This window comes from Procambarus clarkii, chromosome 80, assembly GCF_040958095.1.
Source record: "Procambarus clarkii isolate CNS0578487 chromosome 80, FALCON_Pclarkii_2.0, whole genome shotgun sequence".
Lineage (NCBI taxonomy): Eukaryota > Metazoa > Arthropoda > Malacostraca > Decapoda > Cambaridae > Procambarus > Procambarus clarkii.
In genome coordinates, this window is record NC_091229.1 from 21,394,826 (window position 1) to 21,524,632 (window position 129,807).

General features: G+C 43.7%; 4 protein-coding genes across 6 annotated transcripts; 3 read left to right on the forward strand and 1 right to left on the reverse strand.

Annotated features, from left to right (window-relative positions):
* Nucleotides 1–2,683: 2,683 nt before the first annotated feature.
* On the forward strand, nucleotides 2,684–16,719 carry CCDC53 (Coiled-coil domain containing 53). Its single transcript, XM_045727619.2, has 4 exons — nucleotides 2,684–2,817; nucleotides 6,153–6,317; nucleotides 10,669–11,015; nucleotides 14,892–16,719. The coding sequence occupies exons 1-4, from the start codon at nucleotides 2,773–2,775 to the stop codon at nucleotides 14,986–14,988; spliced, it is 654 nt and encodes a 217-aa protein (XP_045583575.2). The 5' UTR covers nucleotides 2,684–2,772; the 3' UTR covers nucleotides 14,989–16,719.
* An 880-nt stretch (nucleotides 16,720–17,599) lies between these two features.
* Nucleotides 17,600–24,915, reverse strand: RpL36A (ribosomal protein L36A). The gene is made up of 4 exons (XM_045727620.2): nucleotides 24,763–24,915; nucleotides 21,129–21,215; nucleotides 19,178–19,264; nucleotides 17,600–17,772 (listed from the first exon to the last, which is right to left on the reverse strand). Exons 1-4 carry the CDS (start codon nucleotides 24,898–24,900, stop codon nucleotides 17,635–17,637), a joined length of 450 nt encoding a protein of 149 aa, XP_045583576.1. The 5' UTR covers nucleotides 24,901–24,915; the 3' UTR covers nucleotides 17,600–17,634.
* Nucleotides 24,916–25,322: 407 nt separating this feature from the next.
* LOC123746274 (chromo domain-containing protein cec-1) lies at nucleotides 25,323–29,005 on the forward strand. Of its 2 annotated transcripts, none has more exons than XM_045727623.2 (3): nucleotides 25,323–25,513; nucleotides 27,962–28,100; nucleotides 28,236–29,005. In XM_045727623.2, exons 1-3 carry the CDS (start codon nucleotides 25,442–25,444, stop codon nucleotides 28,304–28,306), a joined length of 282 nt encoding a protein of 93 aa, XP_045583579.1. In that variant the 5' UTR covers nucleotides 25,323–25,441; the 3' UTR covers nucleotides 28,307–29,005. The 2 variants fall into 2 exon arrangements, with proteins under 2 accessions (XP_045583579.1, XP_045583578.1); XM_045727622.2 differs by having other exon boundaries at nucleotides 25,327–25,513; nucleotides 28,233–29,005.
* A 4,887-nt stretch (nucleotides 29,006–33,892) lies between these two features.
* On the forward strand, nucleotides 33,893–115,482 carry LOC123746275 (uncharacterized). 2 transcript variants are annotated; one of them, XM_069315034.1, is made up of 2 exons: nucleotides 33,893–34,013; nucleotides 114,797–115,482. In XM_069315034.1, the coding sequence occupies exons 1-2, from the start codon at nucleotides 34,002–34,004 to the stop codon at nucleotides 115,160–115,162; spliced, it is 378 nt and encodes a 125-aa protein (XP_069171135.1). In that variant the 5' UTR covers nucleotides 33,893–34,001; the 3' UTR covers nucleotides 115,163–115,482. The 2 variants fall into 2 exon arrangements, with proteins under 2 accessions (XP_069171135.1, XP_045583580.2); XM_045727624.2 differs by lacking the exon at nucleotides 33,893–34,013 and adding an exon at nucleotides 104,659–105,233.
* Nucleotides 115,483–129,807: the final 14,325 nt, after the last annotated feature.

Consider the following 129,807-nt stretch of genomic DNA (forward strand, 5'->3'; position numbering starts at 1 on the left):
GGTCTGAGGGATCTAAACAAGCTCCCACAGTGGTCTGGGGGACCTAAACAAGCTCCCACAGTGGTCTGAGGACCTAAACGAGCCACCACAGTGGTCTAGGAGACCTAAACAAGCCACTACAGTGGTCTGAGGGGACCTAAACAAGCTCCCACAGTGGTCTGAGGACCTAAACGAGCCACCACAGTGGTCTGAGGGGACCTAAACAAGCCACCACAGTGGTCTGAGGGGACCTAAACAAGCCACCACGATGCTCAGATGGGCCTAGACAACCATTCACGATTCTCAGATCGTAGTCTGAGTTGTCCAGCTATCTGGTGCTAGTTTACTGCTAGGTGAACAGGTGCATGAGGTGCTATTGACTCCCTTGACCAACGGAATAGCCACCTTCGTCTTGCCTGCACTTGCTATGGCATAGTGAGCTTGGGTCAAGCGTGGAGAAACTGCAGATTAAAGCTTAAGCATTATGAGCTATTTGTTTAGGTCGTGTCTACTCCGTGACAGCTTTGTGTACTGCGGTGTTCATATCCCTCGTAGCCAAGGCGATAGATATATATCTATTGAAGTCTATCGTAGTTGCAAAGTAGATATATAACATGCGGGTGATATAGTAGTGTTGGGTGTGTTAGTGTTGTTAGTGTGTATATGGATCATAAGCTTCTTCAGTGGTAGTTGGTGGTAGGGATTGTTGTTAGTGCATGTGGTGGTAGTTGGTAGTTGTTTCAGTAGCTGTGGTGGTAGTTAGAGTAGTGGTGGTTGTTGTTGTTGTGGTTGATGGCTTGTGCTATGGTTGCCAACTTCATGCACGTGTTCCTAATGGGAGCGAACGTGTGTATCAAAAAAGGTTTTGCATCCACTGCTGACGAGACGGTATGAGAGGCGCCGTGAGTGCTGCAACGGCTGCCTTGCTTGTTCAAGGTTTCTTCGTGGTTACTGAAGAGTCATAACTTCATTCCCAAGATGTCAGCCTGATCACTGAAGACTATAAGATTATGCCAATCTTTCCTATACTTGTCTCAGTTGTTTATATATAAGTTTGCCTGTCTGACAGAGACAGTCTTGTTTTCTCTCTCTCTCTCTCTCTCTCTCTCTCTCTCTCTCTCTCTCTCTCTCTCTCTCTCTCTCTCTCTCTCTCTCTCTCTCTCTCTCTCTCTCTCTGTCTCTCTCTCCGTCACTGCTGGAAGACGGCTAGACAGGTTAGGTCAGAGGGTGACGCCACAAGCCTGGGCCGCTCCTGCACCTGTCTGTCACAGGGTGTCTCTCACCCTGTCTTGTCACCATGTTCACTTAGGCGTGTGTGGTGGGGGGTGTAGGTGGTAGACTCGGCGGTGCTCGGGTCTCTGTCTCACGTTCTCTCCCACTCTTTATCTCTCCCTCTCATTCTCTCTCCGTCCTGTTCTCTTTGTCTCTCCCCATCCCATTTTCTATGTCCGTATTCCTCCTTGCCATTCTGTTTCCCTTCTTCCCTTCCTCCCGTTCTCTCTCTCCATCACATTTTCTCTATCTTTATTCCTCCCTCCTGTTCTCTCTACTTCCCTCCCTCCCGTTCTCTCTCCCTACCTCCTCATTCTGTTTCCCAGTGGACAAAACATGCTCAAGTAACACTGAATCAACGTTATTGCTAATGGTTCAACGACTATCAAAGCTGAAAAACCTGTTTTAAACACTCCACGGACAATTAAACCCACACTTCTGACTTCACAGGAGTTTGGGTTGTCTCAAGAGGAGACAATCCTACTTAAGGAGGGGCATGGGATCCCACCAGACCACCTATGACACTCTCGGTACAATTATAATTTACCACGGCGAGTTTCGTGAGGCTAGCGGCGACCGTCTGGTCTTCAACCTGGGACAAACAGGCTGATATTCTCATTTATAGATGTATATAGATGGCTCAATGCTCACACAGATGTAGTAATATTAGTAGTGTTCTCTGCCTTTGTTCGCAAACGTTATACTTCGTGGGTCCTGGGTTCGATTCCCCGTAGGATAGAAATGAAAGGGCACATTTCCCTGCACCTAATGGCTTTGTTCACCTTAGAGTGAATAGGTATATCAGGGAATTAGGCAGCTGTTGTGGGGGTTGCATACTGAAGAATGCATGATTCTACGTTCTTGAAAATTATTTAAGAATTCACGTCTAATTACACTTTTATGAATGATATTTACTTGCTCAAGATTATAATTCATAATTCACTGTGTCGGGGGGACAGGAAGCCAGAGTGTATTCATACACGTTAGGCTTTTATCGAGGTCGATAAATCCTTGGTGGATAAATAGACACAATTCTTGGTTGCGAGTCAATGACTTAGCCCACTGCGCCACAGGACTCTGTATTGAAAAGCCTGCAGACTATGTTCAGGACAAAGGTATGTTTGTTGATTGGTCCAGGAAGCTATTGTGGTGTGCTTAATAACAGATGTAAATCAGGTAAAACCCTAGTACGGTTAATAGACCTTAATCCCAACACCAAAACTGCTTCATGATGGTTATTTTAACTTAGTTAACTAAATTAACTAATTTAGTTAACTAAATTAGTTAACTAAATACTCCTTTCGTCATGCCCCTTATATAAAAAATAGAGAAGTATATCCAATCTTATACCAATTTATATATGTTTTTTTGTATAGATCTCCAATCTTCCAAATGCTTTTATTTTTATATAATGAAGGGTACAAGAGTATGAGTGCTCATTTGAACCCGAGGTGAGAGGTGTAAACAAACACAGGGGCGGAGGAAGACGCCCTCCAGAGTCCTCGTCTTGAGTCCCACGTCATGGAGAGAGCGTCTGTGGTCGCTCCCAATGTGGACTTAACTAAGGTTTGTGAGGGCCTCTGGCACTGCTGTGAGGGTCTGGCACTGCTATGAGGGTCTCTGGTACTGCTGTGAGGGTCTGGCACTGCTATGAGGGTCTCTAGCACTGCTGTGAGGGTCTGGTACTGCTATGAGGGTCTCTGGCACTGCTGTGAGGGTCTGGTACTGCTATGAGGGTCTCTGGCACTGCTGTGAGAGTCTGGCACTGCTATGAGGGTCTCTGGCACTGCTGTGAGGGTCTCTGGCACTGCTGTGAGGGCCTCTGGCACTGCTGTGAGGGTCTGGCACTGCTGTGAGGGTCTCTGGCACTGCTGTGAGGGTCTCTGGCACTGCTGTGAGGGGCCTCTGGCACTGCTGTGAGGGGCCTCTGGCACTGCTGTAAGGGGCCTCTGGCACTGCTATGAGGGTCTCTGGCACTGCTGTGAGGGTCTCTGGCACTGCTGTGAGGGTCTCTGGCACTGCTGTGAGGGTCTCTGGCACTGCTGCGAGGGTCTTTGGCACTGCTATGAGGGTCTCTGGCACTGCTGTGAGGCACTCACTGCAGTTGCTTACTTGTCAAAAATAATCCTATATGTAATGTATATGTACTGCCCGAAATGCTATGTGTGTTAGTGGCTTTGCAAGAATGTAAGAACACCAATGTTATGTGGTCTCACAAACCTACTGTACCTTCTTGTATATAAATAAATACGTGTAGTGTGTTTGAGCCTGATAAAAAGTCGCTTCGTACCCAAGACTTCGCTAATGGATATTTAAACCTGCTTAACCCAAGCCTAACTAAACCCAAGGCTAGCAATGTACAGTATTTTTGCAAGTAGAAAACAAGCTTTGTCAAAATCCTGCATATGATTTGACTGTAACTGAAATATGGGTATTATCAAATCATACTTGGGTGTCTTGACGAATGTTTTTATTATCTTTAAAGCCATATATGTATATGTGTATATATATATAATATATATATATATATATATATATATATATATATGATATATATATATATATATATATATATATATATATATAATATATATATATTATATATAATATATATTATATATATTATATAGATATTATATATATATATATTATATAGATATTATATATATATATATATATATTATATAGATATATATATATATATATATATTATATAGATATTATATATATATATATATATTATATAGATATTAAATATATATATATTTAATAATTATCAGTCTTCCTTCTGCTTGGTCTTGAAGGAAGTCAGCCTCGGGTGAAAGGGGGCTGTGACAGTCTCTGTCTGGAACCCGTAGGTGCGGGACTGGGATGTCCACCTCCTGGAGCTCGTGCGGCCCAGGCTCTGCTTTAGGAGACTGGGGTCAGTTCTTGCCCTTGTTGGGGTGGTTCTTCTCCGGCCCTGACGACGGCGGTCTCCGGGTTTGGAGGTCCCTGTGCCCTTTTTCACCAACTTCGGGGTCAACCTCGGAACTCACAGTTCCTGCGACGGCGCTGGAACCACTCGTGTTGGCGTTTGCTCTTTCTATTGGGGACTTTCGGCACCGTGGAGAGGGGAGACCTGCTGCCTGGGTAACAGCTTCTCCTCCATATCAACCTACCCTGGCTGTGCGCCCTAGTGAGGCCACTCCTGACCGCAACACCACACACTCCTGTGACTGAAGAATGCCTACTAATATATATATATATATATATATATATATATATATATATATATATATATATATATATATATATATATATATATATATATATATATATATATATATATATATATATATATATATAAAATAATGTTTGGCAGTGCTAGGTTATATAGGGTAAAGTTGGGTAGGTTTTAAAATCTGTTGGTGAATAGTCTTGTAATTACGTAAGTGTGGTTTCAGGATGAGAGCTGCACTCGTGGTGTCCCATCTTCCGAGTACTCTTTGTTATTTAATACTCTGAAACTATTAATGGTTTTGTCAATCACCTCACTTGTTCCAAACCTCTAACACTGTTTGCAAAAGAGAACTTTCTATTTTTTGGCACCTTTTGTTTCCTTAACTTGAATCTATGACTTGTTCTTGAGGCTGCTGGTTTCAAGAATTCCTCTGTCAATTTCATCAATTCCTGTTACTATTTTGTATGTAGTGATCATATCAGCTTTTTTTTCCTCTTCTAGTTTTGACATTTAATGCCGCTAGCCTCTCCTCATAGCTCTTGTTTTTCAGTTCCGGAAGCCATTTTGTAGAATTTCTTTGCACCTTTTCCAGTTATTGATGTGTTTCTCGAGATATGGGCACCATGCAACTGCTGCATATTCTAATTTTGGTTTCATTAAGGTTGTAAACAGGATCTTTAACACTTTCATGCTTTGGGCGAGCGAGCACCAGACCACCCCAATATGGGACCGGGCATTCCACTTGAGCGCGAGGTAATACTGAAAAGTGTGTACTCTTTTTCAATTTTGTCACCTCAATTCTCGTCCTAGGTCTTTCATTTTGGTATCAATGTTGTTGTAATACAATTCCCTACAGGAGTATATGCATATAAAGTCCAAAAGCCCGGCATACCACCCACACCAAACCGAGAAATTGGCCGTTTGTTATCACCCGTGAGCGTACAAGAGCAATAAAATGTGTATACTCTTTTTTACTTTGATCACCAATTCTCGTCCTAGGTCTTTCATTTTGGCATCAATGTGTTTGCAATAAAATTCCCTGCAAGAGTATATACATATAATGTCCAAAACCGCGGCGCACCCCACCTACAGCCAAGTCGAAAGCAGGTCAAATGAACTTAAAAAATTTGTATTAAATATTACAGTAGTGAAGTACTTTGAAATAGCATTTTTTTTGTACTAGTATTTTGATATAGGGCTGAAGAATACTAAAAACTTTCAAAATATACTAAATACTGTATTGATAGTCTAGGGGGCCCAAGTCATGCCAATCTACCAAAACAGCGTGGAGCAGTAGACGTCATATTCTGGTTCGTCAGGAGTGGCTGTTGGCCAATTTTTTTAGCCCACCATTGGTTGTGGTTCGTTGTGGTCTGTTTGAACAAGGTGCTACTGTACTTCTATGTTTATTAGTACAGTACAGTAATTTTTATATTATTTGTTCTGTATAATTCTGTACATTTTTGTCTTGTGATTAAAACTACCAAGAATAAATTATAAACCAAATTTTATAGGTAAAAATAGTATTCAAGATTTTTTAATTCCTTCTTGCCCTAAATTTTATCTGCCTAAACCTTCCTTAGAATTACAAAAGAAAGCATCAAGTGCAAAATATATATAAAATCTATGTTGTACAATCATTTGTAATTTAGTTGTGATCATATTTTATCTTTCTCAGGTGGAGGCAGTCAATCAGAAAAGAACTCTGGCCTTCATTAACCATTGGGCGCTCCATACAGTGGCTTTTCTTAACCAGTTTTCAGCAGTCTGTGAGGAACGACTTGTAAACCTCGATACTAAACTTCGCCGAGCTGATCACACACTAGCTATTCTTGAAGCCAAGGTAAAATTTTGTTTTACATATCTTCTTGTATTTCTCTGTATGGAATTGTATGCTGGCTATCTGCATCCAGCATACTATGCAAGTTGTATATATACGTATATACAACTTAACATGAATGGCAGGTTCGTGTTCCCCACCATTTGTTCCCATTCAGTGGTCTACTGCTCACAACCCAGGGATCTGGGTTCAACCCCCGGGCAGAATTAAAGTAGTACATCCTCGATTCGACTAACTATATGGGACAAACCCTAATTCATTGCAGTGAGGGATACGTTGCAACCAGAGACCAGAGATGCCTGCAAGATGAATTTCCCATGCCCTATGGGCTGATTTCACTTGGCAAAATTTTAATTTCAACCTATTATATAATAGACAACTCCTAAATGGACATATCTGCAGAAATATTTAACTACATCTAGCTTATTTCTCACATCCCCAGCCTCAAAACTCATTTTCAAAAAGTAGCAAGGCCATATATGTATTAACGAAAACCTTGCCAACTCGGAATAAAAACAAACCATAGAATTTGGTTTTAAATATTTTCAATATCTTTCCCAAGGCTCCAACTGTTTCATGTAATGTTGAATCCATCTACAAAAAAACATCAAACTGTGATTGGAGCCATATTAAGAGTGTTTACTATTCATTCCCTAATATTTCTGATGCTCAAAGGGTTGATTTCACTGAGTGAAACTTTAATTTAAACCAGTCATATGAAGGTTAACTCCCCAATGAACCTATCTTTAAAGTGATTTAACTATGTCTAGCATTTTTATATGCCCTAGTCTTGAAATCTCATTTTCAAAGAAAAAAGGACCCCATATTAGTGAAAGAGAACCAGAGAATCTCAAAATTAATATGAACCATATAATTTTGTTTTAAATGTGCTAAATGGTTTTCATAAGGTCCCTTACAATTGTTTGTAATGTTGCACCTATCTACGAAAATCATTAAAAACGTGGAACCACATTAACCCCTGGAAGGCACTGCTATTAATATAAAATCAAGAATGACGTTCCACCGTCAAATTAGATTTCACATCATTCCAATGAAAAAGTCTGGCATTAAAATCACCCACAAGCATAAATGGCTATGGGAGCTCTAAAATTAGATCATTTAATTTATCAACATGTATTGATGCACTAGGATTTAAATAAAGCATACTGTTATAAATTCATCAAGGTGAATTATACCTGCTGCAGCAGTCAGTTCTGGTTGAAGATTACAGACTGTAAAAGGAATGTCATGGCTAACAAGAATTAAATTCCCCTGTTGCTTTACACATTTTGGTAACAGAGCTGTAGTTTTTATGACTAAATTAGATGTCAATTCTTAAAAAGTTTAATTAAACCATAACACACATGGTTATTTTGAGGTTATCTTGAGATGATTTCGGGGCATTAGTGTCCCCGCAGTCCAGTCCTCGACCAGGCCTCCACCCCCAGGAAGCAGCCCGTAGCAGCTGTCTAAACTCCCAGGTACCTATTTACTGCTAGGTAACATGAGCATCAGGGTGAAAGAAACATTTTGCCCATTTGTCTCCACCTCCACCGGGGATCGAACCCGGAACCTCAGGATTACGAATCTGAAGCGCTGTCCACCCACCTGTCAGGCGCCCCTCTTGGGGCGTATAGTACATGCCACATTTTACCTGTTTGCCAGTACATTTTCATCGCTGGCAACTTAATAATGCCCATTAACATTGTCAGTCCCAAATATCTGGCAAGCTCTTTTACACTCAATTCATCCCACTTATTGCTTGGGGTGCTAGAAGCATTGCAGTTGCTTTGTGATGCATACAAGTTTGTTTCATATACAAAATATGGCAACAAATCTCGTGTAATAAATGACTGTAAAAATCCAAGAGGAGTGAATAGTAATGGTACAGTCAAGCCTGGTGTTGCAGTAAAACTTTCTACAAATGGTGGAGTGTTGTCTGACCAGGCTTGACCAAACGTTGCCATTTCCTTGATGCGGTACGGCCACGTGAGCCTGTGGCGGTACGAGCATCAAAATCATCACTCCCCTCACTTTCAATCTCATCCTTACCTGCTGCTTCAGTTTAAAAAAACTCACTGCCACATGGCCCTTAACAGATAATGGGAAGGCATTGGCACAAAATTTAAAACGTGTCCAGAAATGATTGGATAAAAAATGTAATTTTAACAAATTTATTAAATTTGGGAGTCGGCTACGTCCCTCCCGAACATCCGCAGAGTTAATTTCGGACATCACATTGGTCCCTCCCGAACAAAAGTGTTAAGGGAACCAAGGCTTTGGCATTCTGTATGAAACAAAAATAAAATTTCATCCATGATGATATTGACCACAATAAGAGGACAAGGAATCCCTGAATATAGGGCTATCCAAGGGGTGCATCCTGGATATACACCCTACACTCATTACCTGAAGAACTGTCAAGCCATCGAGATCGAGTTCAGCAATGAATACAGAGTTTGACATAAATGTTTCCCCTTGCTCGAACATGTCTCGTACTCCAGCTCTACGGACAAGAGTGCCATCTCTACTCATCCTTCATCATAACACAAGAAGTCTATTTAAAAAAATATTCATGATCGGAACAGAGTCGTCAGGAAATCTCGTCTATAAATCAGCGGTGGATGAGGAAAACAAGAAACAAAACGAAGAGAAAAAATTCTCCAGCCAGATTCGTGAAGAAGGCTGAAGGAGCACAAGACTCAAGAAGAACGATGTGACGATCTTTGTCTGGAACCCGTAGGTGCGGGACCGGGACATCCACCTCCTGGGGCTCGTGCGGTCCAGGCTCTTGCTTCAGGAGGCTGGAGTCGTTCTTGCCCTTGATGGGACGGTTTTTCTCCGGCCCCAACAACGGCGGTCTCTGGGTCCGAGTCCCTGTGCCCTTTTTCACCAACTTCGAGGTCATCCCCGGAACTCACAGTTCCTGCGACAGTGCTGGAACCAATCGTATTGGCGTATGCCTTTCCATTGGAGACTTTCAGCACCGTGGAGAGGGGGGACCTGCTGCCTGGGTAACAGCTTCTTCCCCGAATCAACCTACCCTGGTTTTGTGCCCTGGTGAGGCCACTCCAGACCAGGCTGACACCGGAGCGCAACTCCATAGTCTCCTGACACTGATGGATGCCTACTAATACTACTATTGCACTTGAAAGATGGAATATGAGAACAGGGTGAAGAAACAGTACCCAACCACTTCACCCATTGAGAATCAAACACCAGCCCAGTATGTACCAAGGCTGTCGCTCTACCGACCAGTTCAAATGCTGAATTAGTGTAATTTGAAGATACTGTACAGATTAGTCTGCTAATTGCAATGAAATTACAACTGATGGCACTACATATATGACTGGAAAAAAATGGCATTGTGAAATAAACCTTAGATGTGGCAAGTAATACAATTACTGTACTTTATAGTGTTTATAATGACTTTTATTGACCATGTGGCTTTGGCTGTTGGGGGGCATATTCTTAAGTTTGTCTGGTTCTGAATAGTGTGTTTAAAATAGTACAGTAGTATTACAGCAAGCTTGCTGAACACTCGGCTGTGCTTAGAAACGAGGGAGGGTAGATCATTTCCACTTTCTGTATAACACCATAGTTTTGTGGCTTCCACAAGGCAGAGTCATAACAAGAGTTTGAGCTAAGGATGGAGATTAATTTAAAAAAAAAAAGGTGAATGGAATGAAATGGCTTTGGTGCTTGCTTTCTGATAAGCTCCACTCAATTCAAGGAGAAAGGCCTCCGAGATCACAGTAACGAAGAAAAGGCCTCCAGAAAGGTTGGCGAACCAAAATATACAAACAGCAAGGTAAACAAAGCAAAGAAAATAAGTGAAACCCTGAAATGAACAAATCACTCTGGTTATGACTCCCCCCAACAATGTAAACAAGCAGTCAAATCTCTCAAAACATCAGTGGCTTCGTCCAAGCTGTATGCATCCGTGTTTCGGAAGGCAGTGGCTGCATTCTACTCTGCCAGTCTCTCATGTCAGCAGGCTGTGATAATCCAGTCATTAGATTCTGCTTGTCCTTTGCCTTCTTGTCCTCCCTGTTTCACCTCTCCTCTTTCTGGAGATGGTCACTCAAATTTTATCTTGTGCGGCTGGTTCTTACCGGCTTATTTCTGACTTGTGTGTTTCCATGGTTCTTGTTCTCGCTCTCAGAGACAGTCTGAATGGGCCAGGCTTAACCTGCTGCTAGATGAGGTAAGCATATAATAGAGGAGTAAAACAACATCTTGTTTGATCCCCCTTTTTTAGTAAAAAAAATTCAAATGACATTACTCTATTTTTAGTAACTATCATTTTGGTCAATCTAGTACCACATATTCTATTTAACTTTATATTTTTCAGTTAAATTCAGTACCTGGGCTGGAAAGTGTGGTTGCCCCAGCTCCTGATAGCACCCCTACAGCTGCAACCTCAGACAGTGCTGTAACTGCCAATACTGATGCCACTTCAAGCCAGAGTGCAGCTGAACCAGGTGTACCACCATCTATTGAAACCCCTGCAGCCATCAGTGCTGCAGCAGACGTGAAGGACAAAGATGAGGGGGATGAAATAATTCCAGCATCTACTGCCACACCTGTCAGCCAAGACCCTCGATACGTACAATATTTCAGAATGCTAAGGATGGGAGTGCCTGAACCAGCTATTCGAATGAAGATGTCAAGTGAAGGTGTTGATCCCTCTTTACTTGAGTGAGTAAAATATTCTCATTTGGCTTTTTATTATTAGTTGACTGAACTTTGTTTACACCATCGGTAAAGTCTCGTAGTATTTTTAAATCTTTTAGTTTCGCATTTTCTGTGTTTGGGGTTATCGTGAAAAGGATAACTAAGATCGCTCACTTATTTTTATTTACCTTGGGAATGATCCTCCAGCAGCAGCAATATGGTGTGGCCAGTATTGTAACACTGCTATTTTGGTACTGGCACGAGTAATCCTTCATTCTTTTTCTAACATTTTGTACAGTACATTTTAATTACAAGTCAACTGTCATGCCATCCTTTCTAGATGTATGAAATATTTTATACCATTTCTCTTTACCCATACCCTTCGTACTGCTCTATATGCTGTACGACATGCCTCGGGAACTCCTTGCGTGTCATAATGGTTTTTAATGTATTAGTTGTTTATAATCAGCTGGGAATTAGTAATTCAGATGCTCAGAAGATGGCTATGACCTGCTATCTTTGGTAAAAATATCCTAGGTTCCTGTATAAATTCAAATTTTTATTCAGATAAGAGTACATGTACACACATAGATGATGAGTTACAAACATAATGTTGGATTTATAGATAGAGCTAGTACATTCAATACCTAAAGCCACTAATACGCAAAGCGTTTCGGGTAAATCCTCCAATCATTGCCACCACATCTACTACTGGCCAGCCTCTTCACTGAACAAAGGAAATACTTATTAGTGTTCAAATAGTAGTAGGCATCCTTCAGTCTCGGGAGACTATGGAATTGCGCCCTGGTTGTCAATCCTGGTGCAGCGTCTGGTGTTCAAATAGTCTAGTGTCTAGTCTAGCGTCTAGTGTTCAAGTAGTGATTTTATATATACTGTAACAGATTAAGAAATAAGCAAAGCTCTAAGTGCTTATGGTATTTTTGTGTTAACAGTACCTCCCATCGCAAATTTCCTTGCCCCTTATATAAACAAATAGAATACTGTACATTTGGTAATTTTGTTGAGACTTTTGCATTTAAAATGTATAAATTGTAAGTTTTTTTTGTCACATGGGGCAACATTTCATGCAGTTTGAGGGCAGGTCCCTCAGGTGTACTTGGTAGGAAATTCCCATTCTGCTTCTCGCGATTTCGGGTGATCTCGGTTGAGGCCAGTTGTTTTCGGTACTGCAACCAGCTGACCGAATGGTTTCATCTGTTCTAATTCTCTACTAGAGCAAATTAAAGTTTCATTGGTACGGGTGTACCTGTATAACTACCATAAATAACATAAACTATTTTTTTTTAAATATTTAAGCATTTATTTTTCTTTAGAATATTAATAACGAATTCTAGTGATTCTAAAATTAGCAAAATATTGTATGTTAATTTATAATATACAGTATATAGAGTACTGTTAATCTAATAATAATCATCCTAGCACCACCGCACTTATAATTTTCTATGATGCTCCTTTCTTTGTCGAAAATCCATTCCACATTGACATTCTTTTTCTTTTTTTTTCTGTCAAGCATCCATTTCACTGCCACTCATATGCTGTACTCATGAATAAATGGTATAGTTTGTTCCCTTTATCTTGTTTTCCAATCTCTCGTTGATTTTAAGCTTCTTTCAGCATCTTTAACTGTGCTACTTGTAAGGTTTTTAGAATAATCATTACCCCTTTCCCCTCTCAATTTGGCTTTCATAAATGATGCAGCACGATTGACATCCTGGTAGATTTAGAAGTTTACAGTCCTAATGCTTTTTCTGTAGGTAATTTAGTTACGACCATCCCATTTTAACCTGGAGAGAATGTAGAAATATATGTAACAGAATTGCATTACACACAGAAATCACAATAGCGTGATGCATCAAATGAACAAATCTACAAGGGCCGTGATGAGGGTTCGAACCTATGTCCGAGATGATCCTAGACGCAATTTAATCGACTGAGCCACAACACAGTAAAAGAATTGCAACCAGGAGTTCATTTGCCCTCACACAGATCCTGCAATCTCTCAAAGGCACAAACCAGGGATTTATACAATTTCCCCGTGCACCCGAGCTGTCAGTAAGCTGTTCTACCTCTTTGCCCTTCATTACACATAGAAATCACAATAGCATGATGCATCAAATGAACAAATTTGAATTGTGTAAAACACACAGAAATCACAATAGCGTGATGCATTAAATGAATGCATCAACTCTTTTTACCATGTCGTAGCTCAGTCGATTAAGGCAGCGTTTGGAATGATATCAGACGTAGGTTCGAATCCTCGTCACGGCCCTTGTGAATTTGTTCAATTGTGTAAAACCCTGGTTTGTCTCAGAGAGACTGCAGGATCCGTGTGAGTGCAGATGAACTCCCGGTTGCAATTCTTTTACCGTGTCGTGGCTCAGTTGATTAAGGCGCATCTGGGATCCTCTCGGACTTGGGTTCGAACCCTCATCACGGCCCTAGTGGATTTGTTCAGAACTCTGAACCGATTTGCTGTTTTTCTTTCGAAGCCTAAGTTCCCTACATTTCTACGAAACCTTGTGCCATGACTTTTACTGGGAAGCATATTATCCATTGTTCCCCTTGACCATCAATGGAAGTTAACCATTATATTAGGATTGTACAAAACTAAAGGGTTGATCTTTGATGCTTACCTGTCTTGGTCATTCATTGTCCATCACTTATGACCAAAATGATCTGAGGCCCTTTCCTTACCAAGTCTTGTCGTATGGTATAGATATACGATACCCATTATCTTGGGAATGGATAGATGAATGGCCGCATTCCTCTCTAGTAGTCTAAACAGGACTGTGGATGCCATGTATGTTTGTTTCCTTTGTCCCCTCATAAGGTCTTGCACTTCAACTTTTGTTCATTCCTAAATAGAGTTTATAACTTACATGCAGAGGCCAGTGTGCCATTGTTACAAGACCATGGCAATTGTCATTGCCTTTGATACTTTGCAAGGGCCCTACAAATCCCCAATCACACTTGTCCACTGCCTATATTGAAAGCTCTGCTCACTCTCCAGTGTAATCAACTGTAAGGATACGCAGTTTTCTACCCTCGTAGAGAATCTCATTCTTAAATTTTGTAAAGCACTTACCTGTATGGTGAGGGCCAACCTATATGGTTTTGAAATGTTTTTTTCCTTAAAAACATATATCACCATTCATGTGCTATGTTAATCAATGGGTTAGCTTTTACATTATTTTTTCCAGATCAAACCTTTATACATTGCATTCCCCACTAACAAGTATTTTTTACTGCAGGGCTTTATGCCATGTCTTAAGTCTTACTTTAATGATTCAATGTTTGTTCTTATAGTTGACTAGTCTTTTTTTTTTTAACCCTTGTGACATATTGTGGAGATCGAAATACAACTTGGGCTGTTTCTCAGCTTTAGAAGATATGCTAATTTTGTCTAGTTTGCAGCCATATTGGTGTCGACTCCAGTTATCTTGCTGGTGCTAAAGATGCTGCTAGTTCATGCCTGTCCCATCTCCCAGAAATGAGTTCCCGTTCAGATTTGTACCATTATTCATAATGCAATCTGCAACCATTGAATAGATAGATGATTTGCTGTTGTGAATAAATTACATAGTACTATGTGTGTAATAAGCCTGTAATATTTTTCCTGTCACTGTAACAGTGGGGAAACTTCTGTTATGTATTGGCAAGTTGATGTAACAGAAACCTTCACCTTACTTGTGTCATATCTGTTAATCCAAATTGGTTAACACCGCTCTCAGGAAAATTATAGCTCAGCATTGCTTTATTGAACTAGATATTGCTAGGATCAGGATGTTTTTTGTTCTTATGCCCCCTTCTTCGTGACATGATTTACCACTTCTAACTCAAGTACGGCTGCTGTTTATTTCATTTGATTTTTGTTTACAGTGATCCAAATGCACCAGCTCCCCCCATGGATGCCAGTGAAGTTGCTGGATCTGATAACGACTCTGACTCCGGCTCGGCCTCATCTTGGAGTGAATAATTTTGCTCTAGAATATTGGTAATGGAATTCAACACATTATTAGTTAATTGATCTACATAGTTAAAAGGTTGCAGTGAAGTATACTGTACTTCTAGAGAAGTATGCCTCAAATTTAGATCTAATCTAAAGAATTAGTCCCACTAATATAACTGAAGACAGCAATAGAATAAACACTAGCAGCCTTAGGAGCTGGAACAGCAGTGTGAATCAAATTAATAGTGTCTATTGGTTTGCCGAAGGGAGAGTTTGATATCAAGAGGACAGGCATTGGCGAGATTGTTTTAGTTTAGATATGAAGGGAAGACACATCAGTGTTTATAGTATTGGAAGAAGACGAGTAAGTTCTATTAGCTTGAGAAAGGGGACAGATGAAATTTCAAGGGATAACCATGGTGAGAGAGAGATTTGTAAAGAAGAGAAATTTCAGAATTGAGAAACTGAGGGGTCAGAGGAATGTACATACCACTGCACAGAAGTATGTACATCTACCTCTGGGTAGATTTATCGGTCACCCTCAGTTTCTTGACTAAAATTTCTAGCTACAGTATTTGAAAGGCAATTTGCAGGGATTAATCTTTCACATTTTCTAACCTTGAAATCCCTGCAAGATAAATACCAGTTTTATGCTGATACTCGGTACTGCAGCAAGATTTCCAAGTGTAGCTACATGAAAGATTTACCGACATCCATGTTTCAGAATCTATACTATATCAGCGGTAATAAAGTACTAGAATTTCTTCAGCTAGAAATCAAATTTGATTTTGTTTTGATGTTGGCACATTTGAATAAGATCTGGGACCAAATCGTTTGCCTCTTTAGTTTTGCCTACTGGAGGTGCATGGCCGAACAGCGTTCTGTAATGTCTGCATGTCTGAACACCAATGCATGGCAGAATACGTAGCATCAGCACCACCTTCAGCCCCCTCATCATCCTGAGCATCCATTCCCTCTCTATAAACCTTTCATATGCAAGTGTGTTGTAGTGTCCATTTAATGAATGACTATCTGGTAAATACAATATGTATGTTGAGACTTAAATGCTATTATAAAATGTAGTTCACAAAGAAATCACATTACCATAACAGATCAATGAGAAAGTCAGGAGAGCCTTGAGGAAGTCTCACATACACCCCCCCCCCCTCCTCCTTAGAACACAGCATGGTCATGCAGGAATTTATTTAGGAATTTAACCAAATCTTCTAGGGGTAGAGACTTCCACCGAATTCAGAGCAGAGCATCACATGTTGCTTCATGCACCCTGACTGGGCTTCAGTAGTAGCCTTAGGATCTCTTAAAAGATCCACTTGAATCCCAGGATGCATTGCTTTTATCACGTCGCCGTATCAGGCATGTGCTCGAGAGTACCCAGTGTGCCGGTTTGAATCCTCCTGGCGTCTGATTTTCTCAATGGTCTTAAAAGAAAATGCCCAGCAATATTCAATGGCGTACTGTAATTTTGTTATAATTGTACAAAGGTGATTTGTAATAAACAAAAATCGTGCATTATGAAACACGAAAGTGTTAATGGAGGTTTTAGTAAGTAATTGTTATATATATATTTAGGTAATATATATATTGTTCCCAAGTTCATGAGCATTCTACTGCTGGCAAGGTATTTTATTTTTCTTGGTTTGACTTTTTGCATTACAGTAGTTCTGTACTGAACTCCAAAGTGAGATGATCTGTGATATATGATGTATAGTCTGTTTTAATAAACAATTTAGCCAATAACCTTTTCATTACTCTAATAGATTTCCTATCAAAAAATGAGGCAAGTAATTACCAAAAGAAGGTTCCAAGAGTAGGAACTATCGCACTATTATTGTTACAGGATATTCTAAAGGTGCATAAATTTCGCTTAGGATGACGAGAACAAGAGCACAAAAGGTGAATAAAATCAAAGGTACTGGATTCACTAAGGATTTAGTGAATCCATTACCACCTGGTTGATCAAACTTCCTACAGGAACAGTTATAAATTGGTTTTTGAATACTAATGCTTTTGTTCCAGCATTATTTCTAACATTTGTTTTGAGGGTATTCCAGAGCTGTAGACCTCTTCATAAACTATGGTTAGTTGAGAGGGTGAGCGCCTTCCAGGGCAAGAGGCGATAGCTTCCAGTCAACTAAATCAAAACACTACGGGGGGTGGGAAAAATATGAAAAAGAAAGTTGATTTGGGCTAGAATCAAAGATCTCACTATTTGTCCTATTCAATGATGTCTACAAGAAAGAATGCTACCAAAATACTCTCGTACTCAAAATATAAGTATATTTAATCTAAATTTTTGCATGCAGCCGAGACAAAAAAAAAGAATATATACAAAGCTGGCAAAATTAGGACAAAAGATAATTCATCAACCTATGAACACAAACATATCATGCAGGTATATGCAGGTAATACTTTGTAGTTTTAATAGCCAATAGTAGCACACATCAAATCTAAAGTAATTTGGGAAGACAACGGCATTTTGACATTTGACGACATCTACATTTTGTCCGCAACAAGAAAATGTTGTAATTAAATAAGCTAGTTTGCATAAATTAGAAAGCTTGTAATATAAAAAAAAAAATGTATTTTAGTACAGACGGATAAATGAAACTAAAAGAGCTGGAGGTTTTTTTTTTTTTACTCTTTAGTGACAGCTTAGAACTGGATCATCATTCCCTTGCGCTTCTTGTCACCACCCAGTTCAAAGTGCTTGCATCTCTTGAGAGGAAGCTGGGTCTTGATTCTGCACTTGTTGCACTCCATCTTCAGTACAATCTTCTTTGTGGTTTTAGCCTAAAAATAAAAATATAACTATCAGATCCACTTTCCGCTAAATAATACAAGGGTGTTTAAAAACTAATACATACCACTGATGTTAATCTACTCTGCTTACCGTTGTTTATTAGATAATTATTCTAGGCGAGATTAGCTGCCCCTTGCTCAGGAATCTTATCAAATCCGTTGCCAAGATTCTTCCACAAATTCCGTCAAACTAAATTCATTGCACCATCTTCGCTTTTACCCATACACATGTAGCTTATTTCATCATGATTTGTAGCAACGTCTCATGTAGCCGGGTAAAGCTACATTTTTAGTTATATAGACTCATTTGTAGGTAAAAGTTCTACTTAAAAGAATACAGTCTAAAATATCTGTTTATGACAGAGTTTATTCTCAGTATGATGGGAGAGGACTTTGCCCTGACTTTTTATAAAATTTTCTTAACAAACTTCTATGATCTCTAAAATTATTTTAATCATAAGAATTCTTTAATACAAAATAGGAAATTTATCAGGGTACAAGACACCGTATTAACAACTGGGAAATTTATCTGGAAACCCGACAGTCAAGTGATACGGTATTTATTAGATACGGTATTTGCAAGAATTCCAGCTTGTCTCAAAAGCACAAAAAAAATCAACTAGTAAAATTTAATTTCCACAAATTACTCCAAACAAAATTCATTGCACCATCTTCCAAGTAAAAGATGGCATTCCTGCAATAAAGTCTGATTAAATTACCAATTAAAAAAGTACTTAAAACCTCAAAATACTGTAATCGTGTTTGAAATGTCCCACCCTGTTGGTGCCTTGGTTTTATGTTTTAGAGAAAACCAAAGATCGAAAGGGGCGGTAATTTCTCTACCTGCACGAGTTTCCCTGTAAAACACACAGTTAGACAGGAGCAAAGTGCAGGAATACAACCTAAAATTATACCCCACGAGGCAACTTAAATCCAGTGTATAAATCCAACAAATTGGATTCAGATTTACTCTTCATTAGTAGCATCGGTTCAAATGCTACTTTACAAGTACCCTAGCAAGATAATGAATACTTTTAAATATATTTTTAAGTCTTAGCATAAAGAAAGCTTATTCAATTGATATGCAATGAAGTCTTTCATCCCGTCAAATCATTTGACTGGCACTCTTAACCCTGGATAGCTCCCAACCACCACTAGTATTAGCACTCGTGTTTAACAAAAATGCTAATAATGCTTTTCTGACCGTTTTATTGTCTTGAATCTAAAAAATTGCTCTATTTTATGGGATAAAGAAAACATTGCATAATATATGATTTTGTGTATCGTTTCAAATTGGATGCCACACAATGTGCAATTAGAAAGTATCAACACTGATATGCAAGGAAATTTGATATTGCATTATACAAAACAATATTTTTTAAATGGTCAAATGTACCTTCTTCCTGAAGATAGGCTTCGACTGGCCACCATACCCTGACTGCTTCCTGTCATAACGGCGACGACCTTGGGCAAAGGTGCGTTCCTGCAATGAAGTCAATGATTAAATTACCAATGAAAAAAACTATGAAACACTTCAAAATACTGTAATCCTATTTGAAATGTCCCACCTTGTTGGTGCCTTGGTTTTATGTTTAGAGAAAACCAAAGATCGAAAGGGGTGGTATTTCTCTACCTGCACGAGTTTCCCTGTAAAACACATAGTTAGACAGGAGCAAAGTGCAGGAATACAACTTTAATTTATACCCCCACAAGGCAAATTAATTACCATGCAAATAATTAATGATGTGAAATATCAAATACACATTTCCTTTTCTAAATTCACAGGATTCAAGTAATCAACCCAAAGAAAATATTAAAATCATCACTAGTCTATAATATATAGCATCTTAAATAAAAGCGCCCTCACTCTAGCCGCGTGGTGTAGAGTGGATTCACAAGAATTATACACAACATGCAGTGTATAGTTCTTCTGAATTATATCTATACAAACACATTATATTCCCTTCTTGAAAACAACACCTGCAGTTTTAATCCATATCATATGCAGTGCATTGTACACATTCTCGTCTGGCTTCTTCTCACTCCCCCCACATTCACCTGTCTTGAACAAATCCACAAGGGCCGTGATGAGGGTTCGAACTTATGCCCGGAATGATCACAAATGCAACGTTTGTGATCATCCCGGGCATGAGTTTGAACCCTCGTCACGGCCCTTGTGGTTTTGTTCATTTGATGCATCACGCTATTGTGATTTCTGCGTGTATTCACCAGGCTTCTTCCTGGCCTATCTTTCATGATTCACTATAATACTTTCTTCATTAGGGAATCACTATCCATTCATACAACATTTTCAAATCTATTTTATCTTAATATGGTGTCCTCAATTTATTGACTTCACACTCCACATGTCATTTTAGATACAAAATTCAAACAATCACTAACACTCCCCCCCATTTAATACACAGATTTTCCACCTTGCTCCACAGCATTTTCCTTCAGTCACTTATTGTCTTCACAAAAATGCCCCAATGCAACTTTCACCTAATTTATGCAACCCTCACTCCCTGCTAAAGGAAAACTTTACCTCCATCATATTTCACAGTGCATTTTCTCTACACGATATCTCACGACTGAAACAATACTGTATACCATGTACACAATTTGGCTGCCACGGATCTAACTAATTTGCCAGCTATTAATTTCTTGGGAATTTCCTGTTTTCCGTGGTACAAAGTTCATTCTCCTAAATCCTCCAGCACAGCACAAATATGACATGCCATCTTTCAAGAGTAAGGGATGCATAATAAATTAACTAATCTAATCTAACATCTACACAACCTAGTATTTCTTTATCTGGAGCAACAAAGCATTCCTGCATGTACCTCATAAGCATTCCTACATGTCAACTTTGCTGATGTACTGGCCTCTGCAACAAATAAATCAACTAGCAAACAACCTTAAAATTATTCTCACACAATTCAATCCAATAATGTTCATACTAGCCCGTCTCTCATTGCTTCACCGTCCTAGGAAGACGGGACACCACAAGTGTAGCTCTCGTCTCGTAACTATACTTCGGTAATCCATTCACCTGGACTATGAGACTATCCGCGGACCCCACGTGTGTGAGGCCAAAGCTTTATTTTGCACTTGAGCAATTTCAATTTTTAAAACATGATTTATCTACTACAATATATTTAAGCCATGTAGTACAATACACAATTTAGCTAACATAGCATTACATATCAAAATACAAGTTTCTACTGTACTATGGTAGTTCCTCAAACTTGTACACTGCTGCAGTCACACAAAACTAAGTACACAAGACTGCATGAGGTCAAATGAGCAAGCAAGACTCAACACCTTCCTTATTACCCAGGCCTTACCTTAGACTTCTTATACTGAGAAACTTTGTGTGCCTGGTGCTTCTTGCACTTCCAGCAGAACGTGTTCCGGGTTTTGGGAATGTTCACCTGAGGAAACAAAGAGGGTATTTATAATATACAAACACCATACACGACAAACACAACATCCATAACTTCTGTAGCAAATAAAATTGGGCTTGAAATATGAATAATGCTTACAGCCAAGATGTTTGAGATGTGCAATAATGTGGACCTATTAAATAATAGGGTGAAAAGTTCTATAATGGACCACAAGGCCTGCAATAGTGCTCTTTTAATTCATATGTTCTCTCTAAAACATAACAGGAATAACAGACTAAGCATTCAAGAGAACTTTGTAATTGCAACCAAAAGTCTGATCAACGCAGCCGTGACTCTTACGTCAGTGTGCACTGGTGTCCTACAGCTTGGTCAGACCTGGCCTTGGGGACAAGTCCTAGGAACCACCTCAAAGGCAGGCAAAGTATTGTATTTGCTAGTGAATAAGACACGTTTTTTTTTTTTAACACTTTGGCACGGGCACGACGCAGTATTGTGTCAAAAATTTATCAGACAAATGTGCAGGAATGACGCATTAGTGCATCAAAAATGAAAAAAGTTCCGCCTGCTTTCGGCTTGGTTGCGGGTGGGGCGCGCTGCAGTTTTGGACATTATATGCATATATTCATGTAGGGAATTTTATTGCGAACACATTCATACCAAAATGGAAAACCTAGGATGAGAATTGACATGACAAAATTTAAAACCGCGCTCTCCCGTGGAATGCCCAGCACACCTTGGGGTGGTCTGATGCTCGCTCGCCCAAAGCACTAAGTGTTAAAACAATATGCGTAGTGCGCGACATGACTTGACGCCACCAACAATTCAATTTTTTTAAAAATTCCATTTATTGTCTGATTATTATGGGACTTTTTAAAATGCGCGCCAATGTCTTTATTCTCTGTATACCCCCCCTTCCCCATGTGGCATCACGACACTGCTGCATGTGTAGTCACCCAAGCGGGAGGCTCGTGGTTTCTGTGATCACGCTCTTCACTGCCCCGACCTACCCTCGAGTCAAAATGTGTACCTGTTCTGGTTATTTTACCTTGATATTTTTTTGTTACCACCTTTATAAACCTGAAGCAACATAAAAACCAATAATGCAGTATAGTGTAACAAATAATATCAGGAATAAATAGCAACTGTAAACTATGACGAAAATCTTAATTTTTTTTCACGTCACTACTTTTTCTTATGGTACTGGTAATGCTGTTCTTCTATTTGACCTTATATGTATATATCCCTTTAGAGCAGTCTATTGCGAACCATTTCAAAATGAACGACGTAGCACAAAAATTTAGGTACGTGCGTTGCAGGTGGGCCACGCAAAGTTAAAATATCTTTCAACAAATGTATAATGAATCATAGTAAGTTTTTTCCCACAAAATATCCTTGTAAAATTGAGGTTCATCCTATGCGAGGGTGGGTTTTTTATGCTGGCAAATATGGTCTAAGAGAAGCACAGCCTGTATCAGGTCAAATTTCCCGAGAGCCTATAAAATGCACTCTAGCAGATAGGCCTATAATATGTAGGCAACATTATAATTTCCTACTCTATGGCTTACCAGCAGTTTTAGACAGCCTTTATACCTATTACAGAAACAAAGCTAATTAGACAAATTTTCATTATTTTTTCCAAGCTAAGTAGATTTTAATGCATTTTAGTTGGCCTTCCACTTTCAACTTGTACTGAATTTTACCGGCATTCAATATACAAAAGTAACTAAAATGCCTAACTGGTGATCCTAACTCATCGTACATTTACTTCAATGACCTCAATAGAAGACAGGAAATCGAGAAGACAGGAAATCGAGAAGACAAGTTTCTACACTATTCCTACATTATTCCAATGTTTTGATTCACCAACATTCTTTCTACTCTCATTAAAAGAAAACAGCAATTGCCGAAATATTGCCAGTTTAAATAAGGCTCGCCTCGGGCAACCTTGACTTAAAATGGGGAAGAAGCCCCACAAGCAGCAGAACAACTTATTCCTCCATGCTAAGGGTATTACAGCATTTTGTTGCTACAAAAAAAACTGTTGCACTACGGACTACTGCAACATGAAGTAGAAAGTATTATTAATCACATACTACTTTACATTGCTAATGATGTCCAGATGAAGGTGGCCTTTTCTGGAATACTGATAATACTGAATCAAATTATCAGGACATGGAAGCAAATATGCAGGTGTAAGGCAGGGCAATATAATTGCTATTTTTTTTAATGTCTGCCTAAACCTTTTCCCCAGCCACTATGAGAATGCAGGTATTGATATAATATTCGTATTGTCAAAACACCGTCTACATAAATGCAAAATATTGTTACAGAACTTAGAATTATGAAAGTGGTGAAAAACATTTGAAAATAATGTCTAGAAATTAACAGCTACAAACTAAATATATAAGAACTTGTAATACAGATAAAACTGGAAAAATTTGAATTGTGAAAAACACAGGAATGACGTAACAAGAGGGAGCACAACAACGTCGATTTGTGGTGCTGAAGAGCTGTCACATTGGACTGTGATGTGTTCTTCTACAGGTGTAGAAGCGTCTTCTACAGGATGAAAAAACGATTCTTCGCGGCAGGGGATCGTATTCCAGGGACCATAGGATTAAGGACTTGCCCGAAACGCTACGCGTACTAGTGGCTGTACAAGAATGTAACAACTCTTGTGTGTTTTATCGGAGTGATACCCAATAACACCTGACGATCCACAACTTTTAGTAAAGCGAGTAATTGTGTTCAACTTCCCTGATTTAACTAGGACAGTTGGCAATGAATCCTGTGCATCATTAGTACAAAGTACAACCCAGAGTTTTTTCAAGGATATAAAGACAGAAAATGCTGGCTTAGGTAAATGCAATAGATTCTGATAATGCTTATAATCCACATTAAGTACTGCAATTTTTAGAAGGCTATTGTACACACCAATTCGTATGTAGTTATAAACGTACCCAATGATATAATAAGCATTCACAATGGATATGAAAGTTAAATACTTAGTTACATTATATTTAATACGACCATAATTTTGGTAATCATGTTCGAAATGACCACACGTTTCCTATACAATCCACTTTGCAAAACTTTAAAGCGATCCCTAATACAAGCCATCAATGTACATCGAGAGCATTGGCCTTGGTAAGTGTACAAGAATGATTTTATCAAACAAAAGCATTAAATGTAGCTCGTTTTTCCAAATCTCAAAATGTACAAAAGTTAATTACAGGTTAAAACAGGTAGTTTATAAAATAATGGTGAACCATATTGTACCAAAAGTGACCTAGATTGTAGAGTAATATTGAAGATAACAGAGTAATGCACCAAATAATGCAGTAATATTATCCGATGAGTTCAAATTACTAAAAGAATGATGAAATATGGGTCTCAATTAAAATGGAGGCATGATAGCTGGGTCCACGAGACGGCCCCACCGCCACATGGAGTCAGCTGATCTGGTCCCACATGTCCCATTTCACCCATTTAACCCCCATTACACAAACAATAACCCATCAACGCCACCGACTGGTCACAGCCACCACCGTGCCACAGTGCTAGCCACCATTACCATCGTGAAGGAGCGCCCACAGCCGGGAATATCACCAATATTAACAGAGCTTCCTCCTCCAGCACCCACGTTGTCACACCGTAAACAAACCCACACACACGCCACTCTCGACCTTATGGCCGTCGCACACCGCCTCATATTTCACGTCCACTACCGCCACGTTATACCCACCCACGGGGCCCAATGAGGGCTAGAAAACTAGCTTGAGGTCACCGCCATGCCCCGCTAACCACCGGGGCCACGTACCATCGTTCCGAAGGAGGATTTCGGGTATAGATGAGTGAGAAGCCGCCGCTAGGAGAGGCGAGGGTGGCGGCCGCCGAGATAGAGGCCGCCGGAAACCCGTTCATCTCGCTACCAAAACGCCGCAGCGCCCGCCTCCACCTCCTTGTAAAATAATCTAAAACGCACCAAATATTAAACCCAAATGCATCATTTCCTACATTAAAATAATTTTTTAATCTACATGAGAGTCGAAAATGGTTTCAAATAATCGTCGGGGATGAGATAGAGGTGTAAGGTAGAGGTCGGTGACGTCACGGGGGCAGGCGGGCCGGCAGCCAATCAGCGGGGAGGTGGCGGGGAGAAGCGCCGCCATCAGTCGGTTTGAAATCGGTCTGGTGTGTGTAGCTCCTGACGCCATACTTGGCCCCTCACACCCCTCGCCACGCCGCCAGCCATGTCCACCACGGAGAAGTCTGTCGCTAACGCCGACGAGCAGGTCACGAAGGGCACCAAGAGGGCCGCCGAGGTACGTGGCCGACCGGAGACATAAGGGCCGACCCCCCCTTTTTTAAGTCGCTTTTAGGCTTGTTGGGGCTTTTTTAAGGGTTTATTTTAATGGGTTTTTGATACGTGTTTTGGTGGTTTAAGGTTTGTTGGGGTGAGAAGGTTACTAAGGGGTGTTATGGGGTGCGGTGGGGCGGCTATAGGAGGTTTTAAGTCATGAAGGAAGTGTAGTGAATAAATAGTGTAAAATAGTATGTGTAGCTGAGGGTAAGAGAGCCAGGTGCCCACTCAATCTCCCTTCACCCTATCCCCCATTTCACCCTCTTCCCTGGCCTCTCACTCCCCCTATTAACCCCCCTATGCCTATTTACTAGCCCCAAACGTGAATTAAGTTAGAATAAATGTTTGAAGTTAGGCCAGGGGGGGGGGGAAGGGATAGGAGGGCGGTGCGAGGCTAGAAATTCAAAGTTGGCGGGATGGTGTTGGGGGACCCGGCGCGAGGCTAGCCCGCGCTCCTCCACCCCTCCTTTTTGGCGGGCACACTCCCGCGCTCTCTTATTTCTCATTTATATAACTCTAAACTAACCTCCTGGATCTTACTAGAGCCTTGTACCCACCTACAGTCTTATAGGTTAATTACTTTATAATTACTTAAACTTTTTCTCAAAACTTCAGGGACTTTGATTTTTTTTGTAGTTTAAATTTTGACAGATCATTATTTTGTTAATTATCTCATTTCATTTTGACTAATCTTACTTTAGTCTGTCAATATCTTGAATCTAATGTCAAGTATATAATAGACTTTTATTCATAATTTGTGGTGTTTTTAAAGTATATATTTGTATTCCAGCGTGTTTAAGTTTTGACAGATACATTAGTTTAGTGCTTACGTGTGGTGGGGGGATGTAAGTGTATTTTTGTATTTATTGCATAAACATTATTATTGTATTTATTGCATAAGTGTGGTGTTAGAGCTGTAAAAACGCGCTTCTTGTATTTACAGCATTTGGTCTCTTTTAAATCTGTTTAATAGTTAGCATTGCTTTAATAATGTGTTAAGAGGCTGGCAGCACCATATACCGGCATGATGAGGTAATTATATTTGCAGTAGGCAGAGTTAACTTTTTATTTTTTACTTGTCGCTGTTGCATATAGAATGTTTTGAGTGATTAAGCTTTTACGAGGAAGTCGAGGCGTGCCTTAGTGTTGACACACGCCTAGAGGAGTTGTGCCCACCCACACGGCCTCCCGCTGTGGATAACTCCCTTGTGATGGCTAATTAAATCAGCTGTTACTTTCTCCCATGTGTTATAGGCGTGAAAAGTAGTAGTAATGTACATATAGTAAATTTGGCACATTGTTCGTTTGCCTAAACTGTGTTTAGTGTTTTTTCGTGGACGTTCACATTTTAAAATGATTAACGAAAATAATAATTTAATTAGGTGTCATGGCTTTGAATGAACTTTGAAGTTCATTCAAAGATCTCCCTTCTCGATTGTAGTAGCAAAAGGCCTCATCAGTCAGTTTTTTATATATAAACTGAAGACTGCAAATAAACCTAGTCGAATGCACAACAAAGGTTTGAGATTATTATGAACTGTTTTCCATAAACAACCGTTAAAAGTAATGCCTGGAAACTTTTAAGATTCCCAAAACATGTTTGTTGCTAAAGATTTTAGATACGGGATTGTTTAAAGTGTGGATTGATCCGCTTCTAGCTAGACTCCGGTGGCGCTTGCCGGAACTTATCAGTCAACGAGTTGGTTGTAATTTTATAACAATGTCACTGTTAAAATAAGTTCTTCCAACCTAAGGGTAGTAACTTTATCTGCAGTTGCACATAACTAATTTGATTCAGCCGGTTCCTATCTACCATATACAGTACAATAATATTGATTTTTTTAAGATGTCCGGTAGGACTTTCTGGCTACCAAATAGTCCTTATAGCGACTTCCTAGGATTGCCCGAGTACTATTACCCTTACAGCAGACGCCTTAGGGACGATCTTTCACCCCCGCCAAGGCCTTGGAAGCGAGGGGGGAGATTTTCGCTCTTACGCCGTCCCGTGGCGTGTCATGGGATTCTCGCTCTTGTGGCGCCTGTGTCGGGGCGAGGGATTTTCGTACTTATGCAGGGGACGCGGCGTGGGTAACGCCGCCGCCACCGCTCCCCGAGACGAAAATACTTCGCGGGCGGCTGACGGCGGCGGGTAAGGTGCTTGTACAGCAGGAACACTGGGGAAGGGGGGTGCATACGCCGCTTGAGGGGGCTGTAGGGGGGGGGGCAAGTATGGTACTTCTCTGCATTGAAGTAGTTTATTTATTATACATTTACTTTTCATATCTTCCCGTTGTATGGGGACGTTTCGCGTATGTAATTTTTAGTTCAATCATTTCATTTTTTCCCCATTTTGTCAATGTGAAAGTTTTCTTCCATTGTCTTTTGTTTAAACTTTGACTTTTTTTTGCAGGAGGAGACAGAGGATCCGAAGAAGCTGAAGGGGGAGGAAAATGGCGAGGAAGAGCTAGAAGAGGAGGAGGACGATTTAGAGGGAGAGGAGGAGGAGGACCTTGGTGATGCTGAGGAGGAGCTTGATGAAGAAGCAGAAGGTGAGGCGCTTGAAGAGTTGCTATAAGTTGACTAATATGCTCACTTTTATTTAGCGGACATTTATATATAGCCGTTTGATTGCATCATGATGCTATGTCGACATGTGTTTTCAATTATATTTTCTTTGGCAGAAGAGGAGGAAGGAGAAGGGGAAGAAGGTGAAGGCGAGGAAGATGAAGAGGACGAAGACGCAGAAGATGCGTAAGACGACAGCTGCTGAAGAACACCGGCGATGCATCCCTAAGCCGGGGACCACCTGAGGATGCCAGGCCGGGGGGTTGTGGGCGATGGACTGCTCCAGTTTTTATTATTGTATTGTATTATATTTCACGTACCTGTACAGTCAGTGTGAGAGTAGAGCGTGTGTGTGAATGATAGAAGCGTCCCTCGCCTCGCCCCCCCCGGCTCTACGGAGCTCAAGCGTCCTCATCTTAGCCACGGCGACGCCCGCGCCCGCCTGCCGCCCACAGGACCTCCGCCCGTGCGGGTGGTGGGGTCGTGGGACCCCGGCGCGACCAGGCAGCAGAGAAGCAGGAGGTAACCAGGGCGCGGTACGCCATCACAAAGTCGCCAATACACCTCGTGTAGTGTCTATTTTCCATTGATACCAAAAGCAAGCAGGGCTCCCTATTTTATTTTTCTACAATGCATCTCTTCTAAACTGATGTGTTTTTTGGGCAGTACAAGATAATTTCATTCTTTAATTTCATAGGAGTGACAAGTGTCTACATTTTGTGTGAAAGTTAATAAAGCTTAAGTTGTCTGTATATGTGCTGTCTCATTTTTGTGTTCTCATCCGCAAGGTGCGTGCGACTGGCTATGGCTGTCGTGCTCACCAACCAGACGAGACCCACCCTCGTATCTGTCACCACGTTTATAATAAAACTGAAAATAGTTTTATGAACTTGAGTTTCTTTACCAACCAAATGGGTGGAAAGCAGTACCTGGCATTATTACTATGGTATTTTTATTTAAATATAATAAAAAGACAAAATACTACCTTCATTATATTATTGTCCTGTCTGCAAACTAGGTTCTGTTCCAAGCTGGTAGGTTCTGGATGCTATCATGTGAGTTCAAGGCTTGCATGGTTTTAGTAATTTTGGACTTTAATTATTTTTTGTCAATGCTCTGTTTTCATAATAAGTATCTGCAATTTTAGCATACGTGTGTTAGGGGATATTCATTGCTTAATTTCACAACTAGTATATTTAAAAACTAATTGCGTGTCATTCTCTGGCTAACACAGCATGCAGGGGAGAATAGGATGTTTGGTGACTCAGAGAAAACGGGCTTTCTTGAACCAAGCTTAGACTTTGCTATCATATTTTACATCACATTTGCCACATTTCCACCGATTTGCACTATATTAACTTAAATTTATCCAGCGGGGGGAAACTTCTCTAGCGAGGTTACACGATTTAACTGGAACTAAAGATCCGCCCTGCTCATTGTCAAGACTATTGTACCCCCTTACGGTCGTGCATATTCCTGTTGAATGTCCTGTCTTCCAGGACGCGCGCCTTGTTTCCCAACTGTTCCTCGATAGAATTCTTGGTAAACCAAGATACCTTTTGATATTTGCTTTATGCGCTTTTGTTCTTGTATTTACATCCTTAGTGATATGCGCATTTTGAATATCCCGCACATTTGATGGTGCTACATAGCTTTCTCGGCTTGATTCTAGTTTACGGATTAACCTGCAAATGCCTTAACGTTAGAACTGTTGCGGAATTACCTGAAATTAAGGTATTTTAGTAGAACTGAGCATACAGAAACGTGTAGTACATTCCTTTGTTAAAACAAAGAAGGGTCACGCAGTCTGGTCTGCCATCCCCAGAGCAGCAAAGGCCGGGCGGCCGGCTAGGAGAGGACACCCATGTTTGATCTAATTCAATGTTCAGCTATTAACTGAATATATAATTCAGAGCTCGATAGCAAATTATGAGAATTTCGCTAATGACTTTACAAATTATTCACGGAAAAAAATAAGTTCTGTTTTCTTAATAATGGTATTTTCCTGCTTCTATGGAGGTATCTTTTAATTCTAAATACTCTGCAATAAATTTGCCCTCCGATGCAAAAACTGAAATCCCGTTAAAATACACTCCTAGTCAGATGTATTGATAGTATTGCATCGTTGCTTATTTAAAGGAGAACCGATGCATTCGAAAACAGCGCTTTTTGATACAATTTCAAGGGGTAACTGTAGTATATTTAGTCACGTTAAAGACGTGGTTAAGAAAATATATTTATATTCGATATTAAATTTATAATTGGTGACATTTAAGTGAAGTAAATTGATTCAACTTTGTCGTACGCATTATAGTTCAAATTACGAATTACAAAATACAAATTTTTATTCAGGTAAAGTACATACATACAAGGTAAGATACAAAAGTTGATGGATTTATAGATAGAGCTAGTACATACAATGCCTAAAGCCACTATTACGCAAAGCGTTTCGGGCAAATTATTTTAATTACAGAATATGACGAGACACAGGCAGTTTTCTCTTCATGGTAAAGGCTTGTTCACTGAAGAAAAAATACTAGGATGCTTAATTAATTATTTAAAACGGAATTGCCTGGTGCCAGGACTAGTCTATTTAACTGGTATAGACACTAGCATTATAAGGACTTCTAAGATGTGTGAATAGCCACAATCAACAAGCTACTAGTGCTGTCGGTATACATATAGTTGAAATATAAGACTAGCAGAGGTCCCCCATAGAATGTCCAGTCGTACAGACGAGACTTTGTCAACGGATTTCAAACCTAATAAATCCTAACCTAACAATATGTAGACTTAACAAACAAAATACCGAATTAGTATATAGATACACCCCATATGGGTGTATGGGGGATTAATAATAATTTAAACTAACATTACCGGAGTAAACAAATTAGGAACAAGTTTAAGCATCGTACCATATCAAGTTGAAAATAGTATTTAATATTTAACCTTAGTCATATAAATGAATATATAGACCATATGGCGATGTGACTAGTAAATACGACAGTTTTCAAAGCATGTAACTTACAAAAATATTAAAAACTTTATATATATAAAACAAAATTATATCCGTAGTGCTTGCTCGAGTAACGCCATATTTGAGGCAAATCTCGCGACTGTGTTTATTTACGAGTGCATAAATTAAAATGGACCCCCTCATCGTATATAGCCAGAGCCACTAAGCCTCGTACTGGGCCTCGACGAGGACTGGAAGCCAGCGGCTTGTCGAAGGTATATAGTGCTGATATAATGTTTACCTGCATGATATTTGGACCAATATATGAGGCGGACGCTCCCAGCCACAAGACGGTATGTGCTTTCAAAACCAGTTTCAGTTTCTTTTTATGAATATCCGCCAATTATGTATATGTATATGGTATATACACCTGTATATGTATGCAGTAATACTCGCATACATACAGAGATGATGCAGGTACAGTCAGTGAAACAAGGAATACAGTTATGTGTTGTTTTTTGGATAATACAGTATATTAATACACGAAACTACTTAAATTTCTAGTTTCCCTTTTTCATTGTGGTTACAATATACACTTACGGGTGCTTTTTGACTACTAGTCCATGGTAAACATAGCGAAAATACTTGAATATGACGAAAACTACGATAATTAATGCCTTCTTACACCGCTAACCATGTTCTATTTTCAACTCTATTTACCTCCAGAAAAGAATGCATTTCGTCCTCAATACGGAACGCAAAGGAACAACCCAATCACAGGAGAACAGTTGTTTTGACAGCCAATGAAAGGTAGACCTCTTGGTTTATCCTAGGTTAGGCTAGGATAGAACAGTTTACCGTCAGATATCAGCTTGTCCGAACAAATATGTTAAGGGCAAGTTAGGCTGAAAGATAATCAGTTTTATCTCTAGTTGCAAACAGATGTCGTGTGACAGGGCTGCACTAAATATAATAGGACTCTGTATTCTATTTTGTAACCAATTAGCTTACCGGTGTGTGTCCAGATAATGTTTTCCATTCATCAATCGTTCCTTGTACCATTAACACTGTCATATGCCCCCTTGAAAAGTGACTATGCCAAGCCTTATGCCCTAAAAATAATCTTACAGCAAGAGTAAACTATCACTTAGGAAGTTTGAAAATATAAATACGTCATTAATATATTTTAAACAATGATGTCAATATATTCCCGCATCAACAATACACGCCAAGCTTCACAATATATTTACCACGGTTTCATCAGCTGGCGAAATATAATTCCTAATAATTCATTGTGTCGGGGGGACAGGAAGCCAGAATGTATGCATACACATTTAGCTTTTATCGAGGTCCCCCCCCTCCTCCCCCTCTCCAACACCGAATTACTGACCCCGCCCAGAATGCAACCCCCACAACAAGCTGACTAACTCCCATTAGTACCTACTCACTGCTAGGTGAACAGAGGCATTAGGTGAAAAGAAATGTGTGCCCAACCATTTCTGTCCGCATCGCAATTCATGCGTTCACTTTTATTTCTGTCATGATGAGAAGTTGAGCGAGACTAGGCGTCTCTAACCTTGAAGGGTGGATGGTTAGGAGCGACTAGGGACCCCACCCAGAGAATAGATGGATGGAGCGGATGAACCCGTTAGGACCGAAGGACCTATCCTAAGAGTTCAGCAGACCAAGTACGGGAAGGTCATTAAGCCATCAAAGAAAACCAAACTAGGCGACCTGATGTACCACTGCTCCATACCTCCTCCTCCTCCCTACCAAGACGGCCCAATTTCCCTTGCCCCGTATGTAGCTTAGCCTAGCATTTTAAAAGCACTACAATCACCTTCTGTGGTTGATTGTTCAATAAATCCGTGAACTGTACGTTTGACAAATCTCTCACCCTGTCCATGGAGGACAGAAGAAAATGTATATATGGTGGTTAGCATTGTAAATATGTGGCCACGTCTGCGGTAGAAAAATAATAATAATAAAAAAAAAAACTTTATCCGAGTACCGTGTTAGTATGCTACGGTACCATGAATGGTACCTCTGTTAAGTTACGCTGACTTGTTCAATTGTGCAATACATCAATAATATAACTTCAAGTTATCTAGAACAGTTATATATATATATATATATATATATATATATATATATATATATATATATATATATATATATATATATATATAAATGTATAACCACAATGGGAAAGGGAATTAAGATATTATTTGAGTGCGTTTGTGAAAATCAACACGTCATCAAAAGTGTAAACAATAAAATACTTTAATATATATATATATATATATATATATATATATATATATATATATATATATATATATATATATATATATATATATATATATATATATATATATATATATATATATATATATATATGCAGGAGAAAGGGAGGTAATTTGTGTGAAGCGAAAAACACGGTCATTGCAATATAACATATAAATATATATATATATATATATATATATATATATATATATATATATATATATATATATATATATATATATATATATATATATATATATATATATATATATATATATATATATATATATATATATATATATATATATATGTATATACAGTATATATAATATGGGGCGCTGGATGAGGCTTCCTTTGAAGAGATTAGTTAAATATTATATTAAGTTACATTGGGTATTAATTTAACATAGTGTTGAATAATGATTTGAAAAAAAGATGAACAATTTATCAGTCACCAACATTCAACATCAGCTATACCTGAATTTACCTGATGGGGTAAGTGCCGTATACGTATGAGTACCGTTTAAGCCCCGTTACATCAACGGTTAAGCTCCGTTATATCAACGGTTAAACCCTGTGACATCAAGGAAATCCGTAGCTCTGAGGTGTTAGAGAGCTTCAGTGGACCACGAAGAGTGCAATGGAATCCAAGGTAAACACAGCCATTTGTTAATTAAATAACCTTAGGGAGTATTTTTGCGTGTGTTTATACTGGGTGTTAGTTCACTAACCTCGCGACAGGTGCCGCTGGTGTTTCCCCCACAACATATGTTTTCTGGGAGGGAGGAGTCCTTGGAGGTGAAAACCTCATTGCATTCCTCTATATTTTATCAAGTTTTCTTATGTGTGTTTTTTTTTTTAAGATGCGGGCTCTACATTGGGGGGCTGCATATTGTAGAATTAGGCCTTACGTAGGTGATGTACAGCGATCTAAATGCCTCCTTATTTAGGTTTCTGATTTTTGCCATTGTACAGTGTACATTGTACTGCCTTCGGTGTTAGGTTTGGTCTTTTAATTTTGGCGGGAACAGGACGACTGTATGTGTGTGTGTGTGTGTATGTGTGTGTGTGTGTGTGTGTGTGTGTGTGTGTGTGTGTGTGTGTGTGTGTGTGTGTGTGTGTGTGTGTGTGTGTGTGTGTGTGTATTTACGCTAGGCTTGTATCTACGTCCTCCCTCCCAGGTCTACTTTTTTTTGTTTAGTTAAATACAAGGAAGTATTTCCCCCTCCCCCCCCCCCCCCCCACTGTGAACGGCTCTTGGTTCTGTCTTATTTTCAGTTCTTTCAAACAACCGAAACATGAGTTTCGGTTGTCTTAGAGCCTATTCCCGCTGTCTGTCTCTCTCTACACCTGTAATATTTGATTTAAACAAGATCCGATGTGATTTATAAGGAGTCTGGAACGCTGTTGTGCTCAGCGCTGCATGTAACAGTCTGATTTACCGCCCAAAGAACGACGTGGTTCATATAGAGTGCGGCGTAGTTAATGTATAACTGGTGAAGTGAGCTAATGATCACAGGAGCTGAAACTGCTCGATAATCTGAAGTTTTTGCTGAATGGCAGATGCTCTTCAGAACGCCAGTGCACTTCAGAACGCCAGTGAACGCCAGAACGTCAGGGCGAACGCCAAGAGCTGCCTCGGGGCTCTTGGCGGCCTTGGAGAGCTTACAGTGACTCCGTGTAGGTCAGTAGATGTCAGTGGGTCTGTGGGTGGGTGGGTGGTCAGCGGTTCACCTGGGTCCATTGTGGGCTCTCTCTCTCTCTGTCTCTGTCTCTCTCTCTCTCTCTCTCTCTCTCTCTCTCTCTGTCTCTGTCTCTGTCTCTGTCTCTGTCTCTGTCTCTCTCTCTCTCTCTCTCTCTCTCTCTCTCTCTCTCTCTCTCTCTCTCTCTCTCTCTCTCTCTCTCTCTCTCTCTCTCTCTCTCTCTCTCCTGACGCCCCTGCACCTCTCGCTCTCTCTTGCACACTCTCCCTTTCATCTCTATTTATTTATGCATCAAGATGATAAGTTATCTGAAGGGGGAAAAGATGCTAGCCGAGGGGTCAGGGTGGCCGTGATGGGGCAGAGGGACTGGCTGGGAAGGGGGATGGGATGGGATGGGAAATGGGATGGGGGCTAGAATGGTTGGGGGCAAGACAGGCGTCAAGGAAGGGAGAAGTTTGTTAGAAGGGTTTAATTAGTAACACACACACACACACACTCGATCCCATTTCATACTTCTTCCAGCTTCCCCTTCCAAGGGTTATCGAGGCTGTTATCCTGTTATCACCCGTTATCTCTCCGTCCATATTTCCTCATGTTAGAAAAACTTGTCATAGATGAAAAGTGATGTTTTGTCATGAGGATGTTAGAGAGTTTGATGTTTAGTGTGTAGGATATGTTGTGAGGTGGTGTAGACGAGGCTATGTTGGATCAGGCTCATATTGGACAGGATCAGGCTCAAATTGGACAGGATCAGGCTCAAATTGGACAGAATCAGGCTCAAATTGGACAGGATCAGGCTCAAATTGGACAGAATCAGGCTCAAATTGGACAGGATCAGGCTCAAACTGGACAGAATCAGGCTCAAATTGGACACGATCAGACTCAAACTGGACAGGATCGGTGAAAATTGGGAGGATGATTCCTGCTGCCGTTCACATGATGAACTCATCAAGTGAGGCTGGACAAGCAAGTCTTAGATGAAGGAGATGACTTAATCTGCGTGGGAAAGAGAGAGAGAGAGAGAGAGAGAGGCTGTGGTGGAGATTGCTGTTTATAAGACACTATTGAAGGGGGAGGAAATTGTCTTCTGCGGATATCGTAGTGGGTGACCCGAGGCAGCTTTGTGCTTACGGATCCGAGTTCAAGTCCGCGATCATCCGAGATTAACCAGCTATCAAAGCCATTTCAGGTTTACATGTGTCATTAACGGTATATATATATATATATATGTATATGTCAAGATAAACTCACTCAGGATTGATAAAGAGATAACGACCGGAGACTATTCATAGTTTTATATGATATCCACCAATCAGAGTGTTGTACGACTGGTGCTGCCCAATCACCTACGGCTTCCGAGGTCACCCCACGTGACGTCAGCCAGTAACTATGTCTTCAACGTTATTTAGGATAACGTATCATTGATCCATATGGTTGATAACGGCTGATAACGATATGGTGATTAGGCTTTATTGAAAACGATATTTAAAATCCAATGGCTTTGTCCATCCACTTGTTCTGGGTGGTCGAGCGAGGGCCTTGCTTCCTGCGGGGTCTGAGTTCGATCCTCCATGGTTTATATGAGGGATATTACCCTAACCTAACCTACTCTACCCTAATCGAACCTAACTTACCCCTACCCTACCCTAATTTAATCTCCGATGTCTATACTGATGCTAATTTATTGAATTTGGAGTTTTGGGTTTGAGATCCTGCAATGGAATTTGCAGGTTAGATAAAGTTTTATTGAACGTTCATGCACATAGGCACGCCCCCCATATAACACCCATACGCCCCTATACACCCCTCTAGACGCCTCATACAACACCCCAGACGCCACCATACACCCTTTAGACACCCCCATACACCTCCAGACGCCTCCACACAGACTTAGAAGCCTCCATACACTCCCAGACGCCCCCAATACACCCCCACCACCCCACACACACACACACACCTCTCCGCTCCATTAGAGTGAGCACAGGTGTACGCAGCAGTAAGGACGATAATTACTCTCAGCGACACAGGCACATTGACCTCTACGAGCTGCGGGACAATAATTCGCCAATCCTCATTCGAGATCTCTTCACACTTCCTCATAGAAATCTCCTCATTGTTTCTGACAGGAAATCCAAAATGGGCACAGTAGCAGACGACCCCTTTTCCCATAACTACGGGATCACCATAGCCCGTGCTACTTGTTCCAAGTAGCGAATCTTAAACAACAACAATTTTCCCATAGCTCATTACCCGCTAGTTTTTTTTTTTGGTCCCCCTGGAACACGACTGGACACTTCGGTTTACCACCAGGTGCCCAATTACTGCTGGGTGAACAGAGGCGCAGTGTTAAGTAGGACAAATCTGCCTGGTCAGGGCTCGAACCCAAACCAGTTCACCGTTTTGGGTTTTAAACTAAACTTTGCCTCATGAAAACCTAACTTTGCCTCATAAAAAACTGACTTTGCTTCATCAAAACAAACTTTGCCTCATAAAAATCGAACTTTGCCTCATAAAAATCGAACTTTGCCTCATAAAAACAACTTTGCCTCATAAAAATCGAACTTTGCCTCTTAAAAACAAACTTTGCTTCCCCCCCCCTTACTCCCACTTGGGCTGGACGGTAGAGCGACGGTCTCGCTTCATGCAGGTCGGCGTTCAATCCCCGAAGTGGTTGGGACACCATTCCTTTCCCCCGTCCCATCCCAAATCCTTATATATATATATCCCTCTTCATCCCTCTTCATATATCCCTCTTCATCCCTCTTCAACCCAGTGATATATAGTCGTAATGGCTTCCCCCCCCCCCTTACACCTACCCCCCCTCCCTACATCTCCCTGACCCCCTATTCCCTCCCCCCCTTGTACGTCCCCCTTCTACAAGCAGTAACTTGGGACGGCTGCTTGAGGTCTTCAACCTTCACAGTTCCTCGGCTGTTGTTGCTGGCGCCTGGGTGGGGGGGGGTGGGGGGTGGGGGGTGGGGGGGAGGGGGTCATGGGGTTAAGGGGGGGGGAGGGGTAGAAGGATGAAAGAAAGGTGAGGGACAGGAGCTGGGGATGGGTGAGAGGGGGTAGTGATGGGGGGTGTGAAGTGTGGGGGTCTGGGGGGTTAGGTGGGGGGTGTGGGGTGGGGGGGTGTGGGGTGGGGGGGTGGGGGAGGGGGTTAAACTAGCCACATGCACAAGATTGCGTGCATATGCTGGGTACACACACATGTTAAGTGCGGGTGAGTATGTTGCTATGTTGCTGCTCCTTGTCCCACCCCTGGTGTGTCACCCCTGGTTCTGGTCCCACCCCCTTGTGTGTGTCCCCTTGTGTGTATCATTTAAATTGTAAGTCATATTTATATGTTAAATCTCTATGATGCACTTGAGTCTCGACTGTCCATCCATGCCCTCTGGGTCTACTGGAGCTCATTGTAAACATTTCCTCATTTTTCCACTCTGTCAGTCCCCCCCCCCCCCCCGCTTCCCCTCCGAAGTATTTTATATGTCTCTATCATGTCCCCCCTTCCCATCTTTCCTCCTTTCTAGCGTCATCAGGTTTAGTTGCTTGAGTCTTTCTTCATCCCTCGCAACTCTGGGACAAGTACCGTTCCAAACTTCTGCGTCTTTTCGAGTTTCCTTATGTGTTTTTTTTTTTAAGATGGGGCTTATCTTGAGATGATTTCCTGAGGTTATCTTGAGATGATTTCTTGAGGTTATCTTGAGATGATTTCTTGAGGTTATCTTGAGATGATTTCTTGAGGTTATCTTGAGATGATTTCGGGGGTTTTTAGTGTCCCCGCGGCCCGGTCCTCGACCAGGCCTCCACCAGAAGGAAGCAGTCCGTGACAGCTGACTAACACCCAGGTACCTATTTTACTGCTAGGTAACGATTTACTGCTAGGGCTCCAGGATGGTGCGGCATACTCTAAGACTGGCCTCACATAGGCGGTATATAGTGATCTAAAAGCCTCCTTATTTAGGTTCCGAAAGGATGTTTTGAATTTTGCCAGCGTAAAGTTGACGTTATTCTATATATATATGAGTCTCTGGAGTTAGGTTTGGTGTTAAGTCCACTCCCAGGTCTTTTTCTCTGGTCGTTATGGGAAGGTAGTTCCCCCTTCGTCGTGTATTGGTCTTTCGGTCTCCATCTTCCTCATCCCATTTCCATCACCTTACATTTGCTGGTGTTGAACTCTAGCAACCGTTTCTCGGACCAGCTCTGCAGCTTGTTTAAGTCATCGTGGAGATTCTTACAATCCTCATCTGGCTCGGTCCATTCTCATTAGTTTCACGTCATCTGCTGACATCGATATATAGGACATCAACTCCTGTGTGTGTGTGTGTGTGTGTGTGTGTGTGTGTGTGTGTGTGTGTGTGTGTGTGTGTATGTGTGTGTGTGTGTGTGTACTCACCTAATTGTGCTTGCGGGGGTTGAGCTCTGGCTCGTTGGTCCCGCCTCTCAACTGTCAATCAACTGGTGTACAGGTTCCTGGACCTATTGGGCTCAGTGTGTGTGTGTGTGTGTGTGTGTGTGTGTGTGTGTGTGTGTGTGTGTGTGTGTGTGTGTGTGTGTGTGTGAGTGCGTGCGCATGTGTGCGTGTGCCTGAGGGTATTCATGGAAGTATCTTATCCATTTTAACAAAGAAAACGGGAGTGATGTGGTATACCTTAACCGTTCTCACACAACCCAACTGTTGTGGGGCTGAGGAGCAGCAGCACCTCATCCCTAAAGCTTCTCAGAATGAGTATATATATGTCTGTGTACCTTAGCCCATGTGAGTTTACAAGGTCGGACTTCAGCTGCTGGGTCCCGGCTTTCCAGTTCTCGTCAGAGGCTTTCAACTCTCTTAGTTCGCGATCTGTGTCTATCTGTGTCTATTATCTATTGTTTAGATTTATCTACTCACTGCTCTCGCATGGGATAGGTGGGTAGTCACTAGTTGTAATTGATGGAATGAGCTACGGCTCTTGGGACCCGCCTCTTTACCCCTTAAGTGTGTCTGTGGTTCGTAGCCTATTAAAGGTTCCTCTTATGACCTTTTGCTTGAGTACCAACGATGCTAAACAATCTGTCTTTGTTTTCCCCGTGTCTATTCTCTTGATAATTTTGTATGTGGTGATCATGTCTCCTCTTTCTTCACTCTCTCTTCCAGTGACGGGAGGATTTGGTTGCTTAATTCAGAATATAAGACGATAGGAAACTATACAGAAGATCTGTTGACTCATGCCACGCAGCTCCTATGTAAGTTCAACTAAACTCATTCATATATATGTCTAACCTACGCTTGAAACAATCCAGCGACTCTATTATGTTACCCGGTAATTTGCGCATATATCAACACCGATATATTCCCAAGCCAGTATTTACCCAGTTCTTTTCTGAATCTAAACATGTCCGATTGGAATCCATTGTTTCTATTTTGTTCTGATGTGTTTAACTCCTTATGAGAGTTGAGTGGTGTCCCGTCTTCCCAGCACTCTTTGTCATATAACGCTTTGAAACTACGTGTGTGTGTGTGTGTGTGTGTGTGTGTGTGTGTGAGTGTGTGTGTGTGTGTGTGTGTGTGTTCCCCAGCGCACCTGGAGCCGTCACGCCGGATGTGTGTGTGTGTTTATATGATGTTTTTGCGCGCTAAAAGGGAACAGCAGGAGCATACGCCATGAACGAGAGCATTTGCGCGCCAAAAGGAACCACGTACTTTGGCGGGAAAAGCGTCTGTACGCTCGCCCGGAAGGAAGCTTGTGCACGTGTACCTATGGCACGTGTGGGTGGCTGGATATGTACGCGTAATGCTGAAGTATTAAAGAGGGAGAACGGGATTGTAGAGCTAGGACACATTTTTTATTAAACCTATTTCGCAGGTTTGCGTGTGTGTGTGTGTGTGTGTGTGTGTGTGTGTGTGTGTGTGTGTGTGTGTGTGTGTGTGTGTGTGTGTGTGTGTGTGACCTCTATCCCGTGACCCCGAGGCATGACCTCATATCATGGGAACACGAACCAGCTTCCACCATCTTCCTCGCCTCTTCCGTCTCTCTCAGAGAGAGAGAGAGAGAGAGAGAGAGAGAGAGAGAGAGAGAGAGAGAGAGAGGCAGGCTCTGGCGGCCAAGACGAGAACGAACGATAAAATACGAAACTCTCTGAATTCCTCCCTCCCTCTCCCTTCACTAACTCTCTGTGGATGTTCATAATGTTTCGCTTGCAAGTGGCCTTTGAATATTGCTCGCGATGGGGGGCAAGAGGAGGCTATAGTGTAGTATGACTGTTAGTTCCCGTCCCATGTAACAGGGAGGGAAGGAAGGAAGTATGAAAGGCAGGGAGGGGAGTAGAGAGAGAGAGAGAGGGAGGGAGAGAGGGAGAGGGAGGGAGGGAGAGAGGGAGAGGGAGGGAGGGAGAGAGGGAGAGGGAGGGAGGGAGGGCGCGAATCAGAGAAAGCCAAGAAGCTAGAGGGAAGGGGGGTAAAGGGAGGGAACTAGAGAGAGAGAGAGAGAGAGAGAGAGAGAGAGAGAGAGAGAGAGAGAGAGAGAGAGAGAGAGGGCTGGCAGAAGAGATGGATGACCGGAAGACGGACTTGGCGGCTAAATAAAATTGACGTTTATGCAAAATTGGCGGGAAAGCAAAATTGGCGGGAAGGCAAAATTTGGCGGGAGATTTAAAAAGAAAGAAAGGGGGGATTTCGTGAATAACACGAAATTGGCGGGAGCCCGGCTAGGCGGGAACACGAAATTGGCGGGAAGACAGAATTGCCGGGGGGCCTAGTTTGGCGGGAAGAGGGAATTGCCAGGTAGCCTATCATAGCGGGAAGATAAGCTTTACGAAATATAACTCTCCACTTGAATCTGTACGCTGATACAAAGCAATTGCAGCCGTCAACCTCAATTATTATGAACGAGGAGGTGGTTGAGATAATCTGTATCAACTTGACTAATTGAGGGTTGTAAGATGTTCTCATCCCTTGTTTGATTATCTGTTCCGTGACATTTAGGTTTAGACTGGGTACAAGTGACAGGATGAACAACCCAGACGGAGTTCTTCCTATTGGGGCACTACGGGCTCACCATAGCCCGTGTTACTTGGAACTTTTTGTTCCAGGTACCGAATCTTTAACAACAACATATTGAGGTGGGGGGGGGGGTGATCATGTTGCCACACACACACACACACACACACACACACACACACACACACACACACACACACACACACACACACACACACACACACACACACACACACACACCACACATAGGAAGTAGCCAGTAACAGCTGTGTAACTCCCAGGTACCTAATTATAGCTATTTCCTGAGCTTTACCTCTTAGCTCTATCTAGAAGCCGGCTATTTTCTGCAATGACTCCTGACCTATTTCTCTATAATATCTACTTTTAAAATTATGAATAGAGCTTGCGTCTACACCCTGTTCGTTTAGTTTATTCCACATTCCCACTAATCTTACGCTAAAAGTAAACTTTCTAGCATCTGTTTGACTCAGCTGTGGCTTCAATCCCTGCCTCTTGTCCTGTTGTGAACATTTCATCTTTTTCCTCTCTGTCAGAGAGAGAGAGAGAGAGAGAGAGAGAGAGAGAGAGAGAGGGAGGGAGAGAGAGAGAGAGAGCATGCGCATTGGACGTACCCTAGGTATGCCAGGTATAGCCAAACTTGTTTCGTCTTGGCAAGCGGTTACGTAACTATGCTGAGAGAGGGGAGGGGCGCCCCCTGTCACAGGAACAGGGGGCCTTTACCCCTTAGAGGACGGGGGGGAGGGAGAGGAGGGACATGGACGGACCGTTACATACACGTCACAGATTGCTTCGTCACACTCCTTCCAGTGCGTGACGCTCTCTAAGAATTCATTTGTTTTCAACTTTTGCCTCGAAGGTAAGTTTATTGGGGCATCGCTGCTCGTCCTGTGAGGAAGAAAACCCGCTGTGTTGTTCATCCTGTCACTCGTATCCAGACGCAGTTGAAACTTCAATTGCCTCAAGGGTTCATCAAACAAGGCGATTAACATTTAACAACCCTTTGAACTGACGTTATCTTGCGTGTTCCAAGACAAGGAATCTTTTAATGATTGAATCTCTACTTGACGGATCATTTTTCCCATAGTGTGGAACTCTGTCTAATTCACATCTTTATATGACGTTTTAGAAGGGCAGATGTGTCTTAGATGTGTCTAAGACACATCTGCTCCTTCAGCAGCCAACACATCTGCTCCATCAATACACTCAGCAGCCAACACATCTGCTCCTTCAGCGCCCTCAGCAGCCAACACATCTGCTCCATCAATACACTCAGCAGCCAGCACATCTGCTCCTTCAGCGCCCTCAGCAGCCAACACATCTGCTCCTTCAACACACTCAGCAGCCAGCACATCTGCTCCTTCAACACACTCAGCAGCCAACACATCTGCTCCTTCAACACACTCAGCAGCCAACACATCTGCTCCTTCAACACACTCAGCAGCCAGCACATCTGCTCCTTCAACACACTCAGCAGCCAACACATCTGCTCCTTCAACACACTCAGCAGCCAGCACATCTGCTCCTTCAACACACTCAGCAGCCAACACATCTGCTCCTTCAACACACTCAGCAGCCAACACATCTGCTCCTTCAACACACTCAGCAGCCAGCACATCTGCTCCTTCAACACACTCAGCAGCCAACACATCTGCTCCTTCAACACACTCAGCAGCCAGCACATCTGCTCCTTCAACACACTCAGCAGCCAACACATCTGCTCCTTCAACACACTCAGCAGCCAGCACATCTTCTCCTTCAGCGCCCTCAGCAGCCAACACATCTGCTCCTTCAACACACTCAGCAGCCAACACATCTGCTCCTTCAACACACTCAGCAGCCAACACAACTGCTCCTTCAACACACTCAGCAGCCAACACATCTTCTCCTTCAACACACTCAGCAGCCAACACATCTTCTCCTTCAGCGCCCTCAGCAGCCAACACATCTGCTCCTTCAACACACTCAGCAGCCAACACATCTGCTCCTTCAACACACTCAGCAGCCAACACAACTGCTCCTTCAACACACTCAGCAGCCAACACAACTGCTCCTTCAACACACTCAGCAGCCAACACATCTGCTCCTTCAACACACTCAGCAGCCAACACATCTGCTCCTTCAACACACTCAGCAGCCAACACAACTGCTCCTTCAACACACTCAGCAGCCAACACAACTGCTCCTTCAACACACTCAGCAGCCAACACAACTGCTCCTTCAACACACTCAGCAGCCAACACATCTTCTCCTTCAACACACTCAGCAGCCAACACATCTTCTCCTTCAACACACTCAGCAGCCAACACAACTGCTCCTTCAACACACTCAGCAGCCAACACAACTGCTCCTTCAACACACTCAGCAGCCAACACATCTTCTCCTTCAACACACTCAGCAGCCAACACATCTTCTCCTTCAACACACTCAGCAGCCAACACAACTGCTCCTTCAACACACTCAGCAGCCAACACAACTGCTCCTTCAACACACTCAGCAGCCAACACATCTTCTCCTTCAACACACTCAGCAGCCAACACATCTGCTCCTTCAACACACTCAGCAGCCAACACATCTGCTCCTTCAACACCCTCAGCAGCCAACACATCTTCTCCTTCAACACACTCAGCAGCCAACACAACTGCTCCTTCAACACACTCAGCAGCCAACACAACTGCTCCTTCAACACACTCAGCAGCCAACACATCTTCTCCTTCAACACACTCAGCAGCCAACACATCTGCTCCTTCAACACACTCAGCAGCCAACACATCTTCTCCTTCAACACACTCAGCAGCCAACACATCTGCTCCTTCAGCGCCCGCAAGCATCACCCCTCAAGCAGCACTCCTCAAGCAACATCTTGCAAGCAAGAAACCCCCTCCCCCCCCCCACCACCCCCTCCTCAAGCAGCATCAGTTATGGGAAATACAAGCAGAACACATGGTACATGGATAGCATGATACAGCAGCATTAGTTACAAACAAACAGCTTATTTCACGACTCAGAATTCTCCCTACATGCCTTAGGAGTCAGTGGTCCCAAAGTCCTTTTGGGAAGTGTTAGTTTCTAACGTTTGACTTAATCCTAAACCCCTAATCCAACCCTCAAAGGTCGTCGTGACCCACAGGCGCGAAGTAGTCGCTGTACTCTTTCGACGGTCGAACTCTCTCTTCTTGTAAGGGGTTACTAATTTAGAAGTACAGAAGTACTTGATTTACTTGATTTGTGCGAGTTCACTGGTAATATTCCTGCGGCCTTGGGGTTAAAACGTGCGTGACTTCCTCAGTCTGACACGAGGAGACATCTCCCGTCACGCAGGGTGCAGTCGCACCTCCACAGATCTCCAGTATCATCTATTGATACTGGAAATGGCTCAAAAGGGCCACCACTTATGGGCTATTCATGCCCATGCCACCTTTTGGGTGGCTTAATCTTCATCAATCAATCTCAGTCTGAGCCACTGTCAACAGAATTAATTGCTTCACAAGTGGTGTTCTAGAGCTGGTGCGCTTCGTTCAGGGATGATTCCCCGGAAATGTTTCGGCAATTATAACTTGGAGGTATTTGGGCTGTAGGTAGTTCCAGCTGGTAGGTTTGATAGTTCAGATTTTGTCTCATGATTTGGCGCAATTCTCACATGAATGTCGAAAATTTATGCGGGCACTCCAATAGATAGCTGTTAGAAAATGTCTATCAGAACGTCAAACCAAGAATGGACTCATACCCGTTTTCAAATATCTAGCGACAGCTCTTCTGACATTCTAGAAAGAATGTTAGGATTCCCATTTTCATTTTTTTTAGTAAATCAGGAATCATTATCTTTATCACTTACAAACATTATGACAAGTTGGAATAATGGACCCGGGTTCGATTCCAGGGCCAGGACGATGCATTAGGAGTGTGTTGCCTAACACCTGATTTCTAGCTCTCTCACTATGCAGTAGCTCGCTTCCTGGGAGTTACTTAACTGTTGTGGGTTGTATTCTGGACTTATAGACTCAAATAAACCTAACAGGCTTCCTGTATCCAGAGAAGGTGGGGGGGGGGAAAGAGGCCTAACGGATTTTCGTGGATTTGAAGGAAAGCAATGAAACAAAATTCCTCTAATTCAAGAGGATCCTACAAAATCTAATTATGTTATTAAGGTAGATTTATCATGACTTATATTTATTAGCTTAAAACAATTTTCTTAAAAGCTAAACAAATATATTCTTTTCACAGAGATTAGCTAACAATTTTTAAGAGTATTACATAATTAAATAGTACTGTTTAAAAGTGTTCAGGGATGTGGTATATTTATTAACTCGTTGACTAATAAAGTTACGTTATACTCGACTATCTAGACCAACTAGATGTATTTTTTGGGCTATAATATCATAGTTTACAAATGTCTTAACAACAATAGTATTGCTTACGTTAGCCCTGAGATGATAAAACACCTAATTTACAACCTTCCAGGATAAGATAACATCGTCTATAATCCTTGTAGACATGCATTAGAGGATAATAATCCACCATGCTTGCACCTTCAAGGATAAGATGATAAGTACGTGTCCTAGCAGAGGTGAAACACGGGTTCACCATAGCCCGTGCTGCTTGGAACTTTATGTTCCAGGTAGCGAATCATAAACAACAACAACAGAGGTGAAGATTATTATGTATATTCAGGAAGAGTGTTCCGGGCCGCAGGTTAAGGTGTTGCTAAGTCATATTGTGTTGCAAATGTGATGAATTTGTTGTATTACTGTTTGTCTGTTGTATATATGTAAGTTTATATTGACATGTGTTGTATTTGTAGTCTGGGGCGTTTCTGTGAATGTATTTTTTTATTATGAAGTTAGCAGTAAAGTCTTATTGTTAAAAGTTTATAATAAGAGTTAGATATGTGTTTTTTAAGGTAGTATAAGATTTTAGTAATACGTGTGTGTTCTTGGACTGTTCATGTGAGTGTGTGTATGTGTGTGTACTCACCTAGTTGTGCTTGCGGGGGGGTTAAGCTCTGGCTCTTTGGTCCCGCCTCTCGACTGTCAATCAACTGGTGTGTGTGTGTATGACAACCTGTTAGGCAATATCTAGCTAAGAACAGAAGCTTTCGCCAAATAAGCAAAGTAATGCAATAAACAATATGTGACTGACGGCTTAAACCCAATCCCAGACGTGACCATGTATACCAGATACCTGACCATGTATATTATAGAAGAGATCTGACCATGTATATTATGTCAGAGATCTGATCATGTGGCAACTTCTATACCCTCTAGCAGGTATAGCAGCAGCTCCTCCAAGATTATTATAGTTTCTATGCCTATCTAACCTGGCTTCTAGCAGGCCAGAGACATATTAGATTATATCCCTCTTTAACCTAGGTGTTAGCAGGGGGAAGGGATTAGATTATATGCCCCCCTGTTACCTAGCAGTAAAATAGGTACCTGGGTGTTAGTCAGCTGTCACGGGCTGCTTCCTGGGGGTGGAGGCCTGGTCGAGGACCGGGCCGCGGGGACACTAAAAAGCCTCGAAATCATCTCAAGATAACCTCAAGATAACCCTACTAGCGATACAGACACGATTCTAAACCAAATACCTCCTAGCAGTTTGTAATTTCTTGTACATGATTCTAGACCATCTTCCACTTGCATTCTCTATTTTGCGACAGCAATTATAATTAAAATCTCAATTATAAAAAGTTATTCTTAAAAAAAGTAGATACTCAGATACAAAAATCTTGATAATTCAAATGATAATAGCAAATGATAAGCAAATGATAATTTTAAAAAATAATAACTCGAAGCCTATGAACTTGTTCAAGTTCAAGTTCAATCATATATATATATAAGCGCTGTTATGACATTTTTGTTAAAAGTCTCACACACACACACACACACACACACACACACACACACACACACACACACACACACACACACACACACACACACACATACACACACAGGGGCCTGACGGCTGAATGGACAGCGCTCGAGATTCGTAAGTCCTAGGGTCCGAGGACCGATCCCCGGCAGAGGTGGAAACAAATGGGCAGTTTCTTTCACCCTTATGTTCCTGTTCACCTAGCAGTAAATAGGTACCAGGGAGTTAGACAGCTGCTACGGGCTGCTTCCTGGGTGTGTTTGTGTGTGTGTACTCACCTATTTGTACTCACCTATTTGTGTGTGTGTGCGCGTGTTTGTGTGTGTGTGTGTGTGTGTAGGGGGGGGGTGGGAAATCAGTTGATTGATTGACAGTTCAGAGGTGGGCCCAAAGAGCTGGAGTTTAACCCCCGCAAGCACAACTGGGTGAGTACACTTGCGTGTGTTAGAGCGAAATACTATGTAATAGATTTAACAGAAAGAACAAAAATAAATGGGTTAGAAAGGCGGGGTCCAAGAGCTAATAGCTTGATTCTGCAGACACAAATATTAAAACAGTCAATAGATGATATCTAAAATAAAGTAGATCAATTAAAGGAGAGCAAATGAGGTGAAACAATACATATATTTCCAACTTTAGAAATTAAATTTCATGGATATGATAACGGATTCACGGTACCAAAGTGGTTATCTTGTAATGTTTGTAAACTACAAGTGTTGAATCATAACCACTAACCTTAATTATAAATATAAAATTAAGGTTTCAAAGAATTGATAAATCTAGAATCGAATGAATCCACCAACTTCTTAGCATGATTAATTTCTTCTTTCTAGCGGTGAGAGAGAAAGAGAGAGAGAGAGAGAGAGAGAGAGAGAGAGAGAGAGAGAGAGAGAGAGAGAGAGGAAAGAGAGAGAGAGAGTAGGAGAGAGAAGGAGGAGAGAGAGAGGAGTGAGAGAGAGAGTAAAACTTCAAATCAAGAGTGGACATCAATCGAGACAATATAAACTGAGAAATGAAACCTACCCATGGAGAGTTAAAATTATAATCCCCCATTTAAATGAACACTTCCTTTTATCAACATACCAAGAAATAACAGTTATAAAAAGATTAAGATGAATGCCCTCAACCAGGGGCCAGATTCACGAAACAGTTACCCAAGCACTTACGAACCTGTACATCTTTTCTCAATCTTTGACGGCTTTGTTTACAAGTATTAAACAGTTAATGAGCTCCGAAGCACCAGGAGGCTGTTTATAACAATAACAACAGTTGATTGGCAAGTTTTCATGCTTGTAAACTGTTTAATAAATGTAACCAAAGCCGTCAAAGATTGAGGAAAGATGTACACGTTCGTTAGTACTTGCGTAACAGCGTCGTGAATCTGAAGCCTCGTGTTCAACTGAATAACGAAAACATAGAATATAGAACATTTTGGACTCCTCTTAACCTATTGTTACACAGAGTAACACAAACACACAATACAGAACACACTGGACTCTACTTAGCCTATTGTTCTCCCGAATAACAAAAACAAACAAAAAAACAGGGAATTTGGAACAAACACTGTGACGTCACCAGGAGTTTACACTCACATGTTGAGTGTAAATTCCTTACACAGCTGAAGGTAAAAGAAGTTTTTTATTATTATTTTCTACCACAGACGTGGCCGGACATTTACAATGCTAACCAGCATATATACATTTTCTTCTGTCCTCCATGGACAGGGTGAGAGATTTGTCAAACATATAGTTCAGGGATTTATTGAACAATCAACCACAGAAGGTGATTGTAGTGCCTTTAAAATGCTAGGCTAAGCTACATACGTAAAATACATAGATACACAGATTTATGTATGCTACATATAGTGTTTGATGTGTCTCTTACAAAGTGTCATTAATGTGCATTTACAAAGGTGAAATGTAATTCTGATCAGCTTCCACATATACTTTATATATACATGCATACACACACATATACATATATACACGCACATACATTTGTCTCTCTTACTCTGACAGGGTGAGATAGAGTAAAAGGTTTACACATATGAATAGAGAGAAAAAATGAGAAGATAAAGGGGAGACTCAAGCAATAATACGAAGGACTGAAATGTGTTAAAATACACAACCCCGTTATCTTGATGTGTCGCACCGCACACAGATTGATTGATCAATAAAGATTAAGCCACCCAAGAGGTGGCACGGGCATGAATAACCCGTAAACCGCACACAATATAGATGTTTAACTTATAACCGTAAGCGTATGAACCCTTACATCACCTAACCTATTGAGGCCGATGCATAGAAAACGTCAACCTTTAGGTACTTTTAATTTTTTACTAATGTGCCGGCACCACCAGGACCTGGATTCACGAAGCAGTTACGCAAGCACTTACGAACCTGTACATCTTTCCTCAATCTTTGGCGGCTTTGTTTACAATTATTAAACAGTTAATGAGCTCCGAAGCACCAGGAGGCTGTTTATAACAATAACAACAGCTGATTGGCAAGTTTTCAGGCTTGTAAACTGTTTAATAAATGTAACCAAAGCCGTCAAAGATTGAAGAAAGATGTACACGTTCGTAAGTACTTGCGTAATTGCTTCGTGAATCTGGTCCCAGATCTCTTTGTGTCTGCCTGTCTCTCTCTCTCTCTCTCTCTCTCTCTCTCTCTCTCTCTCTCTCTCTCTCTCTCTCTCTCTCTCTCTCTCTCTCTCTCTCTCTCTCTCGCTCCTTTTCCTTTCCTTATCTTTTCCCATAATCTCATTAATAGCACTATAAGAACTAAGATATGTTCATCACATCTTTACAATCCAGAAAGTTTAGGACAAAAAAACATAACATTAAATTTTATTCAGGCTCTAACGGGGTATTATGATTTGATATATATATATATATATATATATATATATATATATATATATATATATATATATATATATATATATATATATATATATATATATATATATGCTTTTAATTTTGGCGTGATTAGCGAGAACAGATGAACAGTTCAGCCTGAAGAGGAGAACAGATCTGAACATCCTGAAGAGAACAGATGAACAGTACCGGCATAAGAGAACAGATAAACAAAACAGCCTGAAGAGGAGAACAGATGAACAGAACAACCATAAGAGAACAGATGAACAGTACAGCCTGAACAGGAGAACAGATGAACAATACAGCCATAACATTAGAACAGATGATACAGAACAGCTATAAGAGGAGAACAGATGAACAGAACAGCTGTAAGAGAACAGATGAACAATACAGCTTGAAGAGGAGAACAGATGAACAGTACAGCCATAACAGGAGAACAGATGAACAGAAGTCATAAGAGAAGAACAGATGAACAGAACAGCCTGAAGAGGAGAACAGATGAACAGAACAGCCTGAAGAGAACAGATGAACAGTACAGCCTGAAGAGGAGAACAGATGAACAGTACAACCATAAGAGAACAGATGAACAGAACAGCCTGAAGAGGAGAACAGATGAACAGAACAGCCTGAAGAGAACAGATGAACAGAACAGCCTGAAGAGGAGAACAGATGAACAGTACAGCCATAAGAGGAGAACAGAGGAACAGTACAGCTTAAGAGGAGAACAGATGAACATAAGGAGAACAGATGAACAGTACAGCCTGAAGAGGAGAACAGATAACCAGAACAGCCTGAAGAGGAAAACAGATGAACAGAACAGCCTGAAGAGGAGAACAGATGAACAGTACAGCCATAAGAGAACAGATGAACAGTACAGCTATAAGAGAACAGATGAACAGAACAGCCTGAAGAGGAGAACAGATGAACAGTACAGCCTGAAGAGGAGAACAGATGAACAGAACAGCCTGAAGAGGAGAACAGATGAACAGAACAGCCTGAAGAGGAGAACAGATGAACAGTACAGCCATAAGAGAACAGATGAACAGTACAGCTATAAGAGAACAGATGAACAGAACAGCCTGAAGAGGAGAACAGATGAACAGTACAGCCTGAAGAGGAGAACAGATGAACAGAACAGCCTGAAGAGGAGAACAGATGAACAGAACAGCCTGAAGAGGAGAACAGATGAACAGTACAGCCATAAGAGAACAGATGAACAGTACAGCTATAAGAGAACAGATGAACAGAACAGTCTTAAGAGAACAGATGAACAGAACAGCCTGAAGAGGAGAACAGATGAACAGAACCACCTGAAGAGAACAGATGAACAGAACAGCCATAAGAGAACAGATGAACAGTACAGCTATAAGAGAACAGATGAACAGAACAGTCTTAAGAGAACAGATAACCAGAACAGCCTGAAGAGGAGAACAGATGAACAGAACCACCTGAAGAGAACAGATGAACAGAACAGACTGAAGAGGAGAACAGATGAACAGAACCACCTGAAGAGAACAGATGAACAGAACAGCCATAAGAGGAGAACAGATGAACAGTACAGCCATAAGAAGAGAACAGATGAACAGTACAGCTATAAGAGGAGAACAGATGAACAGTACAGCCATAAGAAGAGAACAGATGAACAGTACAGCCATAAGAGGAGAACAGATGAGCAGTACAGCCATAAGAGAACAGATGAACATAAGGAGAACAGATGAACAGTACAGCCTCAAGAGGAGAACACTGGAAAATTCAGACACACAGTTCAGACCCATTAGACTGTACCTCTATAAAACACCCATTAGACTGTACCTCTATAGAACACCCATTAGACTGTACCTCTATAGAACACCCATTAGACTGTACCTCAATAGAACACCCATTAGACTGTACCTCTATAGAACACCCATTAGACTGTACCTCTATAGAACACCCATTAGACTGTACCTCAATAGAACACCCATTAGACTGTACCTCTATAGAACACCCATTAGACTGTACCTCTATAGAACACCCATTAGACTGTACCCCAATAGAACACCCATTAGACTGTACCTCTATAGAACACCCATTAGACTGTACCTCTATAGAACACCCATTAGACTGTACCTCAATAGAACACCCATTAGACTCTACCTCTATAGAACACCCATTAGACTCTACCTCTATAGAACACCCATTAGACTGTACCGCTATAGAACACCCATTAGACTGTACCGCTATAGAACACCCATTAGACTGTACCGCTATAGAACACCCATTAGACTGTACCGCTATAGAACACCCATTAGACTGTACCGCTATAGAACACCCATTAGACTGTACCTCTATAGAACACCCATTAGACTGTACCGCTATAGAACACCCATTAGACTGTACCGCTATAGAACACCCATTAGACTGTACCGCTATAGAACACCCATTAGACTGTACCTCTATAGAACACCCATTAGACTGTACCTCTATAGAACACCCATTAGACTGTACCGCTATAGAGCACCCATTAGACTGTACCTCTATAGAACACCCATTAGACTGTACCGCTATAGAGCACCCATTAGACTGTACCTCTATAGAGCACCCATTAGACTACCGCTATAGAACACCCATTAGACTGTACCTCTATAGAACACCCATTAGACTGTACCTCTATAGAACACCCATTAGACTGTACCGCTATAGAACACCCATTAGACTGTACCTCTATAGAACACCCATTAGACTGTACCGCTATAGAACACCCATTAGACTGTACCTCTATAGAACACCCATTAGACTGTACCGCTATAGAACACCCATTAGACTGTACCGCTATAGAACACCCATTAGACTGTACCGCTATAGAACACCCATTAGACTGTACCGTTATAGAGCACCCATTAGACTGTACCTCTATAGAACACCCATTAGACTGTACCTCTATAGAACACCCATTAGACTACCGCTATAGAACACCCATTAGACTGTACCTCTATAGAGCACCCATTAGACTGTACCGCTATAGAACACCCATTAGACTACCGCTATAGAACACCCATTAGACTGTACCTCTATAGAACACCCATTAGACTGTACCTCTATAGAACACCCATTAGACTGTACCTCTATAGAACACCCATTAGACTGTACCTCTATAGAACACCCATTAGACTGTACCGCTATAGAGCACCCATTAGACTGTACCTCTATAGAACACCCATTAGACTGTACCGCTATAGAGCACCCATTAGACTGTACCTCAATAGAACACCCATTAGACTGTACCTCTATAGAACACCCATTAGACTGTACCTCTATAGAACACCCATTAGACTGTACCGCTATAGAACACCCATTAGACTGTACCGCTATAGAGCACCCATTAGACTGTACCTCAATAGAACACCCATTAGACTGTACCTCAATAAAGCAAACTTAAAGACAACTTCCTAACACAACTTTTTAATGGAAAAAACGCGAATTTGTGGAAACAATTAAATACACAAAGATACAGCAACCTCCCCCCCACCCCCTACCCCCGCAGCCTACCACCATAGGCCTATTGTTAGCCTCCCAGCCTCCATAAATCGGCCCCCCCCCTCCCCGAAAAATGTAATCCCTTTATAATTTTCCAAATTGTTGGGTTCAGTAAAACTTTCGTGAATCAGAACGGTAATTTTTCATTTAAATTTATCATGTTCTCTGACTTGCTAGAAGGCATAGGCTTAGTCAGGGTTGTAAGCCTACATTACTGTTGAATTCCCGGTAGAGGCCTATGCTGGGTGTTCAGTGTTCATTCCGCGGTTTGCCGGATTCCTATATCACCGGTTTAGGCCTAGGCGAAGGAATTTCGGTGATTTCCTTGGCGCACAAACAAGGCTTTTCGAGGGGGCGGTGATGCATTTCATGGCCTTCAAAACAATGGCTATACGCCTATATAGACTAGGGAAAACTATAGTGGAATTTTTTTTTGGATTTTTTTGTTTTTAATATCAATGATTTTTAATAGTTATATAACGTTGTGTAGGCTTCGATAGGCCCGACCAAGAGGCGCCACAAATGTCGATAATTTGCAGAAAATTTTGAAAAAATGCGTAGTAGGCTGTGGGTCCTTAGGGGCTTGCTCCACCTTTGCCGCGGATCGGCCTGGTACAACACGCCATTTCTGGCTGTATCTTATAATCTCACTGGGGCGATACAGCGCTTCAAATCATACAGGAATCCACACGCACTGTATATTTCTCTCTTGTGTATTTCCATGGGGTGTCGAGCGGGAGGTATTGTGTCCGGGGCGGGGGCTGGGACGAGGCTTAATCGATACGCTGCAAACACCGCCGCCAAAATATGTTATATGTTAGGTTAAACTGGAGGACGTACTGGTGCTGCGAGGTCTGCTGGCCGGGCTCGGCCCAGCGCTTGTGTCCGCTGCCGCCTCGCGTCGCCACCGTCGACCCCTCCTCCTCCTCCTCCTCAGCCTCAGCCTCCTCCTCCACGTCTTCTTCTTCCCTCCTCCTCCTTCTTCTTCTTCCCTCCTCCTCCGCCTTCTTCCTCATCTTGCCTCTTCTTTCCCCCTCCTTCTCCTCCTTCCCTGGTCCAAATCGTCCCTCTTCTTTCTATTCATCTTTCCTCTTCCTCCTCCTTCTTCCTCCTCTTCCCCCTCCTTCTTCCTCCTCTTCCTCCTCCACCGTCTTACCTAAGAGTGCCTACCTACTAGTGACTACGGGTTAGCTCAAGGTCTTTATCCCCCCCCCCTTGGCACCTGTAATGTTGTAATTTAACTAAGGGGGTAATTGGCATATTTAACTAAGGGGTAATTGGCATATTTAACTAAGGGGGTAATGGTAATTTTTTAAGGGGGTGGAAAGCTGATAAGAAACACCACAACAGATGGGTGACTGCAAGAACTTAAGGGAGGACCTTGACAAACTCTAGGAGTGGTCAGACAAATGGTTGCTGGAGTTCAATCTCACCAAGTGTAAGGTGATGATGATCGGGAAAGGGAGAGAGGAGACCAGAAGGGAGCTACACCATGCGGGGAAGGCAGCTGCAGGACTCAGAAAGAGAGAAGGATCTGGGAGTGGATGTATCTAACACTCCCACCGGAGGCACACATAAACAAGATAACATCAACAGCATATGAGACGCTGGCGAATTTAAGAACATCGTTTAGGAACCTGAATCAGGACTCCTTCAAGGCATTCTTCACAACATAGGTTAGACCAATACTGGAATATGCAGCACCGGCGTAAAATCCGCACCTTATGAAGCATAAAGCCAAAATTTAAAAAGTACAAACGCTTGCAACAAGACTGGTGCCAGAGCTAAGAGGGTTAAGCTACGAGGAAGGACTGATGGAACTAAATCTCACAACTCTGGGGGGCATAGGGAGACCAGAGGAGATATGATCACAACATACAAAATACTGAGAAGAATAGATAAAGGTGGACAATGATAGCCTCTTCAGATTGCGAGAAAGCAGAACAAGAGGACACAGGTGGAAGCTGGAAACGCAAATGAATCAAAGGAATATAAGGAAATACTGGTACCCAGTACGGGTGGTCAACAAGTGGAATGCACTGAAAGAAGAAGGAAGTTGTAGAAGCCACCTCCATCCACAACTTTAAGACCAGATTCGACAAAAAAGTTTGAAACAATCGACTTGAGAATGGTCCAGGACAGACCGAAACGTCGTCGTCCCTTCACCTTCTAGTGTGTGGTCTGGTCAACATACTTTAGCCACGTTATTGTGACTCATCGCCTGCAAAAGTTTGAAAGTCAGAATTGATCAATTGAAACGCAACAGATACAAGCGGACATCATCAACACCGACAGGATGAACAACCCAGCGGGTTTTCTTCCTATTGGGAAGTGTTGTACATGCTGCTATGGCGGTGTGTCCACTCACAGGATGAGTGGCGCTGCCCAATACTGTCACTATGGCGGTGTGTCCACTCACAAGATGAGTGGCGCTGCCCAATACTGTCACTATGGCGGTGTGTCCACTCACAGGATGAGTGGCGCTGCCCAATACTGTCACTATGGCGGTGTGTCCACTCACAGGATGAGTGACGCTGCCCAATACTGTCACTATGGCGGTGTGTCCACTCACAGGATGAGTGGCGCTGCCCAATACTGTCACTATGGCGGTGTGTCCACTCACAGGATGAGTGACGCTGCCCAATACTGTCACTATGGCGGTGTGTCCACTCACAGGATGAGTGGCGCTGCCCAATACTGTCACTATGGCGGTGTGTCCACTCACAGGATGAGTGGCGCTGCCCAATACTGTCACTATGGCGGTGTGTCCACTCACAGGATGAGTGGCGCTGCCCAATACTGTCACTATGGCGGTGTGTCCACTCACAGGATGAGTGACGCTGCCCAATACTGTCACTATGGCGGTGTGTCCACTCACAGGATGAGTGACGCTGCCCAATACTGTCACTATGGCGGTGTGTCCACTCACAGGATGAGTGACGCTGCCCAATACTGTCACTATGGCGGTGTGTCCACTCACAGGATGAGTGGCGCTGCCCAATACTGTCACTATGGCGGTGTGTCCACTCACAAGATGAGTGACGCTGCCCAATACTGTCACTATGGTGGTGTGTCCACTCACAGGATGACTGGCGCTGCCCAATACTGTCACTATGGCGGTGTGTCCACTCACAAGATGAGTGACGCTGCCCAATAAACTCGCCCCTCGGGGCAAAATTGAAAAAAACTACCATCAACGCCCTCTGGATTCATGAGAGATCTCCAGGTCTTGGAGACGCTGTTAACTACTTCCTCTCTCTCTCTCTCTCTCTCTCTCTCTCTCTCTCTCTCTCTCTCTCTCTCTCTCTCTCTCTCTCTCTCTCTCTGCAGCTACGGTGCGTCCCCAGCACCGTACTGTGACCGGCGGTGGTTATCTTGGTGCCTATCAGTGCCAGTGCCGTCACCTGCACCGCTGGTGGCACCGGCCACTGCTAGGCACCAGGGCGGCACCTTGGCACTACACGGGGACGCAGGTATTTTTATACCTGTCTCCCTGGTAGAAAAAATACTTATACAGAGAGAGAGAGAGAGAGAGAGAGAGAGAGAGAGAGAGAGAGAGAGAGAGAGAGAGAGAGAGAGAGAGAGAGAGAGAGAGAGAGAGAGAGAGAGAAGCGTTTGAGCAACATTTTCTTTTAACTGATACCTCTGTTAACCTATCAATACATAGGCACTTGGGAGTTAGTTGATGCGGGTTGTATGTGTACTCACCTATTTGTATTTGCGGAGGTTAAGCTCTGGCTCTTTGGTCCCGCCTCTCAACTGTCAATCAACTGGTGTACAGGTTCCTGAGCCTACTGGGCTCTATCATATCTACACTTGAAGTGTTTGGAGCCAATTCGAAACTGTAAATGTAAATATAAGAAAAACGAGTGATAAGAATCACACCATTGAACTCCTGATGGTCGAGAGGCGGGACTTGGGAGCAGAGGCTCGACCCTACAAGCTCAGCTAGGTGAGTACACACACACACACACACACACACACACACACACACACACACACACACACACACACACACACACACACACACACACACACGACCCCTCCCCCCCCCCCACGTAAGCCCTAAACACGTGCTGGGGGAGAGGTGGATAGGGGGGGGGGATGGGATGGAGGATGGGAAAGGGATGGGGGGTAGTATTCGCAGCTGGCGGGTGAGGTGGGAAGGTTAGGGGATGGCTAGGCTCTGAGAGGGGAGGAGAGAGGCTAGCCAGGAGAGAGAGAGGAGGCTAGGAGAGTGGGGGAAGAGGGAGTCGGCTAGGAGGCTGAAGGGATAGGTTTGTGAGGAAGGGGGAGAAGGGGAAGCTAGGAGACTTAACAGGAGGCTAGAGATGGAAAGGAAGGAACAGGAGGGGGAATTAGACACACGGGACAGGAGGCATCCCAACGGAAAGGATGGGGGGTGCAGGGACGGGGGTGGAGGGGGGGACGTAACGGACAACAAGGCAGCCGCCACGTTCCGCACGTGGCTTGGGGGTAGGCAGGGGAGGGATAGAAGGGGGGGGAGGGGTAATCATTGGGACACAGAGAGTTGGGGGGGATAGGCATGGGGGAGGAGGTGGAGGGGGAGGGAGGCTGGAGGAAGGGGTGGATAGTGGAGTATAGAGTACATAGAGAAACATAGAGACTGTGGAAGAGAGAAATGAATGAACAGTGTGGCTTGTGGGCAGAGAAGTGGGGGGGGGGGGAGAGCGCAGGTGTGTAAGGGTGGAGAGGCAGGTGTGTGGGGTTTAGAGGCAGGTGTGGGGGTTGAGAGGGAGGGAGGAGGAGGGGGGGGGAGGGAATAGAGTACAAGAGGACCATGACAAAGAAATTTTTGGCGCGTGTAGAGTGAAAAATAAAGAATAAAAAGAGAGAGAGAGAGAGAGAGAGAGAGAGAGAGAGATCGTTGCATTTGAACAACTGGCCCTGTCGATCCTCAGGATAGATAGGCTAGAAAAGGATAGGGAAAAAGAAACATATTAAACATCACATCCAACAGAGAGAGAGAGCAACAGGGGCACAGGCCGCTCCTACAGAACAATGAACGGGATCACTTTGGTTAGGGACACCCTCAAACAAAGAAAACGGAGACCGCGAAAAGATAGCACATGATTAGCGATGATATCAAATATATCAACTGCAAGATTGCCCCTCTAAGTCTGTCTGTGTACCGTAGCAGCTCTCTAAGCCCGTCTAGGTAAGATAGTCACCAATATAGACATGTTAGCTAGCAGCTAGCATTGTATGTCTGGCGGGAAGTTCTCCTATTTAGAGAAAGTTCTCCTATTTAGAGAAAGTTCTCCTCCTATTTAGAGAAAGTTCTCCTATTTAGAGAAAGTTCTCCTCCTATTTAGAGAAAGTTCTCCTATTTAGAGAAAGTTCTCCTCCTATTTAGAGAAAGAATGTTGACAAATCTTAGTGGAGAAACGCCTTGAGACACCAAGAAGGATGTGTGTGTGTGTGTGTGTGTGTGTGTGTGTGTGTGTGTGTGTGTGTGTGTGTGTGTGTGTGTGTGTGTGTGTGTGTGTGTGTGTGTGTCGCGAGGTCACAGTACACACAAACACTAGACTACACCAGTACACCATCTACCCCAACACCTCCTACCTTCCCTAGACCACCGGTTTCAACCTGCACCGGTTTCAACCTCCACCGGTTTCAACCTCCACCGGTTTCAACCTCCACCGGTTTCAACAGACCTGCAACTTATCCGGCGCCTCGATCCACTCATCCGGCCCTCGTCACTCTCCACGGGCACCTCTGCCAAGCACTCCAGAGAAGTGTAGAAAGGAGAGAATCTTGCGATAGAAAAAGACTGTATAGCATTTTGGGAGACATCATGGGTTGCGATATGAGGACAAGGAGCTGGGGTATGAGGACAAGGAGCTTGGGATATGTGGAGGAGCTGGGATATGAGGACAAGGAGCTGGGATATGAGGGCAAGGAGCTGGGATATGAGGACAAGGAGCTGGGATATGTGGACAAGGAGCTGGGATATGAGGACAAGGAGCTGGGATATGAGGACAAGGAGCTGGGATACGAGGACAAGGAGCTCGGGTATGAGGACAAGGAGCTGGGATATGAGGACAAGGAGCTGGGATGTGAGGACAAGGAGCTGGGGGTATGAGGACTAGGAGCTGGAGTATGAGGACAAGGAGCTGGGATATGTGGACAAGGAGCTGGGATATGAGGACAAGGAGCTGGGATATGAGGACAAGGAGCTGGGATACGAGGACCAGGAGCTGGGGTACGAGGACAAGGAGCTGGGATATGAGGACAAGGAGCTGGGATATAAGGACAAGGAGCTGGGGTATGAGGACAAGGAGCTGGGGTACGAGGACAAGGAGCTGGGATATGAGGACAAGGAGCTGGGATATAAGGACAAGGAGCTGGGGTATGTGGACAAGGAGCTGGGATATGAGGACAAGGAGCTGGGGTATGAGGACCAGGAGCTGGGGTACGAGGACAAGGAGCTGGGATATGAGGACAAGGAGCTGGGATATAAGGACAAGGAGCTGGGGTATGAGGACCAGGAGCTGGGGTACGAGGACAAGGAGCTGGGGTATGAGGACAAGGAGCTGGGATATGAGGACAAGGAGCTGGGATATAAGGACAAGGAGCTGGGATATAAGGACAAGGAGCTGGGATATGAGGACAAGGAGCTGGAATATGAGGGCGAGTGAAAGCAACGGAGCCAACGGGGATTGAACGCAGGCCTGCATGACTGCCCAAGTATATGTATTAAAACAATCGCTTCCTCCCTTAATACCCCATCCTCACAGACCTGTCGGCTTGTGTAAACTTATGTAAACTATTAATCTGTTTTTTGGACGCCCCCGTGTAAATGACATTTGTAAACGGCCATTCAGTCACTGAGAACATTTACAGCTTTTTTTTTTACGAATTTGTCGTAAAAATCGTAATTACGATGTTATTCTCAAATGAACAAATCCACAAGGGCCGTGACGAGGATTCGAACCTGCGTCCGAGAGCATCCCAAACGCTGCTGGGCTATTCTCAACTATGTTACGAGGCTAAGTAGGGGGAGAAAGGGAAATAGGGGGGGTGAGGAAGATGGAGGGGGGGCTAGTAAGGGGGGGGGGTAGGGGTAAAAGGTTAGGGGGGGGGGGGGATTGGGGCAGGATTGTTAGCTCACGTAAAGGCCAATCACGATTTTTTTTTATGGTGTGTGTGTGTGTCTACTCACCTAGTTGAGCTTGCAAGGTCGAGTTCCAGCTCTTGGACTCCGCCTTTCGACTATCGGTAATTCAGTGAGGTGATAGTCTTATTTTTTTCACCTGTATTTCTTATCATATTTACATTTCAAACTATAAAATTGACCTCAGTAAATTGCCTCATTTAATCCGCTTCCTGTTGTTGTTGGTTTTTGATTTAGCTACTCGGAACGGAATGTCCATGTAGCACGGTCTATGGCGAGCCCGTAAAAAATCCGCTTCCACTTACGGCTCTTTAGATGGAAGTTGTTCTAATTTCCAATTACGTCCCCTTGTTCTACCCATTTATGCCTCTTTCTACCCATTACGTCCCCTCTTTCTACCCATTTATGCCCCTTTGTTCTACCCATTATGTCCCCTCGTTCTACCCATTTATGCCCCTTTGTTCTACCAATTTATGCCCCTTCGTTCTACCCATTTATGCCCCCTTCGTTCTACCAATTTATGCCCCTTCGTTCTACCCATTTATGCCCCCTTCGTTCTACCCATTTATGCCCCTTCGTTCTACCCATTTATGCCCCCTTCGTTCTACCCATTTATGCCCCTTCGTTCTACCAATTTATGCCCCTTCGTTCTACCAATTTATGCCCCTTCGTTCTACCAATTTATGCCCCTTCGTTCTACCCATTTATGCCCCTTCGTTCTACCCATTACGTCCCCTCGTTCTAATGTCCCCTCACTCTGAACTCTTCTTCTCAATAGACAGGATCAATTCTCCCAAGAATCCTGCCTTGAATGAAGGAATTTGGAGGTCAAATGATCGGGTGAATTAGGTCATTGGGCTGTCATTGCCCCTGGATGGGCTAGTTGGAAAACCAGGGCTCAAGAGCTGAAGCTCGGCGTAACCGGTTTGGTTATACGGATTATCTGCCACTGGGCATACAGGGGGGTCGAACTGAGCGTGGTGCCCAATCGTTCCTACCGGTCCACGGTTCGAACGAGGGTCGTTGGTAAGAGAAGATACCGAAGATACTGTATAGGTTTTCTTTTTTTCGTCAGCCTCCTTTACGTGCGTAGGCGCGTGCGTGCGCCGCGAACGCATGCACGCACAGGCCTCAGCTTCCTTCCCGTGCGTAGACCTGTGCGTGCGCCGCGAACGCATGCACGCGCCGCGAAACGACGCGTGCGCAGGCTCTCTAACGCCTCGCGCATGCGTAGTCGCCCCGCGCAAACCTCGGACGCTCCTGGCTTTGAAATTAGCCATAGCGGCGGTCGATGGGAGAGTACCCCAAAGGTCGCTTCTCTGCGGCCCTATCTTCCCCCCTATTCCCAGGGACGATCGATGGGGCTACCTTCGTGTCCCCCCCCCTCCCTACCCCTATTCCCCTATCCTCTTTATAGTGTCGATAGATGGCGCGATTTTCGTCCTAGTGTCGATAGATGGCGCAATTTTCGTTCTAGTGTCGATAGATGACGCAATTTTCGTTCTAGTGTCGATAGATGGCGGGATTTTCTCCCTGCTAGTGTCGATAGATGACGCGATTTTCGTTCAAGTGTCGATAGATGACGCGATTTTCGTTCTAGTGTCGATAGATGGCGCGATTTTCTCCCTGCTAGTGTCGATAGATGACGCGATTTTCGTCCTCCTAGTGTCGATAGATGACGCGATTTTCGTCCTAGTGTCGATAGATGACGCGATTTTCGTCCTAGTGTCGATAGATGTTGTTTTCTACGTCCTCCTAGTGTCGATAGATGTCGCAATCAACGTACTCCTAGTGTCGATAGATGACGCTATCCCCCTCCCCTCTCCCCAGTCCTCCCAAGCGGTCGATTATCTAACGGCACCCGAACGATCGATCGATCGATCGATCGATCGCATTTTGGAACAGTCAGCCTTTGACTTAACCATTCAACACAAAGTCGAACACTCACCCGATCGACAAGACCGGCTCAGACGAACGCGTCGATCTTAACACGTCGATTTGAATGCGTCGATTTGAATACGTCGATTTAAATACGTCGATTTGAATACGTCGATCCTAATAATAATAATTTCGTCTAAGCACTAGACGAAGTATATAGATGGGATTCAATATCCAATTAATCAACCTTCTATGGCTCACATATAGCACCCTATTTGCTTAGTTTGTAATAAATAGGGGGATTATAATAGGATTCCAATTAATCACGATCTTCTTAAACTCTCCGATTTCAAAATTTCAATGTCGTCAAAATATTATATTCCTCTAAAAGTCTTAGAAGAGTAGGCGTTTTCATCTGTGTATTTATTTCGGCCTAAATTTGGGTGACCCTATTTTAATTGGCATACTGTTTTCCACACTAACTTGATATCCTATTTTCTGTCCTGACTTGGCGTTCTTTTATCTGCATGAAAATGGGTCTTCCCCTATTCCAGTGTCTCATTTTCCACCCTATTTTGGCGTTCAATTTACGGCCCTATTTTAGCGTATTATTTTCTGCCCTATTCTGATATCCTATTTTAGAACAAAAAAGGGATCTGAGGACGAAAGTGTTATCTCCAAGGCAGGAAAATTTAAGGGAAATTCAAGGAAATAGAGAGAAAACGTGTCGAATCTTGGTTAGGAGGGGAGGGGAGAGGGGGGGGGGGAAATGGGGTGGAAAGGGCGTGGGGTGGAAGAGGGGAGGAAAGGGGTAGGGGGGGGGAATAATAAATGAGGGAGGAGTGAGGGAGAGTATAGTGAGGGTAAAATATTGAGGGAAGGGAGATAGTGAGGGATAAGTTATATGGGTGTATGGGGGCGTGGGGGGGGAGGGGGGAGGGTAATTAAGGGAAAGGGGTGACATTGTAGGTGTGTGGGGGAGAAGATGGGGGGAGGAGAGATATAATAGGGAGAAGATAATGGGTGGTGAAATAGGGAGCCATCTCCAATTGTTTGTGGTTTGATGCACACACACACACACACACATACACACAGTTAACATTAGGCAGTGATGTGGTGGAGGCTGACTCCATACACAGTTTCAAGTGTAGATATGATAGAGCCCAGTAGGCTCAGGAACCTGTACACCAGTTGATTGACAGTTGAGAGAGGCGGGACCAAAGACCCGGAACTCAACCCCCGCAAGCACAATTAGGTGAGTACACACAGGCATCCGATAGCCACCAATACAATCACTGCGTCCTACAAAATCAGCTGATCCAGTTGTTACAATATCCTTTCTAAATATTGGCTAGTATTTACATCAAAAATCCAAATAACAATGAATGGAATGTTGTAAATGAGCAGAATGGAGGGACTGAGAGTGGGAGTGCGTAAGTAAATACTACGACTGTGTGAATGGAGCGAGATAGTAAACAAACACACGTGTGCGTAGATCAGCTGATGAATGTAAACAATGTCGGGCGGAGTTCGGAGTCTTAGGGAGAAGGAGAGGGTGGGGGGGGGGAGGGGGAGTGAGAGAGGAGGGAAAGGGAAGTGAAGCGAGAGAGGAGGGAAAGGGGAAGAAGCCAGAGAGGGAAGGGGGGAATGAGAGGAGGGTGAAAATTGACTGTGTTTTGACTGCATTTTGAATGGTTCCAGTTCTAACTTATTTCGCCTTTTCCAGACCGATACTGCATATACTAGTACTGGTCTCACATAGGTTACATAGTCTTGAAAGAGCTCTTATTTGGATTTTCAAATGATTTACCTGAATTTACCCGAGGGCCGTCATCTATGTAGTCACCTCGAAGGTTGGGGGGAGGGAGGGACATTAAGCCAGGGGCTTGTCAAAGGTTTCCCCCTTATTAGTCCTGAGGATACTCTGTTTGGTCAGCGTCTCATATGATACTGATGTTACCTTCCTTGTGTGTGGTTCTGGTCACCATCAATATCACCATCATTATCTACCAATATCACCATCATTATCAACCAATATCACCCCCATCATCAGCCAATATCACCATCTTTATCAACCAATATCACCATCATTATCTACCAATATCACCATCATTATCTACCAATATCACCATCATCATCAACCAATATCACCATCATTATCTACCAATATCACCATCATTATCTACCAATATCACCATCATTATCAGCCAATATCACCACCATTATCAACCAATATCACCATCCATCATCAGCCAATATCACCATCTTTATCAACCAATATCACCACCATCCTCCCCACCCTCGCTACCACTACAACTACCCTCATCACCATCACCACTACCACCACTATCCATGGTGTTGAAAGAACTTTTACGTGGAAAAGATAAAACGCCATGGAAGAAAGTTTTGTCCTCCAAGTCTATCCCTCTCCCTTCCTCTCTGTTCCATCTACACTTCCTCTCCTCTTCCCCCCTTCTCCTTCCCCTCCTCCTTCTTCTCTTCCCCCCCCTTCTTCCTCCTCCCCTTCTTCAGGTATCTTGCCAGTAGTCTTGAGTTATTCTTGGATGACCGCTGCTACCACCCACGTGTCTGGAGAGAGAGAGAGAGAGAGAGAGAGAGAGAGAGAGAGAGAGAGAGAGAGAGAGAGAGAGAGAGAGAGAGAGAGAGAGAGAGAGAGAGAGAGAGAGTACTCTGTATGGCTCAGTTCAGTTTGTTACGTCATCGATTCGTAATCGAGAACCGCGAGTTCGATTCTCCATGACAGGACGGAAGCAGTTGAGCAATGATTCCTTTTACCTAACGCCTCTATTCACCTTGTAGTAAATAGGTACCTGGGAGTTAGACAGCTGTCGTGGGCTTCATCCTGGGGATGTGTGTGCGTGTGTTAGAGAGAAATATATGTAGTAGGCATAATAGAGGAAAAATAGATTGGTTAGAAAGGCGGGGTCCAAGAGATCCGCCCCCGTCCAAGTGTGTTTTTGCACGCACGCGCACACGCACACACGCACACACGCACACACGCACGCACGCACGCACGCACGCACGCACGCACGCACACACACACACACACACACACACACACACACACACACACACACACACACACACACACACACACACACACACACACACACACACACACACACACCTGAGGAGGATTGACCTGGCTCTAATCCTTAACTATTCATAGCTATTTCTGCAGTAGTAACTGGGAACCATTTGGGGACAAGAAAGGCACCAAGACATTATTGTGGTCCAGGGTCCTGACCTTTCACCCTTGAGCACTGACAAAGGTTTTATACCTGTTTGACCTTTAGCTGTGCGCGACCTTTGACCCTTACAAAGCTCTTTGACCCATGTGACCTTCAACTCATCACAACATAAGGACATTGGAGTAGGCTTTCTGGTCCATTCGAGGGAGAAATATTGCAGTAGGCCTATCGTATCATGCGCATCAGTGTTCCTTTGCCCGATACTAAATAATCCACCCTTGTCTACCCTGTCAATTCCCTCGAGTATTTCGTATGTAGCAATCATGTCTCTCCTGTTACCTCTCACTTCCAGTGACGTAGGTTTAATGGCTGGAGTCTTTCCTCGTAGCTCATACCTTTCAGCTCTAGGACTTTTCTGGTGGCATATCTATGAGCTTTTTTGATTAGCAAGATAAGGAATGCACACTGGTGCCGCATATTCCAGAATTGGGCTCACATAAACGGTATATAAGTTTCTGAAGAACTGCAGGCGATGAGTCACAATAACGTGGCTGAAGTATGTTGACCAGACCACACACTAGAAGGTGAAGGGACGACGACGTTTCGGTCCGTCCTGGACCATTCTCAAGGCGACTTGAGAATGGTCCAGGACGGACCGAAACGTCGTCGTCGTTCCTTCACTTTCTAGTGTGTGGTCTGGTCAACATATCTGGTGTTGTGTTATAAAGTCCCTTCTCTCCAAATGTTCTACTAGCCTCTTATGATCTTTTCCATCACCCTGCAAGTAAGGGACGATGCCTGTAGTTTGAGGCCTCTTGTCTATTTCCTGTTTGGTATATTGGTACTACATTGGCTTTCTTCCAATTATCTGGCACTTCTTCCAATTATCTGGCAGTTCTTCCAATTATCTGGCAGTTCTTCCAATTATCTGGCAGTTCTTCCAATTATCTGGCAGTTCTTCCAATTATCTGGCAGTTCTTCTATTTACAGTAACGTTATATATCATTTAAGCAGCCAACACCAGGTTTCTGATCCTTTTGATCCTCACAATGTTGGTCTAGCTGCACCAGGTGCTATCTTACTCCATCTCTAACTATCTCAAAGTCCTCCAGTATTGCTTAGTTTGGCTCCATTGTGAAGACCTCCTGACACCTTCTGTTCAACTCTTCACGCATTTCTCTGTCGTTCTCTGTGAACCAGTCCTGTCTTATCCTCAATTTCCTCACTTGCTTCTTAACTGTTATTTTCCTCGTGTGGGTGTGACGACGCATCAGTGAACGTAGCCTCTTAAGCGTTCACAACGTCATTAAAACGTACTAAATTGCCCGAACCTAACCTAACAGAGGACCCACGAATAGAAAACGGTACATCACGTACGTCAATTTTGTAAGCTGCTATGATTTTTAGCACATCATTTTTTTGGCCTTTGGGGACGAGATGCAGAATTTATGACATTCCCACACAACAAAGATGTTGTTGTTGTTGTTTAAGATTCGCTATTTGAAACAAAAAGTTTCAAGTAGCACGGGCTATGGTGAGCCCGTCTGACAACAAAGAATTTGGGAGAGTAGCGAAGGGAAACTACAGAAAAATGTAATGCAGTTTTTTTGTGTGTGTCTGTGCACTGAAATGCACCGAGAGAAATGCAGTCGGCACAAACTGTGCGACATTTCCTGTTGTAGCGAGGTCGTTACCCTTCCCTCAGCAGCGGTCGGTAATTATTAGGCGTTAACCTATTTATTTATTTATTTATATACAAGAAGGTACATTGGGTTTGTGAGAATACATAGCATAGTATTTACAATCTTCTAAAGCCACTAGTACGCGCAGCGTTTCGGGCAGGTCCTTAATCTGAGAGATTAACTCTGTCATTGTCATTGACCTAACTCTGTCATTGAATAAAACAGAGTTAAAATGTGATATTATGCCTTTCATATACGTGAGATATTATTAATTGCTTATCACAGTCACTGTTAAGTCTTTATGAACATGTAAATATTTGCAGACAGTAACCTTTACTCTACAACAAACAATAATAATGTGTTAATTTAACCTTTGTGGATATACTCTTAAGAGTTTACTCTATCAGTAAACTATCAGCTCTACAGCATACTGGCTGCATAATTCTAACTCCCAACACCAACTCTTCAGTAAGAACTATGCACTATGAGATGTACCTCTACAGTAAACCAATCTAGCTCAATAGAGGTCATGACCTCTCCGTAGGGTGCAGTCGCACCTCCACAGATCTCCAGTATCATCTATTGATACTGGTAATGGTTCCAAAACGGCCACCACTTACGGGCTATTCATGCCCGTGCCACCTTTTGGGTGGCTTAATCTTCATCAATCAATCAATCTACAGTAAACGAATTCATACCCGTATTTCTTACATCATCCTTTTTTCTAAACAATTTAAGTTGAGATTTTATCAATTGTGTCAACAAACATGTATGAGATTTACTTGTTTAATCACCGTTCCCTAGCGCATCACGGCAGCCATATTTGCAACCGTAATTCTCAGATCATTTTAGCACAGTTATAGCAAGAGTGTATATCCGGGTCAGCCAGTGTTGGTAAACACTCACACGCTGTCGTGGAGGAGAGAGAGAGAGACAGAGCGGCTGTCATACACGACACACCAGACTACAGACTACGAGGAGTCACAATAACGTGGCTGAAGTATGTTGACCAGACCACACACTAGAAGGTGAAGGGACGACGACGTTTCTCAAGTCGATTGTGCACAATCGACTTTAGAATGGTCCAGGACGGACCGAAACGTCGTCTTCTCTTCACCTTCTAGTGTGTGGTCTGGTCAACATACTTTAGCCACGTTATTGTGACTCATCGCCTCGTATGAAAGTAATTTCAGACTTCACATTTCTCTTAGAGGCGACGAGACCCTCCTCAAACATGTACTGAGCAAAACTGAACACATTGTATATAAAAAATACACAAATGTTTCAGAAGCAATAAGTATATAGTTAATAAAAAAAATAATAATATAAATATTTTTTATTTACATATAAAATACAATTGGAACGTGGCTAATTCGAGGTACACACCAATTTACAAAGCAACTATACACTAAGCTGTATACACCCGGACTAGAGTATACATACTTGTTGGTCAGTAAGCCACTGTGGGCCTTGATAAGCCTTTATTAAGCAAAACATCAAGAACGCATTACAGAATCCATAAAACAATAGAGGTTTTCAACAAGTCAGAGACCAAGTTGGAACACGCATGAGATCTGATACAAGGAGATGGTCATTCAGGTTTTCATATTTGGCAGAGGAGTGAGAAGCTCATAACCCAGGCAGCTTAGGGGCCAAAAAACTGGATCCCTGCCGCCCGCCCCCCTGAGGGAGGCGGCCATGTTGCCAGGGAAGGAACGGGGTAGCGTTTAGAGAGTGGGAAATTACCTGGGAGGAATTCACATATACTCACCTAAAGAACTGTAGCATTTAGAGGGAGTGGGACGCGCGTATACTCATCTGAACGATTGTATGGTTCAGAGAGAGTGGGAAATGGTGGGACTGGAATATCCACGCTTGAAGGATTGTATCGTCCAGAGAGAGTGGGAAATACTCCTGGATGAACTCGCATATACACGCCTGGAAGGATTGTATCGTCCAGAGAGAGTGGGAAATACTCCTGGAGGGACTCGCATATACACGCCTGGAAGGATTGTATCGTCCAGAGAGAGTGGGAAATACACCTGGAGGGACTCGCATGAATATACTTGAAGGAAATGAATGCAGCCGTGTTTGGCGTATCCTCACATATGCTCTCCTGTTGTAACAGTTTAAAGCTACTGTTACTCGGAGACTAAGAATAGTTGCTAAAGTAGCGTGTTTGAGTGTCGGTAGTATACACACATATACATATAAATTACCTCCTACGAGGACTCCATGTATTCACAACCAGTAATATCTAAACAAAGCTTCATAATTCATCTCCAACAATATTTCTTGACACTAATCATACATGTGGCGTTAGATAAATTAGCACACTCAAAATGTCTCAAACGGAAGACGTTTTATTAGTAAAAAAAATTAGAAAAAGCCTAAGGAAAGGAGGATATGGCAACATAGCAACGGTCTAACGGACTTCTCCCCGCCAGCGCGGGGAAAAACTCCTGCGTACCTCCCTCTAAACCCCCCCCCCCCCCTTTGCTGTCCTAGGGAATTTCCCTAACAGTACCGTTGGTTGGCATGCCGGTTTTCCCTGCCCAGTTGACTGTTTTCTTTTATATGGTGGGGGGAGGGGGGAGGGTGGTAACAGTTATAAATCTAAGGTTCCCACCGTGTCATGGTTATCTTGAGGTTATCTTGAGATGATTTCGGGGCTTTAGCGTCCCCGCGGCCCGGTCCTCGACCAGGCCTCCTTTTTGTTGCACATCCCCTTATACACATCTGAAATGCTCATCATTGCTCACACACAGAGATCACACTAACGTGATGCATCAAATGAACAAATCCACAAGGGCCGTGACGAGGATTCGAACCTGCGTCCGGGAGCATCCCAGACACTGCCTTAATCGACTGAGCTACGACAGGGTAAAAGGGTTGAAACCAAAGTTCTACTGAACTTACTGGATCCCGTAGCCTCTCCGAGGCACAAACGTCACGGCCCTTGTGGATTTGTTTATATCCGTTGATGTCCATAAGTTTGACGTTTGACGCAGGTTCGAGTCCTCGTCACGGCCCTTGTGGATTTGTTCAAGTTTGATATCATCATTATGATGAATGGAAATAGCGTGAAGTTCCTCTGATGATTTCACAAGTAGCGATGATTAAGAGACGCGTCACCGTTGATGAGTTGGTTAGGCTTTGAATAATGTTATCTTAAGGCTTAATTGGTATTATTCGAAACCTGAATATCGTTATTTATAAGATTTTAATTAATACTTTTAAGGCAAGAATATTGTTATGTGTGGTTTTTAAGGCTTTAATGTTGTTCTTAAGACTTGAATGTTTCTTTTTAAGGCAAGAATATGACTTTTTTAAAGTTAGACTTGACTCATTAGTAGTCATATTAGTGGCTTCAGCTGATTCTTTCTATTCTCTGTTCACAATGTTTACGTTTTCTATGTATGGTCGCCGCGGGGGGGGGGGGGGGGGGGGGCTTGAAATTGAAATAAGTTTATTGAGGTATACACACGAAGGGATATTTATTTATTGAGGTATACACACGAAGGGATACTTATTTATTGAGGTATACACTCGAAGGGATACTTATTTATTGAGGTATACACTCGAAGGGATACTTATTTATTGAGGTATACACACGAAGGAATACTTATTGGGGGATACACACGAAGGGATACTTATCTATTGAGGTATACACACGAAGGGATACTTATTGAGGTATACACACATCCCTACACACAAAGGGATGGCAGTATAGTCGGTGACTGTTGCGTGGATAGTATAGGGATAGGTGTAGCCTAATGTTTCTTGATATCCCCTTGGCTAGGGGATATCTAGCCAGCGGTTAAACTGCTTGGCATATTGTTTGTGGTTAGAGATTTATACGTGATTTATCCACCACCTTCATACCCATACGGTGGGTATGTAATGTTTATAGAACACACTTCGAAAGCATCCAGGAACGTGGGGAATTGGAGGCAGGTGGATAGTAGTTCAAGGATGTTTATTGAGACGAGAAAGAAATACATCTCAGAGGGATAGAGTAGCTTAGGCTATTTCTACCCTCCTAGTGTCTCTCTGTCTCTCTGTCTGTCTGTCTCTCTCTCTCTCTCTCTCTCTCTCTCTCTCTCTCTCTCTCTCTCTCTCTCTCTCTCTCTCTCTCTCTGTCTGTCTGTCTGTCTCTCTCTCTCTCTCTCTCTCTCTCTCTCTCTCTCTCTCTCTCTCTCTCTCTCTCTCTCTCTCTCTCTCTCTCTCTCTCTCTCTCTCTCTCTCACTCTCTCTCTCTCACTCTCTCTCTCTCTCTCTCTCTCTCTCTCTCTCTCTCTCTCTCTCTCTCTCTCTCTCTCTCTCTCTCTCTCTCTCTCTCTCTCTCTCTCTCTCTCTCTCTCTCAAGTTCAAGTATGTTTATTGAGACGAGAAAGAAATACATCTCAAAGGGATAGAGTAGCTTAGGCTATTTCTACCCCCTCCCCCCCCTTGTAGTTCACGGGGCTAGTAAATTGAAACGAGATCTCCCCCTTAATTCCCCTTCACCCCCCCCCCTTATATTGCACCTCCCTATTACAAACCCCATTAGCAATGACGCGAGTATTGCAAGGGGCGAGGTGTTGCTTCCCTTACATCCGCCAGTTGCTAGCAGATATAGAATTATTAATGGGTCTCTTTAGCACAGTGGTCTGCGTTCTCGGCTCACAATCGAGGGCCCCGTGTTCAACCCACAAGCAGGAGAGAAACTATTGGCCCGGGAGTTAGGCAGCTGTTGTGGGATGCATCCTGCATGAAGGTCAGTAGTTGGGGGGACCTTGATAAGCCTAAGTACAGGTTTTCTGTCCTCATATCTTGAGGTTATCTTGAGATCATTTCGGGGCTTTAGCGTCCCCGCGGCCCGGTCCTCGACCAGGCCTCCACCCCTAGGAAGCAGCCCGTGACAGCTGACTAACACCCAGGTACCTATTTTACTGCTAGGGCATAGGGTGAAAGAAACTCTGCCCATTGTTTCTCACCGGCGCCCGGGATAGAACCCGAGACCACAGGATCACAAGTCCAGTGTGCTGTCCGCTCGGCCGACCGGCTCTCTCATAACAGAAATTAAATATTGCTTTGGTCAGGCCAGTAACCGGATGGGTTACCGCGCGGGGAGTTCAGACTAGATCACATTACTTAACCTATCAACGGTATAGGTTAAGTAATAATTGTAATTAAGAAGCAATAAGAAGCTTATCTTAACATACTAAGAAGGTTAGGTGAGGTCGGTGTTTTCTATGAAGCTTTTCAAGGTAAACTAAAATATTTACAATCAATTAGTATGTCACATATGCACTTATTAAATAAGCCAATATTGACTATAAGCAAGTGCGAGAACCATTAATGTGGTGAACAGTTAAAGAACGAAACAAGTGAATTAATAATTTTAGTAACTTCACCCGTTAACTTACAGGTGTATATCCAATATTGTAATTATATTATTATTAGTTTTCTTATTAATACTATTAAAATACGGGTGAGGGGGGGGGTGTTGGGGAGATATGGGCGCGAGGGAGGGGGGGAAATTTCCCCGCTCCCAGAAGAGCATTCTTCCCCCGCCACCACTTAGCGGCGGCCCATCACCTCCTGTTTACATTCAGTCAGCACATGCTTATGTCATGCGTTAGATCACAGCGCTGGGAGTATGCTGACGTGGCGCCAGCGCATGGCATCAATGCGTTCCCACATGAACAGAAGCTTAGACGCACTTGGATGGTACCACACAGGGCGTAATAATATATATATATATATATATACACTGAAAGGTATATTTATTTCCTTTCCTCTTTCCTATTTCTCGGTGTATACTTACAAAGAGATTCCTTTAGTCTTGGACAATGTTCAGAACTATAGCATGCTTGCTGCTTGGGTGATAGGCCTTAATAACCCTTCAGAGGTTGATAGGCCTTAATAACCCTTCAGAGGTTGATAGGCCTTAATAACCCCCCAGACCTACATGAGACTGCCGCTGTAACACCCAGAGAAGCCTCCCAGAGAGGTCAGCCCAGGTGACCTCGGATCTTTTGCAGAGTCCTTAAAGTTCAGATGAGTTTGTTTGTGTTTGTAAACATCTTAATGGAGCATTCCTTTGCTAAACCTAAGGGGCAGCCTCAGGGGTCAATTTCCTGACCCTATGGGCAGTCTGGTTTCTGGCCTTCTCTCTCTCTCTCTCTCTCTCTCTCTCTCTCTCTCTCTCTCTCTCTCTCTCTCTCTCTCTCTCTCTCTCTCTCTCTCTCTCTCTCTCTCTTCCTATATGAGAGATTGCCCCTCACCACATGGTGGACCCAGGAAGGAGCAAGATGGCGGCCACCACGTGGTGGACCCAGGAAGGAGCAAGATGGCGGCCACCACGTGGTGGACCCAGGAAGGAGCAAGATGGCGGCCACCACGTGGTGGACCCAGGAAGAAGCAAGATGGCGGCCACCACGTGGTGGACCCAGGAAGAAGCAAGATGGCGGCCACCACGTGGTGGACCCAGGAAGAAGCAAGATGGCGGCCACCACGTGGTGGACCCAGGAAGAAGCAAGATGGCGGCCACCACGTGGTGGACCCAGGAAGGAGCAAGATGGCGGCCACCACGTGGTTAACTCTCCATGTTTGAATGCTCGCGCGCTGGTGGCGGGAAAAAGGGGCGAGCTGTTGAAGGCAGTAATTACCTTACCTCTTAGTGCTTTACCTTCCCTCGTGCTGCTTACTGACTCGACGCTTTCAGTTTCTCCTCATACTTACCTTACCTTCAAGGTAAAACAAATCTGTCAAGGAATAGTATTGGTTAGGGCTAGGATGTCGGGTGGTTAGGGCTAGGATGTCGGGTGGTTAGGGCTAGGATGTCGGGTGGTTAGGCCGTTGGTTAGACCATTAGAGAGTACTGGTGGTGTAGTCCCTTCTTTTGGATTAGCCTCAATGTAAACAAAAACCTAACTGTGATTTCCTTACCAAACGCATAAAGATGCAACTGTTTCGCCTAACGAGAAGTGTACAAACCCTAAGTAACTCCACCTAACCTATCGAGGCCAATTCATAGAAAATGTCAATAGTGTGTACTCACCTATTGGTGCCTGCAGAATCAAGCGGTAGCTCTTGGATCCCGCCTTTCTAGCCGCCGGTTGTTTAAAGCATTGATTCCTCTCCTTCTTCCCTATTATCTCTAGTTTTAAAGCTATGAATAGTGTTTGTTTCGGTCTCGCTTCATGCAGGTCGGCGTTCAATTCCCGACCGTCCACACAAGTGGTTGGGGCACCATTCCTTTCCCCCCGTCCCATCCCAAATCCTTATCCTGACCCCTTCCCAGTGCTATACAGTTGTAAGGGCTTGGCGCTTTCCCCTGATAGTTCCCTTCGCTTCCACAAACTGCTTTGCTGTGTGTGTGTACTCACCTAGTTGTGCTTGCAGGGGTTTTGTGTGTGTGTGTTTACTTATTTGTACCTGCAGGATCGAACTCTTAGCTCTTGGACCCCGCCTGTCTAATCGTCGGTTGTCTAATGTACTGACTATCGACCTGTTTCTTCTCAATCATATCTTCGGTATATTTCTCTCACACATTCCCCTGGATGCGGCCGACAACAGCTGACTGTAATTCCAAATTACATATTTACTTCTGGGTGAACAGAGGCATCGCGTGAAGCAAATATTGATAAGCGCCGAAAATCGATCCGGAGTCTGCGGACTGCGAATCCCGGACGCTGTCCGCTTGGCCGTGTGTGTTGTTGTTGTTGTTATAGATTCAGCTACTCGGAACAAGTTCCAAGTAGCACGGGCTATGGTGAGCCCGTAACTTACCTGGCACAGGAGCGGGGCAAGTAGCACGGGCTATGGTGAGCCCGTAACTTACCTGGCACAGGAGCGGGGCAAGTAGCACGGGCTATGGTGAGCCCGTAACTTACCTGGCACAGGAGCGGGGCAAGTAGCACGGGCTATGGTGAGCCCGTAGTGGACTTACCTGGCACAGGAGCGGTGCCATGCTCCTCCTGAGTGTGTGTGTGAGGGGCGGGGAAGGTTTCCTTCTCTGCTTGGTAACATAACACCTGAATCTCTTCATCACATCTCTCTCTGAAGATTGAGTCATTCCAATACTCATCGTCTGTTAAGATGAGTATAAATTGCTGCCAGGTGAATCACTTAAGTACTGGACACCTGCCTGGTCTCTGGTGTTCTTGGAAGAAAATATGTAGGCCTATAGGCATTTTTTTTTTTTGGGGGGGGGGGGATTCGTGAGCCAAATTGTAAATCTTTCAGTAACTCATTTCAGTTTTGTGGCCCTACAGTGTTGCCACATTGGCTGACGCCTGGCCAGTGTTGCCAGATAAGGGGCTCCGAGAATGTCAGTCACCTTGTCTGTCTTGGTGTAAGTGATCTCTGTCTCCCTCCTCCCCTTTACCCTCTTCTCTGTCTGTCTTATTGTCTGTCTGTCTGTCTGTCTGTCTGTCTGTCTCTCTCTCTCTCTCTCTCTCTCTCTCTCTCTCTCTCTCTCTCTCTCTCTCTCTCTCTCTCTCTCTCTCTCTCTCTCTCTCTCTCTCTCTCTCTCTCTTTGTCTCTTTGTCTGTCTCTCTCTCTCTCTCTCTCTCTCTCTCTCTCTCTCTCTCTCTCTCTCTCTCTCTCTCTCTCTCTGTCTCTTTGTCTGTCTCTCTCTCTCTCTCTCTCTCTCTCTCTCTCTCTCTCTCTCTCTCTCTCTCTCTCTCTCTCTCTCTCTCTCTCTCTCTCTCTCTCTCTCTCTCTCTGTCTCTTTGTCTGTCTGTCTGTCTCTCTCTCTCTCTCTCTCTCTCTCTCTCTCTCTCTCTCTCTCTCTCTCTCTCTCTCTCTCTCTCTCTCTCTCTCTCTCTCTCTGTCTCTTTGTCTGTCTCTCTCTCTCTCTCTCTCTCTCTCTGTCTCTTTGTCTGTCTCTCTCTCTCTCTCTCTCTCTCTCTCTCTCTCTCTCTCTGTCTCTTTGTCTGTCTGTCTCTCTCTCTCTCTCTCTCTCTCTCTCTCTCTCTCTCTCTCTCTCTCTCTCTCTCTCTCTCTCTGTCTCTTTGTCTGTCTCTCTCTCTCTCTCTCTCTCTCTCTCTCTCTCTGTCTCTTTGTCTGTCTCTCTCTCTCTCTCTCTCTCTCTCTCTCTCTCTCTCTCTGTCTCTTTGTCTGTCTGTCTCTCTCTCTCTCTCTCTCTCTCTCTCTCTCTCTCTCTGTCTCTTTGTCTGTCTCTCTCTCTCTCTGTCTCTCTCTCTCTCTCTCTCTCTCTCTCTCTCTCTGTCTCTTTGTCTGTCTCTCTCTCTCTCTCTCTCTCTCTCTCTCTCTCTCTCTCTCTCTCTCTCTCTCTCTGTGTCTCTTTGTCTCTCTCTCTCTCTCTCTCTCTCTCTCTCTCTCTCTCTCTCTCTCTCTCTCTCTCTCTCTCTCTCTCTCTCTCTCTCTCTCTCTCTCTCTCTCTGTCTCTTTGTCTGTCTCTCTCTCTCTCTCTCTCTCTCTCTCTCTCTCTCTCTCTCTCTCTCTCTCTCTCTCTCTCTCTCTCTCTCTCTCTCTCTCTCTCTCTCTGTGTCTCTTTGTCTCTCTCTCTCTCTCTCTCTCTCTCTCTCTCACAACAACTTTTTGGTTTGTTCAAAGTTTATTTTCGTGACCTTAACAACTGTACCAGCCCAACAGTGTTGTCAAGTCTTAAGTCTCAACACAAAATTAAAAAAAAAAGGTAAATGACCAAATGAAAAAAGGCAAAAAAAAATCATTATCCAGGACCACGGAAAAAAAAGGTGAAGCCAATAAACAAATGGCAAGAAAGGGCTTAATTGTGACAACAACAATCCTCACCTAATATATTTTTGGGGGCCACTTCGGTTCAGCTGTTTGATTTTAATTTTATATTCCTGGTGGCGATGGCTGAATCGGGCTACGGGTGACTTCCTGAATTTACCTGTTGTTATAGATTCAGCTACTCGGATCAAGTTCCAAGTAGCACGGGCTATGGTGAGCCCGTAACTTACCTGGCACAGGAGCGGGGCAAGTAGCACGGGCTATGGTGAGCCCGTAACTTACCTGGCACAGGAGCGGGGCAAGTAGCACGGGCTATGGTGAGCCCGTAACTTACCTGGCACAGGAGCGGGGCAAGTAGCACGGGCTATAGTGAGCCCGTGGACGGGAGATGTATCCCTGAATTTACCTGAGGGAGGCTACTATTTATAGTGGCGTCGACAGGGGCAGGGAGCCATTTTTTTTTAATTATCGGGGTAAAGCGTCAAGCCATTTACGACTTTATAGCACTGGGAAGGGGTCAGGATAAGGATTTGGGATGGGACGGGGGGAAAGGAATGGTGCCCCAACCACTTGTAAGGGCTCAGGATAAGGATTTGGGATGGGACGGGGAAAGGAATGGTGCCCCAACCACTTCGGAGACGGTCGGGGATTGAACGCCGACCTGCATGAAGCGAGACCGTTGCGCTACCGTCCAGTCAAAGTGGCTGGGGGGGGGGGGGGGGGGAAGGGGGAGGAAGCAAGCAACCGCCGCTTGCATGCACTCCATAGAGCCTGAAGACTGTCTCCACTCCCTCTATTTTAAGTATTTTCTCACTGACCAATCAAAACTATCCCGCTAAGCATAAGCACGTTCTTATAGGTTCTGTGGTAGACACTTGGAGACTTCAGCACCCATATGAAGTTAAAGTCGGCTTGAGGGGGGGGGGTTAATAGGGGTGTTTAATGGGGGGGTTAATAGGGGTGTTTAATGGGGGGGGGTTAAGGGTGGGGGGTTAATAGCTGGCTTCCCAAATTGCCTCCAATACAATGCTTCTCTTTTGTTAGGTAGACAAATCTCTTTTTTATTTCAAGGACGAAGATGGTGGCGTAGTGTTCTGGGGGAGGTGGGGGAGAACTGGGGGAGGTGGGGGAAAACTGGGGGAAATGAGGGGAAAGAGGTAGAGGAGAGGCAGGAGAACACAAAATGGGTGATAGTACGGTGAGGAGAAGGCAGAGGTTGAGGCGTCAAGAGAAAAGAATGAAGAAGGGACTAAGAGAAAGAGAGGGGAGAGGGGGGAGAGATGGGGGGGGGAAGTAATGTGACAGCCAAGGTGATTCAAGTCGGCAACAAGATCATCAGGGAAGCACCACACCACTTGGCACCCCCCACCCCCTCTTTATCCTCAATCCCCTCTCTCTCTTCCCCTCATTCCTCTCCACTATCCCCCCCCCCCACTGGCACTGTCTCTGTGACGGTGAGCGAATTTCGTCCCGTGACCTTAGCGTGTCTACCCTGTGACGTCACTGGCACTCCCCGTGTGACGCAATGGGTTCCTCCATGTGACGTCACTTCCTCTTGTCACAAGACATCATGCGTTCGTCTCTGGCTTCACAAACTCATCTCTGTAAATCTCGGAGTAAATGCTACAAAAGTCTTACACCATAATAACAATACTAGTTCAAGTTCAAGTATGTTTATTGAGATAAGCAAGAAATACATCTCAAAGGGATAGAGTAGCTTAGGCTATTTCTACCCCCCCCCCCCTCACAATACTAGTTTTATTCATAACGATGTGCACGCTAAGAGTACAAGATAAAGGGACAATTGTAGGCACATAGGGGGCCTGACGGCTGAGTGGAGAGCGTTCGGTATTCGTAGTCCTAATCCCGGGTCCGATCCCCGGCGGAGGCGGATACAAATGGGCAGAGTTTCTTTCACCCTGATGCTCTCTTCACCTAGCAGTTAGCTTCTGCCTGAGGATGTGTAACAAAAAAGGAGGCCTCGTCGAAGACTGGGCCGCGGGAACGCTAAGCCCCGAAATCATCTCATGATAGGGCTACACACATAAATAAAAAGCCGCTGCTACGCAAAGCGTTTTATCCAAAACTTATGTTCTTTGTACACACATTCTTTGAAATAAAAATGATTGATAATAATAACCATAATAAAATAGTAGAGTAATTTACGTCAAAAATTAATTACAGGCACACTATAATGGGATTGAAATATAAACTGTGTTGAAACGTCTAAGGTAAGGCCAACAGGGCTTTCAGTTCCATCATCAGAAGCGTCAGTAAGAGAGAATTAAAAACATATATGTTTTATCTCATCAAACTGTAATAAAAATTCAAAGATATCGCAATATATATCTTCAATGGCGCTCCTTTTGAAGACTGATTCATCGACAATTATTTTTACCAGATCAATTCTCCTCATATACATTTTAAATCTAAATGTGTCTAATCTTGATCCCATTGCTATGAATACCATCTGAGAATTGTATATACTGGGCGCCCTTTTTACATTCTCTTCTAATGCCTCTATATGCATCAGTCATAGTGTTCTTCTCTTCTTGAAATGTAGAATAAGGAATATACACAGAGAATATATATATACATATAAACAGATGATTTTATAAACTATGATCAGGCCTGAAGTCTAAATTGCTGGTGGGTCAGCAAGTTATTGTGGATTCCTTAGTTATCCTCCAAAGGTTGAAAGGCCTTTGGAAGTCAAACCAAAAGTGGAACCTCAGTGCTATTAATCTTTCATTCAACGATAATTCCTCATTCTTAAATGTATATATGTCTTGCATTTAATTTATTTCCAGTTGTGTTGCAACTGAGAGAAAAAACAAGCAAGCAGACTGAGACCCTTAAGAAATGAACACTCAAGGCAAGAGTGGCATAACACACACACACAGGAAATATCATCCCACTCCCTGTGTTTGTGCTGGCCACCCCATTCTGTCCTCACACCCAGCTACCTGTTCTCGAGCCTACGTCCCGTCTCTATTCTTCCAACTACCTGTGCTGACTAATACTGTCGTCACCACTTCCTGTGCTTCAAACCATTTCCCACTTCCTTGTACCTGTGCTGAATGTTATTATTTCCCACTACCTGTGTTGACACACTTTCTCCCATTACCTGTGCTAACATTTTACGCAACCCACTTTGACCCACTACCTGTGGTGCTTCTTTTAATGTCCCGATTACCTGTAGTATCTCTTGTAATGCCCCATTACCTGTGGTGAACGTATCTTTCAGTCATGGTATATATGTATCCACGTGTTAGTGTATCTTGTAATGGTATATGTATCCACGTGTCGGTGAATGTATCCTCCTGTAATGGTATATGTATTCACGTGTTGGTGAATGTACTCTGATAAATACTATCTACAATATATGGAAGTTTGAGTACACTTTGCTTCGCCATCAATCAGGATGACATTGTGAGTGATTGCAAAATAGACATAAACATCAATTTATTAAGCTCTTCCACTTCCTCTTGATGAGTGGAGTCGTTGAAATAGGTAAACTGCTTGTTACATTCTAAAGCCTCGGGGTGATGTGGTGGGAGGAAACTGCGCTGTTAAACTTGAACAAGGCAATTGAAGTTTCCTTGAGAAGAAGTATGGGGCTTGGAGGGCGTCACAGAAAACGGAGGTGGAGCCCACGGGGAAAGTGTTAAAGAAATACAAATTATGTAAGAATTTATTTAAATACAGGAAAGTATTGTGGGTTTTGTTATTATAGATTTTTTGGGTAATTTATTGGTAGTACGCTTGCAAAAAAAAAAAAAAAAAACAGCATGCGTAGCACCTCCGGCGCGTTTTAATGTTAGTATTGAATTTGTAGTGAATTTTAAATTGTTTAAAAATTAATAATAAACAAATTTTTTTGTATATTTTTCCCGCTAGCCATACTTTCGTGACTGTTTTTGATTCTCGGTTCATTCATGTTGGAACAAAATATATATAAACAACATTTGAGCATGAAAATACCTCTTAGGGAGTCCTAGCTTAGAAAATGTCGTCATTGGAGGTGTTCAGTACGAGGGATATATATATACAGAGAGAGAGACATCTACTCTAGTGTATATGCACCGAAAAGTGTACCCAGCTTTTCAGTGCATATACACCGTAAGTTATAGTCCTGGACTATGTTCAGAGCTACTTGCTGGTTGGTCAGTAGAGTGCTATGACCTTAATAGCCCCTCGTGAAATGGATATAGACCTTTAACCCAGCAAGACACCAAGTTCAGTGCTACATTCCTAAATATTACAGGATGTCACTGACACATAGATGCATCAAGTATTATATGTAATTTATATATCTACAAATTATAATATATAATCACAGATAAATCACGCAGTTGTAATTTTATTGTGCATCTGAATACATTTTTTTTATACCCAGTAAGGGTCAATTTGTTCAGTGATTAGGACTGCGTATTAAGCCTTTCTCGGGGTCTGGAGCCGCCGGCTGCCTGTCCCCGTCGATGGTACTAGAGATGGTGGCCTTCATTTCCTTGGTCAAGGCCACTGCAGATGGTGGAGACGGGTAAATTCAGGTAAACTTGGCGAAACAGGACGGACTATACGTGTCCCTCATTGGCTGGATGTTTATGACGTAACAGTGTCGTGTCATGTCATGTGGGCATGTCGTGTTGTGGGCGTGTCATGTCATATGGGCATGGATATGTCATGTGGGCATGTCGTGTCATGGGTATGTCGTGTTGTGGACGTGTCAGAGAAATTTCTTTATCACTCAAGTGCATAAGGATTACATGAAGGGAAATCTGACCTTCATGTTGTTGCAACTTGAAGACCAGATTAAGCTTATCTCTCTAACTTGTCGAGCAGCACGTTAGTAGCTAATTTAACCTGTAATATTTCTATCCACAAGGACGATATTTCCGTATTCTTTCACAAGAGCCCCCACGTTAGACCGTAATCTTGAGCCTTGTAACGCGAGGCTATAAGGATGGAGTGGCTTGCCCGCATGGCTTAGGACTCCTTACGCCCTTATGGCATAGTGCCACAAAGGCTCCTTGTGCCTTAATGAACGGCCGCCTTGTTATCCCACGGAATGCGACGATGTCCCGCTATAGGTAACAACGAGGCATGTGTAAACTACCTTGTTACTGGCCACTTGATGTTCAATGGCTGTTATCCAGTGGTAGGAAACCACTTTTAACAACTATCCCCAGAAAAAATTAGATTGATGTGGGATCGAACCCTAGACTGAAAGGATTAACTGTTCGCCCCTTCTCACCTAGCAGTAATTGGGGACCAGGTTGTAATCCTCCTGACAGATAGTGTTCCAGGGAGAACTAGAAGGGTAAGGTTTATATGAGCTATGGCAAGGGGAAAGTTGTTGTCGTTATAGATTCAGCTACTGGGAACAAAAAGTTCCAAGTAGCACAGGCTATGGTGAGCCCGTAGGGGACTTACCTGGCACAGGAGCGGGGCTGTAACTGAGGGAACGCTCTCGGCCTGCTAACAGGAGTCAGCAGAGAATAGCTGAAGAGATTAACAGGTGGAGGAGAGTTATAGTCACTAATGTCGTGGACCAAGATTCTACTTTCCTTAGTAATGTGCAAGAAACTGGACGAAGTTGTTATGACAGATGGAAGAGAGAGAGAGATATACAAAGGGAATTATCAAGGGAAAGCGCCAAGCTATTACAACTATATAGCACTGGGAAGTGATGATTGATTGATAAAGATTAAGCCACCCAAAAGGTGGCACGGGCATGAATAGCCCGTAAGTGGTGGCCCTTTTGAGCCAATTCCAGTATCAATAGATGATACTGGAGAGCTGTGGAGATGCGACTGCACCCTGCGTGACGGGAGATGTCTCCCGTGCACTGGGAAGTGGTCAGGATAAGGATTTGGGATAGGTGCCCCAACCCACTTCGGGGATTGAACGCCGACCTGCATGAAGCGAGACCATCGCTCTACCGTCCAGCCCAAGTGGTTTATAGAAACATACAAAAGCACACCAAACAATACTTGAAACACCTCTACGAAAGAGAGACACAAGCACAAGATAAAGTACCAACTGATAGGCATCAAACAAGAGAAAGGAGAAACCGCAAGAAAGATAAAAGGAAGCGAAAAGGGAGACAGAATACTAAAAAAGGCGTCGAGGACTCCCACGCATACGAGTAGATAAGAGCAACTTTATCGGGTATTCACTATAAGTAACGACATCGCAAGACGTCGAACCATTAAGAAAAAGGGTTGAGGCGTTTTGAGAATGCACTCAAATTATCGCACACACGCAAACTCTCTCACACGCGCTTGCAAATTAACTGGAAGTGGAGAAGACGGCAAAAAGGAGAAAGAGAGAAATATATAGAGTCAGAGAAAATGAGAAATGAAAGACAAAAGACAAACACAACGGAGTGAGCACGCAGTCAGCAGTGTTGCCACTCATACATGATAATCTCCTTGTAAACTCAGTAACATATTCTTCATGATTTATATATCTCCATAAACGCCAAACACACTTTGTTTGTTGTTTGCGAGTGCTGTAAACAACTAGGCTGCGGGATAGTCGAAGTAGGAGTTAAAAAGTCTTTGAATAAAAGTTAGTCGATACGGCAACACTCGCCATCCCAGCTTGCATTTCAGGTGAGTCAGTGAGCGATACTTTCCTCATCTTATCGTTCAGTTTCTAGCATACAAACCATACCTTTTCAAACTGTTGCCTTGTGTTGATATGCAACAAACTTAACTACCAACCACGTGCATTTGAAGATGATTAAGTATACACAAGCATGTATGTGGTTGGTGAAGTTCAAATATACAACATACTTGGCTCCTCTAAATTAAAGAATTTAGTAGCCTAGTGTGTTTGAATTCCACTCAAGAGCTTCCTTTGGGAGGGCTAAGCTTCACCTAAGGTAGTATAATACCGCTAAAGCATCAAGACCAACTCTGCTTCAATTGTCCAGTGGATTCAAGTGTATTTAATGCGGTGTTTTCCACTTCAATTTGTACCTAACTCACACCCTATCTTACCGGCCTTATATCCGCAGCAAATGATTTTAGCTCTTATGGATTCAAGCAAAGAGGCGAAAATTGTCAGATTCATCACGTCCCCCGAGCTCAACCGCAGGCAATAAACGCCTCTAGGACCTACATGCATAAGGCAAAAAGTCATTTGCCCTTGAAAAGCCATTTTTTTTCTCCGCAAGATTATTTTTTTTCGCTTCTGTTCCGTTAGTACCGAAGAGTGAAAATTGATTGCTACATAATTATCACCGCTCTTAATAGCTCTCAGCCATGCTTGAAAATATCCTCCTGGTTATCTTTGTATGTTCCAAGAAACATGCGTGGAATATATTTGAAGAAAACGTCAAAACTTGGCAACTGATCTGAGAAGTTTCTGGCGTATGTGTACCATGAGTAAGTCACCGCGTAGGCTCAATATAGGCCTAGCAGCGCCCGCGCGGGTGGGGACGGTATAGGGAGAAAGGGAGAGAGGTGGGGGAGGATATAGAGTGAAAGGGAGAGAAGTGGGGAAGAGTATAGGGAGTAAGGGAGAGAGGTGGGGAAGAGTAAGGGAGAGAGGTGGGGGAGAGTATAGGGAGTAAGGGAGAGAGGTGGGGAAGAGTAAGGGAGAGAGGTGGGGGAGAGTATAGGGAGAGAGGTGGGGAAGAATAAGGGAGAGAGGTGGGGGAGAGTATAGGGAGTAAGGGAGAGAGGTGGGGAAGAGTATAGGGAGTAAGGGAGAGAGTATAAGGAGTAAGGGAGAGAGGTGGGGAAGAGTATAGGGAGGAAGGGAGAGAGGTGGGGGAGAGTATAGGGAGTAAGGGAGAGAGGTGGGGGAGGAACGACTCAACTTTCTCTGGCAAATCAGGGAAGACAACGTCGTGTGTTTTTTTTTCTGGACTATCTGCACGAGAGAAAAGTATTAGCCCGTGTTGAGTATTTTCAAAGCGAGTCCGGCGTATGTCAGGGGAGGGAAGGAAGGTGGGGGAAAAAATGTAGGGAATAAAGGAGAAAAGGCAAAAAAAGAGGGAGAAGAAGCTCAGGCGGGAGGGAAGAAAATGTGGCTTTGAATAAGAGGCGGGAATGAGGGAGAAGAGAAGGGAGAGAGGGAAAACGAGAAGGGAGGGAGGGAAGAGGAGAGAGAGAGAGAGGGAGGGGGTGGTAGGTGATCAATATAGACCGAGGACTCTCCTGACCTTTACAACACCCTATAATACAAGCGAGAGTCGTACCATCTCGTGTAGGATTTTCGCCTTTACTGACAATCACATATGGTCGAGAATCCTCACAATGTTAGGCTATGGAGGTAAATATTCCGTGTTTATCACATGCCATACGCCTTTCTAGCGGCGCCTTAAGGGTTATCATCGCTACAAAATGCAATTCCTACATCACCCTTAAGGTCTCTGCACATGGGAGTTAGAAGCCGTTGAGCACCTGAGGCATACTGACCCGTATGTCATAGCTGTGTAAGACGGAAAATAGCAGAGCATTGTAATCCTTGAAGCTGTAACCTTTACTTAGTAAGGCTGTAAGGGCGGATTCTAGGACTTGACTTAAGAGTGCTTTAAGACCTTCTTTCATCAAAATACACTTGAAATTGTATTAATTGGAAATACTTAATTTGCTCCATGCTAGAAGCAATGAGTGTCGTTCCCTAGACAGAGCAAAGGTGATTAGACATTCATCGTAGTTGAGGCTTGTAAAAAGGCCACTGAGTAGTTCAGTTGTTAATGTCACACACTCCCAGGGTCTGCGGTGGGCTTCATGACGTGTACTCGTCTATATGTGCTTGCTGGGGTTGAACTTCGGCTCTTTGGTCCCGCCTCTCAACTGTCACTCTGCTAGTGTACAGGTTCCTGAGCTTATTGAGCTGTCATATGTACATTTGAAACTGTGTATGGGGTCAGCCTTTGCGCGCGCGCGCGTGTGTGTGTGTGTGTGTGTGTGTATTTTTACTGTTTGTGCTTGCAGGATTAAGCTATATCTCTTGGACCCCGCCTTTCTAACCATCAGATGTCTAATGTACTGACTCCCAACCTATTTTCCTCTATCATATATCTACTACATATATTTCTCTAAAATCTATATATACACATCCCCCAGGAAGCAGCCCGTGGCAGCTGTCTGATGTTGTTATAGATTCAGCTACTGGGAACAAAAAGTTGCAAGTAGCACGGGCTATGGTGAGCCCGTAATGGACTTACCCGGCACAGGAGCGGTGCTGTAACCCGGCAGCTGTCTAACTCCCAGGTGCCAATTAACTGTTAGGTGAACAGGTGCATCGGGTGAAAGAAACTGCCCGTTCGGTTTTTGCCTCCACCGGGAATCAAACCCGGGCCCCTTAGGACTTTGACCCCATAGCGCTGTCCACTTCGGCTGTGCGTTTATGCATAATTACCTAATGAATGAAGGCATTAAATATCCAGTCTTTCCAATAATGTCATACATATGGATCGCTAGACGGAAACGCCTCCCCTCACCCATGTATCCGGCCTCCTTTTACTTATGTATCCGGCCTCCCTTTACCCATGTATCCGGCCTATCCTCATCCATGCACATCCGGGCCCTACATCCCATGCACCGGCCTCTCCCTCACCCATGCACATCCGGGCTCTCGACTCGTGCATCTGGCCGACACGCCCATGCGTCCGGCCCCGCCCCTCCTCACCCATACGACAGGTTACTTTATCAGTTAGTAACATGCTTCTGTTGCTAGGATATCCAGCGCTTACTCTTGCAAGAGAATTCGGCGCTCGGAGACGTTGTGTCGCTAAACACGCTGAGGGAGCGTGGGAAATATATTTAGAACTTGCCAAGTTACGTGTAGACTCACGTGCCAAGTTCGAGCAGATACTGAATCATCTTCATCAAGTATTGACACTACAGTTACATAAAAAGTTTCATGGCAGCCCACTCCACCCCCATGTCATCAGTACTTAACTTGAAAAAGTAACGTTTACATATAATAAATAATAATTTTAACTTAGGTTAAATAAGGGATCTTAAAAATAGTGAGGCTTTTCCATATGTGAAAATAATGGAAGGATGGAATTGATGTTAAGCTTTAGGTCACATAAACTTCCTAGGATTAATAAGGCCAATCCTTTAGAGGGTCATCAAGACCCATTTACTTCTGAAGGGTTATTACGACCTATGAACCTCTGGGGGGTTATTAATAAGGCTACCACACTAGCTTGCTAACCAACCAAGCTAGTATACGTTAGTCCAGAACTAAAGTAAACTGTATATTCACCGAGAAGCAGTTTACACATCGGTGAAGGTATCCCTTCGGTTGAGACATCATCGGGTGTCATAAATCATCAGTGTATGAAATAAGGTAAAAATTATATAAGAACTTTTAATAAATAATAATTGAAGCTAAATTGCTAGCTAGTTATTGCGGATGTTAATATTTTTATGATTTATAATATTGCTAGCATCTATCCAAGGATTAATATCATGCAAGTGTTATGTTAAATGAGTTTGCTAACCTTTTAACTGACTCGGGCGAATGGGTGATATGGGGGTAGAGTGGAATATATGGGGGATGAGTGGGATATATAGGGGGTAAAAAAGGTGATATGGGGGAAGAGGTTGAGCTATATGATATAGACCAAAGACTTGTCTGTCCTTTAGAACACCTGTATAAATCATCAAATCATTATATGTATAAATCGTGTCATCTCCTGTAGGATTTTCGCCTTTACTGACAGTCACATATGGTCGAGATTCCTCATAGAAAAAAAATAGATTACTGATTTGTGTTTTAAACGAGTTAACGGTTAATATGACTCGTTGTTTTCTGATATATTAACTATTATTTGAATCATGCTTTATTATAAATTATTGCCTGAAGTTTATTTACTCTGCATTGCAATTATGAAATAAGCTGAAGTAGTAATAGATGAAGTTTAATTTGTATATTAGGGAAATTGGGTTTGTGGCAGCGTATGGCACTCCTATGGCATCATTGAACAAGTTCTATTCCATCATTCAGTGTTAGAAAAAAGTACACTCAACGCTATTGCAGGATACTCCATTTATATTCGGCTACATTTAATTTGTCATATCATAATTAATGCTAAACATTTAACAAAAATCTGGCAACATTCACAGGAATATTTAAAATTTGAATTCATATCTTACCAACGAAACGTTTCGAATGTTGTTTTTTTCACGTGAAAAGTAATACGTAAATGATGTATTGAGGCCTTTAAAGATTAACAATTACCTTCAAAAGATGTGTTCTATTAAGAAGACAAGGTGGCGAGCTAACGACATTTTACAAGTGAGATAACAGCTCTTGCTGACACTGAAGAAAGCCTCTTGCAATGATTCCTTCAACCTAGCACAAGGAATCACATACCATCACCTAAGAGATTGTTAAGGTTCCCAATATATGACTGGGACCAAGAAGGTGTTGACTAGGGGGGCCCGGACAAGCCATTTCGAGTTCAAGTATGTTTATTGAGACAAGAAAGAAATGCATCTCAAAGGGATAGAGTAGCTTAGGCTATTTCTAACCTCCGACAAACCATTATCATCCAGCCGGCTCCGGCATTGACCCCCTGATATAATTCACAATTGTTATCTTATTATGAAAATATACTTCCAGGAAACAAAATCTATATCATTGCTCTAAACATTGTAATCCTTCGTCAACATAATAGGAAAGAAATACGCAAAATTATTATCTATATTTCCTGATGTCATGTGGAAACTCAGTCTTGTATTTATGGAATACATGTACTCACCTATTTGTACTCACCTATTTGTGCTTGCGGGGGTTGAGCTTTGGCTCTTTGGTCCCGCCTCTCAACTGAACAATCAACTGGTGTACAGATTCCTGAGCCTACTGGGCTCTATCATATCTACATTTGAAACTGTGTATGGAGTCAGCCTCCACCACATCACATGTATATGTCATGTCTTGTATTCATGTGGAATACATGTCTTGTATTCATGTGGAATACATGTCTTGTATTCATGTGGAATACATGTCTTGTATTCATGTGGAATACAGTCTTGTATTCATGGCCAATGCCAGTTCCACTACACAGTTACTAACGGGCTACCTGCCCTTGTAACCGGCTTGGCTTGTCTCAGGGGGACACTTGTGCAAATGATGTTGATGTGAGGTTGAATTAGCGTTGCTCAACTGTCAACTAGTGTACAGGCTCCTAAACCTATTGGGATCTATCATATCAACATCTGGAACTGTGTAATTGGTGTAATATGTTTACATTTGAAACTCAGGCCTCCACCACATCACTGCCTAGTGCATTCCATTTGTTAACTTCTCTGAATTTTTTTTCAATAGTCTGTCTTTATCTACCCTGTCAATTTCCCAAACAATTTTGTATGTGGTAAACAGGTCTCTCCTAACTCGTCTGTCTTCCAGCGACGTGAGATTCAATTTCTGTAGATTTTTCTCGCAACTCGCAGCCTTGAAAATACACCCTTATCTCTCTCAGTATCTACCTACTTGTTGTTGTTGTTGTTATAGATTCAGCTACTCGGAACAAGTTCCAAGTAGCACGGGCTATGGTGAGCCCGTAGTGGACTTACCTGACACAGGAGTGATGCTCGATCTGCTTCCTTAATTAGTTTGAAACAGGAATATTCTTCAAGTTCTATTGATGATAAACTTTTTTTGTGGTTTAAAGAGTTGTAAATAGTTAACATTGACAGCTAGGTGTCCAAGGCCGCATACATGGCGATCCGCGCGCATGTATAGGAGAGCTGGTGTACGTATAGGGTGCGCGCGCGCATGTATAGGAAAGCTGGTGTACGTATAGGGTGCGCGCGCGCATGTATAGGAAAGCTGGTGTACGTATAGGGTGCGCGCGCGCATGTATAGGAAAGCTGGTGTACGTATAGGGTGCGCGCGCGCATGTATAGGAAAGCTGGTGTACGTATAGGGTGCGCGCGCGCATGTATAGGAAAGCTGGTGTACGTATAGGGTGCGCGCGCGCATGTATAGGAAAGCTGGTGTACATATAGGGTGCGCGCGCGCATGTATAAGAACCCTGGTGTACGTAAAGGGTGCGCACGCGCATGTATAGGAAAGCTGCCGTACGTATCGGGTGCGCGCGCGCACACACCGACCCCATTGTGCATATTTGAGGTTATATACATTATATGCATATTCATAGTCATTTATATTGGTAACAAATGTTCAGATATACACATGGTGTATATATACAAAAAAGTAGGGGTCGTAGAAGAAAATATTAGTGTTCAGTGAGAATCCACAAGGTCTTCTCTGAATACCCTATATTCTCTTCTCCGAGGCTATGGGTCCCTACATTTGCACCAGAGGTGAGGCTTCTATATCCTGGTATTTCTACCAGTAACTTATTTCCGATTTCTGGTGTTGACCGAGTTCCTTAACTGCCTCATTTTCGTTTTCTTTCTTATGTAACCCAATTAGGATTGTTTTATTCAAAAGAAAATGGGAATCTTGAGTTGATGAATATATTGATAATATTAAAAATATCTAAAACTCAGCGAATTATATAGTAATTAAACTTCACAAAGAAATAAATTAAATTTCTAAATTTGTTTAAGAATGATCAGATGATAATTCGCAGGCTTAAAGCCGAATTAAATTGCAAAAACACCCTACCTAATTTTTTTTAGATTGATTTATATAATATATATATATATATATATATATATATATATATATATATATATATATATATATATATATATATATATATATATATATATATATATATATATATAGCCTTTGCTGGTCCTATGAACGATAGTTTTTGATCCTCGAGCGATAAACATACCCACGATAGAGCTATTTCTTCTATGTTGAGACATATAAAGTCCTATATAGAGTATATATATATAAAGTCATATATAAGAGTATAGATCGTTTTAAGGGATTCGTATATAGATTTCTTTGGTGGATTTAGCTTTGTTTTAAAGGACGGAGGGCTAGAGCGACCGGAGGAGCAGCCTGTTATATCCGGCTCGTCCAGACCATTGATCTACCGCCGCGCGAAAGTTGTTCTATTATGAAAAAGAGACAAATCGACGTGGAAAAAGGGAAGAAAACAGCTTCGATCAGCTTCTTATTGATCCACTACTACTATTATGAGGTTCCGAAATGAACGAAGATTTTCAGTATTAGTGAACAACACCCCCCCCCAACCCCACATCCTTATACCCCCCTCTCTCTCTCTCTCTCTCTCTCTCTCTCTCTCTCTCTCTCTCTCTCTCTCTCTCTCTCTCTCTCTCTCTCTCTCTCTCTCTCTCTCTCTCTACGTAATCTATTCAAAACATAGCAGTTGTTTTACTATATATATATATATATATATATATATATATATATATATATATATATATATATATATATATATATATATTACTCGTACCCAATGCCTTAATATAATTTCAAACCTGTTAAATATGAACATATCGCAGTGGGTAAAATAACGGAAAATCACCTCACTTGGAGTGCATTCAAATATGGCTCCTCTCCTCCCCCCTCCCCCCCAACTTCCTATTCCAATATGGCCGCTCCCCGCCAGACCGCCACATGGCTCTTACAAGCCAACATACATTCAACCAAATTCCTCCTCTCATACGACTAAACATCATTTTTATCTAGGAATGATATAGATAATACTAAACTATTTCTCTTCTCGGTGTTCTGAGTAGATATAGGACTGTACTGTCAGAGAAAAAGGTAGAACAATACTCGCTCAGAGAGCGAGGTTTGCCGGCAAAATATGGTGGGGAATCAATGGAGGAGGCGGTGGTGCCACGTTTCTCAGCGGGAAAACCATTTCCCTCTCACGCCGTCTATATTTTAAACGGATGATTATAATCCAGATAACCATCTATGTGTAATATAGAAAGATTGCGATATAGTTAGATGTGAATATTTTGATAGTGTGAGTATTATAACTAGTTGGAGGGGAAGAGTTGGCAGGGCAGGACTCCCTCACACTACTACGACCCGCCAGCCAGCCAGCACGGGTTCCAACCGACCCCGCACGTACACGTCACCCCCCCAACACGTACATCAACCCACTCGTACACACGCGCGTCACCTCACAGGTACACACACGTACGCCTCTCAGTACGTACACGTCACTCCAGACCTACGTACGTATGTCACCTCGCACTTTATGCTGCACATACACACACGAATAGGTGAGTACACACATATAACACGTCACTTTACGCACAAGAGGTTCACCATGCGCACAAGGACGTTACAGGCAGGATGTACACACAGGATGTACACATACGACGCCTTACACTCAGGATATCAGCACCCTAGACGCGCACACACCGGATATCAGCACCCTAGGCGCGCATACGGGATATCAGCACCCTAGGCGCACACACAGGATATCACAGGTGACCTACGGAGCGTCGCTACGACCCCCATGGGCGGCCGTTAACTTGACACCACTAAATCCCCAAATATCATAATAATCGGAAAACTGATAACATTGTATTTCCAATTTCATGGTATTTTGAAACACAAGGTAACTGTTACTGAACTAAACTTTGGATTTAAGGAAGCTAAATGCACTTAGAGGTCAATAGGAAGTCGCGTGCGGCACTCTCTCGCTCAAACGCCCTCCGCTAACGACGCTAAACTACAGGCACTCTCTCTCTCTCCTTCGCTGTATCGTCGCAGACCTATAATACGCCTGGCCATATAAGGGTACAGAAGCGGCACTTCTAACTACATAATCATCACTATCATTACAGCGACGTCAGCGTTACTAACGCTTCCAACGTCACCATATCAGCGCTGCCAACCCTCGACTTTTGAACAGCGCTACCAACATAGCGGCTTCCCTCCCCTCCTCCCCTGCACCCCGAAACTAGCATTTGGGATTCAATTTTGATATATATATAAACTTTTCTCTCATTATCAACATATTTTCTCAGCATAAACGCAATATTAGAGATGTATGTTAGGATTGGGATGCAGTAGAGAGGATGAGGTATTGGTGGGGCGATCTAGTATTATATAAACACATTGGTGGATAAATGGAGGATTTTTTTTGAGAGAGGGGGGGCTCGTTCGTGATTATGGACGTCTTTCTAACTCACTTTCTGAACACGAATGCACTGTTAGAGAGACGTGTTAGGAGGAAAGAGATGTGGTGGGAGGTTGGGGAAGCAGGAGGGTCGCGCTAGCCTCACACACCAGTGCCACCAGCGCTAACCGGGTCCTCCCCCGCCGGGCCCCACACGCACACACACACACACACACACACACACACACACACACACACACACACACATACACACATACACACTTGCCAAAGCTCGGCCTATGGGCTAGTATTTTCTAGGTCCTTCTGCTGCGTGTTGTACCTCCGTCCCCTCACAACGATGGAGACGGATGTGAACATTTTCAGTTGGCTGCTGTTTCTACAGTTTAATCGAAGTTTGCAATGAAATCGAATTGCAGCGTCCTCATGTATTCACGCTCTTCGAGAACACACACACTAACGCTTGACTAGTGTAAAAATGTCTTTAACTAACCACAAATATAAATTGCTTAGCCTGTGGCACATTTTTTGGTCCAATTCCTGAAGCTATTTGTATATATATATATATATATATATATATATATATATATATATATATATATATATATATATATATATATATATATATATGCCCTCATACCTTAATTTGCCTCAGGTTGGGGTACTTTGGTATATGGGAATTTTAATACAGTAATTGAGCTAACTGAAGTTTTAACTAATATATTTTCTAGGCACATGTAGTGCGAGTTTCACCTTTGTAATGTCAAGGTAGAATTGCATCAACATATCTTGCAAGCATATTCAAAGCTTGTTTCCTGTAGGTAAATGGGTGTAGGAATATAAATGAATAAATATAAATAAGTATTATACTCAGTGAATGATAACTAATGTTAGGATTAACATCAGACAAAGTTGATGTTAACATTGGTTATTCACATCACTATTTTGAGTTGGTTTTGAAATCCCTTGCAGTCTAGTTAACTTCAAATAGGCTATTATACCAATTTCAAAGCATCTCGCTTTTACCACATGGATTTTTTTATGGATTATGTATTAAAACATGCCTCCATAATTTCAGTTTTGTTTATATAAGAAACACTTTTTTTTGTTAATAATAATAACATTAGTTTCACACGGCTCATAACCACCTTTCCTCCTCAACCATACAGTCTCAAATGATATAATAGCCTTTCTCATTATAAGTTCATCACGTGAACTTTAGTTAATATATGGAGCAGTGTGCCGCGTTCAGTTTATAAATATTGTACCCTTGAAAGGTTATACTGCAATCTTGGACTATATTCAGGACTATTGTTTTAGTCTTGATCAATCTCCCACGGTTTAATAAAGGTCTTAAACGGCTATACGAAACTGTACTCAAGAAAAGCTTCAAAAGCTAGCAGGAGGAGCGGGCAATGCTACAAGAGAGAGAGAGATAGAGAGGTCGGGAAGACTGGTAGAGGCGGGTTAGCCCATCGGGGCTCCAGAAGCGGACGCCCGCGCCATCTGTTGACGGGAGAAGTAAAACTCTAATTCAAACTTGTGTCGCTATGCTAAAACTCTCCCTAAAACAGCTTATCTTCTTGTTTCCTCTTATCAGCTTTAGTGACGCACAAACACGCTTATTTCTACAAAATGTGAGCTCATTCAAATCTTTGGCGACTCAAGAAACAAATATAAATGTAGTTTTATGGTTGTCATAAGAAATTATGATTCTTAATTAAATTATTATTTTAAATAATTTCTCCAAGAAATAATACTTTAAATATCACGATTGAAAGGTCATTGTCACAGTAAAGAATTGGTATAATAATGCAAATGATAATTATATCCAAATATTCATTGGTTATTTTATAGTTGTGTAATATATGGTCCCCGTGGCGCACTGGTTATAAGTCACTCGCCCGGCGCATTTGGCCTGGATTCGTATCCCGGGGAGGATTGACTGGGCGCCAATCTTTAACTGTAGCCTCTGTTCACCCAACAGCGAATGGGTACCTGGTTGTTAAACTATTTGGCGGGTCGTATTCCGGGGAAAAAATTAGGATTCAAGGGATACTGAACTGACAGCGGGCAGCAGCGCATGCGCCCTATTTCGAGCGGTCTATACAGAGCGTAAATTCGCTTCGGTAAAAGTGATGTGACCGTTTTACAAATATTCTGTATTCATATTTTCTAGTTTTACTCATTTAGTTCATGTCTTGCGCACCCCTTACTCATCCTGTGGGAGGTAATGGACCCCCATACCCGTCCTGTGGGTGGTAGTGGACTCCATACTCATCCTGTGAGTGGTAGTGGATCCCATACCCATCCTGTGAGTGGTAGTGGTCCCCATACCCATCCTGTGGGTGGTAGTGGACCCCATACCCATCCTGTGGGTGGTAGTGGATCCCATACCCATCCTGTGGGTGGTAGTGGACCCCATACCCATCCTGTGGGTGGTAGTGGACCCCATACCCATCCTGTGAGTGGTAGTGGATCCCATACCCATCCTGTGGGTGGTAGTGGACCCCATACCCATCCTGTGAGTGGTAGTGGACCCCATACCCATCCTGTGAGTGGTAGTGGATCCCATACCCATCCTGTGGGTGGTAGTGGACCCCATACCCATCCTGTGGGTGGTAGTGGACCCCATACCCATCCTGTGGGTGGTAGTGGATCCCATACCCATCCTGTGGGTGGTAGTGGACCCCATACCCATCCTGTGGGTGGTAGTGGACCCCATACCCATCCTGTGAGTGGTAGTGGATCCCATACCCATCCTGTGGGTGGTAGTGGACCCCATACCCATCCTGTGAGTGGTAGTGGATCCCATACCCATCCTGTGGGTGGTAGTGGACCCCATACCCATCCTGTGGGTGGTAGTGGACCCCATACCCATCCTGTGGGTGGTAGTGGATCCCATACCCATCCTGTGGGTGGTAGTGGACCCCATACCCATCCTGTGAGTGGTAGTGGATCCCATACCCATCCTGTGGGTGGTAGTGGATCCCATACCCATCCTGTGGGTGGTAGTGGATCCCATACCCATCCTGTGAGTGGTAGTGGATCCCATACCCATCCTGTGAGTGGTAGGTGGATCCCCATACCCATCCTGTGGGTGGTAGTGGACCCATACTCATCCTGTGAGTGGTGGTGGACCCCATACCCATCCCGGACTCAAGAATTTAACCCTATAATTCATTTGACTTGATAAGTTTCAGTCTTGATAAGCTGAAAATGCAGATATCATTACAGATTCTTGCAGATATCATCAGTGGGTCAAAGTACTGGGCATAATTTAAGCAAATTTGGGATATTTGGCGAAAATTTCCGGCAGTACAACATTTTGAATGAAATAGACATTTTGATCGTTTGTGATCGAATTTTTTATAAAGTCTAAGATTATGTAAAATTCAGTTATATATAGTGATGTAAGGTATGTAAACACTTCTGCTGGCAATTTATATTTTCTAAGGTCTGCTTCTTCAGTAAATTGTGTGAACTTCCAGAGATATTTGTTGCCTGATAGTTTCTTAACCTACAAAGTATCTTCAGTAAAACTAATCTTACACACACACACACACACACACACACTATGTGTGTGTACTTATCAAGTTGAGCTGGTGCCTCGCATAAATTTTATATTTTGAATTAGAGGCTTTTGAATTAGTGGCATGAGTTGGGTGGGTATGCTATGAGTGGGTATGACTGTATTTGTAAGAGGTACGAGTGGGTGGCCCTCACAGGATAGATATGGGGTCCAATACCTCTCATAAGAAGGGAATGAGTGTCAATGCCTTTCAGAAGATGGGTATAGGGTCCAATACTCCTGTCAAGATGGTTATGAGGTGGAATACCTTTCACACAACGGGTATTGGGTCCAATACCTGTCATAGGATGTATGTGATATCCACTACTTGGATGAGCCTAAGTATCCATAGCCACTCCCAGAATGGGTATGGCACTCAATCTCTAGTGGCCTCCACCGGGAACATGACGCCCTGAGGGCCTCTAGTGGCCTCGGCGGGGACAGGAAACCGGCGGCTTGTTAAAGATTCCCTTCATTCTTCACCTGAATTTACGGCTTCTGCGGGTAGGCGGTTCCAAGAGTTTATATCCCTGTGGGTGAGTTACATTGTGGCTTGTTGAGCTTGAAGCTGTTGCCCCTTGTGTGTGTGCGTTACAGTTTAACTGTAAATATTACTTGCGAACGTGAGCACAAAGACTGGATTGGGACTTCATGTAGTGAATCTGATGGCGTGATTATCGTAAGGAAAAACCAGCTATTATGAATTAACACGTAATCCTGTTGATTTGGTTCGCTCTTGTGTATTCTTTTATTTATAATTGTATATATTTTGTATTCTTGTGTATATTTTGTATTTTTATCTATTATTATTGTTTCCCGTTAAAGTGTATATTTACAGTGTATTTTGGAGTTTTTATTGACCAAAGTTAAATATACGTAACCTGTGCAATCGTGGCTCGTCTCCCCGTTCAACACCTGGTGCTTCACCTGGCGTGGCAGTGTGGCGAAGCGGGCGCCTAGTGTCAGGACAATGTTTATTACCTTCTTGCACTCAATCACATCCTTTCGTCCACCGCAGTAGACATATAATGGGATATCAATGGACTATATAACCTCAATGTTATATAGGATGCTGCATATCGTCTTCGAGGTCAAGGATCTCTCTGTATGTAATATAATATCATATATAATATCATATATTATACGTAATTGAGTACAAGAGTTGTGAAATGGCTGAAGAAAGCGTTCCCTACCCATAGCTCAGTTAACTAAGTTTCCCCTGCAACAGGACCTCGTATGTTTATATAAGTACCTACGGGCTCACCATAGCCCGTGCTACTTGGAGCTTTGTTCCAGGTAGCGAATCTTTAACAACAAATAACGTATGTGTATAACCAGGTTGACGATGTCTGTGCGGGAGAGAGAGCGCTCTGGTGGCGTTCACTCGGCTGGAAGAGCAGTAACCTAACGCATTCCCCTGTTGTTGTTGTTTAAGATCCAGCTACTGGGAACAAAAAGTTCCAAGTAGCACGGGCTATGGTGAGCCCGTAGTGGACTTACCTGGCACAGGAGTGGGGCTGTGACTTGGCACATTCCCCGCTGACAGCTTCCTTTACTCTATCCCTCTGTCTCCCTCATTTCCTTCCTCTCTCTGTCTCTCCCGTCTCTCACGTCTCTTCCTTCCCACTTCCTTCCTTGATAAGTGCCAGAACTGGGCCGATAAATGGCTGTTAGAATTCAACCACAACAAGTGTAAGTTAGCGTAGTTGGTAAAATGAGATAGAAAACCAGGAGAAATCTATACCATAAAGGGGGGGGGATACATAGAATCTAGGAAAGATAAAAAGATTAGGGAAAGGGAACTATCGGGGGAAAACGCCAAGCCATTACGACTATATACCACTGGGAAGGGGTCAGGATAAGGATTTGGGATGAGACGGGGGGGGGGGGATGGAATAGTGCCCCAATCATTTGGACGGTCGGGGGATTGAACGCCGACCTGCATGAAGCGAGATCGTCGCTCTACCGTCCAGCTCAAGGATTGGGAGAGACGGGGGGTGGGGGGATGGAATAGTGCCCCAATCATTTGGACGGTCGGGGGATTGAACGCCGACCTGCATGAAGCGAGATCGTCGCTCTACCGTCCAGCTCAAGTGGTTGGACAAGCTTAAAGGAGTGGATATAATCCACTCACACCGGTGCCATATCACGGGCTATTCATGCCCGTGCCACCTCTTGGGTGGCTTAACCTTCAATCAATGGGTGCCACACACAAGCAGGGTAACATCGGCAGCGTATGAGACGCTGGCAAACGTTAGAACCTCCTTTAGAAGCCTAAATATTGATTCAAGACAATCTTCACAATCTTTGTTAGACCAATACTGGAGAGTATGCAGCACCGGGCTGGAACCCACCCTGGAAACACAAACCGAAACTGTCTCTATTTTCCGCTTGTTACAACTTGTAATAAAGTTGTTACATCTTGGCTTAACGTGTCTATGACGTATTAGAACGTTGTTACAACTTGATATATTGGTTGTTATAACTGGTTAGGAGGTGTTAAAACTTGTTCGAACGTTGCACCAACGTCGTAGTTTCGGTGTGTTTGGCGGGCACACACCTTGCTATACACTAAGCAGTAACTGATAAAGTACAAAAGTTACCAACAAGAATAGTGCAAGAGCTAAGAGCGTCAAGCTATGAGAATAGGTTTAAGGAAGTAGACCTTGCAGCCCTGGAGAACAGAACAGAGGAGATATGATCACAGCATAGTAGATACTGAGGAGAATACACAAGGTAGACAAGGACAGCTTGTTTAAATTAGGACAAAGTTGCACAAGAGAACACGAGTGGAAACTGGAAACGTAAATGAGCTCAAGAAATATAAGGAAATCCTCATAGGCTGCGAGCAGCCGCGTCCAACAGCCTGGTTGATCAGTCCGGCAAGCAGGAGGCCTGGTCGACGACCGGGCCGCGGGGGGGCGCTAAGCCCCGGAAGCACCTCAAGGTAACCTCAGGTAAGGTACCCTGTACAGCTAGTCAACAAATGGATTGAACTGAAAGTAGCTTCAGAAGCCACCTCCATCCAGCAACTTCAGACCGAATTCGGTAACGAATTTCAATAGTTAAATAATAACGCAACAGGGTCACAAGAACCAGGCCTCACGCCTCGTAGTACACGGGTGGGTAAGTACTATTAAGTAAGCCCCAGCGGCGCCACAGAGCACGGTGGGGGAGGGGGGACCTCTCTACATCCAATACTCCAATGCACAAATATTTTAGTTATTAACCAAAATATTACAAGGGATGCGAATGCCATATTTTGACGCAGGAATTGCATGTTGTTTTACATTAATCCATAAATATCCTAGCGGAGTTATTAGGATATTTCAAAAGTGACCTTTATACCAGCTGTGACCTTTATATAAGCTGTGACCTCTATATAAGCTGTGACCTCTATACCAGTTGTGACCTCTATACTAGCTTTGACCTATACTAGCTGTGACCTCTATACTAGCTGTGACCTCTATACTAGCTGTGACCTCTATACTAGCTGTGACCTCTATACTAGCTGTGACCTTTATACTAGCTGTGACCTTTATATAAGCTGTGACCTCTATACCAGTTGTGACCTCTATACTAGCTGTGACCTATACTAGCTGTGACCTCTATACTAGCTGTGACCTCTATACTAGCTGTGACCTCTATATAAGCTGTGACCTCTATACTAGCTGTGACCTCTATACCAGCTGTGACCTCTATACTAGCTGTGACCTTTATATAAGCTGTGACCTCTATACTAGCTGTGACCTCTATACTAGCTGTGACCTTTATATAAGCTGTGACCTCTATACTAGCTGTGACCTCTATACTAGATGTGACCTCTATACTAGCTGTGACCTTTATATAAGCTGTGACCTCTATACCAGCTGTGACCTCTATACTAGCTGTGACCTCTATACTAGCTGTGACCTCTATATAAGCTGTGACCTCTATACTAGCTGTGACCTCTATACCAGCTGTGACCTCTATATAAGCTGTGACCTCTATACCAGCTGTGACCTCTATACCAGTTGTGACCTTTATATAAGCTGTGACCTCTATACCAGCTGTGACCTCTATATAAGCTGTGACCTCTATATAAGCTGTGACCTCTATACTAGCTGTGACCTCTATACTAGCTGTGACCTCTATACTAGCTGTGACCTCTATACCAGCTGTGACCTCTATACCAGTTGTGACCTCTATATAAGCTGTGACCTCTATACCAGCTGTGACCTCTATATAAGCTGTGACCTCTATATAAGCTGTGACCTCTATATAAGCTGTGACCTCTATATAAGCTGTGACCTCTATATAAGCTGTGACCTCTATACAAGCTGTGACCTCTATATAAGCTGTGACCTCTATACGAGCTGTGACCTCTATACCAGCTGTGACCTCTATACCAGCTGTGACCTCTATACCAGCTGTGACCTCTATACCAGTTGTGACCTCTATAACATCTGTGACCTCTATATAAGCTGTGACCTCTATATAAGCTGTGACCTCTATACCAGTTGTGACCTCTATACCAGTTGTGACCTCTATATAAGCTGTGACCTCTATATAAGCTGTGACCTCTATATAAGCTGTGACCTCTATACCAGCTGTGACCTCTATACCAGCTGTGACCTTGGGCCTCCAAGAGACCCACGACCTCTAATCTCTCGAGGTATTCACCAATGTGTAACTTATAATCTTTAATATATTAAATCAAGCAAAGGAAAACAAAAAAAATGGGACTAACAGGACAAAATAAAATAGAAAATGCATATATATATATATATATATATATATATATATATATATATATATATATATATATATGTCGTACCTAGTAGCCAGAACGCACTTCTCAGCCTACTATGCAAGGCCCGATTTGCCTAATAAGCCAAGTTTTCATGAATTAATGTTTTTTCGACTACCTAACCTACCTAACCTAACCTAACCTAACTTTTTCTGCTACCTAACCGAACCTAACCTATAAAGATAGGTTAGGTTAGGTTAGGTAGGGTTGGTTAGGTTCGGTCATATATCTACGTTAATTTTAACTCCATTAAAAAAAATTGACCTCATACATAATGAAATGGGTAGCTTTATCATTTCATAAGAAAAAAATTAGAAAAAATATATAAATTCATGAAAACTTGACTTATTAGGCAAATCGGGCCTTGCATAGTAGGCTGAGAAGTGCGTTCTGGCTACTAGGTACGACATATATATATATATATATATATATATATATATATATATATATATATATATATATATATATATATATATTCATTCTCGTTATCAATTTATCAAGCAATCGAGGAGGTCCTGGATGCAAAAATCACTGATCTAAGGAGAATGCTGAACAGGATTGACAAGATTGATGCCCATGATGCTCTCTTCCTCCTCACAAGATGCCTATCTCTCCCTAAGTTGACCTACTTTCTGAGGTGTTCTCCATCCTACAGCAGCCCTAAGTTAAATGTGTATGACACCCTTCTGAGGTCCATGCTGGTGAAAGTCCTGAACCTGCCATTGGACGACTCTCAGTGGGAGCAAGCAACCCTCCCTGTAAGACTCGGCGGCCTTAGTGTCCGCACAGCCTCCCAAATTGCTCTACCAGCCTTTCTTTCCTCCTCCCATTCATCGCACGACCTCGTAAGAGATATCCTACCAGAACCCCTGAGTGATTCAGCAGGAATACACGATCCTGCTTTCACTGAATGTTCAAATCAGTGGGATGCTCTTGCAGCCCCAGCAACCATTATAGAGCCAATGAAAAAACAGAAACAAGCCGGGACCACCTACTAGTGGAAATAATAGCTGATGCCATGCTCAGCGCCTGCAACATCAGATGAGGAGAAAGCCCGTATCAGTAGCAGTGGGTTCCCCCCATGCAGGAGACTTCCTTCTGCCAGACTCCCTTCGTGTAGCAGTGGCCCTCCGCCTTGGTGCCCCAACTCACACTGAATACGGGTGTATTTGCAACAGGGTGGAAGCAGACCAATATAGACTGCATGGGTTGCATTGCGGAAGCACAAAGGGCTGGCATGCAAGACACAACGAGGTTAATGACATCATCAAGAAGAGCCTTGCCTCAGCTCAGTGCCCAGCTGAGAGAGAGCCTCGCATCTTAGGGGAACAAAACCCGAATGACCCCGCACTTCGCCCAGACGGCATCACAATATACACCTGGAAAAGGAGCAGACAGCTGGTGTGGACACATGTGTATCCACCCTCACTGATACACTGCGGTGTTGATCAAAGCAGGTGGTGCGACCAACAACAGAGAAACAGCAAAATCAATCAAGTACAGGCGACTGGAAGGTAGAACAAGGCTTTGTTCCCATAGCGTCTGAAATACACGGCCCCTAGGGGTAAGAGCACCTTGGGATTCCTCAAATAATTGGGTTCTAGGCTCATTGACATCATCAGAGACCCAAGGGCTGCCAGTTTCTTGTTTCAGCGCCTCAGTGTGGCGATCCAGAGGGGAAACGCCTCCTGCGTCCTCGGTTCCTGTCCAAAAGCGGAGGAGCTCCATGAGATCCATAACCTTTAAGCACTCATTGTATTAACTAATGTACATCTTGTAACCTTCAAATATCTAATATATATATGTGTGTGTGTTTGTGTGTATGTTTTTTCCGTGTATATATCTACCCAAGTGCACAAACACGAACGTGTTTGTGCACCTTGGATTCTTTGTCGTGTGTGTGTATGAATTACGTAGTTTTTATGTAAGAGAAAGAGAAAGAGAGAGAGAGAGAGAGAGAGAGAGAGAGAGAGAGAGAGAGAGAGAGAGAAGGGCGGGAGGGTGAAAGAGAGAAGTTAGTTGCGTTCCGGGACCCTCGCCATTAGCCACTGGCTAAAAACAATTCTATATTACTTAAACCTTTCCAGATTCTTTCGCCAGAATGGCTAAACCAGAATTCCTGAACTTGCACTAGGCTTTACGTCCCTTGACCTCTATGTCAAAACACCTATCCCTCTTTACCCAAATACAGACAGGCATTTGTGTACAACAAAATCTTACAGGAGTATAATTTGAGTTTGTTAAGAATACAGTGTGTTCAAAAGTTTTAGAGGCCGTCACACGCATGCGCACTACATTCCCGCCACATCCTCTCGTGTTTGTGAAGGTTGAGGCGGGGGGCAAAGGGAACGCACACTGTAGCCGATTGTATTTCATAATACAGTGTTGTATTGTGTTGCTGATGCGTTGAGCACCTTGCCGGGCTGGGAATGTTCGATAGTGGGATCCGTGCCATGTCTTCGGGGGACTGCGGCGGTGCCCATGTTGATCCGTTGGCGGTTGGACCAACGGTCGCCAGGGATTCAAGATCCGCGTCGAGGGATATGTCCAGGAAATTTAAAACAGAATGGTTGACCCTCTTTCCTTGGGCGTTCGTCGAGAACGAGGCGGTTTTCTGCAGGATATGTCTTAAGACTAATCAGAAGAACGTGTTCACGACTGGGAAACCCGTTGGCATACGGCCGAAGAAGGACGATTTCGTGAAGCACGAACAAGGAACCGGTCACAAGTATGCGTTCGTGGCCACCTTCGAGGGGAGTGGTGGAGATGTAACGGTGGAAATGAAGGCTGGGGCCAGGAGCCAGAGCACAAGACGCTACAGAGGACCGCGGCTCTCAATGGAGATATAGAAGAGGTCCATTTCATGGCTCCCATTTTCGGACTCTCTAGCCAACAGGTGAGACATACAGGGTGACCTGTAGTTCAGTTGTTACTGCAGTCGGGTCATACCAAACTGGATTTTTTTCAATTTCTTTATTATGCACCCCATACCCATCCCGTGGGCGGTGGTGTAAAGGATTACAGAGGCACATAATCAGTTCAGGAACTGAGCTCTCTAGTTCGTTTAGCTAAGCAAATAACAATGACGCTAGTTACACAATTAATGTTATATATACATGTACACATATACATACATGTACATATATATACATATACATATAATTCAATCACATACACACATCAATAATCTTTTGTATCACAAGTGATTCAACGAACGAGTTCTGTTGTAACACCTACCGGTGCCTGACCTCATTCTCTCTGTTCTATGCCCATAAGAACACTTGTGAACAGGATTTGTGAGCAGTCTCAAAATTGTTATAGATTTTAGACAGTTCTATAAGTGAAGAGCTGGGCTGACCTTCTAGCACAATATAGGCTCAATATTGACACTGCTCTGTCGCACGGTTGCATTCTAGGGGAAGATGAGTTGATGAACTGTGAATGCTTCTGTTCACCTACCCGTAAACAGGTACTCTTGGGAGTCAGTCAACTGTTGTGTCTGGCATCCTGGGGGAAACCAGATCGCTAGTCTAGGCTAATCGGGGCACATTATACTATTAAACAAAGTGCAAATGTTTTCTAGCAAATCAGAACTGAATTATATTTGACTTTGATTTGTCTGTCAAAGTAGTCGGTAGTGACTGAATGTGTTAATTGTCTTAAGTTTAACTATTATTTTAAAGTATTTGAGAGAGTGATCAGGACTCAGGTCCCCAGTTTCATGATGTACAATGCCCCAGACACAAGCCAGGCCAACATGGATTTAGAGCGGAAGATCATGCCTCTCAGCTTAAAGGGAAGATCATGCCTCTCAGCTTAAAGGGAAGATCATGCCTCTCAGCTTAAAGGGAAGATCATGCCACTCACCTCAAGGACCCAAATACTCATGATAAGAACATAGGAATATAGGAAACTGTAGGTTTGTTGGCCTATACGATGCAGCTCCTCTATATATCCCCAAACTCGTTCATACTGCTTCTCCTTATTTTACTTCATTTAAACATTTATGTATCATTTTCTAAACTCTGAGGTGGCTTCTGTGCCTCGACGTTAAATGACCACACACTAGAAGGTGAAGGGACGACGACGTTTCGGTCCGTCCTGGACCATTCTTAAGTCGATTCAAGTCGATACTTTAGCCCCGTTATTGTGACTCATCGCCTGCATGACCTCAAGAGATTTAGTGTTAAGCTACAATCATGTTAGGGACAGGATGCCGGTCGACCGAGCGGACAGCACGCGGGACTTGTGATCCTGTGGTCCTGGGTTCGATCCCAGGCGCCGGCGAGAAACAATGGGCAGAGTTTCTTTCACCCTATGCCCCTGTTACCTAGCAGTAAAATATGTACCTGGGTGTTAGTCAGCTGTCACGGGCTGCTTCCTGGGGGTGGAGGCCTGGTCGAGGACCGGGCCGCGGGGACACTAAAAGCCCCGAAATCATCTCAAGATAACCTCAAGATAACCTCAAGATGAACTGTGAGCCAGTTATGTGCCAGAGGCTTCATGTGATTGGTTGGCTGGATTTTATGTGTATGTGTTTCAGCAAAATATGTTCCGAATGTGAATCAGCTTAGAAATGAATGTTTGCCGATGGTGAATAACCGTCCACTTGGGCCAGGCGGGAAAGTGTGTAAACATTGCTCTTATACATGACAGTAAAGTTGCCGACTTCTTTTCGGTGTTGAAGTCTCTGATGGACCACGCGATCAAAACAGGGCAGGACAGGGCTGGAGGGCAGACAGAGAGTACCTAACATACGGGAAACAAAGACGAATATTGAGGTAAATAATCTTGGTCAAGGGTAACAAGCGGTTCTCTGAAAATGACCACAACCATCGGGTAGTACATTTTGACACCCCCTAGATAATGAAAGACTTGAATCGGAGCAAGACCAATACTATATAAGGACCTAGGCCTGGTCAGAGACTGGGGTGCAGGGCGGCATTGATCCTCGGAACCACGTCTAGGTAGCTAGAATTCAACAGTATATTGAACACTGCCTACATGAGACAAGTCCTCAAATTCCAGCTCCTTATCATATCCCAGCTCCTTATCCTCATATCCCAGCTCCTTATCCTCATATCCCAGCTCCTTATCATCATATATGCTTACTGAGTTGACGAAAAAACACTCTTCAGCTCCAAGAGAAATCAGAAACGAACACAATTTTGTTTTAAACACATCAGACGAACAAAAATGATCACTAAACACATGTGTCTAGCGATAATTTATATTCGACTCATCACCTAAACAAACGTTATCACTAAACTCATCAAACGACAGATAACTGTCGCTACAGAAACTAGACGAACAAAACTTGAGGCTAAATAAGTTCGCGCCCAATCAGCGAGTGGGGGCGAATGGCTTTTAGCTAGCAAAAAATAAACCTTCCATCTGATTAAAATGGGTTTCAAGAGGCAGTAATAGATCCTATAGGCATCTCAAGTTGATTAAGTTTAATTAATCAACTGTTGCTAAGTATGGGAGGTAATTCCTAGTTTTTCTCTTATATCTTCATTTATAACAATGAGATGTTAGTTCTATGCTCTCAGACTCTCTCTCCACTCTTATCGGAGTGCCAGGGTACCCAGTGGTCTAATCCGAGAGTCAGAGCACAGGCAACTCTTATCGGTCATTACCTATTAACGGACTAAATAAAACACAGACATCCGTTTTTTGTTTTTTTGGGGTTATTGAATTTAAAAGTTTACCCTTTACAATATAATGGAAACGTTTTCTCCTTTCACCCGTTTTCGAATTCAAACGTTGTTGCCTAGGCAACAGTGACGCTATGTCTGTTTACAAATCAAGTTGCCTAGGCAACAGTGACGCTATGTCTGTTTACAACTCAAGTTGCCTGGGCAACAGACACCATGTCTGTTTACTAATCAACGGGGGTTTTAAGCTCTGCCCTTTAGGCTAGTCCAGCAGTTCGCGATTGGGCCCTGACAAGCCGTTTAGGGGAAACCTTGCACCTAATTGGTCACTGTGTTACCTTGTATATAGCTGTCACGGCTCTTTACTTTCACTGGCGTGAAGAGTTGTTTTGCTCTTTACTCCCCAGGGATAAAGAGCTGTTTTGCTCTTCGCCTCTCTCATGGGTGAAGAGCTGCTCTCCTCTGTACTTCTCTTGGATTGGTATTATGACTTATGGATGAGGCAATGTCAAACCAGTTATTACCAATGGATCACATTACATTTGATGGAGTTGAATTCAAACAGCCACTTGGTGTTCGTGGCGATCTGTTCTGCTGTGTATGTGTGCGCGCGCGCAATAAAGATTTAAAAATGTTGTTAAAAATAGCTGTAGAAAACTAGAAAGAATAAAGAGCAAAAATGTACGAATGTAAAGATGAGAGAGAGAGAGAGAGAGAGAGAGAGAGAGAGAGAGAGAGGAGAGAGAGAGAGAGAGAGAGGAGAGAGGAGAGAGAGAGAGAGAGGGAGAATGTGTTAGCAGAAATAACCAAACATCAAATATGATCCCAGTAATCGACTCACAGAGAGAGAGATTGACTTTTAAGGATGAATTGGGCAATTTTAGACAGAAAGGAAAATTAGAGCACTGAGGGGAAAATTATCCGGTGATGTTGCTGTTGTGTAACACAATAGTTCAAGTCATTAGCTGTGGAGGAGGTGATTAGACGAAGAGAAGGGGATAATGAGAGACAGGGGGAGGGGAGGGGTAGTGAGAGACAAACAGAGACAGATAGAATACATAAAATGACCATAATCTAGCCAACAGACCACTTCACCCCTAGACGTATATGAACGCAATTTACAAATAAAATCCTGAACCCCCATTAGAAAAATAAACCAGATTTTTAATTTAAATTAACGAGGCTATCAGCTCTTTGCCTGTAGAATTTCCCACGACAATTCTAGCAATAGTCCTGTAGAAGCCTAGTGCTTAGCAAACGATAAAAAAAATGCATATTGTTTAATCTAGATGAATCCTTCACTTCCACAGGGGCATAAGCGCCTGAGCAGAAGTCAGAAATCCGGTACTAGCACCTCGAATGTCGGTACCCAGAGGTCAGAATAGGGAGGAAGGTTGTGGCATACGCCTCTTAGCCTAGAGAGGGGAGGAGGGAAAGGGAGGTTTCAGAAGAAAGTGGAATACAAAACAAGAAAGGGGGGAAGGATAGATGGTAGGGGTGAAAGAGGGTGTGTGGGGAGGATGATGTACCCGTCAGGGGTGGCGTAGGTAGGGGGGAGATGGGGTGATTGTTAGTGGTGTGTGTGTGTGTGTGTGTGTGTGTGTGTGTGTGTGTGTGTGTGTGTGTGTGTGTGTGTGTGTGTGTGTGTGTGTGTGGGTGTGTGTGTGTGTGTGTGTGTGTGTGTGAGGGGTGTGTGTGGGGGTCAGAGAGCCTGGCTAGTTCTCACATCGTCCACCAGATGGCTGTTCTCTCCAGCCGAAGTTCAAAATTTTCTTCAAGTATCTATATGAACACAACGGCTCGTGAGGCTACTGTTTCCTGTAGGTCGTCAGTGCTAAGACATCATTTTAGGGGTCCTGGAAGATCCTTTCCTGGAACAAACGCTTCCAGGAGGGAGTTCCAGCATTGATCAGAGGTTTCATCAAGGCGCCGGGCGGCCGAGGCTAGGCTACACCCACGCCCTCACTAATACTATGACAATTTCAAAATAAAAACGCTCAGAGCTTCATTTGAGAGCATCTTAACCCTTCATACAACATATAATCTGAGCTTCGAGTAACAGTAAGAGAGAGATAGAGTTTTATTATACAAACTTTCAAAGCCGGTGAACCGTATTATTGATTCCAGGGCTGCCAACCCCGAGGTCGACACGACAGGGGTGCCATCCTCGCGCTGATAGCTTGAAGGACATCTATTGCAACTCTTTTTCTACAGTCAGGTCAAGCTGGCCTAGCGACACGAATCGTAGCGATCAGAGTTTGTGTTCCGCTTCATAATAGTCGTAAACTCGAATTGCTTGGTGAGGGGTAACAGAAATTACTTATATGAGTTTCCACGGAAGACTGTTGATATTAACATTAAACTGTGTAATGGGCTTATCAAGACTGTAACTCGTTCAGCTAAATGAATTTGGGGGTTTAGTTCTTGAGTTTATAATGCGTCCTTGTGTAACTTTTCCCACAGCATGGGTATGAGGTCCAACACCATTACCCACAGCATGGGTATGAGGTCCAACACCATCACCCACAGCATGGGTATTGGGTCCACTAACATCACCCTCAAAGTCGGCAAAGGGTCCACTACCACCCACAACATAGGCATGATATGCATAATTAAAAATATCTCAAGCTTATACCACGGAAAGATAATTGTGAATATTGTGTTTCTTAAATCCTAGAGAAGCTGTTAGCCTATCATATTTAGCAAAGTCGAATACAACTTAGAATTGCCAGTAGTGTATTGAAGCGCTAACATACATCAGTAACTTGGAGTCTATCCCTACGCATTAGGGATAGGCTATAAGTCTATAGCTCATGAGTCTTATGGACTAGGAGTCCATCCCTATGCAGAGTTTGGGTCTAAATATACGCAGGACAATTGGAAACTAAAACAAGACACAAAGAAGATGTGTCACTTCAGAAATTGGTTCAGCTGAACATAAGTTTTAAACCGCGCTCAACGTCGCCCGCGCGAAGAACGGCTGGCCAATCAGTGCTCAGGACCGACTCATCCTCGCCCGCGCGAAGAGTGGCCAGCCAATCAGAGCTCAGAACTGCGCCGCCGCAACCACTCAGCATCCAGAACCTTCGATCCAGCAGAGTTTTCAGCCCTCGCTTTCCTGCAAGAAGCGACCTGGAACTCGAAGAAAGGGCATCCAACATTCTGGAAGGTGAGCGAATGTTGAGAGCTTCGGGCTGCCTTCTCGGGGGGTCCACCAGCGGTCCCAGAACCCCAAGAAGACGCCGTAGGTGCTGTTGAAGATCCAAGGAGGAGACGTTAGGATAAAACCCCTGTTGAACCCATAATACACTACGCATGACAAATTTTTGTATAGATTTCCAGGAGGTTAGCTAGGATAGAGCTCTGCACAAGGATAGGTTACGAGGCCGCAAAGTTCCCCGGACGAAAAGCACGAGGAAGTTCACGAGGCAGAAAGATCATGACATAGGAAGTCATGAAGAAGAAAGGTCAAGAAGGAAGGTCATGAAAGAAAGGCGTGAAAAGAATTTATCTTAAGAAAATTCATATATGTTTTTTACTGTATTGATAACCTGAATCAACGCGGATAAAGCCTCCCTCCTCCTACGAGGACAACGTCAAGGTCTCTTCATCCAGGAGGACGCAAGGTTAAAGTCTTTCTCCATCCAGGAGGACGCAAGGTTAAAGTCTTTCTCCATCCAGGAGGACGCAAGGTTAAAGTCTTTCTCCATCCAGGAGGACGCAAGGTTAAAGTCTTTCTCCATCCAGGAGGACGCAAGGTTAAAGTCTTTCTCCATCCAGGAGGACGCAAGGTTAAAGTCTTTCTCCATTCAGGAGGACGCAAGGTTAAAGTCTTCTCCATCCAGGAGGACGCAAGGTTAAAGTCTCTCTCCATCCAGGAAGACGCAAGGTTAAAGTCTTCTCCATCCAGGAGGACGCAAGGTTAAAGTCTCTCTCCATCCAGGAGGACGCAAGGTTAAAGTCTTTCTCCATCCAGGAGGACGCAAGGTTAAAGTCTTTCTCCATCCAGGAGGACGCAAGGTTAAAGTCTCTCTCCATCCAGGAGGACGCAAGGTTAAAGTCTCTCTTCATCCAGGAGGACACAAGGTTAAAGTCTTTCTCCATCCAGGAGGACACAAGCTGAAAGTCTCTTTATCCAGAAGAACTGACAACAGTTGAAAGAGCAAGAGAGAGATATGAAGGAATCGTCTCTGCACCACGCTTTATCTCTGAGCATACGAGACTGGATGGATCCCCTGGGCGGACGACTTCCCTCCCGGAGCTCTGGGGACACACCAAGGTGAATATGCCAGTCCCCAGCTTACAGGGCAAGTGGCGCTTTGCTGGAGTGGTAGTTAATGCAGGAACCACCACCTACGTCACCGCACTGCAGGTATGAGAGAGAGAGAGAGAGAGAGAGAGAGAGAGAGAGAGAGAGAGAGAGAGAGAGAGAGAGAGAGAGAGAGAGAGAGAGAGAGAGAGACCTTATGAGGGGATTTTGAACACCAGGTGTTTAAAGCTACAGCAGAAGATCAAAGTCTCCTAAAACGTCTCAGGACGTTTGTGACTCTTCTGGTGATGTAGTTTGGATTCCCTTTAAGCTGAGCAGCAGACAGTGGAGACTCCATTGAATGATGCTACTGAATTCTTCATATCTTTCTTTCCCTACGATCTGTGACAGATGCGACCACGGATGCCTGTTGCTGGGGCAGTGTCTCCTGTGTTGGTTGACAAACTACAGGGCGGCGAATGGTTCCCCTAATAGGGTAACTCTTCAGTTGAGAAGCGACCATTCTGCCTGGCCGCAGTTACGCAAGCACTTACGAACGTGTACATCTGTCCTCAATCTTTGACGGCTTTGGTTACATTTATTAGACAGTTTACAGGCATGAAAACTTGCCAATCAACTGTTGTTATTATAAACAGCCTCCTGGTGCTTCGGAGCTCATTAACTGTTTAATAATTGGAAACAAAGCCGCCAAAGATTGAGTAAAGATGGACAGGTTCGTAAGTGCTTGCGTAACTGCTTCATGAATCTGGCCTTTTGTCTCTAATATATAAATACATTAAGAGGAAGCTGAAACGATCAAAATTAGACTAAATAAAGAGTAATATATATGAGACGGAATAACCAATACATTCTAAATATCCAGTTTTGTCTCGGTTCAAGTCCTAATCAGAGAGGATTAACTGGGCACCAATTCGTAGCAGTTCGCCCCTATTCAACCAGCAGTAATTTTATACCTGAGTGTTAACCGATTTGGTGGTCGTGTTCCAGGGAAAACTAGTAGGGTAAGACTTACCATGAGTTATGGTAACGGGAATAAGCAGGTAACAGCCTGCTAACAGGAGTCAGAAGCCGTCTACTCATGTACCGACCTGCCTAAAACTAGTAGAATAAGACTTACCATGAGTTATGGTAATGGGAATAAGCAGGTAACAGCCTGTTAACAGGAGTCAGAAGCCGTCTACTCATGTACCGACCTGCCTAAAACTAGTAGGGTAAGACTTACCATGTACTATGGAAAGATAAAGCTCTCAGCTTAATAGCAGGAGTCTGAAAACGCAAATATGTTTCACTGTTTCAATATTCATTTAGACATGATTCGCAATTCAGTCCGTTTACTTTAGTTACCTAAGTTTACCTGAGGGGCTCTCTCTCTCTCTAGTGGTCTCGATGAGGACAGGAATCCGGCGGCTTGTCAAAGGTCCAACTATATGTCCTGAGGATTTTATCGAACTTTGTCTTGAAGTGCAGTAGTGTCTTGGCCTTTTGGGCTTCGGCGGGTAGGCGGTTCCAGACTATGAATGAAGTGGCATCTCTTGTTGTCTGTCCTACACTGTGGCTTGTTGAGCTGGACACTGCCGCTCCTTGTTTGTGTTACATCTGATTTGTTATCATAGTTGTCTGGGTCAGTTAGTTTAGTTCATTTATTATGCACCCCATACCCATCTTGTGGGCGGTAGTGGAAAGGGTTACAGAGGCACATCTACCAGAAATTTTAGCCAAATATCCCCAGTTTGGTAACTGTAGGTAGTAACTAAGTGATTGTAACATATCCACCGCTGCCCACTGGATGGGGGGGGGCGGTGTGCAGGACAAACATATCCACCGTGACACTAGCTCTCCACATATGTCAGTTGCTTAACTTGGAAACTGTACTTGTGGTCGATCTCGAGCCCATTGTTGATGTGACGACTTATACTGAATTTTGTAACTAGCTCATCAAGATTGTAACTTGCTTAGTTGTGTGTGTGTGTGTGTGTGTGTGTGTGTGTGTGTGTGTGTGTGTGTGTGTGTGTGTGTGTGTGTGTGTGTGTGTGTGTGTGTTCGAGGCTGGGGAGCAGACACCTGGGACTACCATCATTAAGCTTCCCATGATTGATGGTGATTTTATTAGGAGTGTGAAAGGGGGATGGATCGGTGTCGACCCAATGCCCACCTCAAGGGGGGTGGGGGAGGACATGACTCCTGTCCTCATCAAAATAGCATCAGAGACCCTTTGGATCAAATGACAAATGTGCACTTGAGTTTCTGCCGGGCCCAAGGGCAAAGAGTTTCTTGTTCCAGCGCCTCAGTGTGACGATCTAGAGGGGGAACACTTGATGTTTTGTGTTCACATATCTGGAATAGTTTTTGAACACTAATGTAAAATGTATCTTGCAAGTTACAACACACACACACACACACACACACACACACACACACACACATTATATATATATTTTAAAATTCCTTGATTAAAATTTGGACACAATATTAATAAAAATCATATTACAAATCACGTTAGCATTTTTCACTTACCTTGTCGTTGCCTTTTAGGAAACTGGAGGTGGTTCTGGCAGAGAAAATTGGACAGAAGAAGAAAACCGAACGGAAATCAAATTTGAAGAACCGGATCCTTCGCCTGGCAGCGACGACGCAATGGAGGACCCGGCAGCCACTACCCCTTTGGAAGTTGTCGTACCGCTCCTGCCCGCCGACGGCCAGCACGGAGCTGCCGAACCAGAGATCGCCAGCAACAAGATGACGGAGAGGAACAAAGTGTCAGATCGAGAAGATGAGTTCTACCAGTTTGGTGTGAACGTTGGGTGTCAACTAAGGGCCATGCCGTTAAGGGCAGCGCTTGAGGCCCAGCTGGAGATTCAGCGAGTGCTGACGATTAGGCGTTTAGAGTGCTTGGAGTAGTGCAGGGGTGGATGGGGGGAAAGGGTTCAGAGTGAAAGGTCTGGACGCACTCAAACCCCGCCGCTTGAGGTGAATCAGTCCTTATAGAGAGTACCGGAGGGACTCACCAATCAACTGTCAACTCATTTCACTCATGTCACACGCCTAACGTAACTCATTTTTCATTCATTTTCTCCGTGTCATTTTTATGTTCATTTAATCCACAAGCAGAATTAAGCGTATAAATAAAGGCATTGAAATGCGCTTAGTATTAGAGGCTTTAAACCTATTCAAGCTGAATTTTTACTTGAGCTTAGGGCGAAGTAAATGCTTTTCCTCTTGAGAGATTTTGAGTTTATCCAAATATTATTGAGATTGTGAGTTTATCCAAGTATTGTTGTGAGAATGTGAGTTTATCCAACTCACAATTTAGATGAAAGATTGTTACAAAGAATATAAGCAAGTATAAGAGTATATTTAATCATTGTTGTGAGTTATGATTATATTCAGTCACTGTTGTGACTTGAGAGTGTCATTAACTGAGTGCATTAACGGCACAAACGCCTGTGAACTGAATACATCAATGACAATTTTCTGGGTCATTACTGTGAGCCGTCTTGGAACCACTACTGTGCTCATCATACCATACCGTACCTTGCGGTGGTTCCGGGGTTCAAGGTACCCGCGGCCCGGTCTCTCACCAGGCCATAGACTCATTACGAAATATGTTTTGTTAGGAAAATACTGTTTGTCGTATATAACTTTCTTAAAAGAATAGATGCACCTTCGTAACCGAAGATAACGCAAGGTTGTAAGACGTTAATCACCTTGTTTGATAGTGTATTTATTATTTGTGCCTGAAGGATTGAGCTGTTAGCTCTTGGACCCCGCCTTTCTGTCTCCCGATCTATCATGTTCTATCCTATCCCTGCCCTATTGCGTATATTTCTCTCTGACATACATACATACATACATACATACATACATACATACATACATACATACATACATACATACATACATACATACATACATACATACATACATACATACATACACACTCATCCCGGGGATGTAGCCCACAGCAGCTGTCTAAATTATTTTACTTCTAGGTGAACAGAGGGATCAGGTGAAAGCATTTCTGCCCATTTATTTCTGCCACGTGCTGGGAATCAAACCCGGGTCCGTGGACTGCGACTTCCATCTGAGTTTGGGTACAAGTACACAGGATGAGTGACGCTGCCCAATACTGTCACTATGGCGGTGTGTCCACTCACAGGATGAGTGACGCTGCCCAATACTGTCACTATGGCGGTGTGTCTACTCACAGGATGAGTGGCGCTGCCCAATACTGTCACTATAGCGGTGTGTCCACTCACAGGATGAGTGGCGCTGCCCAATACTGTCACTATGGCAGTGTGTCCACTCACAGGATGAGTGACGCTGCCCAATTCTGTCACTATGGCGGTGTGTCCACTCACAGGATGAGTGGCGGTGTGTCCACTCACAGGATGAGTGACGCTGCCCAATACTGTCACTATGGCGGTGTGTCCACTCACAGGATGAGTGGCGCTGCCCAATACTGTCACTATGGCGGTGTGTCCACTCACAGGATGAGTGGCGCTGCCCAATACTGTCACTATGGCGGTGTGTCCACTCACAGGATGAGTGACGCTGCCCAATACTGTCACTATGGATAATGCTTTCTAATTGAATGTTTTATGTTTTGTAATGAAAACAGTACAGTATCCCCTTAGACAAGTACTTGAAGTAGCTTGATGCTTTCTCCTGTTGGAGATTAGCCTCGCCCAAACTGCTTCCTGATCTCAGGCTTAGGTTCGTGTGGTCTTTAACGACCGGGTTGCGTAGTTGTCCTATTCAACCAGGTCGTTGTGACCCCTTCGACCAGGTCGTTGAAGCTTATGCTTTTTTTTTTTACCTTTTAGTGATAAAGAACTATTCCGTTTTCTATGGGGGAACTTTAATAAAAAAAACTTTGCTTTTTCAACTGAAATCTAAATCCAAGAAAACTGATGTGATTTTGTTTTTAGGCATGTGGGTGGTTTTTAAACGTAGGAAGTTTTTAAACGTTTTTAAGCGTGTAGGAAGGTTTTTAAGCGTGTGGGAAGGTTTTTAAGCGTATAGGAAGATTTTTAAGCGTGTGGGAAGGTTTTTAAGCGTATAGGAAGATTTTTAAGCGTGTGGGAAGGTTTTTAAGCGTGTGGGAAGGTTTTTATGCGTGTGGGAAGGTTTTTAAGCGTGTAGGAAGGTTTTTAAGCGTGTAGGAAGGTTTTTAAGCGTGTGGGAAGGTTTTTAAGCGTGTAGGAAGGTTTTTAAGCGTGTAGGAAGGTTTTTAAGCGTGTAGGAAGGTTTTTAAGCGTGTGGGAAGGTTTTTAAGCGTGTGGGAAGGTTTTTAAGCGTGTGGGAAGGTTTTTAAGTGTGTGGGAAGGTTTTTAAGCGTATAGGAAGATTTTTAAGCGTGTGGGAAGGTTTTTAAGCGTATAGGAAGATTTTTAAGCGTGTGGGAAGGTTTTTAAGCGTGTAGGAAGGTTTTTAAGCGTGTGGGAAGGTTTTTAAGCGTGTGGGAAGGTTTTTAAGCGTGTGGGAAGGTTTTTAAGCGTGTGGGAAGGTTTTTAAGCGTGTGGGAAGATTATTAAGCGTGTAATTTAAGCGTGCAATTACATTTATAATTATATTAAATATATTAAGTCATATATTTATATATATTCATATATAAATATAACTAAAATATTTACATATTGTTAGATATTTATAAAACCGATCTACGACTTTTTCTTAAATTTCATATTTCCATTCTATCTTTTTAAATGAAATATACTAAAAAAAAATATTCACTTTGAAAGAAAATTCAAAATTTGACCCTTTTGAGTCAATAAAAATAACGGGTAAAATGTTACAATTCTCTCTTGATATTTTTTTTTTGTTATCCATGGCGCGTTTCCCTAAAGCACTCTTCAGCATCTTCAGAGGCAGAGGGAATGCTAGTACAACACGATGAGGGGAACAGTTAACTAAACGAGGGGAGTGTGTGTGGTCGTGTCCTACTTTGTGATTGGTGATTGGGGAGAGAGAGCGGGTAGGTTGTAGACATGTAACTCTGTCTTGATCTTATAAATGATGATTTCCAAGATGAAGCTGGAAATAGCGGACAGAGTAACTACCACTGTATGCAGCCATTACCATGGCAATCTGCCAGCATCATTACCATAGCAACCAGCCACCGTAACTACCTTGAAAATGTAATTATACAATTATCATAGCAAATAACATCACCAACAACCCAGTTAGCGTGACAGTCTAATATGACTGAGTAAACTACTTGTTTAAACCAATTAGAACCCCCCACCCCGCCGCCCCTTTCCTTTATTCCCCCCCCCCCCAATTTGTCCCCCCCCCCATCCCTACCCTTAATTAGAACCCCCCTCTTTCCTTATAATTCGAACACTCACCTCATCTCACGCAAAATTAGAACCCCCCTCAACCCTCAATGCAAATCCCCCCCCCCACTAAAATTTCTCCCCCTCCCCCCCCCCCCCCAAACGACCCCCACTCTAATCCGAACTCCCCCCCCCCCGCCCCCCTCACAAGACATGGTAACCGAAGGTGTGACAAGCCGCTTAAGAACACCAATTCGGATACCCCATCCGGCCGCGTGGGTTGTGGGGGTGGGGGGTGGGGGGTGGGGGGGTGGGGGGTAGGGGCCAGGCAGCCGGCCTGTGCAACCTGTGCAACAGGTGTGTGTGTGTGCGTGTATTTGCGTGCATTGCACTCCGTCGAGTGGACGTAATCCTTCCTACTCTGTTCAACCCCCCCCCCCTCCCCTCCGTAGCACATCGGTCAACACCGGAAAGGACCCGGGTTCGATCCCCCGGGGCAGGATAGATCGAAACGTTTGGGCATGTTTCCGATCCTCCCGCCTCCCTGACGTGTCTGTTCACCTACAGGCTTCCTGTCCCGGACAATGTTACTCAGTGAGGCACACAAATGGAGATAATGGCCCTTACGGCTTAGCGGCGGAAGGGTGGTTATCCTGTGGTGGATTATATCCGGCTTGATTATGTCCGGACACTTGGGCTTGGTGGAGGAGGTCGCTGGCGCCGTATCCGGCCACCTGCCGGTGATATTCAGGTATCCGGCTGTAAGGTAAATCTTTGACGAGCCGGATATAAGATGTCAGGGAAGGGGCGAAGGGGAAGGGGGTAAGGGAGCATTAACTGGTAGGGGAAAGGATAGAAAGGGAGCAGATGGAAAGGATATGGGATGGGACGGTGGAAAGAAGTAGTGCCCAACCACTTGGACGGTTGGGGGATTGAACTCCGACCTGCAATAAACGAGACCCCTCGCTCTACCAGCCCAAACGGTTTGACAAGGGGGAAGAATCCGGTAAATACAGCTTTCAGGTGAACAGGTGAATGAGGTGGACCCCACCTTGGTTAAGCCGACAGTAGACACAAAGCCGAAATAACAGTCAAGTGACCCCACGAGAGTAGGCGAGCAATCATTATTAAAACAGCGACGGACGAATAACATTCCCAATCAGACTTCTCGATGAACACCTGAACGGCGTTATGATTTGCATGCAGTGAACGGCCTCCAGTACTGCCAGCCCCCCACAGTACATTCACACGCTCTCGCAGCTGACTAGATCAGCACACACACATCGCTATTCCCAAGGTTTATTAACTATTAACTCTTTTTACCACCTACCTGCACTTGGGTTCCATCCCTGAGAGAAAGAGAGAGAGAGAGAGAGAGAGAGAGAGAGAGAGAGAGAGAGAGAGAGAGAGAGAGAGAGAGAGAGAGAGAGAGAGAGAGAGAGAGAGAGAGACCACTGACATACACCACTAAAAGAGAGAAACTAGCAAGCCTCATGAGTTCAAATCTCAATGTTTATATCCAAGAATGATAAGCTTAATGTAGATATTTTGTGCAAAGACAGAAATAAGTTGCATTGTAAAGGTCAGAACAGCTTGAACTATTGAGTGTATTTCACACAAAGTAAACATTTAAATGTTCATTTTTTCAAAGTTTTATATGATAGGCTACGAGTGAAATTGGTCAAATGTTCTTTAGTAAAGGTTTGAAACTTTGACTTCCAACATGTTCAAGATCTAGAACAAACACTGGTTTAGATTTCATCGGCAAAAGTACATACAAATGCAGAAATCTAACGTTTGTCCATGTGAGGCAGCTCATATATTTTATTTTGGTATACCCGAACACTTTATTTATCTGAACACATTTCAATTACGCTTTTTCATGATGTTGTGTCATTGTTCCACAGATTCGCTACCCTGAGTTTACCAATTTTTCTCCCATCCTGGTGATATGGTACTACTTTTTTGTAAGTAATGGTACTACTTTTTTGTAAGTAATCGTACTACTTTTTTGTAAGTAATGGTATTACTTTATTGTAAGTAATGATACTACTTTATTGTAAGTAATGATACTACTTTTTTGTAAGTAATGATACTACTTTTTTGTAAGTAATTGATCGTAGCACGGAGCCCAGTAGGCCACTTTTCGTACTTTTTTCATAGTCCGAAAAAAATAAACCTAAAACCAAATTTAAATATTCCTAGGCCATGTGTAGCATATATATATATATATATATATATATATATATATATATATATATATATATATATATATATATATATATATATATATATATATATATATATATATATATAACATAGGAAGGGAGTACCACCTCTAGCTGGAAGAAGGGGGACCCATAGCCTCGGAGGAAACCACGCATAACGCATTAGAGGGAATGTTTAGATCCCCTCCAATACAGTTTCTGTGTGCTTTTCTCCTACCACCCCCTTCCTTGAATATTTATATATATATATATATATATATATATATATATATATATATATATATATATATATATATATATATATATATATATATATATATATATGGGTTATGGATATATATAGTATGGGTTAATTATTTGAGTTTATATGCTGTTTGAGAGATGGGAACACGTTTTGGGAGATGGGAACAAGTTCAGAGGGGCTGGGAGATGAGAACAAGTTCTGAGGTCTGGGAGATGGGAACAAAAGTCACCCTTTCCCAGACATCATCAACATATCTTATGCATGGTCAACTCTCTTTTTTCTCTCTCTCTATTCATCATCAATGATCATCACAGCCCATCAACGCTTCCCGCCTAGACGCCCCATTCACTCCGACACGCCGCCATGTTACACCAGTCTTGTGCAGTCCTCCCTGAATCTCACACTCTACCGGCCAGTTCTCTTTCGTCTGATCTTAGTTCCATTTCTCTTTAGGGCTCAGTGGAATTTAGCGATATTTAATGTCAATAAACTATGAATTATGTCAGTTACGTTTATATAAATATCAGCATTTTCCTATATTGGTATTTTGGGGTTTTGTTTAATCATTTAATTTGCATGGAAGCCTCGTATACCATGTGTTTCATACTCGGAAGATCCTGGGTTCGATTCCCGCGGATGGACGAAGACGTTTGGGAGCGTTTTCTTTCATCGGATACCTCTGTTCACCTAGCAGTAAATAGACACGTGGGAGTTCGGCAACTGTTGTGGTTGGCATCGTAGTTGGTAACTCGCCTGGACCACAATAATCTTCCCTTCTTCCTTAGTAATCTATAAGTTCTTCGAACAAGTCAGAGGAATGTTATTATTTTGATCAGTTCATCTGATTTGGTGCTTCTCTCTCTCTCTCTCTCTCTCTCTCTCTCTCTCTCTCTCTCTCTCTCTCTCTCTCTCTCTCTCTCTCTCTCTCTCTCTCTCTCTCTCTCTCTCTCTCTCTCTCTCTCTCTCTCTCTCTCTCTCTCTCTCTCTCTCTCTCTCTCTCTCTCTCTCTCTCTCTCTCATAAAGTGATTCACAAAGTGAAAACTTTCTTAATCAGTTGTAAAAAAAAGTGTAAACTTGTTTTGGATTCACAACCGTTATCTGAAAATATCTCCCATCAACATTCCCCCTGACACCTTTGAACTCCAATCTTTCAAAACCCATCTGTTGCGCTTCATTTTGAACTTTTGACATTTTGATGGTACCTTGAACTGGCACCTGTTCCTTTTCATTCACCTATTCTAAAGAAAATGTCGGATTTTGGCGCAAGACTGGGAAAACGGTTGAAAATGCTTCTAGTTCGAGACCCGCTTAGCTTCTCGTTGCTGTTATTCAAGTGTGGGAGAGGTAGCTAGGCGCCAGGGTGTGCAAGCTAGGCGCCAGGGTGTGCGAGCTAGGCGCCAGGGTGTGCGAGCTAGGCGCCAGGGTGTGCAAGCAAGGCGCCAGGGTGTGCGAGCTAGGCGCCAGGGTGTGCAAGCTAGGCGCCAGGGTGTGCAAGCTAGGCGCCAGGGTGTGCAAGCTAGGCGCCAGGGTGTGCAAGCTAGGCGCCAGGGTGTGCAAGCTAGGCGCCAGGGTGTGCAGGACTGCTAGGCGCCAGGGTGTGCAAGCTAGGCGCCAGGGTGTGCAGGACTGCTAGGCGCCAGGGTGTGCAAGCTAGGCGCCAGGGTGTGCAAGCAAGGCGCCAGGGTGTGCGAGCTAGGCGCCAGGGTGTGCGAGCTAGGCGCCAGGGTGTGCAAGCTAGGCGCCAGGGTGTGCGAGCTAGGCGCCAGGGTGTGCGAGCTAGGCGCCAGGGTGTGCGAGCTAGGCGCCAGGGTGTGCGAGCTAGGCGCCAGGGTGTGCAGAACTGCTAGGCGCCAGTGTGGGACGGGGTAGCTAGGCGCCAATGTGGGAGAGGTAGCTAGGAGCTAAGCTAGTTGCAGGTTATGGAACCTGATCTCCCCCCCTTCCCATCCCCCGGAAGAGGCAAAGCCACACCTCCCCTTCCAGCTATGCGGGTCACCGGAGGTCGAACGCGGGTTCACGGCTGTACTCGTATCCCTGCGCTGTACAATAGATACATATATAGCCAGAGACTGTTGGGTCATGGTGAGCTGCAGTTGTCGAGAGAGCTTGCTTCAGGGGACGTCTCTTGCGTCAGAAGCTTATTGGAGTGAATGTTCCTTGTGTCATATGCTCTTCAGCTTGGAGCTCGCATCATGATGATGCGTCGCCAGCATCACGCGCTCTGACTGCAGCATGCTGGATGATGCGTCCCTTGCGTCACGCACTCCCCCCACCCCCCTGCCTGGAGATTACTGGATGATGCGTCCCCTGCGTCACGCACTCCCCAGCCGTACATGAGTAACAGCCATCTGTACCTCCCTTCGTAAAGCTGATGCCGTACTCTGAAACGTGCGTAACCCAACCGGATAACTCGGAACATCCTCTTATCCGGACACGGATCGTTCGAACTTTTAGTTTTGTCTAAATAAATTTGCAGTCTTCCATTATTAGAAATAGGATTGGTCCCAGATCTGCCTTTTGTGGAACCGCACTCTGAGGTCTCTTCTCGCACTGTGACTCTTTGTTTCCTGTGGCAGGAGAACAGGCTTTCCTGTTCTTGACAGGTATAGGAAAGCCTAATTTTCCCCTGTTCGTGTCAGAAAGTTACGTTTTCTGACAGCCCAAGAATATACACCCGTTCATAGACTTCTTATCAAATTTATGATGCAGGATTTCCCATCCCTGAAACCATGCTGGTGTTGTGTTAATAAGTCGCTTAAGATGTTCTTCTGGAGGCAGTAATGATCACACACACTCTATTGGCTTTTTCTTTATTTTGAGATATATACAAGAGTTGTTACATTCTTGTAGAGCCACTAGTACGCGTAGCGTTTCGGGCAGGTCCCTGGAATACGATCCCCGCCGCGAAGAATCGTTGTTACAACCAAGTACACATTTTACTGTTGAGTTAAACAGAGGCTGCATGATTTGCGCCCAGTAAATCTTCCCCGGCCAGGATACGAACCCATGACAAAGTGCTCGCGGAACGCCAGGCGAGTGTCTTACCACTACACCACGGAGATGATATTTTCCATCAGCTTACAAATGTAAGGGACAATACAGCCCTGTAGTCTAATGTCTGTTCCATTGTTTGTATATTGGTACTTCATAGGCTGTCTTTCAACTCTCTGGCAGTTCTCCTTTTTCCAGTAACGTTAAATATCATAGAGGAAGTGTTTGTGTGTTTCTAATGTGTATTACGACTTCAGGTGATATGTAAAAAAAGAAAAGTCTTTGACATTTATATATTTAATATAACCATGTATATTTTTAACACATATTTAACTTGCTTATATTCAACTTTGAAAATTGTCATTGAAATTATGATTTTTTAAACACATCTTTGATTTTTTTTAATGTTTGTTAACACGGCTTTGAACACTTTTTATACAACACTTATTTTTAATACAACTTTTTTATTTCATAATTATGTTTTGTAGTTTTTACACAATTTTGTAATTTATCTTTTGTAAACTTTCTCGGCCACTTTAATTTTTTTCATTTGTTTACTTTCATCGATAACTTTTTTGACCTTCATTGACAAAATTTTGACTTTCATTGCTAACTTTTCCACATGCTAGTAACTATCTTTACATCCATGAGAAAAGAGATACACACATCACGTGGAATACGCCTCTTTGAGAATACACAATTATAACTTAATTTTTCTAATACACTATGAGAGGCATAGTGATGTAATGCACTAATTAGCTTACTAACAGCATGTCATTTGGGACTACAATCTGCTACCTATTTAGAACTTTAGATGAGTTCGGTCTGGCATGTAACAAATATGTAGACAATATCTCCTTTAGATAAATTTCTTAAATTAATTAACATCATCCCACCGCTGCCACCAATGGTGTTCAAATTTTAGAGGGTATACGCGCTCCTCTTTTTTTCTACTTTCTATAACTAAATATCTGAGAATGAATATAGAGGAATAAGGCTTCTCAGTTTGTATTCATGTAGTGTCTGTCAGGTACCTGGGTGCTGCTGGTCTGAAGAGGGCTGTTTCAGTGTTTATTTTTTTACCTCAAATCAAATATTTATTCAGGTAAAGTACATACATACAAGGTAAGATACAAACATTGATGGATTTATAGATAGAGCTAGTACATACAGTGCTTAAAGCCACTATTACGCAAAGCGTTTCGGGCAGGTACCTCTCCTGTCTAGTCTAACCAAATTGTTGTGTGTACCGGATTCTGCTGACCCAGAGCAGGCGGTGAGGGATTAGGCTCGTCACTGTATTATGTGTTGCTGGGCATATCCTCAGGTTCCATGAGGGTGGTGGGACTGGGGTTTGACACGAACAACTAACCATACTGTTTTCCATATTATTTACTTAATAAATTATGACTAGCCAGTGTTCTTTAACCACAAATTCCCCAAAACCTTCAATAATTAGAATGCTGAAGATTGGAATGAAAAGAGATTCTTTCACTGAAAGAAACTTGAACGTGAGCAAAGAGCAAGACCCACCAGGCAACCATAACTCTCATGTTAGGTAACATTTCTAAGTATAAATGAGGAGGAAGGAAAGAGATCAACCTTAAAGTATTGGCCGACAGAGGAAGGGGAATGGGGAAGAAGTGGGAAATGAATTAAGATTCTAATTCATTTAGACTAATTCAGAATGAATTAGTTGTCTAATTCAGACTGTCTAATTATTAGACTGGGCATTGGAAAGGTGAGAGGCTGTTGATGAGAGGATTACAAATCATGTGCCTTGTCAATGCAAGTAGAGTTCATTGCCATTGTTATTGAATTAAGACGCCAAGAAAGGAGAAGAAGAGTGAATTTTAAATCTGACTTAAGAGACACACACTAAAAGTCTTTGGAAAAAGGTAGAAAAACAGAAAGTTTCTGGGAATTCACTCTCAAGTTAGATTTTGTGGAGGTGAATGAACAGGTGTATTTGTGAGGATGCTGAGGAAGACTTTACTGAATATTTCATCTAAGACCCTGTTACAGCTCTAAGGCAACAGAACTAGGCCGAGTTAACTGAGAATAGGATAGCGGGACAAGTCCATGGAAGTAGGTTCTATCCCATTGTATGACCTCAGTATGTTATCATGGATACATCATATGTTTTGGGATTTCATTGTATATAATAAAACAAGTTAGTGACGCTGCCACATGCTTTCAGAAGGCAGTTGCAGCCGAGAACCCAACCTGTCCTTTCTCTTAATATGCCTCATTTTGGATGCTATGGTTATCTTGAGGTTATCTTGAGATGATTTCGGGGCTTTTTTAGTGTCCCCGCGGCCCGGTCCTCGACCAGGCCTCCACCCCCAGGAAGCAGCCTGTGACAGCTGACTAACACCCAGGTACCTATTTTACTGCTAGGTAACAGGGGCATAGGGTGAAAGAAACTCTGCCCATTGTTTCTCGCCGGCGCCTAGGATCGAACCCAGGACCACAGGATCACAAGTCCCGCGTGCTGTCCGCTCGGCCGACCGGCTCTCGGCCGACTGGTCCCCCAACGTCCAAAATAAGTGGTACTATAAAAAGTAGCAGATCACAAATATCCAAGTTTCCCAGACGTAGGTTGGCTAGTTTAGGTGTGGCTTGGACTCGTGCACTTTAGTACCCGTTCTAATTTGGGTAAAAAATTAAGAGGGTCAAAAAGAAAACGGATTTTCACATTGATATATTACGTGATTTCTCTGTGTATGAAAGGGGGGTCGTTCTCCAGCTTGTACGTTGTAAGGGGGTCGTGGCGAGTAGAATGTACTGAAACAAACTAAATAGTTAAATCTCACTCACATAGTCACTGTTAGGTAAGGAATTACGAGGCGGTGGAGGAAGGTGCCACTCTCCTCCACCGTGGGAGTGGGACTCCTCTCCACCGTGGGAGTGGGACTCCTCTCCACCGTGGGAGTGGGACTCCTCTCCACCGTGGGAGTGGGACTCCTCTCCACCGTGGGAGTGGGACTCCTCTCCACCGTGGGAGTGGGACTCCTCTCCACCGTGGGAGTGGCACTCCTCTCCACCGTGGGAGTGGGACTCCTCTCCACCGTGGGAGTGGCACTCCTCTCCACCGTGGGAGTGGCACTCCTCTCCACCGTGGGAGTGGGACTCCTCTCCACCGTGGGAGTGCCACTCTCCACCGTGGGAGAGTGGCACACATACACGAGTGCTTACTAAACATTAACCGGGGGGATAGGGGAGGGAGCGATACCTAGCACTTTATACCCCATTACCGTTTAGGCTATACCTCTTATGTCTCATTCTTCCACCTTTGTGTGGTGTCCGGCCTGTTGAGGCTGTGAGAGGAGGTGGCTTCCCGTACTTCTTCCTACAGTACATTCCACTTCACTACTCTTACAGGTTATAAATATTTTCTTACATTTTTTTTAACTCATTTCTTCAGCTTCCAGCTTGTCTATTACCCTGACAGCTGAGTACACAGCGCTTCGGATTCGTAGTCCTGATGTTCCGGGTTCGATCCCCGGTGAAGGCGGAGACAAGCGGGCAAAATGTTTTTTTTTTCATCCTGATGCCCCTGTTACCTAGCAGCAAATAGGTACCTGGGATTTAGACAGCTGCCACGGGCTGCTTCGTGAGTGGGTGTAACAAAAAGAAGGCCTGGTCGAGGACCGAGCCGCGGGGACGCTAAGCCCAAATAGATAACTGAATCTCGTATGTAGTGATCATATCCCCTCTAGACTGAGGGTTTTAGGGCGCGAGTGGCAAGACAGCGCCCTGGGAGTGGCGGCGGGCAGAGAAACTCTAGTAGAGGGACAGTGGTAGGTACAGGAAACAGCGAGGGAAGGGAGGAAAGGTAGACGACAGAGAGAGAGAGAGAGAGAGAGAGAGAGAGAGAGAGAGAGAGAGAGAGAGAGAGAGAGAGAGAGAGAGAGAGAGAGAGAGAGAGAGAGAGAGAGACAGAGACAGAGACAGAGACAGAGACAGAGACAGAGACAGAGAGAGAGAGAGAGAGAGAGAGAGAGAGAGAGAGAGATAGACCGGTGCAGCCGGCCGCCACCTGCGCTGGACACGCATTGGGCTCCCACACGCTCTGCTGGTATGCAGGTAGAGGGGGTGGTGGGCTAGTAGAGGGGGTGGTGGGCTAGTAGAGGGTGTGGTGGGCTAGTAGAGGGGGTGGTGGGCTAGTAGAGGGGTGTGGTGGGCTAGTAGAGGGTGTGGTGGGCTAGTAGAGGGGTGTGGTGGGCTAGTAGAGGGTGTGGTGGGCTAGTAGAGGGGGTGGTGGGCTAGTAGAGGGTGTGGTGGGCTAGTAGAGGGGTGTGGTGGGCTAGTAGAGGGTGTGGTGGGCTAGTAGAGGGGGTGGTGGGCTAGTAGAGGGGGGTGGTGGGCTAGTAGAGGGGGTGGTGGGCTAGTAGAGGGGGTGGTGGGCTAATAGAGGGGGTGGTGGGCTAGTAGAGGGGTGTGGTGGGCTAGTAGAGGGGTGTGGTGGGCTAGTAGAGGGTGTGGTGGGCTAGTAGAGGGTGTGGTGGGCTAGTAGAGGGTGTGGTGGGCTAGTAGAGGGTGTGGTGGGCTAGTAGAGGGGTGTGGTGGGCTAGTAGAGGGTGTGGTGGGCTAGTAGAGGGTGTGGTGGGCTAGTAGAGGGTGTGGTGGGCTAGTAGAGGGGGTGGTGGGCTAGTAGACGGGGTGGTGGGCTAGTAGAGGGTGTGGTGGGCTAGTAGAAGGGGTGGTGGGCTAGTAGAGGGTGTGGTGGGCTAGTAGAGGGTGTGGTGGGCTAGTAGAGGGTGTGGTGGGCTAGTAGAGGTGGTTGGTGGGCTAGTAGAGGTGGTTGGTGGGCTAGTAGAGGGGGTGGTGGGCTAGTAGATTGTGTGGTGGGCTAGTAGAGGGTGTGGTGGGCTAGTAGAGGGTGTGGTGGGCTAGTAGAGGGTGTGGTGGGCTAGTAGAGGGTGTGGTGGGCTAGTAGAGGGGTGTGGTGGGCTAGTAGAGGTGGTTGGTGGGCTAGTAGAGGGGGTGGTGGGCTAGTAGAGGGGGGTGGTGGGCTAGTAGAGGGTGTGGTGGGCTAGTAGAGGGGGGTGGTGGGCTAGTAGAGGGTGTGGTGGGCTAGTAGAGGGGGGTGGTGGGCTAGTAGAGGGTGTGGTGGGCTAGTAGAGGGGGGTGGTGGGCTAGTAGAGGGGGTGGTGGGCTAGTAGAGGGGGGTGGTGGGCTAGTAGAGGGTGTGGTGGGCTAGTAGAGGGTGTGGTGGGCTAGTGGAGGGTGTGGTGGGCTAGTAGAGGGGGGTGGTGGGCTAGTAGAGGGTGTGGTGGGCTAGTAGAGGGGGTGATGGGCTAGTAGAGGGTGTGGTGGGCTAGTAGAGGGTGTGGTGGGCTAGTAGAGGGGGTGGTGGGCTAGTAGAGGGGTGTGGTGGGCTAGTAGAGGGGGGTGGTGGGCTAGTAGAGGGGGTGGTGGGCTAGTAGAGGGGGGTGGTGGGCTAGTAGAGGGGGTGGTGGGCTAGTAGAGGGGGTGGTGGGCTAGTAGAGGGGTGTGGTGGGCTAGTAGAGGGGGGTGGTGGGCTAATAGAGGGGTGTGGTGGGCTAGTAGAGGGGGGTGGTGGGCTAGTAGAGGGGGTGGTGGGCTAGTAGAGGGGTGTGGTGGGCTAGTAGAGGGGGGTGGTGGGCTAGTAGAGGGGGTGGTGGGCTAGTAGAGGGGGGTGGTGGGCTAGTAGAGGGGGTGATGGGCTAGTAGAGGGGGGTGGTGGGCTAGTAGAGGGGGTGGTGGGCTAGTAGAGGGGGGTGGTGGGCTAGTAGAGGAGTGTGGTGGGCTAGTAGAGGGGGGTGGTGGGCTAGTAG

Bases quoted from the DNA above. Each gene is read 5' to 3' on its own strand.
- CCDC53 (XM_045727619.2), top strand. From the start codon at position 2,773: ATGGAGAGAGCGTCTGTGGTCGCTCCCAATGTGGACTTAACTAAG. The intron at 6,318-10,668 runs GTAAAATTTTGT...TATATTTTTCAG, and splicing joins TAGCTATTCTTGAAGCCAAG to TTAAATTCAGTACCTGGGCT. The intron at 11,016-14,891 runs GTGAGTAAAATA...TTTTGTTTACAG, and splicing joins GTTGATCCCTCTTTACTTGA to TGATCCAAATGCACCAGCTC.
- RpL36A (XM_045727620.2), bottom strand. From the start codon at position 24,900: ATGAGGCGGTGTGCGACGGCCATAAGGTCGAGAGTGGCGTGTGTGTGG. The intron at 21,216-24,762 runs GTAATGGTGGCT...TTGTTTCCTCAG, and splicing joins GTGGGCGCTCCTTCACGATG to GTGAACATTCCCAAAACCCG. The intron at 19,265-21,128 runs GTAAGGCCTGGG...ACTTCATTGCAG, and splicing joins CTCAGTATAAGAAGTCTAAG to GAACGCACCTTTGCCCAAGG.
- LOC123746274 (XM_045727622.2), top strand. From the start codon at position 25,442: ATGTCCACCACGGAGAAGTCTGTCGCTAACGCCGACGAGCAGGTCACG. The intron at 25,514-27,961 runs GTACGTGGCCGA...TTTTTTTTGCAG, and splicing joins GCACCAAGAGGGCCGCCGAG to GAGGAGACAGAGGATCCGAA. The intron at 28,101-28,232 runs GTGAGGCGCTTG...TTTCTTTGGCAG, and splicing joins GCTTGATGAAGAAGCAGAAG to AAGAGGAGGAAGGAGAAGGG.
- LOC123746275 (XM_045727624.2), top strand. From the start codon at position 105,201: ATGGCTCCCATTTTCGGACTCTCTAGCCAACAG. The intron at 105,234-114,796 runs GTGAGACATACA...GTTGCCTTTTAG, and splicing joins TCGGACTCTCTAGCCAACAG to GAAACTGGAGGTGGTTCTGG.